This window comes from Odontesthes bonariensis, chromosome 17 (assembly GCF_027942865.1).
Source record: "Odontesthes bonariensis isolate fOdoBon6 chromosome 17, fOdoBon6.hap1, whole genome shotgun sequence".
Taxonomy (NCBI): domain Eukaryota; kingdom Metazoa; phylum Chordata; class Actinopteri; order Atheriniformes; family Atherinopsidae; genus Odontesthes; species Odontesthes bonariensis.
In genome coordinates, this window is record NC_134522.1 from 7,201,568 (window position 1) to 7,338,848 (window position 137,281).

A 137,281-nucleotide genomic window follows, 5' to 3' on the forward strand; every position below is an offset into this window, starting at 1 on the left:
TTTTTTAAGTGAAGATATTCCTTTCTGTAATATGTTCTGAGGTAAACATACATACATTATTTCATGAATTAGAGTTTGTCACAGAACAAGAGGTTCTGATTTAAAGGGATTCATGAGCGGGATGTGAAATGCTGCCATTTTGTTTAAACATCCTGGCATGAAATGAGTGCACATGTGTGCTTTGGTGTTATAAGTAATAGAAATGTGCCTCTGCTTAAGAGCAAGCAACAATATTCATAACGCACCTGGATACAGGAGTTTTAGATCACCTTTGGTACAGGTCCAATATCATTGATGGCAGCTTTGCACATAATCCAAAAAATCTCTGGATCCCATATACTCCCATTCAAAAGGCATCAGCTTCTCTCATTAACACTAAATTACCATGTTTTTCTCCCACAAGTCATTATGGTTTAATTTGCTACCTTGACTCTTTCTGATCAGTCATAATTTTGTAGATAGTTCTGCAATTAAGAAGACATACGCCTCAAAAACACTCGTTTTATCCCTTCAGGTTTCAGCCATTACTCTCCAGCTCCAACTTCTGGTTCAAATATCATCATTTAGTTGTTTACTTTTGACTTAATTTAGTGTTTGGTAAGGGTTATGTAATACAGTTTTCTTCGGTTAACTTTGATAGGTTCAGAAAAAGATTGTGTTTGACTCCATGACTAATATAATGCAGAAATACACCATTTCACTATTTTCACTGAACACTTTAAAAGCTAATGCGAAGGCAGGATTTACACCAACTTTATGCGTTAGCTCTTGGACGATGTAATTGTAGCAACAATCAGTCAGAATTCTGTACAAAAGAAAAAATTGTATTTGTTGGTGCCAGCACTGCAGCTAGAAAAGTTGATATTTTTTCTGCTTTTAAAGTCAAGAAACACTTGCAACGCAACACACATTGTCACCCCAGTGGGAAGCAAGACCAAAAAAAGCCTGAAATGCACGAGTGAATCCAGTCAAATGGATGTTCTCTGCTTGATTGGTGATAAATGGCAGTATATTACCGTCAGTGTGAGAACTTAAAATAGAGATTTCTCAGCAGAGGTACAAAAAGGTGCTAATTTGTGGCACCCTCAGGACGAAATATTTAGTTTATGCCCACAATATTTATAATATATGGCCAAAACTTTATGGGAAATTCTTTTGTTTTAATCGTCTCGCCATAAGCTAAAGTTAACAGATGCTTAGGTTGGGTCGGGATAAAGACTGGAGACCTGGCTAATTTAAGCTAGCAAAGCAAAAGCTAAGCTAACTTCTCGCTTAGCAGAAGCTAGACTAACAATTTACTGGTCTGAGTTGACTGGTATTCTCGGCTGATCTTACTTCTTTTGAACTATTCTGTTAAATTTACTCCAAAGGAAGCAAATGGTATTGCTTTTGGTGGAGTTTGCTCAACTATTTTATGTCTTTGCCACAAATTTAAACTAAGTCCCAACTATTTGAGCCCCCTCGACTTAACCTGAGGTCGTGATTTTGATGAGAACTTTTACTTTTGTCTCCTCCTTGACACCTTTACACAGACTAAAACCGTAACATGTCCAGTTGTGACTGTTTCGAACCTGCTCTGAGCTCCACTAGCGTGACAAGGAGCTTACTGTCCATGCCTGCAGTAGACACTGGACAGATGGGAGCCTAACTCTGACTTGGAAATCCTGGACTAATGAATCGGTCTCTATTATATCAACCAAACATGTGACAAATCTCCAGCATTCCTTTTTTTTTGATGATGGACTACAGGCCTGGTCAGCAGCCTGGATTATGCAAAGACAACTAACTCCAAACTGAATAGAAACAAGTGGTCCACAGACAGAATAAAACATGATACGACTACATGTTACTTTTCAAAAACAACAGAGAAAGTTGCCTTAACTCTTGCTTGTATAATCTCCACAGTTAAGACAATGATACACACTTGTAAAAACAACTGTCCTTTCTTTGTACAAAATTAAATATACCAGAAACAACAACTTTGTTATCTTGCTAGTGTGAATGTATAGATGATCAGCTTTTTCTGTAACTTGTATGGACCGTCACTTTTTTGCTAAGAGGATAACCCTTCTCCCAACTTCCGTCTCCCTAAACATCCGATCTGTTCAACGTTTTATCTCGTGGTGGACTGTCAATCTTTTTGTGTACATTTTATAGTATTATTTATTGTTGACAAGTTTTGCTTTTTGCAAATAATGAGAAAAGTGAAGGTGGTTTGACCTGAGCAATGTAAATGCCCGGTGAACGGCAGCATACTTTTTTAATTATTAAAATGGAGAAAACATTGACGTGAGGAAGACTTTTTATTATGACGTTGTAACATGTACATAACATGTGGCCAAAACTGCTTTGGAAAAAATAATCCGTTTTTGTGTTGTAACAGTATTTGTTTTATTTAGTGAATTGCCCATGAAGACAAATAAATAAGAGGCACACACAACTCTGTTTCAGATATTTCTGTCTACATGTACCAAGAATTGATGCACATGCAAGTCAGAAAACACAGTGTAAGTATTATAAGTGTTCTTTATAAGGAGCTTTTCAATAAATCTGTAAAGAAATATTGTAATTCAAACGAGGCAGGCCTCTACATCAGGATAATGGATTTAAATCTGCTATTTTTAACTTCAGACACAAAAAAAGTAAGCTTTTCACTTCATTCGGGAGTTCCTTAAACCAAAATCTATTGAGAGAATTGAAAAGATAAAAAAAAATTCCACCCAAACAAGGTTTACAATTTGTAAAATTTGCTTAACAAAGAGGATATCACTGAGAAATGATCATGGATGCGATCACTTCTTTTTGTTATTTATAAACTGTCAAAGATGGACGTCTCGCTTAAAGTGTTAAATAATTGTGATACCTTTAACTTTCAGGTAATCTTTTACCAAAAAGATTTCTGCTTTTATAAGTGCATTTATGCATAGCGATGTGTTTTAAGGTGCCAACAGGTTACATCATGAAGTATCAGATACAGCAAACAGGAGCTTTTAACGAGTTTAAATGCCCTGTGATGATTCTGATCACGCTGGAATGTTTTCCTGGCAGCAAATGCTTATCAGTTGACTTGATAATGTAATTCATGTAATAACCAAACAGTTTACCGTATCAATATAACAGTTCAAAGTACAGGCAGATGTTTCTCTGTAATGAAGCCCTTCAATGATGAGGAAAAGGGTGCAAATGTAGCAATAAAAACTAACAACTTTGAGCAAATTTCACACTAAACTCTGTACTTGTTCTTCTTTACTTTTTAAAAACTTGGAGGAGGTAAGATACGTGCATAAAATCAGTCTTTTAAACATTTGAGCTGTATTTTAGGCAGCATCTGATACCAATATGGGTTCTGCAGGATATTTTTAAGATAAGATGGAGAAAAAAAGCAGCTCCTAAAACACAGGACTGCCAGAGGACATACCAGTCAAATACAATCATGCTGACAGTCATGCTAAGTTGTTTTTAATAATTAATGCAAAGGCAGTAAAGTGTTTAAACACATTTTATAACGATGAATCATTCATAACTGGCCTGGCCTTGGTTATGCTGATTAAATATTCATGACCAAGATAGGGTCAGTAGGAAAAGAATATTCCAAGAATTCGAGGTTCCCCTTGTCTTTTAAGAACAAAGATTGTTTGTTATTTAGCCATCCAAATGGCCCCCAGTGCCCCTACTAAAGGACTGAATATCCACTACTCTGTGATCTCCAACAGAAAGTGTCCCCTTACTGCTGCAAAGTAGGTTAACTTAATAGTAATTACGAAGTAAATACATCAGTAATTCTATCAGTAACTGATTATTCCATCAATCAATTTGTTTATAAACTAATAAGAATGAACAAACTGTTATTTCTAGAGCTGTGGGTCATAACAACTCGACCAGTTTTCTTTTCAAACTAGTTTGTTTAATCTAAGGAATGTTGGCTGGTCACAGCTCTGCAGGTGTATTAAAGTGTAACATGTGGTCTCCAGCTCCATCTGTTGGTTTCTGGAAGGAACGGCTCACTCAGCAGCACACTCCTCTCATCGGGACATTTCACCATTTTTCTTTATCCGTATTATTCATATTTGATTAATTTCAACTTCACAATGTGCAATATTATTTATACTAGGTCACTTTACTTTTTGGTCACTTTACTTTTTAGTATTTGCTTTTTCTCTTTAATTTAAAAATTCTCTTTTTTTAATTTCTTGTTTCATGTCTGTTGTTGCTGCTGTGACAAGTGAATTTCCCCGTTGTGGGATAAATAAAGTACAATCTAATCTAATAAAGAAACCCAGTTCTTCAGAGAGCATCTCCCACCCCAGCACTGACCCTGTACTTCCCTCTATGCCTGCACTCTTTTTCTACCCCATCACCTCTATGTAGCTGATTGTTAGCTTTGACGTTAGCTGTAATGTTATATTTGTAAGTCGCTTTGCATAAAAGCATCTGCTTAATGCATAAGCATAAACATAAAAAAAGGCTCCTAACTCAAGGGATGAACCAGTTTTGTGTCGACACAGAACAGACAACTTAACAAAGAAGCCATTTTAAAATGGATCTTTAGGCACTTTGTTACCAGCAGCCTGTCACAATGACACATCATTTGTTCCCATTTCTTTAGATTAATCTGATAAAAACAGCAAAGATAACACAGTGTGACAGACAGAAAACAGGATTTCTGCAGCAACAAGGTGATTCCCAAAGAGCTGTTAGCTGAAAACTTGGCATATCTCAGCATGGTGTGCAGTGTGTCCTTAAAACATTTGAGGAAACTGAACAAGTGGAGGACAAAAGAAGAAGTGTCAGGCCTAAAGAACTATCTACAGCAGATGAACAGGAGGAAATCTGACCCAAAGTCACCAAATAAAACAGAAAAAACACAAAATAAAACAAAAAACACTAAATAAAACAAAAAAAACAAAATAAAACACAAAATAAAACAGAAAAACACAAAATAAAACAAACAAAAACAAAGAAACACTAAATAAAACAAAAAACACTAAATAAAACAAACAAATAAAAAACAAAACACAAAATAAAACATGTAACAAGGTGATTCCCAAAGAGCTGTTAGCTGAAAACTTGGCATATCTCAGCATGGTGTGCAGTGTGTCCTTAAAACATTTGAGGAAACTGGACAAGTGGAGGACAGAAGAAGAAGTGTCAGGCCTAAAGAACTATCTACAGCAGATGAACAGGATCTGAAAGTGATGTCCTTAAGAAAGAGGAAAACATCCAGCAAAGACCTGACACAGGAGCTGAGAGATGCATCTGGACCTTCAGCTGATCCATCTGCTGTTGGCCCAAGCCTCATCAGAAATGGGCTCCATGGAAGGGTGGCTGTCAAGAAGCCGTTCTTAAGGAAGGGAAACAGGGAGAAAAGGCTGAGCTGTGCCAAAGGACACAAGAAGTGGGCTGAAAATCAGTGGCAGCAGGTCTGATGGAGGGATGAATCCTCCCCAGAGCCCGGAGCTCAACATTACTGAAGCAGTGTGGGATCATGTTGGCAGAGAACGGAACAAAAGGCAGCCCACATCCAAAGAAGAGCTTTGGGATGTCCTTCAAGAAGCCTGGAGAACTATTCCTGAAGACTCCTTAAAGAAAGGACAGGAAGCTCGTCTGAGAGGGTTCAGGCTGTGCTGGAGGAGAAAGGAGCTCAGAGCAGATATTCACTTTAAAGTTTATCAGAACTGTAAAAACTCTTTCACTTGGAAAAACCCTGATGAAATCACTGATGGTAAGTGAATCATTGATACTTTAGTTTTTTACTTGGAACACTTAGTTTGCACAAGCAGGAGCAGCTATGTTAGCTGAACATATAAACACTGAAGCGGCACTTACAGAAACACAATTTTTCCAAGGAAAAAGCTCTCAGCAGGCGATGCGTTGTTGGCTCGACGGTTTACATTTTGTCCTGTTAATAAGCTACAGGGAAACAGTTCCTCTCACCAGTTTCACCTGCTTTTTTTTTACTGATGAATGAAGATATTAAACTTCAGTTGCAGAAAGATTTGTTTAGAACCAGGCGAAACATTCAATACATTGATGCCCCATTACCTCATTTTAATAAGTCAAAGTCTTAATAAATAAGCTTTTCAGTGAGTAAAACATGTGGTAAATGTGTGTATATAAGATGGTCAGCACTAGATAAATAAAGATGGAGAACAAATACGACAGACCAGTTGCCCTAACATCCCATATCATGAGTGTTATGCAGAGGCTGTTGTTGGCTCACCCAGATAATCAGGTGAACACCTTTCAGGACCCACTGCAGTTTGCTTATCGTCCTGGGGTTGGTGTTGAAGAGGCCATCATCATCCTGCCTCAGTGGGCTAAATCTCATCTGGACAAAGCAGGCAGCAAATTCGTCAAGCAAACACTTGATTCTATTAGACAAAAACACTAATAAGTGTCATAAATTTCCACGAAACAAGTAAAGCATTGAAAACAAACAATTTCCATTACTGTACAGCAGGTGAAGAGATTCAAATAAAGCAGAGTTAACCCTGTTACAGTTATACAGTCCAGTAATCTACAGAACATGGCTCAACCAATTTCTTTATATATATGGGCAGGAAATAGGTGCAGAAATTTATTGAAACGTGTGCAAGTGTAAATGTAAATACAGCAGAAAGAGTTTGTACAATTCTAACAATCTTGAAAGTGAATATCTGGTCTGAGCTCCTTTATTCTCCAACACAGCCTGAACCCGATCAGACGAGCTTTCCTGTTCATCTGCTGTAGATAGTTCTTTAGGCCTGACACTTCTTCTTTTGTCCTCCACTTGTCCAGTTTCCTCAAATGTTTTAAGAACACACTGCACACCATGCTGAGATATGCCAAGTTTCAGCTGACAGCTCTTTGGGAATCATTTTGTTGCTGCAGAAATCCTGTTTTCTGTCTGTCAAACTGTGTTAAATTTGCTGTTTTTCATAGATGCAACTGAAGAAGGGGACCAGATTATGTTTTTGCCACAAAAAGGAAGAATTTAAAATGGCTTCTTTGCTAAATTGTCTGTTTTCTGTAGACATAACTCCGGTTCATCCTTGAGTGAGGTGTCTTTTAAAACAGATTAATCTTAAAATGGTCAGGTACAAGGATTGGACTGGACTGAAAATGAGTGCAAAAGCAGCCAATGTCCAAAGAAAAACTTTGAAAGAAATATTGCTCATGACCACTTTAAAAGACTACAAAATAATCTGCCTGCTTGGAAGGAAAATATAAAGAAATGACGAGTGGATCAAGTACAATGGAATAGAGAAATGTCTGCTTGACTTACAGTGAATTCAGTGTCAAAAACGTTGTTGTTTTTCAAACATCTGAAATAAACAGAGAGGTAGAGGTGTTGGGCAGGACAGGTGGATTATGGGAAACTGAGTCCTCTGTGTTTTGATGTTAGGGGGAGGAGAGACTCCAGCCTCCGCGTATAGATGTGAGTGTACGGTGAAGAATTCAGCCGCTGGAGGACTTTTCTTTACGGATAAAACTCTTTATTTCTCCGTTTAAAAACCGGATCGTGGACGAGACAAGGAGGACAAATGCAAAAATGCGAGGAGAAGTACAAGAAGAGAGTGTTTGCTTATTAAAAATTCAGCGCGGGAGAACATTCATTATCGCCCTTTCGGGTGACTTGTGGCAGCACTGATGATAAAACTACAACTAACGGGCTTCAAATATCGTTGAATGGGGGTGAAACGAAGCGGAATTTTCTTGGGAAACTGCGAACCCAAAGCATTTCCAAGCGGTCAAAACCCACAGGGAAAGGGGAGGAGAGGGGCGCAAAGAAAACGCCCTGCTGCCTGTTGCTCCTATCTCCAAATTCAAACTTTATCGCCGAGTTGGGAAAAATATGCATCTTTCACTTAACGGGAGGTGAAATTTTAAAACTAACGTCGTCGTTTATTAGCTTAAAACCAAACCGTTAGTTTAGCGCGAGCGCGGCCGTTTGGCGAGTTTCTTTTCTTTTCTTTTTTTTTTTTTTTTTTTTTTTGCGAGTCTTCTTTCTTTTAACCGTTGGGAATATTTTCTCCTCATTGTGCTTCGGTATTCCCGTTGGAGGGTATTTGGGTGGGCTGAGAGCCCCAAGGCTGCTCCGCTAAAGGCCTACGGCCATTAGCCAGGAACAAAGAGGGCTCCCATGTAAACTCAAAACAGTTTGGAAAACCTCTCCACATTTTCCGAGGCAAACTTTGAAGCCACGGCGGCCGCAGTCATGTCGCTGGGCGCCGAGAGGAGGATGGAAACCCGGCTGAAGAAGCTGGAGGACATGATCAGAGACCCAAGATCTGCCATAAACCTAGAAAGTTTGCTGGTAAGTTAAGTGGGATACACCTCATGGATTATTAATGATGTTGTCTATTCGCTGAAACGCAATACACGTATACAGACAAGTTGGGTAACGTTATGCTACTAGCATCTAAACTATTTTCCATTCTTGTATATCCCAATAATATTAGCTTCTGCAAGATGTTAGCATTTGTTTCTCTGTTTTTCCTCTTCAGTCAGCTATTAAACTACTAAGTCCTGAAATCTGATACCTCACTGTGATATTCACTTTTAATAAAAAGCAGGCAGAATTAGATCAACATTGTGGATGTGCTTCAGACAGGCCTGATTAATAGTTAAGACGGAGTGCAGACAGTGCAGTTTGGGGCTCTTTGAAGCGTGTCTACAGATTAGGATTAACTAATGGAGAATGTCCTTCTTGGTATGCTCATGGAGACTAATATTTCCGGCCAAAACTCCCGCCCGGGTAACAGTTGGGCCAACCAGCCCACTTTTAGACCTGCACACATATCATGGAGTTACTTAACAGGTTGACATCCACCATCTTTGGGACATTTTTGTATTTTTAAATGCTTGTCAATGCCCCTTTTTGGGTCTTTTTATATCAGTTTATCCACTTGGAAACCTCTCCAAAGCAAAGAAATAAGAGCCCGAATCACTTTGGCACAATTAGCTCTTCAAAAATGCACATATTTACCTAAAACAAAGTCAGCCCATTGGTTTATATTGTCTTTAATCTGCTGCAAGAAAAGCCTACCTATTGAGCTTTCCTTGCCTAAATCCAAGGAAAGGAAGTAGTTGCATTTACTGCACTTTTTCCTCAGAGAGTTGAATGGTTGGAAATTGTGAAATTCTTTAGATTCAGATGAAAACTGTTGTTGTTCTTCAATATTTTGGCTGCAAACTTTCGATTTGCCATCAACATACATGTGAAGGTTTGTTAAAGAGAACGCCATGAAAGGAAAGGCAGTGCGCTCCGATTATGAGGATGGACGAACAGCTCTAAATGATGGCAGAATAGATTATCATTCAGTGAAATTTCCCTGACTGAAACAGTCGGATGCATTGATTTTTGTGTGAGACGCAGCCATGAAGGATCTTTGTCGTCTTTTTGCTAACCGCTGAATTGTTTGGGAGTGTAAAAAGTTACGCCGCCACTTGTTAAAAGATTGCTAATTCATGGCTGAGAAATGAATTTGTGTCTCATGGGTTGCGTAAGGCAGTGGAAAAATCCTTCCATTACACCAGTGCATATCATAACTTTGGGCTTAAATGGGAAAGAAGATCCCCAAAATCCCCAAATAGATTCTCGTGCCAGTTGGTTGTGGACATTTTTCCACAGGATTGAACAAATTTGGACTTGAGGAGAGCGGGAATCATCGTGTCTTGTGCTTGATGCGGTGTCTTACACGTCTTTGGATTTTTAAGATATCTTCTGACCCATCTGGTAAAATGGATGGAGTTTGAATTTCTGAGCCCCCTAACTGTTTGTGACGTCGGCCAACAGTCTGTCAGGTCTGTCTTAAAAAGCATCACCTCTCACCCCTGTTTATTGGCCCCATCTTGCTCAGGGCCCCCTTTCCCGTTCCCCTCTCCACACACCATGGGGCACTCCTCTTCCCTCGAAACGTTTACCGGGGGAACTTACTCGAACACCGGTGGTGTTTACTTCCCAGACGCAAGCAGAGAAGAGAGAGGTGTTGAGTGTTTAAAACAAAAGTTGAGTGGGAAGCATGCGTAGGAGCGAACAGGCTGCAGTTTTCCATTTTTAGCTGCTGTCACTGGGATCCACAAGTTTTACTGGTCAGGGTGGGATTTAGCTACTGAGGGCTCAGACATGTCCTTTTTTGCAGGTGGAATAAAACCAGGCATACTTGGAGTGCCTTGATAATTGCTCATCGCCTCTTATTCTGTAAATAATGAATCACAAATACCCCCCACTATTGTAGCTTAGCAACAGCTAAAAAAAGAACTCGTTGAAAGAAGCTGCATAGTTGACTTTTGTTCGGTCTTAGTCACTGTTTGGTTAGAGAAGTCAACATGAAGGTGGATGCATTTAGGTGGGAGTCCTCCAAGGACGTGGGTGAACTGATGGAGAGGAATCTGCGGCATCTGTCAGGAAGCTCAGTCGGCTTCTTTAAAAACATTCAAATTAGGAAACAGATGTTGTCATCCACCCATACTTCACGTAAATGGTGCTTCAACAGCCGCACGCTGTGGTTGTAATAACTTTAAATCACTACGTTGCCTCTGTTAGCGTTTCGTAAACCGTAAGCTGAAGTCTCAGCAGCCTTTTCCTCGTGCAAACTGCGGGGATCGTTATTTGGCAGCATGCACCCCGCTGCTGACTGCAGTGCTGGGCTTTCTGTGCAGCTCCGAGCACTGGGACTGATTGTGGGGGGAAAGTAATAGAAAGGGCATTTGCAAGATTTAAAAGAGAAGAAAAAAAGTGGACGCTTGATTACAAGTCACTTAAGTTGCTTTCCTGCTGTCCTAAAGGAAATGACCTCATTGAGTAAATAGTTGGCAGCTATATATGGGGCTCAAAGTCCCTCCGAATGACTGCACTTTTCCCCCCTTCGCTTTTGAGCCTTATCTCTTTTTCTCTGCAGCTCTCCCAGCCTGCTGCCGAGCTCGGCCCCTCCTCTCAGGCCTGTTAAACACACTGCAGGTATTTTTACTGTAGCTCCGGTCCAGTGTCTTTTTATTCTGCTGCAGACCTGGTGTGTGCAGATAAGTCGTGGGAGCGACATGAGTGGCTAAGAGCTGGTGTGACGTCAGATTGGTCCCTTTATTCTGCACTGAATAACAACGCTTTGGGTTTTGTAATTCTATCAGTTCACTCAACCGTCCTCTTGTCATCTTGCTCCCACTACTTCCCACTCAGCATCCCCCATCATGTCCACGTCTTATCCACCGACAGACTGCCCAGACCGTCAGATTTTGAGGTGGAGATAACCCCTGAGAGTCAACCTGAGACCTCTCTGCTCCTTCTCTAGAGAGCCGTGGAGCTGCTCTCGGGCAACAGCAGCAGTCCCAGCTTCAACGTGCACGCTGGATAGAAACGCTGCCTTATAAGGCACTGGGGGACGGTGGCCCCGGCCAAATCTTTTTTCTTTTTTTTTCTTCCTTCAAAACAAACCCGTTTCTCTGCTCCACACCTCCTTTTGGTGAGACACATCGGGCCTCTTCGTGGTCCTCCCAGACACCTGGGCAGTCTGAGAACGTCATCTTCTCCTCGGTTATGTCGCTCCTGATGGTGATTTATTTTTATTTTTATTTCTTTTTTAAGTGATCAGGGTTTTCAGCGTTTACTGCCAGTTTTTTTTCAGGACGCGTTAAAATTTATTGTCAAGATGTTCTGGGAAATGTTATTCTCTCTTTTGTAGCCAGTTGGATAAGAAGATTGATTTTGTTCTCTTGCCTCAAGCCAGCAGCTGGTTAACCTAACTCATGGCAAAGACTTAATGGGGGAAACATTTGGTCCGACTCTCTCTTTGGGCGATAAAATCTGTTGATCAACACCTAATACTGACTTACTATGTAGAAATAAAACCTGCCAACCCTTTTCACCCCCATTCCAATGTGTAAATACTGACATGTTGTGGTTTTATAGCAGTTACATGTGCCAGACTGAGCCTGAAATTTGTTTCTAAAATTTGGAATAATTCCTCTTTTACCTGCTTTAAACATCCAAGGCTTCGCTACCAGCACAGCTCACCTGCAGGTCTTTATGCTGAATGTTCTTAAATTAAATTGCTGAGGTTTCTCTGAGTTGTTGCTCACCCTCTCCTCTTTTAGCTGTAATCTCTTTAAGCCTCATCAGGGAGTTATTTTTTAGGGCCTCTGTTTTAGTGCAATTATTTTTGCACAATTATGAGGCAAGTTGTTGGATTTAAGCATATCAGGTGTTGTTATATGGGAGGGTGTAGCCCTAAGGAGATCAACACCCTGTACCAAGGTGTGCGTAATTATCAGGCAGCTTCTTTTCCTCAGACAAAATGAGCCAAAAAAGAGATGTAACTGACTCTCAATCGTTAAAAAGTCTTTCAGAGGGGTGCAGCACTCTTGAAATTGAGTGAGACGCAGGAGTCAAGGAGTCAGGACCAGATAGATGGAGCAGCCACAGAGCTCCACTTCGAATCAGACGCCAGCAAGGTGGAGGTGGGGCCCTGCTGTGGGCTGACGTTGTTAAAGTTGAGCTACTTGGGCCTTTTTCGGGTTGAAGATGGACTCAAAATCAACTCTCAAACCTACTCCAGGTTTGCTGGACACTTTCTTCGAGCAGTGGTGAAGGAAAAGGTCTCCATCTCTCAAGAAGACAAGAGTTTGACTTCCATAAACATTTAGAGAGACTACTGTGACTAGCTAAGATCCCTCTTCTCCATCCACCTGAACTGAAGGTGCTGCTACAGATGAGCTGTCTTCAGTCTCCTCTCAGCTCAGTTGGCACCTCGTTGCCTTCTTATCCAGGCTTCGGCCTCGGCTTCAGGTTGTGCTACAGAGAGATTTATACCTCCCTTTTTGGGTAATTTTTCCTCTGTGGCATCAAATGGAATCAGGTATCGAGTATTTTGGTACAACCTGTCCACACAGGTGCCGCTAAACCAAAGCAGAAGAAATGAGCCCAAGATTGCATCATCTTAAGCTCATCAGATGCTACCATAAGCACATTTCTGTAAAGATTATTCCAAATGATTGTGGCTAACAAGCCTAATCATGTTTTCATTTGGATGACACGGATGTATAATGTCATAAAGAATCTTTAATAAAGAAAATAATCTACATTATTGATCTTTAAGCAGCTGATACACCAGACAGCCGCTGACTGTTTACCTTTGGCTAACTATTGGCAGGTACGTTACTGTATTAAACAACACCCCTTTACTGAGCCTTGTTTGCTTTTAAACTGTAAAACCTTCATTTTAAACTGAGCAGAAATCAAAGTCCACACTCCCACTCGCTCGGATACACGCACAAATAAATACAACACATCTTTCAGCGCCTCGACTTCACACTGTTTGGGAAATACAGCGGTCAGAACCAGTCATGAGTCCATCTGACAGAGTGTCTTCTTCAGCCTTCTGTGCAGAATAAGTTATAGTGAGGTTTTTTGTAGTTTTAAGGAAGTTAGTTAATTCACATCACAGCACAGAAGCAGCTTTTTTTAACCGTTGATGCAGGGAACTCTGCTGTTTTAATGCTTTCTGACCAGATCAGCTGGTGCACTCGTATAAAATACAGCTTACCCTTCTAATTATATGATAAAATCCTAAATAAATGGCTTTAAAATGAATCGGTCGCTCTCTTAATATGATATTTTGATCGAAGCAAAGCTGAAACAGGATGTCACTCATGTCGATTAGTGTCGAAGTTCCTCTTGTCATAGGATTTAATTAGCTTTAGGATTGGCCTTTCGAAGAACCTTCAGTCATGCAAATATTCGCTGTGGTTAACCAAAGATAAATGCACAAATTAGTTGTGTTAAATCTTCACGCTGCGGTTTGAGTGTTAAAGAGTTTGATACCTGAGTCTTTGTGTATTTTTAGTAAGAAATGAGAGTTTGAGAACAGACGGCTCCCACGCATAACAACACCATCCATCCATCTGGCCTCCGCCTCATTCCATCACAACCTGACGGTGAAACACAGCCTCCTACACACTTTCACGCTCACACGCACGTATGCACGGGCACCCGTGGACATGCATCTGAACTCATTTTCACAAGCAAGCACATTATTCGGTTGATCTTAGCAACACACAAGCTGCATTGTGTGCAGCAACGACAGAACAATGCAACGCATTACCAAACAGCTCTGGATTGTCAGTGAGTTCATACAGCTTTCATTTCCTTTAACAAACCCAAACAAGAACATTTGTGCTCGGTCGAGCTCGAACCAGCAGTGTTTCAGGCTCCTTGAAGCTGGCAGCTATAACTCAAACAGTTTGTGCCAGTACAAACAATATTTATGAACAAATTTAGCCTTGTTAATGCCAAATGATTGCAAATGAAACCCACACCGGTTTCATCATTTCAAATTGAGTGGGGTCTTTATAGCAACTGGGCTGTTACAGATCTATTAAGTTGCAGGGAAACGGATAGAACCAAAGAACAAAAAGGTTGGAAAAAGTACCGTGATTTGTATTAAAGTCATTTTGGGTCCCTTCAGGAATCCACACCAGCACAAAATTCACTTACAGTAACGAATAGTTCCTGGGAAGTCCAATCGTTTTCCATCCTGACTGCATTACTGACTAAAACGAGACATTTAATTTCTCTTTTATTTTAAAACAACATGATTCAGATTGGCTCCACCAAAAGTTGAGCCGGAGCCCAACTTTCTCAGGTTCCTAGTTCTTTCTGTTTCGAGCACCAAAGCTCTTCTGCTAAACCAGCACCGACTCTGAGCTGAGCCACAGCAAAGAACTGCTGACGTCGGGGTGGGATTATGGAGACCAACGAGGCCTCGTTGTTTAAAAATCCAGAGCAAGTGCAGCATTTGCTCAGCTTAATTCAAGAGGGAGCAATAAACGAACTGAGCTCCAACATGAGCGCCGTGTTCCTCTCATTTTAGAGCCTTCCCATTTTTTTTATTGTTGTTCATTAGTACCAGTTAGCAGAGACGTTCACAAACACCGACTGTTGCTTAAACCGGCTTTTAGAAACTCAACTCCTGTCAAGACATCGACCTGTTGTCACCCGAGTATATTTTCAGGTGATTAAATTTGACCCATGAATGCTGTGAATGAAAGTTCTTCCTTTTAAACTGTGATAAAGTTGATTGTTGAGTTGATTCCTTTCCCTAAAAGTGATGTTGTTGGATGCGCTGTAGCGCCATCAGCTCGTCTGTCTACATAACTCTGGTGCACCTTGTCGTAAAATTCAGCCTGTTATTTCTTTGACATTTGTCTTGGCGGTTTTTCTGTCAACGTGTTGATGAATTAACAAGCAAACAGACAAACTGACGCAACAAAAAAGAAATTGTTGTCCATTTAATGCCTAAAATATCAAAAATCAAGAGCCTGCTCTGTTGTGTTTGGCTCGATTTTCGGGACAACCACCCGATTCATTGATTATTTACACACTCCGGTGAGGAATCAGCAGGATGTTCCAGGATGTTGGTCCACTTGTTGCCAGTATTTGTCCATCACTCCATCTTCGGCTCACAAATTACGTCGCACTTTGTCGTAATTCTGTCTTTTGTTTAGTTCAGGTGAAGCAGGGAAGCTTGGACAGCGTTGGGGGTATGTCGGCTTCAGTGTCGCTGAGCCTGTGTCTAAGTTGTGTTGGTCCAGCTTGGCTGTAGTTAGGATCCGATGTGCTTCAGCTGTACTTGTTTCGTTGGTGTTTACCTCATAGGAAGAAGTGTGGATGCATACATCACTTTTACTGCTAGATCTGAGCATTTACACCATATTCTACTGGACTTTTAACTGTAAGTATCAGTGTTATTGTCAGGCAATTAACCAGTTTATGGCACATTTTATTCCATCCAGGTCCACGTACCTGTGGAACCTTCCGTCAGGTTCAGATTCGTATCGGTTCATCTTTACACCCCTACACAGCACTGTAATTATTCCATTGATAATGAATCGGGCATTATTAATCAGCACAGATGGCCGAGCTTTCTGAATAATCAGCACCAGCCTTTGAAGAATCATCATTGGTTGACCACTGCATGAGATAATCTTCAGGAGAATTAAAATAAGTGTTCAAATTATGCGGGTGACTCAAACTTGCATGCCTCTCTTCCTCCAGACTGAATATATCTGCCACATTTTTGCTTGCATGATGTGATAATTGCACATAATGTGTCTATTTAGCACAGGTTAACGCGCGTCAGGAATTTATGTACATGCAGTACCATTCTCGCTATTTTTCCTGGCACCTTCCTCAGAAATGCTTTATAAAATACTGCGGGTGCCAAAAAATGTGAAGGGCACCGGAGCATGGGACAGAAATCTGTCAAAGGCATGAGTAAGACATACTCTCGTTATTCCCCACGGAAACATTATCCGTGCTATTTGCGAGCTCAGGATTCCTGCCGTTGTGTTTCTCTTGAGGAGTTTACGGGCCCTGCCTGGCACGGTCCCCCCCCCCCCCCGCTCTGCCCGGCCCACCGTTTATCCACACGACTATTTTTAAAACGGCTGGAATTTAATCAAAACATTAACTTTCTCCTCAATCCTTTTAAAGCCCAGAGCAGTGCCTCTTGTTTTCCGTTCCACATGCCTACCGATGATTTGGATTGGAGATATTTTTCTCTGCGAATGTGTGCGACTTTGAATAGTTTGGTTGTTTCTCTCTGGTGTTTTAGCTCCTTTCACTTAAACATCATTGCATTCCTGAGTGGCAGATGCACGTGGCTTTTACAGGGAGATAAAGAGTGGAAGCATGCAGGAGTTGGCGGGGGGGGGGGGGCTCTGAAATGTCAGCAGCAGGTTGGGTAAATAAAATAGAGAAGAATAGATTGTGCAGAGAATGAGGCTCTTATAAAACTCCTGCCTCTCTGTTGCTTCAACTGGTTTCAACTCTTTGTATTTTGCAGGAGTTGCTAGGCAACAAGCCATAACCCACTGGCTGGATTACAGTATAGCAAAGATAAAGAGCTAACTAATGGATACATAACCACTCTTTCTGATAACATCTATCAGCTCAGGGGGGGACATTACTGTAATATTAACCCACATTTTTAATATGAGTATTAAATATTTTTAAAATTTACTTTTTAAAGTAAATTTACCTTAAAGTAAAGTGTGTCAACACCTGTACGCCTCACATGTGTTCTGATCCCAACAGATGCCGTCATCCCGCTTATTTTTCCCGTCGCTCATTTAGTTATTTATGAGCTGCAAAGCATTTTATGGCCTGCTTGAATATGAGCTCTGAGGATTCATCATTGAGCCTGTGGGGTGTGATAGTGGTGATTTAGATATGTCTGTTATTACAAGTGCATGTGGTGAGTTGGCGATAGCTGTGGCCCTTTTTATGGCACCGGCGTGTGTGCCGTGCACACATTTCCACTTTGATTAAGATCTATGAAACAGTCCTCAAGTTATTCGACCGATATGATATGAAATCGAGCTTTTCAAAGCCAGACTAACGCACCACGATCATGCTTTTTTGTCAGAAGAATGAAGTGTAATTTGCATTAATCAGGCCGCATGTCAGTTTCACACGTTTCCAGATTGAAATCCTGATTTTTATCATCTGACAAAATAAACATTCAAGTAACTTAAAGGCAACATCTGTGCAGTGAATTCAGCGTCGAACAGGCTTCATGTATGCAGAAACAAGGATGGTGGTCCAGTTATACGGCGAGGTCGAACTCCAGTCGTAGCGTGACCCAAGGCGTTACGCACCATAAGTATCCCGGCTGCTTTTCACGATTCTTTGACTTGTACGGGGCATTTTTGATGTCAGCGTTTCCTCTTTACCTTGGACTTAAGAGTCTTAGGAAAGTCTGTGTTCAGTGCAAGATTCTCCTCCACTTTCACAGCAAATAATCTCCTTTCCCCCCCCCGATAATAAGCCTTAAATGTGGAGGCCTGGCAATAAAAACAAACCCAGCCTGATGGAGGTAAAGTCGTAATTACAGTGGATGGGGACGTGTGGATCTGTGGTTGTCTGGAACAAGTCCAAATGCAGTGTGTCGGTTTCATTAAAGCTTTAATTGTTGATCCGGCTCCACTCTTCCCCAGACACTTGTCAGTTATTTAATATTTCTAAACAGTCGTGTTGACACATTGTCAGGGCTGCACGGAGTCATCACACCACACTCAGCAGCTTGTTATGCTTCCCAGTGGTAAAATGTCTCCAACTGTAGTTAAGTAAAGAATATCTCTTGTTTTTCCTGCCTTTGACACATGCCGTTATCTCGGGGTAAAGGTTTTCGACGTCCTGCTCCCACCTCATGCCGTGTTTATGTGCTGAGCAGCTGTAAGCGTAGTTTAGCACGCAAACAAACAGCGAATTGTCCCTTTCTTACTGCAAAGACGTTGCCATCTCCAGGGCAACGCGTGTTTATGTGTTCATCCTTCCCCCGCACTCGATTCGTCTTGTTTAAAGAAATGTAGGAATGACAGATAAAGTAATAACAAGTCATTATTGTGTAGCTGGAGGGATGTTTGTTTTATGTCTTCACTTGGTTTATTTTGCGTTTATTGTGAGCAAACTGCTCTCAAACTGCCTTTGTGTATTATTTTAACACTGCTGCGCTGTTGCTGTTGAGACTTTTGGTTTTGATGCACGCGAGCCGACAGGCAGAAATAAGAGACGTTAAACCACCGAAAGCAGGTGGCCGCCCCTCTGAGCTCATTTCAAGAACCATCTTGTGGTTTGACTGCGTTCTTCTTGAAAATCAGTTCAGTCGTGCAGCGTATTCGAAATGACTAAATCCGATTTTTCTCAACTCAAAGGCTGCTTTAGTTTGGATTTTAACTTGATACACGACCGTGTTTTTAAACAGTTGCATGAATAAACCCTTCGCTTCTTCTGAAATCATAGAGGCACTTTAAAATAACTCGTTTTTAAACGTTATTGGAGACCGAAGGCGTGATTTTCACAGCGGTTTTTATGACAGTTTGTAAAAGTACCGTATGATGGAAGAGACCCTTATCGGGTGGAGTTAAGCATCCAAAGACGATGCAGCTGCTTTATTTATGTTGCAGCGTGACACAAACACTGAACGGCACAAATAGATGTTGGAAACTTAAGTCCTTAAAATGATTGTTTATTCAACCGCGGCCATGTTTGTTTTGCTACTTGGAAGCCAACTCGACGTGCACGCTGCCGCTGCCATCACTGGGTGAACTTTTTTTTTTTTTTTTCCGTCTGAGCTGCAGTCGGACGCTGAGCACAGTAGCAGCTTCAGAGGAAATGACTTGCACACAGAGATTGGCTTCATGACACAGTGAAATTATCTGCCGGCCCTGGGGTGGGGTGGATCATTTCCTGTATTGCTGTGCTGGCTGGGAGATCCTCGTGCACACACACACACCCCCTCCCCGGCGTGTGTATTTCTTTCCTTAAATAGTAGTTTTGTGTGAGGTCAGGCCTTTAATGGGGAAGTGGAGCTGAGACGCTGAAACGAACGCGCAGCTCGGACGTGGACCGACTTCAGGCGAGCGGAGAGCGGTGGACTGAGCAGGAAGAACAGCTGATCAGACGGAAAGAGAGCTGACGAGTACCGAGCTGCCTGACCGATAACGGCCCGCCGTCAGATCTGGGCTCCTGTGTTCTCAGTTGTGAATTTTAGCTGAAAAAGCTGAAAGACGTTGATATACGACTTCCTTCTTGTTACACGCTGTAACAATTAGAGTTTGGCATCAATCTACCTTGCTCTACTTTAATGGCTTCCCTGCATTTCTCTGAGTCAAACTGCTGCAAAGTGACACCAACTGTTTAGTAACTGTAAGTTCATAATAAAAATCTGACCGCTGGATCTCAGAAAGGCTGCTGCTCTTCTTGTGTTGCCCTTTATTAACAGTATTTGTCTCTCAGCCTGCAGCACAATGACACCTGTGATCACTGCAGAAGTGAATATCTCGGTGCACCTTACACTGTGGAGGGAAAAGCTGCTCTGTTGTGTGTGCGTATGTGAACCAAGGCGCTGCGATCAGGATTTTTAGGGTCGATCACAGATCTCTGAAAGCTGGAAGCAGGGTTGCCTGACCCCAGTGGTCACCAGGTCCATTTGAAAACTCCCTTTTCAACGGTTTTAACAACATTGTTGATAATTAAAGTGTTCTTGTGGTGTAATGAGTCCACAACACAGCAAGTCAACAGTACATCATATCGAGGCGATAAAAATGTTTAGTCTAATTTTGCCAGTTAAAACTTGCTATCAATAAGCGGTGCTTCTAGTACCCTCAGTCTCCATATTCAGGCTGATTGACATCTCTATTTCTTCACTGATTTTTATTTATTTATTTTTAGTTTCCGGTAACAAGTTTTCACACAGTACCCACAAACACACACACACTCTCTCTTTGAACACGATGCAACTGTTTAACCTTTTCTGAGTCGGTGATTGACATCTACACAGATTGAGTCCGGTTACAGTCACCAGCTGAGTAATCAATACATTTTGATCGGCATAAAACTGCTCAGGGGGACGCTCCTGAATGTAATCATTCATGTTGTGCACGGCCTTAATGATGGACCTAAAGGTGCTTTGGTACTGGAAGCATCTGCTTTTTTTTTGTCCGAGTAGTATCTACACTTTTTGTGGCGTGTTGACACAATTCAGTCTCAAAACCACCTGAACAGGAAGTAACTCCTCGTCTGTATTCAAGCAATGACTCGTTCACAGAAGAGTAAGTTTTCTGGATATCCATCATTAATCTGCAGGCGACACCAGAACAAACTGCCAATTTGTTTATGTGCAATTGGCTGTTTTTACCATGAGTCGGAGCCCTTCGATACAGGCTGACAAGCTGGGTTTGACGTTTAGATGTACGGTGAATTTATTGTCTTTAAAGCTGTGGGTATCTCAGATGTTCAGCTCTTTAAGCTTCACGTAAACCCAGAGGAATTTGAGCCAGGACACGATGTGTGGAGGGGACTTTTCACACTTAGATTCGCCTGTTTGTTACCAGATGAATATCAGACAGCGAGGGGAAGTAGGCCGATGGGGAAAAATGACTCATCACGCTTCTCTCAGCCTCCACTTAAGTGTTTGCTCTGTATTGTTTCGGTCAGTCGAGTTGATCGCTGCTGAAATAAATACTGAGAGAAAGCGGCTCGTTTTCATTCAGACTCGCAGTGATGTGGAAATGTTTTAGTTCTGTTCACTGGTGAGAAAGTGAAAAATAAACTCAGCAGAGGGATGACACATTTCCTCTGCAGCTTTAGCCAATCATCGGTGCATATTTTTCAACATTGGGCTCAAATCGACTCAAATCTCAACAAGAAAACAAGTTATAACTGCATTTTGAGTGAAGCTTGCGCGAGTTTGAACTGTCTCTAATTAACGAATGCTGTGGAAGAAGACGGCAGAATTGTTTGGTCACAATCAGCTGTTATCGACTGGCGTGTTGCAACTTTTCTTCTTATGCAACTGTTCAGCTGAGTCTGGAGAGGCCGGTGACTCAACAAGGCTTTTAAAAGTACAGAAGATGGAGAGAACATGCTGCTGCATCCTGGCTCCAGTCTTCAATGATAGATATTATCCACTCCAACCACTTCAAAACAATTGACTTCCTTTTCAGTGTTTATTTATATGCTTGTTTAAGTTATTACATTCAGTACAGCATGGTTTCATTACACCTTCCTTCAACACAGTCCCAGTTGATGGCAGCTTCTGTCCCAGTGCGGTGATCTGACTTTATTTGGCCTGTTGTCATAGATCTTGTTGTTTTTCCTCTTTCACATGTTTGCCGTTGGTCTGAAGGATCGCTCTCTGTCTTTTCGCAGGACTCCATAAACGCGCTGGTCTTGGACTTGGACTACCCGGCGCTGCGCAAGAACAAAAACATCGACACCTTCTTAAACCGATGTAAGTAGCTCTCACGTGCGCGTTGCGTAAACGCATGGCAGAATCTAATCGTGTAGTTTTTGCTTCAGATGAGAAGGTCGTGGGGCAGATTCGAGACCTCCAAATGAAGTCCGATGACTTCGACAAAGTGAAAATCATCGGCCGAGGAGCGTTCGGTGAAGTCCAGCTGGTGAGTTTTGGTTAGCTGAATTAGTTTGGTCTGCACTGCTCGTTTGTTTTCTTACTGCCATAGTAGCTCATTTTATTAAAGGCAAATCTTGTCTGATTGTGTAAAAACTAGCATGAAAGGTGATTTAAAAACAGACCTTTGTGAGGAACTACGTGATTTCTGTTGTAATCGTTTAATGTTTTTTAGTTTCTAATAGCAGTGTCGTACCTTTTTTACATGTAACTGAGCATCTGATGGCGGGTACCGGCCATTAAATACACCTCCATTGGTGGTTGTTGTGTGTTTTTACCCATCAGTGTGTTGGATTTGGAGAAAAATCTGATTTCTTGGTGCTTAATCTGGCTGTCACTGGTCAAATGAACTATCTTTATAATTTAAGATCAGGTGTTGTGGGGGGAAAAAAAGCTGTGTGGCACAAACACATGTTGTTTTTATTTAATTACACGATATATAATTCCTCTACTGAGGGTGATAAATTTACCTGCTGCTTCTCTGTGCACATGTAAGTGAAGCTGAATTCACTGCACAGACCTTGTTTTTAAGTTACCTGTATGTTGGTTTTAGGTAGCCTTTTAGGTTAGTTCGGGTTATAAAATCAGGATTTTATCAGAGCAGAGCGACAGTCTGGACCGCCGGATTTCGATGCATTCAGCTGTCTTGACATGCGAAAGAGAGAAATATGTGACTATGAGCAACTTTATTGGGAATTCGGCTGTATCGATTTACAGAAGATGCAAAACGATGAAACCTTTGAGCCTCACAGAGTGCGTAGGCCCAAACCTGGATGTGTTAGTCCGGCTTTGAGAAGCTTGATTTTTGTATGATTTTGGTAAAAGCTTCTATGTTGATGAGCCATTTTGTCACATGGTAATAACCTTAAATTGAATTCTGGAGTAATCAGTGACTCTGATACCAATCAGTCAATAAAGATTTCACTTTTACTGTTTTGAAATGATTAGTAAACCCCACAAGGTCCGGCCTCATCAGCATGCTTGTCTAAGAAAGACACCATCAGGTCGATGGCTGGTGTATTAGATCAGTTTGCCCCTGCTGTGCCTCAGAAGGGCAGCGGGTCCTTTCGAATTCTGCCATTGAAAATTATTACTGAAAGAAGTGGATGTCTGAATGGACTTAACCTCCAACAGAGTGAACTAATAAAAATACTGCATTCAGAAGCTTTGGAATAAACAAAAACTCTGCTTATCTGCCTTTTTTGCATGCTTTATGTGAATATTCTGCAAATCTTTTATGGTTCTTTAATCATTGCAGTGTGCTGTTTAGGCTCATCTACGTTTTCCACCCTGTAAAATGACCGTTTAACTCTGGAGAATCCTCATGTTGCTAATGCTTCTCTGGTTACCGCGATCATTCAGGTCAGACATAAAGCCTCACAAAAAGTCTACGCCTTGAAGCTGCTGAGCAAGTTTGAGATGATCAAGCGCTCAGATTCTGCATTCTTCTGGGAAGAAAGAGACATCATGGCTTTTGCCAACAGTCCCTGGGTCGTACAGGTACAACTTTTACCACATTTAGATCGGTTATTGTTAATTTATTCAAAATATAAGCAAAGTTTCGGGCCAGAATGCATTCCTTTAGCTGTGGTTATAATCTCCAGGTGTGTCATAAGCACCTTAAGCACCGGTTTCTAATAAAATCCTGGTTGTGTGCTCAGTTGTGCTGTGCCTTCCAAGATGACCACTACCTCTACATGGTGATGGAGTACATGCCAGGAGGTGATCTGGTCAACCTCACCAGCACCTACGACGTGCCAGAGAAATGGGCCAAGTTCTACACGGCCGAGGTGGTGATGGCTCTGGACGCCATTCACTCCATGGGCTTCATCCACCGTGACGTGAAGCCGGATAACATGCTGCTGGACGGACACGGACACCTGAAGCTGGCCGACTTCGGCACTTGCATGAAGATGGACTCAGTGAGTCAGTTGAGCTCTCGTTGCAGGGGAGCGTTTCTCTGCGCTGCCTCCAGGTTTTAATTACTTTAACTACACTCGGTGGGGTTACATGGCACTGAAGGGATCAGATAATTGGCTAAATTACAATAAGACAATACAATAAGAGTTATTAAATGCATGTAGACACCTTAATCTGACAAGAAATTGGATCGAATCAGATTACTCGCGATCGGATGCTGGATCGATGCTTTGTGCCTCTGATCCCATTCATTCACCGCCATATATCCAAGGATAATTACCCTTGCTCAACTCATTCTTGTTGTAATTTAGCCAATTATCTGATCCTTTCAGTGCCATGTAACCCCACTGACTGTCAAAGAAGTTTGGTTTGGTACTTAACCAGGTGACAAATGCAAATAAACCCAAAGAAAACATTATTTTAGCTAACTTTATGTGTGTTTTGATGCCAGTGGAGTAGAAACATGAACTGATTTCCACAAAACAGTAAAAAGATGAAGTGCTTTGACCCAACAATCAGCAGCCATGATGGAGCTCTCTGAAAATGAGAATAATCGATACCCAAATAAGCAGAAGAGGGCTCTAAGAAGACGAACAAGTGTTTTCAGGTTGTCATTTCTGCATTTCATAACAGTGGAGGTCAAGTTGAAATCTGAAAGGATTATTAGAGGAGCAAACCTGGTTTAACTGCAAATGTGACCTTTGTGAAAGCCTCAGTGGAGGAAATGTGAATTTACGCGTGAATTTCACAACAAGAAGCATCGCACAGTCGAATGAATGAACAAAGTATGTTTTGCATGATGAAAATCCAGCAGTAGAAGGAAAATAGAGTTCAATTAAATACCAGCAAGTACTGAGAATGCTAAAGAAGAGAAGAAGACTTCTACAGCCACAATTCCAGAAAAGGCCGAGGTGCAATGTAAATAAGAAAAGAATTCAGTCATTTTCAAGGCTGATTTTCATCCACAGCGTCCCAACTTTTTGGGAATTGTGTTGTGAAAATGGCTTTTAACAACTTTGAGGTAAACAAGCAGCTTTGTCTCATATTACCTGCAACAATCTGTGGATAGTCACCAGAATCACACAGAACTACAAGCCTTTATATTTCTGATACAATCTCCCTGAAGATAGAATATTAAAGCAATGTGTCGTCTTTATCTTTATGCCTTTTGGAAATCAGTTTATCTTTTAATCACTGCAACCAAAGCGTTGCTCAGAGGCACTGAGAAGGACTGTTGGGCTTGTGTTGCAGACCGGCATGGTGCACTGTGACACAGCGGTCGGCACTCCAGACTACATCTCTCCTGAGGTGCTGAAGTCTCAGGGAGGAGATGGTTATTACGGGAGGGAATGCGACTGGTGGTCCGTGGGCGTCTTCATTTTCGAAATGCTTGTGGGTCAGTGAAAGCTTCATTAAGTAATGTCTGATTTACAGAAAAAGGAGTGTAGCGTTGGCTCTTTGTGAACGTGTTTGTGAAACAGTGGTGTGCTTCCTTATCGCTCACTTCCAGGCGACACGCCGTTCTACGCCGACTCGCTGGTGGGAACCTACAGTAAGATCATGGACCACAAGAACTCCCTCAACTTCCCTGATGATGTGGAGATCTCTGAAAATGCCAAGAACATCATCTGTGCCTTCCTGACCGACAGGTAGGACGACTTCCAGGAAAGAGCTGTCGGTGATGGCGTCAGCGTAGTTCATGAAAAAGAAAGAACACCCTCCGTCGTTTCAAAAGGTTTTCATGCCTTAAAGTTACCTGGTCTTATCAGGGCTTATAATGTGGTAAATCCAACCTCAAAACAGCAACACATGACATATTACACTTCATATGTTATTATCGTTTTAAAGCCAAAATGTGTGTAGAAAAACTAAATGCACTCCGAATGCTTTAAAAGGGTAAAAAGCAGCCAGATGCTGCTGATCAATGCACTGATAATTGATCAGTAAGTGTGAGCATCTCCATAAAAGCAGAAGTTAAGTCAGTTTGCTGTTTGCATTCAGGTGTGTGTTAACACAACGCCAAGGAGGAAAGACATCAGCAATGATCTTAGAGAAGCAAGTGTTACTGCCCATCAATCTGTGAAGGGTTATAAAGCCATTTCCAAACTATTTGGAGTCCATCATTCTACAGAGAGAAAGATTATTCACAAGTGGAAAACATTCAGGACAGCTGTCAATCTTCCCAGGAGTGGACGTCCCAGCAAGGTCACCCCAAGGTCAGAAACCAAAGAGCTACATCTCAGACTCTGCAGGCCTCAGTTAGCATGTTAAAGGTTAAAGTTCATGACAGCACAGTTGGAGACAGACTGAACAGGTATGGCTTGTGTGGAAGGGCTGCAGGAGAAAGCCTCTTCTCTGTAAAAAGAACATGGCAGCACAGCTTAGGTTTGCAAAGCTGCGTCTGAACAAACCACAAGACTTCTGGAACAATGTCCTTTGGACAGACCAGACCAAAGTGGAGAGGTTTGCTCATAATGCACAGCAGCACGTTTGGAGGAAACCAAACACAGCACATCAGCACAAACACCTCACACCAGCTGTCAAGCACGGTGGTGGAGGGCTGATGATCTGGGCTGGTTCTGCAGCCACAGGATCTGGGCACCTTGCAGTCATTGAGTCCACCATATAACCATCTGACAGAGACTGATAACGTCCCACAGGAAACCATTACTCCAACTTCCTGCTGCTAAAGCTGCTTCTACAAGCTGCTGGATCAGGGGTTCACTTAGTTTTTCACACACTGCTTCTGCATTTTGACTTAAAAGTTAAAACGATGTAACATGGAATGTGCTGCTGCTCATCTTAAAACCTTAGAATTGAATGAAGGTGTACTTTCTTTTCCACACGTTTAAACCACCCATCACAGCTGTGGCGGGCAGGTTTTCACACTGATGGTCTCTTTGTTTTGAGGGAGGTGCGATTGGGCAGAAACGGCGTGGAGGAAATCAAACGACATCCTTTCTTCACCAACGACCAGTGGACCTTCGACACCATCCGAGACAGTCAGTATAACGGGCCTGGTGCTCACACGCTGGTTTTACTGGTAGCTCCAGCACTGAGCTACCAGACAACTCACAGAGAGTTGGCTGCTGGACCCGGGTGGGGGATTTACAGGGTGTGAAAACCTTTAACAGGAATTTCCTCAGGGCAGCAGCTTCATGAATCAACCCTCCAAAACTCTTTTATTGGGCTGAAATTTTGTTTACACAGAACTTCCCTTTTCCAGCACTTCATGTCGCCTTCCTCCTCGTGTTCTCTCTCTCATCAGCGGTCGCCCCCGTGGTCCCCGAGCTGAGCAGCGACATAGACACCAGCAACTTTGACGAGATAGAAGATGACAAAGGCGACGTGGAAACATTCCCCACACCTAAGGCCTTTGTCGGAAATCAGTTACCATTTGTTGGCTTCACCTACTTCAAAGAAAACCAGTAAATCCTCCATCTCTCCCAGTTTCTCTGATGGTTTTAGGAGCCTGTGTGCACTTATTTTCAAACCTTGTTTTTTCTTCTCTTCCTTTAGTTTACTCGCTGCTCCGAACAATTCCTCAGTGATCCATGAGAATTCAAAGGGACAGGTAAATGCTTCACACACAATAACCGCCAGGTGCGTGCAGTTCGGCCCGAGCTTCTCACGGGCTAAACGAGACGGGTGTCGGTTTACGTGACCACACAGAAACGGGGCTGTTGACGTTGCGATCAGTCCAGCTTCATGCCGTAAGACTTGGGATTATGATGGAAATGACTCAGAAGGGGATTTCTGTCCCTGATCCCATGATTTATTTGTACTTTGTTGGAGTTTCAGTGTTCTTAGCTGCGCAGAAAGACTTAAGCAGCTTTCAGCGTGAGTGGCTGAGCTGATTGCTAATCTGGGGCCTGTTATTGACTTTAGTCCTAAGAAACACGATCGGGGACCCATAGGAAGGGAAGTCTTATTTCCTGTTCGTACATTTAAACCTTTTGCTCGCCAAACTTGGACTTTTCTATGTTCCAAATGTGTTTGTAAATACTTTTATTTAATTACAAGAAGCATTTTGAGCTTCAGAAAGGAGCTTGTCTCTAATTTTTGGCATTTTAATTACACTCAGAATAAGAGGAGAAGTGGAGAATCTTACCATAATTCCTATAAATGGATATTTGTACATTTTATTTTGTGATGTCACCATCAGCACCAACAAATCTGGAGGTTTTAGTCTGGAAGAAATATTTTTTTAATACCATTTTACAACCTTTGGCTTCGGTTTGCCCTCACCGCTCTCAGCATTGATTCCAGCTGCAGCCATTTAACAGTTTTAAACCTGCCATAAGCCACCTGTCCAGCCTTAAACCGCAGACATGGAGTCAGCATCCGGCTGGGGTGTTCGATCACTGACTGAATGAGCCACGAACACTAAATCAGGCCTCAGCTAAACGCAGCGATCACTCAGGATTTATTTATTTACTTTAACCTTGTGATGGATCATCAGTGGAGGATTGAGTGGATGCTTTCAGGAGTAAAAACATGGTCGTATCAGCTTTATATGTATTTAATATCAGCTTTTAGGAGTCATGTAAAAGGCAAATTATCCACTTATTGGTCAACATTTGTTAAATGATTATTTTTAGTATCTTCTGATTTGATTTTAAGTCTTTATCCAGTCCTCATTTCTAACATTTTACATGCAAGCAGCTGGATTTTTGTATCTTTATTAGTGCTTTTTGAGCAATAGTTCTCCAGCCTGTCTGAAGATCTCTGACATCGGCTGCTTTTTCACTCATTTTCAGTCCAGTCCTTGTGTCTGATTACTGAATCATTCAAGAAAAAGGCTCCTAACTCAAGGGATGAACCAGCGTTGTGTCTACACAGAACAGACAACTTTGTTACGAGCAGCCTGTCACAGAGACACATCATTTGTTCCCATTTCTTTAGTTTCATCTCTGAAAAACAGCAAAGATAACACAGTGTGACAGACAGAAAACAGGATTTCTGCAGCAACAAGGTGATTCCCAAAGAGCTGTTAGCTGAAAACTTGGCATTTCTCAGCATGGTGTGCAGTGTGTCCTTAAAACATTTGAGGAAACTGGACCAGTGGAGGACAAAAGAAGAAGTGTCAGGCCTAAAGAACTATCTACAGCAGATGAACAGGATCTGAAAGTGATGTCCTTAAGAAAGAGGAAAACATCCAGCAAAGACCTGACACAGGAGCTGAGAGATGCATCTGGACCTTCAGCTGATCCATCTGCTGTTGGCCCAAGCCTCATCAGAAATGGGCTCCATGGAAGGGTGGCTGTCAAGAAGCCGTTCTTAAGGAAGGGAAACAGGGAGAAAAGGCTGAGCTGTGCCAAAGGACACAAGAAGTGGGCTGAAAATCAGTGGCAGCAGGTCTGATGGAGGGATGAATCCTCCCCAGAGCCCGGAGCTCAACATTACTGAAGCAGTGTGGGATCATGTTGGCAGAGAACGCAACAAAAGGCAGCCCACATCCAAAGAAGAGCTTTGGGATGTCCTTCAAGAAGCCTGGAGAACTATTCCTGAAGACTCCTTAAAGAAAGGACAGATAGCTCGTCTGAGAGGGTTCAGGCTGTGTTGGAGAATAAAGGAGCTCTTTTTTCAGTTATGTCTGCACGTTTGCTGCACATATTTTCTGTTTTCTTGGGAATATATAAAGAAATGAGGTCTGGCTCAAGATTTTAGCGCATTTTCTTTTTCAAAATGAACAGGTGTTGACTTAAGGAGTGACACGCTGAGATGTTATCTTGCTGCTGGGCTGACAGGGGGAACTGTGCACTCATTAAAGTTTGGACACAGTTCATCACTTTATCTGTACAAACTCCAGAGTGTACACAGCTGTTAACACCTGCAGACTGACACTTGTTCCAACCGATGAAACGACGTCCAAGTTCCTGACATGACTTTCCAGAACCACGTGTGATTGGTCGACGCTTTTCTCTGTTTTCAGTCGGCAGCTCTTCAGCAGAAAGTTCGCCACCTCGAGGTGCAGCTGAATAACGATAAGCAGGTCAAAGATGATCTGGAGCACAAACACAGGTACAAGATCGCCGAGCATGTTCCACCTTTCAGCGCTCAGTGGCTGCACTGGTCAGAGTTATTAATGCGTGTTCAAACTATGTCTCCATAGAGCCGCCACCAGCCGCTTGGAAAAAGTGGTTAAAGAGCTCGAGGAAGAGGTAGGCTGATGTGGATTTAATAAGCTTTCCTCCCAACTTTGAACTGTCCCTGAGTTAGAACATTAATCATGAGCTTCCACACTTCATGTTCCAGTTGAATCTGTCATATTCAGTGAAATGGCTGAAAAGATTGTTATAAATGTTGTGATTGTTGGGTGTAATCTCTCACAACTGATTTCAGGTGAACAGCAGGAAGAACCTGGAGGCGAGTGTGAGGCAGCTGGAGAGGGAAAAGGCCCTGCTGCAGCACAAGAGCCTGGAGGGCCACCGCAAGGCCGAGAGCGAGGCCGACAGGAAGCGCTGCCTGGAGAATGAAGGTAACAAACACTCATCAGCCGATCTAAAGTCATTTAATTAGCTTCTTTAACATCTGAATAATGTCTGGTTCCCACCTGATGACCCCAATGACATGTTGGTCAGCACTGCTCACTGATCTGTATAGGGAATTATTCACTGAGTCTGCTCCATTTTTTTTCTTTAGCACAAGTTTCTTGTGTTTACCTTGAAAACTAATGTGATGTTACTGATTAATTATCTTTATTTATCAAAGAAGACATTAGTTTTATGTTATGGGCCGCGTAGTTTTTGTTTGTTATGGAGGGCCGTCTAAGCTCACGATTTGTTTCACAAGAGAAACTTTTCTTATTCGTGTTTGATGTTTTGCTCATTTTGATGCAACAAAACTGCCTGAGATGATGTGGGTAACGCTGCCATCACCTGGCCAAAATACGGAACTGTGCAGGAGGAGAGCCGGACTTCTTTCTTCTTTCACTTCTCATCTGAAAGGCTTCTTCACTGCTGACCGACTGGTGTCGGCTCACAGGAGTCACTGACCCACTCGGCCGTCCTTTGAGTTGTTTACCTACCTGAGAGATGTAACGGGCTGGTTGAGTTCGACCAACTGTTTGGCTGATTTTGGCCCTTTCTTTTAATAATCTATAGAACATTATTAAAACGGTGTGAAACACCCGACCAGCTTTACAGACGGGTCTGTGTTCACGTTAACCTTTGTTTGTAGTTCATTAAACTATGAAGACACGTGTGTTTGACTGTCAGATAGTCTGGTTTGAGTGAACATTCAGACAGAAGAAATATTTAGTCACATTTACATCATTGCAGGTCGGCAGGAGCTGCTCAGAGAAGGACCGGAGCAGGTCGCTCTCACCACAAATTTAACTTTTAATTAAAGTTTCAAGTGCACTTAGTACCAAACAAAGTCATCGTTTTGATGGCCATAATAATGAGTTATTAAAGTAAACCAAGATTGTTACTTGTGAGCTTCACTGGCAAAAAGAAAAGATGAAGGAGAGCCACTTTAACCAAGAACAGGTGTACCATCCACTTTGTTTCTCTCCACCTGCTTTCTTAGCATCAGCCATGAAAAACCCATTTTCTGCTTTTCGGGCCTAAAAAAGACGCCATCTTTGTTTCTTTTTGGTGATCCACTCAGACCAAACAGAGACTGGAAGTTGTTGGTTTCAGTGGATCTGAAATCGGTCAGAAGTGGTGCGGGACTTGGGTTTGGAATTATAGTGACATTCATTCATGAGATTTGATTAGCTGGCACTGCCGCTTGAAATTAAACCAGTTCCAAAGAAAAACAGCGACTCGGAATTCAATTCAACATCTGAAGAAGTCGCCACTGACGTCTTGAGTCCACAGACCGTTTGAGCCCCGTTCGGCCGCCGCGTAAACCTCAACACCGCCATGCTGCCTCCGAGTGTGAGAGCAGAGCTTTAGATGGGTGTTAGCTAAGGTCATGTGACTTTATTTGTTCCTTTCTGAAATCCCCTTTCTGTCCAGAACGTGTACGCGATTGTCTTTGAAAGAGTCACTTCTGAGTCTTTACCTGAGGTGCTCGCCTGTGTTGTGCCGTGATTGTTAAATTCCTCCCGTGTAGAGGTCTGTGCTCTCCTCGCTGTACCGTCCACTAACCAGAAACAGAAGTCCTGTTGCCCTCTGTCCAGGCTTTTACCCGGATGTCTGAGGGTTGACCCCAACATGTCCAAAAAGGGCTGTTTCTGCTTCTCACTTTTAATGCATAAAACGTATTTTATCCTACTTTGTGTTAACATTCAGACTTTACTGGAGCAGACTGTATTAATCTGTCTTCCTGCTCTGTGCAGTCAACGGCCTGCGAGACCAGCTGGATGACATGAAGAGAAGAAACCAAAATTCACACATTTCCAATGAGAAGAACATTCACTTGCAGAAACAGGTCTGTTTACCAACGCGTTTCATTTATATATTTGTTTTGCTTACCCATGTTTTAAGAAGTTAAAGTCGTTACGTGTCCTGTTTTTTTATGGAAGCCACTTCCAGTTTAACCCTTGATAGTCCAACAAATTAAATACAACCAAAAGTCAGGTGGCTGTGGACGAGGTTTCAAAGAAAAAGCTCAAACCCATCAAATACATTGACACTTCGTGAAATTATCAACTTAAAAAAGCAATTTATATTGAATTTTGACTACATTTCGCCTATTTGAGGTCTTCTGTTTACGTTCCTTCTGCTAACTATTTCAAGTGGTTGTAGCAGAAATCCAAAAGTCCTTACTTCCTGTTTGTCTGCACGCCGGAGATGGACAACAATGGTCGCGCCTTCTGCGAATATAACTGAATGATAAACAAATTTGCAAGGATATCAGGGACGTTTGTGTTTTATTTAGTTCCAAATCAGAAGATTTACAAGCAGTTTACACGCACGGGGACATGCATAACAAGACGTGAAATAAAGATATAGATTTGTATTTCTTACAGGAAAGAAGTGTGACTGAGACACTGCGACTCTGCTGGATACTAAAAACACACGTTAGCTGCATTAGATGCAGTAATGAATCAAAAAGTTGGACCCGAGTTGTAGTTTGAGGATCCATGAGACTAAAAACAGCCTGAAAACATCCAGCTGGGATGAAGTTAAGTTAGTTTATCGCTCCCAGGAGTTTATCGGTTTTCTTTTTTACAAATTTCCAAAAATTAAAGAGAAGAGGGAGAAATGGGTTCAAACCAGGCCGAGATTTTAGGGTAATAAGCATTATTGTTCACTGTTCTGACAAGCCACAGATGAAATAAGCTATTTACAATCAATATAACTGCAATATTTTCTACTAGAAACCGATTAGATCAAAAGCCACGACAAAGAGTCACAGAGAATGGGTCTGTAAGATGAGTCCTAATAGAAGATATTACTTTATCATCAAGGTTTGTAATTTAAAAAAGAAAGAAAAAGGCACAAACATACTGCTTCAGACTGCTTATTCTCAGCCTCCTGTCTTTATATTTAGTCACACAAATCACAGTTAACATGACTGGATGAATATAATCGAGCTTTAAAAGTGTGGGACAGAATTATCTCCCAGTGTTTCCTTTCCTGAAGGAAACATTGAAGCGTTTCTTTAGTATTTAGAGAGCAGCCGTTACTGTGACTGCCACTAAAATACGAGCCGGTGTCCTAAATGTTTTAAAGTAACATTTATTTGCTCTCCCAACATTTGTGGGATATAACCACTGTCATAAAATAAATCTGTGAACCCTGCACATGCACAGCCATACACATGAATATTTGTCATGTTGAAGAGGCCACGAAGACGCCATCAAAAGCCCAAAAATGTGTCAAACGTAAAGCAAAATGCTGGAGGATAGTTTCAAATGTGCATAAGAAAGGTTTTTCACTTCAAAGCGAGTAGGAAGGACATAGTTTTAGGGTTTGCAAACTTCTCAAGTGTTGCTTTTGTGAGTTTTTCTGCCGTAGACACGAGGAATAAACTTAATATCTCACCGGATGGTAATACCTGCAGTCCAGTGATTCTTCTGCAGGTCACGGGGATCCTTAATAGTTTATTTCTACTTGTTATACTCCCAAACCCACAGTTAGCCATGTTCTATGCATGCAACACTCCCTAGGTTAGGTTTTTATGGTGGTTGCTGCTCTTTCAGCTGGAGGAAGCCAACATGTTGCTGCGGGCCGAGTCTGAAGCGGCGACCAGGCTTCGAAAAGCCCAGACGGAGAGCAGCAAGCAGCTGCAGCAGCTGGAGGCCAACGTGCGCGACCTGCAGGACAAGTGCTGCCTGCTGGAGCGCAGCAAGCTGAGTCTGGAGAAGGAATGCATCAGCCTGCAGGCCGGTCTGGAGGCGGAGAGGAGGGAGCACAGCCAGGGCTCGGAAACCATCAGCGACCTGATGGGTGGGTCTAACTCACGGAGAGCTTTCTACCCAAATCCAAACTTCAGACCACTTCCATAAATAGGAAATATTTATGGAATGAGGAGGAAATTCTTAATAATGCCTTTTAAATAAAAGTTCACTTGGAGCTCCTGCTTTTCAGCCTTTTTAACCCTCATACCTGATTTAAAACACAACTTAATTTCTGAAAAAGGACATTTTTGTCCCCTTTTAAAACGACCTAAAAACATCATATGTTAATATTTTTTTCCGCTTTTTTTTCCGTAGATCTTTTATTCCACTTCAGTTCTGATCATAACTACCAAGTTTTTAATTATTTTCAAAAATTTAACCCTTTAAATACTGGTTTATATGATGTAAATGCCAATATCTGTAAAAAAAAAAAAAACTCACAAAAACTGCTATATTTTCAATATATAGAATGCAAAGTGGAATTGTTGAGGGGGGATAATTATGGTCTGGGATAAGTCAATGATCAGCAACAACATTGATTTTTAGGGATTTAATTTTTTTTTGCTATGTCTGATTTAAAAAAACAAAACTCCTTAATTTCTGAAAAGGGACATTTTTGTCCCCTTTTAAAACGACCTAAAAACATCATGTTAATATTTTTTTCCACTTTTTTTTTTCATAAATCTTTTATTCCACTTCAGTTCTGATCATAACTATCAAGTTTTCAATTATTTTCAAAAAATTAACCCTTTAAATACTGGTTTATATGAGGTAAACACCAATTTCTGTTAAAAAACACACACAAAAACTGCTATATTTTCAATATATGCAATGCAAAGTGAAATATTCTATGGGGGATTATTAGATCTGGGATATGTCATTGATGAGCTACAACATCAGTTTTATCAGCTTTTTAGTTTTTCTGCAATGGCATATTACAGAAACGGCTCCATAGACATCCATTATAATGAATACAGCATTAGACTATGGCACATACGCACGCAGTTCAGGATTATTTGGGGTTTTCGGTGCTCATCCTCGCTGACCACTGGGTCCCTGTGCGCTGTGCTGAGGAGGAGAACATTTTCCCCCTCTTCGGCACATATGACACTGCAGATTACAGAAAGTGTGTGTTGCAGTGAAGGCAAATGTTGAGGAGCGCACAGGTCTGTGGCTCGCCTGCAGATGGACTGGGGGAAGCTCAGGCTAATTCCTTCTAATGGTCCCAACCATGGCGAGTTTTCATTTGAGCAGACCTTCATTCCAATACTTGAAGATAGCAATTTAGCTTATTATTTATATATTATTATTTAGCTTATTAGCCTATGTACGACTGAATTTCAATTGCAGCTAGAAACTGAAACATTCATATCTTAGATGTCTTTGGAAGGCTATGAGCTGCGCATCCAGTGCATCCCACAGACTGAGGGTGCTCTCACCTCGTGAGTGCAGGCAGGTATCGGAGGGTGTTGGTGTGGTTGTCAGACCAGGAGATCTTGCCATTTTTTGACACCCACAGAATATCCAGGCCAGCAGTCTCATCAGTTTCATCCTCCGTGCTGTTATAATCAGAGCTGCTGGAGTGAGGGTGAGTTCCCATTCTTCATCAGAGGAGGATGAATAGAGAGAGTCGCTGTCCCCTGGTCTGAGGACTTCCTCCACGGCTTGGGCAACGCTGAATTTTTGTGCCATGCCTTCCAACCTTCCTTCTTCGAGGTGAATCAGGAGAATGAGAAATGTGCACAGCTCTTTATGTATTCTCATGCTGGTGGAGCTGTTGTTGACAAACGAGGGTGCTTTCATCATGTTACCTCAAAGTAACCCAAACTATTTACATTATGATGTAAACGCCAATTTCTGTAAAAAAAACAAAAACTGCTATATTTTCATTATATAGAATGCAAAGAGGAATTGTTGAGCGGGGATAATTATGGTCTGGGATAGTCTAATGCTGTATTCATTATAATGGATGTCTATGGGAGCCGTTTCTGTAATCTGCCATTAAAGAAAAACTAAAAAGCTGATAAAACTGATGTTGTAGCTCATCAATGACATATCCCAGACCTAATAATCCCCCATAGAATATTTCACTTTGCATTGCATATATTGAAAATACAGCAGTTTTTGTGTGTGTTTTTTAACAGAAATTGGTGTTTACCTCATATACACTGGTATTTAAAGGGTTAATTTTTTGAAAATAATTGAAAACTTGGTGGTTATGATCAGAACTGAAGTGGAAGAAAAGATTTCTGGGGGAAAAAAGTGGAAAAAATATTAACATATGATATTTTGGGGATCATTTTAGAAGGGGACAAAAATGTCCCTTTTCAGAAATTAAGGAGTTTTTTTTTTTTTTTTTTAAATCAGGCATAACAAAAAAATGAAAAATCCCTAAAAATCAATGTTGTTGCTAATCATTGACATATCCCAGACCCTAATTATCCCTACTCAATAATTCCACTTTGCATTCCATATTTTGAAAATACTGGCACCTAAAGGCTTCAAATTTGGGCTAAAAAGTTCAAATTGGCATCTAAAGGGTTAATTTTTTGGAAAATAATTGAAAACTTGGTGGTTATGATCAGAACTGAAGTGAAAGAAAAGATTTCTGAAAAAAAAAAGTGGAAAAAAATATCAATATATGAGGTTTTTAGGTCGTTTTAAAAGGGGACAAAAATGTCCCTTTTCAGAAATTAAGGAGTTTTTTTTCTACACAATGAAAAATTGCATTGTATATGATGCGTGTTTGAAATATGATGAGTATCACTATCTACAGTGTGAAATTAGAGGAGAGATTACACCCCAAGTGGACAAAAATGTCCCCTATCAGGGATTAGGGTTAAGGACCGAACACTCTATGAAGAAGTTGATTTTAGTCAGAATCTCATCTGTAAACAGCTCGTTCACTCCCTGAGCAACACAGAACGCTCGCTTTAACTTATAAGACTCAATAAGAGAGATTCATCAGGAGGCAACTAAAGTTAATACTTCTGATGTTTCACAGACAGAAGGTTTAAACGCTCAGTTTGAACCATTTCACGAGTGTGTTATAATGCTAAAATGGTCATTTTATTGTAGTAATTGACTTTTTAAACTGCAGCTGCTGGTCTGCATCAACAAATCGAATCGCATGACACAGTGTAATTTAAACTGCAATAGGCCAACAAATCACATTCATTTGAGCAATTTTATGTGTAAATAGTGTCATCAGATGCTTATTTTAGGAACTGAGGTGCACAGAATGAACACATTTACGGCAGATGGTTAGTGGTCAGTAATCCGCTCAGTTTGCTGACCACAGATCAGTGTCTGCACGCAGGAAAGCTGAAACATCCTCCTGAACAGGCACAGATGTGGTTTGTTGTGGGGGAAATGTGGCTTTCTGAGGGCTCTGCTTTGTTTTCAGGACGCATTTCTGGGTTGGAGGACGAGGCGCGCCAGCAGAGACAGGCTCTGTCCAAAGCTGAGACTGAGAAGAGACAGCTTCAGGAGAAACTCACCGACCAGGAGAAGGTAAATCAGAAAGACCCAAACACTATTTTTTTTAAACTCGGGAGGCTTGAATGTTTAGATCTGAATGTCAGAATGAGTGTTGATGTGTAGCGTCTGTATCTGTGTGACTGCACTGTGGAAAAACAGCAGACGTGTGAATGTTTTATTAGATTCAACAGGGGCTGCAGAGCTTCGCGGTATTTTCACTCAAGCAGAATTGCAGGTGTAAGTACTGAATAATGTGCTCAAGTGAAAGTGGAAACATACAGGTTCTGAAACATCAAGTTTAAAAGTGAAAAACTTCCCCTTGATGACGCTTTTGAGGCAGTAAATTTGAGATTTCTGTTTTTTTTTTTTTCCCAACAAAACAGGCAGGTAGCTTACCTTCCTTCTTTGAATGATAAAACTAACAAACGAAGGACATGATCTCTCTATTTCAGACATTGTAAGCTGGTTATTAACATCAGATCACACAACACATTAGCAACAAATCGCTTTTTTTTACAGCCAAAAACCTCCAATAATTGACTTAAATTCAGCCACAGACGAGGAAAAACTCGCTCTGAATCCATCTGACCATCTCATTACTGCACATACCGTCCATAAATCACCACGACTCTACGGTCCTGAGCAGCCAACAATGCTGCAGAGCCTCAGATTTAGTTATTTTCATCTCTTTCTCAGGGTGATGCTATCGAATGTTTCAACTTTTTTTTTTAGGCTGCAAACTTGGTTCTGTCACAGCAAAATTGATGCATAACTGAGAAATTTCCACATTTATTTATATCTTTAGGAAAGATTTATAAATCCAGTTTTTCCTCCTCACACATGCAAACCATGTGGGCCATCGGTTCATGTAATTTATATAGACTCGGTGTGAGGTTTGAGCTGTCTGTGACGGTGGAAACATGATTATATTCAAGCTGGCGACTGTTTAACCCATCGTTTTATGCAATAAAAACGTCCTAAATATATAAGATGTCTTTCCCAAACAACTCAGTCAAAATATCTAAAACCGTCAATATAAATACAAACAAATATATATGAATGAATGATTTATGCTAAAATAATTGAATGATATGTGAAATAAATTCATGTTTCATTCATTTAAGTATTCGTCTCAGTTTTAGTTTTATTTCTTATTTTAATTGGAATTAATTCGATTTTAAATTCAAACTGCTTTTGTTATGAACGGTTTTTCCTCCTCGACAACATCGATAAGTGGAGGATTAGGCGATTGCGTGACGTCTTTTTTTGCTTTGTGTCTGTACAGGAGATGAGCAACAAGGAGATCGATTTGACCTTCAAGCTGAAGGTTCTGCAGCAGGAGCTGGAGCAGGAGGAGGCCTCTCACAAGGCCACCAGAGCTCTGCTGGCAGACAAGAGCAAGATCAAAGTGACCATCGAGGGCGCCAAGTCTGAGTCCATGAAGGGTAGGGCCGCCCCCTCACTGTCTGCTGAGAAGCAGTTCATTCAAGATTTGAACTAAATATTTGGAGGCTTGTATAACTCCGACTGCATCGGTGTGAGTCACACGGATTGTTTGGTTATCTTTGCTTGATTATGTGGAAAATATGTGGCTGTGATTGTATGACTCGCACGCAGAGATGGAGCAGAAACTGGCGGAGGAGCGATCAGCCAAACTGCGGCTGGAGAACAGAATACTGGAGCTGGAGAAACGCAGCAGCATGATGGACTGCGACTATAAACAGGCCTTACAGAAACTGGACGAGCTGCGCAGACACAAAGACCGCCTCACAGAGGAGGTGGGGCTTTATTTTCTGCACACAGCACCAGTTAAGAGGCATTAAATGCCACTTTCAGTAACAAATCCTTCAACTTTTGTACCCGAGATGGAAAGAAAAGTAAATTCAGCTTCAGAAATTATTGGTAAATTGTCCAGAAAAGCCTTATGTCGTGTTCTTCCTGCCTTCCTCCCTCTGCGCTGCCTCTCAGGTGAAGAACCTGACGCTGAAGATCGAGCAGGAGACCCAGAAGCGCAGCCTGACTCTGAACGACCTGAAGGCCCAGAACCAGCAGCTCAACGTCCTGAGAACCTCCGAGAAGCAGCTGAAGCAGGAAACCAATCACCTGCTGGACATCAAGCGCAGCCTGGAGAAGCAGAACCAGGAGCTGCGCAAGTCGGTCCACTTTTAATTCACTCGTAGCGTCTCACTGCTACAGATGAAGAACAGTTCAATGTTTTTAAACTTTCTTTTTATTTATTGCGTACAGAGAAAGGCAAGACACCGACGGACAAATGAAAGAACTGCAGGACCAGTTGGAGGCTGAGCAGTATTTCTCAGTGAGTAACGGATATAACAAACATACTTCTAGCTCGTTAGAAACTGTGCATCTTCTTCTGTATTTTAAGAAGCTCTGATTAACGAGGTGTAAAGAGGATAAAAGGTGTGAGCTGTATTTGACTGTCGCCTCTTCTCCAGACTCTCTACAAGACTCAGGTTCGAGAGCTTAAGGAGGAGTGTGAGGAGCGGAACAAACTCTACAAGGAGGTGCAGCAGTCGCTGCAGGAGCTGCAGGAGGAGAGGTGCTCCTCCGCTTTAAACCTCAGTTTCATGCTTTTGTGGCTGGTTCTGTCTGTAACGTAGCTTCTCTGGTCTTGATGACTAAACTGAACGCCTTGTGTTTGGGGACACTGTGACGGCTGGCTTTGGCACCTCGTCTTCAAAGCTTAGCTCAACCGTCAGAAATCTGGGAGTGACCTTTGACCTTTGATCTGAGGTCGGACAAACAGATTAACAATGTCTTCAGGACTAGTTTTTTCCAGCTGCGTCTGCTGGCCGAAGTTAAAATGTTTTTAAGTCGTCATGACCTTGTGAAAGCCATCCATGCCCTAATAAGTTCAAGGTCAGACTGTTGCGATGCGCTTTATGTCGGCGTCTCCCAGTCTTCTCAGTCGCCTTCAGCTGGTGCAGAACGCTGCTGCCCGTCTTTTAACCAACACCAACAGACGTGTGCACATCACTCCTGTTCTTAACTTCCTGTCCTTTATAGAACTGATTTTAAACTTTTAATGTTTGTTTTTAAAGCTCTTAACACATTGAATACCGGCTGTTTTTACAGAATTATGTCGTAGAATCCCAGCGTTCTAAACCATTTTTTGACGTTTTTTGTACAGTCACAGCATATTATGTGATAGGGCCACTAAAACATGTTATGGCTCGTTTGAAAGCTGAGACTTTAAACTCTTTGTGGGTCAAAACTGCGTGTCTCTAGGTGCCGCCATTAGCGAGCTATCCTTAGCCAAACCAAGGCGGGTATCCACCAAAATCAACAACAAACTGAGATATCGGGGCTTTTGTGAAACGTGCGCTCTTTCAGCCTGTCGCACTTTAGATACTTACATTTCCGGGTCAGAGGATTTGCGTCGTGTCGCATGTGGCAAAGCTAACCTGTTCATAAGACCGCCTCCTGACTTGTCGCGTGTCTTCTTCTCCTTCTTGTTGTTTGTTTATGTTACTTTACCGTCACCCTCTGGAAACCGACACGTGCGATTGGACAAAATGCGGAAATGCACAACAATCAATGCAGCGTTATCAAAATTGTTCTTGAGTTGACGCAAAGCCATTGGCGTAATGATCAAAATGTCCAGATGATGACACCAGTTTTTGACTGCCATCTATGTCAGTTCTGTTCATCACATAATTACAGAAATCACACAGAATGTGCATTAGAATGTATAGATTCAGAATCCATAAAAAAACCCGTAAAAACGTATTTTTACCACGTGGGAGCCAACGCATGGGCAGTAAAAACGTAGTTTTACGTGACTTGGGAGTCAATGCGTGAACGGCCTCGCCCCGTCGTATTTATCTGAGCTTTTAACAGTCCTGGTAGAGCTCTGAGGTCAACAGATCAGTTTCTGCTGGAAGTGCCCAGGTCAGAATACAAACCCTGGGGTGAGCGAGCCTTTTCCCAAAGCTGCCCCCAGGCTCTGGAATAAGCCCCCCGTCCAGCTGCGTCTTATTTCTGACCTGGGCCTCTTCAGATCTGGGCTAAAAACCTACTTATTTAGGATGGCTTTTAATACCCAGTAGTATGATGACACTTTTATCTTATTTGATTGCTTTCACTGTTCTTTTATTGTTTTTACTTATTCTTCTCTTTATTTATTACCTGCTGTAAAGCACTTTGGTACACCGTAAAGGATTGTCTGTAAAGGGCTGTATGAATAAAGTACATTTTGCATTTATTCAGGGACTCTTTGGCAGCCCAGCTGGAGATCACACTGACAAAGGCTGACTCAGAGCAGCTGGCTCGCTCCATTGCTGAGGAGCAGTACTCGGACCTGGAGAAGGAGAAGATAATGAAGGAGCTGGAGCTGAAGGAGATGATGGCTCGGCACCGGCAGGAGCTCGCCGAGAAGGACATCACCATCAGCTCGGTGAGTTGCAGAATGACATTTTACGCTAAATTACGCCACAACCAAAGTTTGGACCGAGGATACGAGCCGTTTTCCTGTTGCGTTGCAGCTCGAGGAGGCCAATAGGACCCTGACCAGTGACGTGGCCAACCTGGCCAATGAGAAGGAGGAGCTGAACAACAAACTGAAAGAAGCACTTGAAGGTATTCAGAATTTTTTATTTTTTTTTTCTACACGCAAAATATCGCTGTCATGCAAAATATTTAGCTTTGCCTGCTCTCTTTCTCTCAGATTCGGAGAAGTCGAAGGACTGGGAGCAGCAGATCAGCCAGATGAAGCAGACGTTCGAGAAGCAGCTGCAGTCGGAGAGGACGCTGAAAACTCAGGTCAGTTTCCCTTCTTTACGCCTTCCCTCAACTCTGAGAGGACCTGAACTCGTGTCCGTCCACAGGCCGTCAATAAGCTGGCGGAGATCATGAACAGGAAGGAGGTCCGTGGTGGAGGCAGTCGCCGCGGCAACGACACAGACATGCGGCGAAAGGAGAAGGAGAACAGGAAGCTGCAGCTGGAGCTGAGGTCGGAGAAGGAGAAGCTGAACAGCACCATGATCAAATACCAGAGGGAGATCAACGAAGTGCAGGCGGTAAGTGGACGAATTCTGGTTTCACCGTCTCGTCCCCGGAGCAGCGAGCCTCCTAATGTCCCGTTTCTTTTTAACGTGTAGCAACTGGCGGAGGAGAGCCAGATGCGCATCGAGCTGCAGATGGCGCTGGACAGTAAGGACAGCGACATCGAGCAGCTGAGGAACCTCCTGCAGTCGATGAGCGTTCAGTCCATGGATTCGGCCAGCGTCAGCAGCGGGCCCGACTTTGATGCTGACGATGCATACGCGGGTACGAACCCAACCTCAGTCACATTTACTTCATTAACCTCAAACGCCCGTGGATTCACTTTACATTTGGTGTTGAATAATTTAAATGAACCGGTAAATTTAAGGTGAATCCTCACCGCACAATAACGCCCTAAAAGTTGTAATTATAAGTTCACAAAGTTTTAAGTCTGAGTCTGACTCTCATTTTTTTGCCACTCAGAAATGAGGCTCGAGGGTTGGCTCTCTCTTCCAGTCAGAAACAACACCAAGAAGTTTGGATGGGAGAAAAAGGTTTGAATAAACCACAGAATGCTCCTTTTAAAGGGATAGTTCGCCTCTTTTGACATGAAGCTGTATGACATCCCATATTAGCAATATCATTTATGAACATTTTCTTACCCCCTGCTGCGTCCTGTGAGCCGAGTTCCAGCCTCGTTTTGGTGTTGATGAAGGTAGCCCGGCTAGTTGGCTGGGCTTAAAAAAATAAAACATCTTGCTTCTCAAAACAATATGCGTTCAAAAGAGTAATACATTTGCATCACAAAATCGTTCTCCAGGAAAAAGTCAGACCTCACAATCGCTTGGCCCTATTTTCTTTCCCTTCATATCAATGCGTTCAGCCACCTAGCGATAGCCGCACCAGTTACAGTGTTTCCTGCTCGGTCTGCACAGCAGGCAGTGATACGAAGGGAGAGAAAATAGCACCAAGCGATGTGAGGTCTGACTTTTCCTGGAGCCCCAACCAACTAGCCGGGCTACCTTCATCAACACCAAAACGAGGCTGGAACTCGGCTCACAGGACGCAGCAGGGGGTAAGAAAATGTTCATAAATGATGTTGCTGATATGGGATGTCATACAGCTTCATGTCAAAAGAGGCGGACTATCCCTTTAACCGTGCCACCTCCCTGATTGAATGCGTTTGCTTCCCTCATCTGTCCCGTTGCTTTCAGTACGTCGTTGTGAGCAGCAAGAAGATTCTCTTCTACAACAGCGAGCAGGACAGAGAGCAGTCCATTCCCTACATGGTGCTCGATATAGAGTGAGTACGGCCGTCCTCTCCTGAGACGACAGCTCCAGTTCGCTTTAGGTTATTTTCTAACATTTATTCCACTTTGCAGCAAACTGTTTCACGTGAGGCCTGTTACTCAAACTGATGTGTACCGTGCTGACGCCAAGGAGATTCCCAGGATATTCCAGGTCTGCCACGCCTCCTTTTGATGTTCCGTTACTGAACTCCTGGATCGTGTAAAAGCTGAAAATGAGAAACGAGTGTCCCCTGTTTTCTGCCCACCTTCTAGATTCTTTACGCCAACGAAGGCGAGAGCAAGAAGGAGCCCGAGTTTCCCGTGGACCCGCTGCCCATCGGAGAGAAGTCCAGCTACATCTGCCACAAAGGCCACGAGTTCATTCCCACGCTCTACCACTTCCCCACCAACTGCGAGGCGTGCACCAAGCCGCTGTGGAACATGTTCAAGCCGCCGCCCGCGCTGGAGTGCCGGCGCTGCCACATAAAGTGCCACAAGGACCACATGGACAAGAAAGAGGAGATCATCGCTCCCTGCAAAGGTCGGACGCTGTAAAACGTCTTTTTTTATCGATACGTGGAGTCGAATTCTTCCTAAGATTACTGAACGCTTACATTTCTCTCCCACCAGTCAACTACGACGTGTCCACAGCCAAGAACCTGCTGCTGCTGGCCGTCTCCCAGGAGGAGCAGCAGAAGTGGGTGAGCCGGCTGGTCAAAAAGATTCCCAAGAAGCCTCCGCCGCCAGAGCACTTTGCACGCTCCTCGCCGCGCGCCTCCATGAAGGTTCAGCCCAGTCAGTCCATGAGGAGGCCCAGCCGACAGCTCCCCACCAGCAAGAGCAGGTAGCACTCTGAGGTCCAGGAGCTTTCCTTTACATGAAGAACGCTCCGTTCGTTTAGGGACGGCGACCAGTGTCGCGCCCTTTTAGCGTGGACGGGGACGCCGGCTGATGGCCGTGTCTCTCAGTGACATCACAGTCTGTTTTCTTTTATATGCTGGCATCTTTTGGTTTGCTTCCTTTATATTTAAATCACATTTTTAGCCAAATGAATCCAAGACGGTTGCTGTAAAATGAGTTGAAAATACACGGTTAGTGTTGAAAGATGCCATCGTGTGGTCTCGGGTCGGATTGATTTCTGATTTCTGAGCTCACACCTGTTACCTTTTCAGGAGCTTTCATGATTATTCTGATCGTCTCATTGGACTCCAACATGGAAAATGGTGGTGACTGTAGATCCAAAGTCTTTTCAGAGTTATTTCAGAGAAATATCTGCTATTTGCCCTTCTTTATCTTGGATATTTACCCAGTTTAATCGGAGGAATGTTGATTTTCCCCGTGAAAGTGAACGATGTGGAAGCACAAACGCTGCTTTCGTGTTCCTGAATCCAAGGCAAGGCAAGTTTATTTGTACAGCACAATTCGACTACATGACGATTCAAAGTGCTTTACAGATACATTAAAACAGTAGAAATAAAAAGCATAATTTAAATTTGAAACAAAAAAGAAAGAAATAAGAAAAATAGATTAAAATCAGATAAAATCAGTAGTTAAAATCCAGTGAGAGATGTTTTAAAGCTGTGGGTTTTTTTGTGGGTGCGCCAGTTAGACGCCAGTTAGGCGCCAGTTAGGCGCCAGTTAGGCGCCAGTTAGACGCCAGTTAGGCGCCAGTTAGACGCCAGTTAGACACCAGTTGGCGTGTGTGCAGTAATTGTCTCCAGGCCATCAACGCTGATTTCCCCTTTCAGATTGGACGAGCTCAGTCTTCAGGACTGGCACTGGGCGTTGGATGATATCGATGATGATTGTTGCTCTATACATTTCTGATGACATCGTTATGGTAACACTGTGTGCTGTGCAGTGGCTGCCTTAAAACACTTTTCTTTACTTGGTGCTGATGACTGACGACGACAACAAACACATTTCAGATCATCAAAGCAGAAAACAGAACGTGTTTTGTTCTCTGAAATGTGGCCGTATTGTCTGATTTCTGTTGTGTTTTTGGTTTTCTTCCACCTCCTACCTCAGTAATATTCTTTAAATTTGATCTTCGACGCCTCCCTTTGTCGTTTCGTCCTGCTTACACCCTGCGTCATCTGACTCCAGCCCTCACAGGTCTTCAAAATGAGGCGAGAAGAATCCAGTGGCCTCTGGTACAAATGACGACTCCTCCTCCGGTCTTGTTCTTTTGCTCTGATGTTTCCCTGTAAACTACTTGATTTTTGAATGTGTGTATGTTTGTTTAACAACGTATTGTCACTCTGAGGTGGTGGTGAAAGACACTGAGCATGTGCCACCTTAAAGTCAGGACAATGCAATCACTGGGTGTCTAAAATGGCAGCAGATATGAGGATTGTGTTCTCATAGAGGCGGTTCAGTTCAAATCTTTCATGCCGTAGTGTGATGAGCGTCTGTTTTACAACTTAAAGGGATAGTTTGCCTCTTTTGACATGAAGCTGTATGACATCCCATATCAGCAACATCATTTATGAACATTTTCTTACCTCCTGCTGCGTCCTGTGAGCAGAGTTCCAGCCGAGTTTTGGCGTTGACAAAAGTAGTCCGGCTAGTTGGCTGGGGTTTAAAAAATAAAGCGTTTTGCTTCTCAAAACAATATGCGTTCAAAAGAGTAATACATTTGCATCACAAAATCGTTCATCCAGAAAAAGGTCAGACCTCACAATCGCTTGGCACTATTTTCTCTCCCTTAGTATCACAGTGTTTACTGCTCGGTCTGCACAGCAGGCAGGGATACGAAGGGACAGAAAATAGTGCCAAGCGATTGTGAGGTCTGACTTTTTCTGGATCAACGATTTTGTGATGCAAATGTATTACTCTTTTGATCGCATATTGTTTTGAGAAGCAAAACGCTTTATTTTTTAAACCCCAGCCAACTAGCCGGGCTACCTTCATCAACGCCAAAACGAGGCTGGAACTCGGCTCACAGGACGCAGCAGGGGGTAAGAAAATGTTCATAAATGATGTTGCTAGTATGGGATGTCATAGAGCTTCATGTCAAAAGAGGCGAACTATCCCTTTAAAGAACTCTGCCAGTCTTGAACTGCCCCTCATTTCTTTATTTACTGCCAGAAAAACAGAAAATCGGTGCTGACATTCATTGAAATATATAACAGACAAACAAAACCACATTCCTCTGAAAATGAGTGAAAAGGCAGAAAATGTCCAAAGAAAAACTTTGAAAGAGCTTCAGAAAGCCTGGAGAACTGTTGCTGAAAAGATCGAAGGAAAGTCTGGCAAAATGTAAAGAAATGAAGGGTTTCTGATCATTCCTTACTGTCCTAACATGTAGAAGCAGAATATTTCCCAGAAGAATTACTGAACACAACACTGTGACACTTTAGTTTGAAACTACCTGAACGATAACTTTCTTTCTTTTTCTCTCTCTTCCTCCAGTTAACTGCTTGGAAGTGTAAAGCATCTCCGAGGTGGTGTAGTTTATTTCCTCCAAAGCTCCGTCTGCAGACCAGCACACTGAACTCCACGTCACCGCTCCACCCCCCCCCACCCCACCCGCTCCTGCTTCAGCCTGAGGGAGCGTCGGCCCATTTTTCCCCCGTCGCTCAACTCGTTTCCAGCCACTTAAAGCCCATCAGGCTCACCGGGCGGCTCGGGTGAACACATTAAGCCAAAGCCTTCTCCTGGGTCCTTGGCCAGAGCAAATGTGGAGCCTCTGAGGCACCGGAGTAGCTCCGTCAGCTCCGTCAGCTCCCACAGAACAAGAGGAGAGCTCTTATGAGGCTGGCGAGCAGGAAATTCACTTACCTCAACAGTTCTCACCAGGACACGCTGTCTGATGGAAGCAGGAAAACGCCTCCACCTTTGGGGATTCTCGTGGCCAAAAATAAGACTCGTCTGTGTTTCATGATTTTTTTTTTTTTTAAAGGGGAACACTACGCTCAGAAGATTCTATATTTTTTTTTTGTTGAACTTGATCCCAGGTAGTGTTTGTACTTTAAAGCTATTTAACATGATTGTAGCGTCTTGCTTTCCGCAGCTCTGCTTTCCGGTGAGTCCTGAGTTGAGGTACTGAAGCACGGCGAAGAGTCGGATTCCTCTTGGATTTGAGCTTCTTCGAGTGCCTCTCATTCAGATTTTTTGTTTTGACGCTTAATCGCCCGTTTTTTTTGTCCACAGTTACGGTTACAAGTTGAGCAGGATGCTGCTCTCGAAGGCATTAGATGGAGGACCGGGCATGAAATCCCACAATCAGACACACCTGCACTGTCGTTTCTGAGGGTTTACTGTTTACTGAATTCAGGGGGTGCACCGTTAATGCTTTTCTGAACCGAGCTCAGCTCCTTTTTTGTAGTTTTTGAATGTACATCTGGGCTTTACCAGAGACGACACACAGGCATTGTATTACCAGACATACTTGACCGAAGCCCCCCCTCCCCATCAGCAACCGCTTCGAGGTTTGCATGCGTTTGCTTTTTCAGGCTCATCCCGAAGGCCTCCACTCACGAACTTCTTAGACGGTCAGAAGTGACACTGAAAATGAAGTTGACCCGTAAGAAGCAGAAACAATGAAGGTATGCAATCAAGTCCTGGTCCATTAAGACAAGAAACTGAGCAGCACTAGCCCGTTTAAAGTTTTCTATACGTGTTTGTCCTGATGTTTTTGTATTAAACGTAACCAGACTCGGAGTTTGGACACTTTGTCGTGTGTATGTGGCTTATACAAGCAGCTGGAGAGTAAACTATGTGAGTGTGTGTGTGTACCGAGTGCTCTCCTTTAACCAAGAAGCATGTTTTATACATATAAATATCCACAGTATATATTTTACATGCCTTACAGTGCACATTATATTATTTATACAGCCTTGTCCACTTTGTATTTAAGGGCTTTACATCCAGATTGCATGTTTGCTACCAAACAGCTCTATAATAATAATAATAATAATAATAATAACCACTTCAACAATAAAGAAATGGATGTGCTGTTTGGTTTGGATTATTTCTACCCGATAAACCTCCGGAGGGGTCGTGTTTCGTGTCTGAAATCACTGAAATCTTAGTGTAAGAAGGTAAAATGTTTGGTTTATTAGAACAGTTGGAAAAAGAGCTTCACATATACAGTATAAAACCACCGGAAACGCAGTATTTCTCAGTCCTGAGGTGGAAGGTCCTAAATTCTTTCACATATTGTAGGATAAAGCATCGGTTAGAATAACACATGCTGGCATGTTTTACTTAGAAATGTTTAAATCTAACAGTACAAGGTAAAAACTATATAAAATGTATCAATTTGTATGTCGTAACCGTTGTTGTCCGCCAGTTAAAGTGACCCAGTGACCCCGGGATCGGACTTTTTCCAAACTTAGTCGTCCTTCTTGGAGCTGCCGCTGCGTCTCTGGTAGTAGACGACGGTGAGCAGCACCCACAGGTTCAGCAGGGTCATGGCCACGAAGCGCACCAGAACTGCCACAGGGAGGGAGATCATTAGAACCGAGAGGACGGGAACACGCCGAAGGATCCGGAAGTTTAAAGGCGTCCCAGGTCCTTCTTGAGTCATTTTCAAGGTATTTTAAAGTTTAGTCTTTACTGGGAAACTCTTAAAAAGTCATTTAGTTTCAAAGTGTCATGTTCTTTTACAGATTCAGAACTTTGTTGGGTCTAGTAGACTTAAGGCTTATAGAACAAGGATGTATAGATATTTATGGGTTTATGCAACAACTTTGGCTTGGAAAGAAGTTCATGACTGGACTGAACAGGGTCAGAGCTGCTATTTAAAGCAAATATTTCAGATTTTTCATTATTTTCTGTGTTTGTTTCTTCATATTTCTGTTCCTTTTTTTCGCTTTTTCACTCTCCCTCTCTCTGTCCCCCGGTCCAGTTCAGTACTATCACATGTTAAGTATTGTAACAAAAATAAATAAATAAATAAGGAGTTGATGGGCATCGAGGGCAGCTTTACATTCATAAAGCTTCCCTTGGCATTGCAAATGTGTTTGGCATAAACAGTATTCAGATTACAATTCTGCTGCCATAATGCTGGGCAGGACAAGGGGTAAAAAAATAAATAAAGCAAATATTTCTCATTAAAACGTCCCAATATTCAGTTTAAAGCGTCCTAATCTGGGACGAATAATAAAAATGACAACCCAAAGATGCTGATTCCTTCATTCCAGAGGGTTTAGAGTCTGGGGCTCATTGGAAAAACGAGCATCCAGAATGGCTTTTGTGTTTTACTGAACATTCCTGTGTGGGATCGCAGAGTCATTAACCATTCAGACTTACCCTGCATGTCTCCAGTTGTCACCGTGGTGGTGTAAATCCGTGCTGAAACAAAGAGGAAGCGGTGTTAATTACACATTTATCAAACACGGCATCTGATATTTAATTAACCAAGTGTTGGAGAATGAACCCAGTAAACTGGATCATGCATATTCATGATCTGAGAGATCAGTGACTCAGGGAGGAGAGTCCCTGAGAACTGATGTCCTGTTAAAGCTGATTAATGTGCGCAGGCTGAGGCTTTATCATGCAGAAAAGAAGCCACAGCATCCAGAAACGTGGCGCTGAAAAGAAGGGCGGATGCTACACGGTGGTAAAAGTTTTTATTTGCATTTTCAGCTGTTTTAAACACTCGATGAGCCAGATCTCCTTAACCCTAATCCCTAATGGGGGACATTTTTGTCCACTTGGGGTGTACTTTCTCCTCTAATTTCACACTGGAAATAGTGATATTCATCATATTTGGTCCAGTTGTGCATTTTTGACTATTTTTTTTTTTTATTTCAAACGCATCATATACAATGCAATTTTTCATTGTGTAGAAAGAAAAACTCTTTAATTTCTGAAAAGGGACATTTTTGTCCCCTTTTAAAACGACCTAAAAACATCATATATTAATATTTTTTTTCTACTTTTTTTCCATAAATCTTTTCTATCACTTCAGTTCATAACTACCAACTTTTCAATTATTTTAAAAAAATTAACCCTTTAGATTAGCCTGGGAATTCCCATGCTGCTTTGCGCTCGATTTCATTCTCACTGCAAAGGCAGCCTGGAAACCACCGCCCTTATTTTTGCCTGAGTTAGGGAACCAATCACAGAACGGGGGGGGGGCAGCAAGACGATGACGACGTCTATGCGCGACACCGAAGCTTGTAGAGTGTTAATCCAACATGGCAGCGGACACAACGTTACCGTTCGATGCAGCCTTAGAAAGTGTTTTAAGTAGCTTAGAACGCAAGTTTACTTTTATTTTACTGTTTTTTTCTTCTTCTTCCTCGTCGAATTTCTGTCGTCATCTGGTATAAGTGATACAATTGGCTATGAATCGTGCGCAAAGCAGCATGGGAAGAACCAGACGCCATTTGATAGACATTCGTAGCGCCCAATAAACGGCTCTAGGCATTCGTAAACCACGCCTCAAATACGAGAAAATGCACACCTAGTTCCCAGACCACCATCTCATCGAGATGTGGACGCGTCAGCCAGGCTACCTTTAGATGCCAATTTGAACTTTTTAGCCCAAATTTGAAGTCTTTAGGTGCCAGTATTGTCAAAATATGGAATGCAAAGTGGAATTATTGAGTAGGGATTATTAGGGTCTGGGATATGTCAATGATTAGCAACAACATTAATTTTTAGGGATTTTAAAAAAAATTTGTCATGCCTGATTTAAAAATAATAATAATAATAAAAACTCCTTAAAGCTGCAGTCTGCAACTCTTTTTCAAGCATAATGCCTGGAACTGTCTGGGGATTCTGAAAGTAGTACATTAAATACCCCAATAGTTCTCTAGGTCCCCTATATGTCCCGCTAGGTCCCTCCAAAGCCAGCAGGTTTGTTTACAAAATTGCAGACCGGACCGGTAAAAGGTAACCAATCAGGTTACGAGCTGGGCTCTGCTGCCTGTCAATCACCGATTGTGCACGCGCGATACAAGGTAGGCTCGTCCCCACGCTTATTATTGAACTTCATTACGGGTTAGTCTACTTACTGTGTCTTCCATGATCGCAAATGACAGGTGAGTTGATGAATGAAGAGTCGTGTAGGCGCATCTGGTGTGCACGTAGACGTGCACGAGTTCTCATGTGTTTTGAAGGGGCGGGACAGGAAGTTGAATAACTTTTTATTTTTCGGTTAAAAAATAAGCATTTCTTGCATTTTGCGACTACGGAGGTCACCGTTTTCAACTTCAAGTGTTCTGATAGATCATGTAAACTCTTAAAATGCCAAAAATTAGGACTTTACGTATGACAACAACAAATCTTGCAGACTGTAGCTTTAATTTATGAAAAGGGCCATTTTTGTCCCCTTCTAAAATGATCCCCAAAATACCAAGTGTTAATATTTTTTTCCACTTTTTTTTCCATAAATCTTTTCTTCCACTTCAGTTCTGATCATAACCACCAAGTTTTCAATTATTTTCAAAAAATTAACCCTTTAAATACCAGTGTATATGAAGTAAACGCCAATTTCTGTTAAAACACACACAAAAACTGCTGTATTTTCAATATATGCAATGCAAAGTGAAATATTCTATGGGGGATTATTAGGTCTGGGATATGTCATTGATGAGCTACAACATCAGTTTTATCAGCTTTTTAGTTTTTCTGTAATGGCAGATTACAGAAACGGCTCCATAGACATCCATTATAATGAATACAGCATTAGACTATCCCAGACCATAATTATCCCCGCTCAACAATTCCTCTTTGCATTTTATATATTGAAAATATAGCAGTTTTTGTGTGTTTTTTTTTTTTACAGAAATTGGCGTTTACATCATATAAACCAGTATTTAAAGGGTTAAATTTTTTAAAATAAATGAAAACTTGGTAGTTATGATCAGAAGTGAAGTGGAATAAAAGATCTACGGAAAAAAAAGCGGAAAAAAAACATTAACATATGTTTTTAGGTCGTTTTAAAAGGGGACAAAAATGTCCCCTTTCAGAAATTAAGTTGTGTTTTAAATCGGGTATGAGGGTTAAATTGGCCAAAAAGAGCGAAACCTGAGCTAAAAGGAGTCTTTGAACAGTTGGTGGGGAGCTGTTAACTCAAAATATGCAAGTTTTGTCTCGTATCAGCTTGTTTTCACTGCCCCAAGTGATGAGGTTTAAACGATTTTCTTAAAAACTAACAGTATTCCCAGCCTACAGAAGTCTCCATAATAATAAGGGTTGAGAAAGGCCCCAAAGCCACCATTAAAAATGTAATTAAATGGCTTTGTTTGACACTCACCCATGCAGGTGTAGGTAGCCATGGCCCAGGAGAGGGCGCTAACCTGTCCAGCATCCTTAGACCTCCACAGGCATCGGAGCTGGGCAAACTTACTGGCAGCACTAATGAAAGTGCAAAGGCTCTGAGAAAGAAAGTGGAAGTCAGACTCAAAATGGCAATCTGAAAGCTGAAGTTAAAAGTTTCCCTGTGGCCTCCAACACCTTAAACTTTAGGAGGAAATCAGTTGCGGGTTCGCTGCTCTCGCCTATTTAAAAGCAGAAAGCCTGAAGACATCTCATTACCCAACCAGATTTGGATGTTATACACCAGCTGAAATGAGGTCTCCCTCGACTCTCCACCTCATTACTCCTGACTGATGACGTGCCAACTCTTTACTGAGACACATGCAGCGATTTGTGATTGATTTCAAAGTGATTTATTACCATGGCCAAATCTATGATCCACCGTTCCACCGTGAGGAGCCTCCAGCCTCCGACGAACCTGAACACGGCGCGTTAAGGCGGCGGCACGACGCACAGAAAGGCTCGCAGGTCATTGATTTTGGGGTTTCACATCCATTACTGTTAGAAAGTGAAAGGATACAGTACGGCGTAGATGAGGCTCTGCCGCAGGCTGCCGTTGTAGTGAAGTATCAGGAGCAGAAGAATGACATCTGAAGACACGGAGTGGGTTATAACATGCACCACTTCAGACTGGGTTTGAGTCATTTAAAGGGCCACTGATGTACAGCTGCTTCAGCAAGAACTCAGACTTCTACCTTTGCACATTTTTACTTTGTTTCTTTGTTGTGAGTGTGACCACTGATGTTTTTTTTTTTTTACGCTTTAACAGGTAAAAGATGAGGTGCTACGAGCTAAACTGCCCAACTGTGCACAGAAAAACTTCACAGGAAGTTGTCAAACATCTAAAAGTTGACTATAATCAAAGTTACAACATACTTAAAAATAATTAAAGTCAAATAATGTTGCTAAATGTAAGCATTAATTATAATCTAATTATCCTAAGAGCTTGAATAAGGGCAACTGGACTGGTTCTTAAAGATGTTTCACCTCTAAACTAGGAGTACGATACTCTCCCCACCAACTAGTTTAGAGGTAAAATGTCTTCAAGAACCAACAAAAATTCCAGTTAAATTACAGGATTTATCAATTTAATAAAAAAAATCTGTTAATCTGCATCACTTATTCCACTATTTACTTCTTTTTTTTTTTTTAAATCCCCATGAAATCGAATTATTGATATTAGTAAAGCTGACATGGAATGGTGGGCGGAGCCTGATCAGGCCAGTGGAGCCGACCAATCAGAGCAGACGGTACTTTTTTGGGGGCCGTGGTTTTTGTTTTTACTGGAAATCTGTAAAAATAAAAAAATGCAGCTACGAACGGCACTGAAAACGAACTAATTTAACACTTTCAATAGAGTGTGTTTAACTCAGGGTATTGATTGTATTCCTACTCAGTAACTCAGGACTACAAAGAGGAGCATGAGGTGTTTGACAGCCTGTTTGGATGATAAATCAATTAGAGGTTTAGATCCAAAAACTCCTGAAAAAACAACATTAGATGACTAACCTTGAGCAATAAGGATGGGATATTCCAGGTATGTCGGAGGTGGGTAGTCGTAGTACATCTGGTAAGTAACGAAAACAATGAACCTGTAAAGCACAAGGTGTCAGGTTACTGACAGCTGTGTATTTTAGAGAAATCTATTACGATACGCAACCAAGGCAACGGGAAAGTTGTTAACAAAGCCCAAAGTAATGCCTGGAGTAAGATCACAAATCAAGATGAGTTGAATAAGTCGAAGATGCAGAATGGGAACAAAACGGACCAGAAAGAAATGGAGGAGGAAGTTTAAACCATTTGTTCCCTTGATCATCATGGGAAATGTGAGACCACTGGCAGATAAAATGGCCGAACTTGGGCCTTTCTATTCAACCTTAAGACTATACGGGGAGACGGAGACTGCAGACAGAGGGTTAACAGTAAAGGAGGAGGATTAAAGAGCTGCTTAACGACAGTTTGTCTTTATCTATAACAATAGCATATATTTAATTATTTTAATAATTCCCTTAAGGGATTACTAAAGTATTATTCAATTGAATTTAACATCAATCAGAGCTTTAGAAAATATTGTGCATCTTGTAATGTTGTTATAAATATGAGTCACATCAACCAATCTTTCTTCAGAGCAACAGACTTTGACCCATTGGGTAGGTAGGCCTTTTAAAGTAGTATTGATCATTAAGTCATCCAAATGGGCCCAGCAGCACAGCCAGATAACCACAGCTCAAGATCCTGATAAAGTAGATGGGTTCAAAGTAGTTTTACTCACTTTCTCTTGCAAATGAAACTGAAATCGCAGATTAGAAAGGTTTTTATTTTATCTTTATTCAATCGGAGGCATTGATAAAATAAAATCTGGCTTCCAGCTGATATTAGATCTTTAGATTTAAACCCCTGATATTCACGGGCACATCAGTAACATTCGTGGTGAAGTCAAGACCTTTGGTTTTGTCCAAAGTTTCTCATTTGATCAGCCTGTCGGTGGCTTTGATGTTGAGGCTGATCCGGTGTAATTACAGCTGATAAACACAGTGTTTTAGAGGAGAGCAATCACTGCCAGGCACAGAGGACAGATGGGGCATTATTCAGCCTCACAGTTACCATATGAGTGTTTATAATCTGCACACAGATCCAGCCGAGGCCATTTTTTCTGTGCAATAATTAAAAGATGTTAATTTCTCTGCACAAAATTAGAATATAAGAACAGGAAGACATCACATCAACACTTCCCCTCCCCTCAGAAAGATACACAATGCACTCGAGCAGCATCAACAATCTACTGGAAAGAAAACCAAAGTTTCTCTGACTTCACCGACCCGATGAGCTCCAGGAGAAGACTGTTGAGGCTGACTCCGGTGGAGCACTTGGCTCGCATCAGTACAAAAATCTGCGGGAACTTTAGCACCATGCACATGAACAGCGTGCTAAAATTAGCGATGTGCAATAACATGTCCGACTGCATTTTCCAGAGATGTTGATTCAACAAAAGTCAACTTAAGATCGTCTGCTGCCTCCTGATTTTACTTTTAAATCACGTACTAGCTTCCAGATGCTGCTGTGCCGTCACTAGCGTAAAAACCGTTGTATTTTAAGGCCACTTCCGGTTTTAGATTTCAAAATAATGTCGAAGTGGCATTTTAAAGCACACTTAAATGTATATATTATATATTAAAACTTTAAACTAATAAGTTAAGATCTATTAAAGTATATTTAAAGCCGTAATGTAGAATAATTACTGCAAAAACTGTAAATAAACGCATGCGCGCTTTTACCCTGAAGGCGGATACGTTTGATTTCCGGTAATTCTCCGGTAGCTTAAAGGTTTCCTGTCAGCTGGCATCTTCTCATTTCCGCACACATCCACTGTGAGCTGATTGGCTCCGACACAGCCAGATTATTTCAAATCTTTATTCCTCCTCATCTTCTCTTTTTTTGTTGTTGTAAACTACCTTTATAGAATAGAAGAGAAGAATAGTTTCATGAACAGAGCGTGGAAACATCGTTTGGGAGAAAATAGAATAGAATAGGATAGAAGAATAGAAAAATACTTTATTCATCCCCCAATGGGGGAAATTCAAACATAGTTAAAAAATTATTTAAAATTATTTAAAATAATTAAAAAATAGTCAATAATTAAAGATTTATACAGAAAAAAGTGCCCCTTAAACAAAAAATATGGACATTATTTCAGTTTGAAACAACAAAGCAGTCATCAGTCGGTTAGATTAAAACCCTCAAATATTTCAAGAGATTTCACAGTTTTCTTTAGTTATTGGTGAACTTTATCATGTCAATATGTTGCTTCAGTTGTGATAAAAATATTTTGTAATGTTGTTTGGATTAAGACCATTTTGCTTTATGTAAATGCCACTAGCCAAGAGGCATAAATGACTATTTTAAATGCGACTGTGAACAAAAACCTGAAATAAGAAGAGAAAGTCTCCTTATCCAAGTTAGAAAAGGATTTATATTAATACCAAACCTTTCTGAAGCTTGTGTAACACTTTGAATTGTACCTGTTTCATTGATTTTTCTAACGATGTCCAGGCCTTTTCACAGGTTACATCACAGAATAATTTAAAGTGTTTCTAAACGGTTTGATATTCAAGCCAATAAGCCAAACATAGATTCTCAATAATCGAATAAAGTACCATCATTGTTTAGAAGTTGGCCAACCAATAGAATATTAACTAAACTGACAAAAGGAGCCATGATAACAGAGCCTGTCCACGGGGCATCTTTCCAACAGAAAAAGTGCATTTTAATAAGAAACTAAGACCTCCAACTGAATTATTAGAGCGTTGATGCGTATCTTTACAGACTGTGAGGCCTGATTTGTAATAGAAATTCCCTTAAATTCAGTTAAACTGCAGGATTTCAAAGGAAAAAGCCCAAATCTACAAAAATTAGTTTCACAGTTGTGATTTATACGAGACAAAACCTCTTTAATCAGATACTTATTTTTTTAGGAAAATGTTTGTGTCGCCCTTCTCTGCTACATTATCTCCACCAATCAATCACCAAAGTTTTTCTTGTTGTTATTGATTGATAAAACAATAAAAATGGATAAATCTGTCAGGAACGAGACAGTGAAAGATAAGAGTAAATCAGAAGGTTTGGAGGTAAAGAGAAATTAATAGGAGAAAAAGGACAAATCTGGAAATATTAAGATAAATTACAATAATTGTTAAGAATATTTTGATTGTTTTCTATGTTTTTTTGTTATTTTCTTGCATGTTGACTGAATTATTATAGAAAGCTTTAGTTTCATAGTGAAATCTTCTGCTTTCTCACATTAAAATGAGCTTTTAACTCACTTTTAATCCGTTAAATCTGACTTTTTCCTCCCTCATTTCTGTGAAACGTGCTCTCTGTGTGTTATACCTGCCATGCACACCTGGTTAGAACCCATCATTGCTCACCATGTGCACTCCCCTGTTTCTGTTCTCTTCCAGCCTCTTTTTTGTTCTTTTTTTTGCTTTTTACCTTAATAATTTTGTTATTGTCTGTATCTTAAACACTGGCTCAGTGGGCTGATGCTGCTTTTTGACCCTTTTCTTTTATTTGTTTCATGATTTCCGTCTTTATATTCTCACTCATTTTCTTATTGATTATAAATTACTTTAAAATGATTAAAACTTCAAATGTACACTTTGAAAGTAGATCAGATATATTCGATGTTCGACAAACACACTTTATTCTCATGAGACTTGTAAATATGTTGCAGGAACATTTCAATTAATCTTCTGCATTTACAAAGAAACACGAAAAACTAAAATATCTAAGGTGTTATATGAATATATAATCACTTGTAACAGTCATTTTTGGCTTAAAGGAGCAAAATATACAGCTAAATGGCTTCTGTGAGTTTGCTTTGCACTTTTCTGCTTTTTGTGACTTTTTTTTTTGAGAATTCAGACCTTCAACGAGAAGCAGAAGTAGCAATACGACCTTTCATTCACCCAAAATTAGATCAGGTGTCTCTTTCAATTGTCAAGTTTCTGACTAAACCCCCGACAGAGCTCAGATGACATGAATCTGATCTTAGCTTCTCACCTGTCTTCATGAATAAATTCTCGATGCTGCTTTGTTACTTTTTTCTTAAGGAAAAAGCAACTAACTGTGGGGGGAAACATATGGTCCAATGAACGGATAAGAAAACAAACATCTGGTTATTATTACTCCTGACTACTTTGATAACCCTGAACATTAAATGCACATTAATAACAGAGCTGTGCGATATACAGACGGGCCGACATCAGCAGCAGGGTAGCGTCTCTGGGTGTTGCATCAATGACTTCCAGGCAAGCAAAATAACCCAGAAAGCAAATAATCATCGGCCCAAACACAGCCTGCAGCTGGCCACATTTAGCCTTGAATGACAGTGTTGATTCAGGATAAGTGGACCAAATCTTAAAGGTTTATTGGTGTCAAACTGCAGTCAAACTCCATTTCCTTGAGCAGAAATATGCAACGACAATGAAGAATGTAATCTACTCTCTTTGGGCCCCTGGGCCACATCTGGCCCTCGCAACAGCTGCTGTAAGGAAAGACGCAGCAGCGGATTTTCAGCTCCACTGGTTCAGATCAGCTGATCGTGCGATTAAAAAGAAACAAAACTCCTTCCGTCTCTTCCCGAGCTCCCTCACTTGACCCCGAGAAGAGCTTCATGGAGTTCAGGAAAGGCGGTGGGAAAAGTTCTGCCACACTTAGGAGAAGAAAACCTGCAATTAATGTTCAACCACGCTTGATCTAAACTGTGATGTGTGTCTGCAGCACTGAAACTGCAGATGATCAATTAACATTCTACCAAAATCGCTTTAGATACTTCGATCCTGTCACACTGGAACATGAAGATAACACAGAATATTACTTTATCATCTAAGTCTGTCCCTGAAAAATGTAAAATAAAGTAAAATATAGTGTTGTCACAGGCTGCTTATACTCATCCTGGCTGCTCTGCAGATACTTCTGGGTTATTTTACTCCATTAGGAAGGTTGGTAAGTGAAATAGACTATTTGACTGATCTGGGTCTACATTTGTCGACAGCAACTTAAAGGTTATTCCTCTGCTTTTATTATCAGGTTTTCAAGCACGAACACAACACTTTTGAGTTAAAAATCCACCAGAATGTAGATCTTTACCTTTTTCTTTGTTTCACTCAACAAACTAATGTTACAAAAACTGTTTGTGTGCGGCTGATGATAGGCCGATCAGATCTTTTAAAAATAGGTGCATCTGCAGCTGTGACTGAGCCATAAATGCCAAAAAGTAGCGATTTTTAGGCCCAAATGTGTCTCCTGCTTGGAGAGTTGATAACATGGCATTACACTGTAGTTCAATGTGTTCACTGGTAGAGGTTTGAACAGTTTGTGTGACTGATTTAATGAGACATGAACTGACGGATGAGCTGTTAAACGGTTTACTGCTATCACCACTTTGTAAGCCCGCGGCAGCCATGTTGGGTTTTTAAGATTGTGGCTGGCACGGTTCCTCTGACTTTCCAGGTTGGGAATCTGACGTCAAAGTATCCTTCGTGTTGGAAAATCGTGAATTCCGACTTCCAATACTAAAGGGAATGCCCCACAGCAGCCTGTCCAATCTGACCAGCTCCTTCCCCTCGGGAGTGGACAGGCTGCTGCCCAACATCTGGCTGCTGGTGTTGGGATGGCGGTCAGAGAAGAGCGACACATAGCTGGGAAGAGGCTCCTCTGTCCTCTGCTGTCCCTGAAACACACAGACGTAGGCGCCATTCACGACTAAAATCAAGCAGGTTAGATTAAAATTAGAAAGGATTTTGCAGCAGGCAGAGAATACTATACACAAGATACGACATCCAGAGTTGGGAACAACAGATCATGGATTAAAGAACATTCAAGAACATTTAGAAAACTATTACAGAACCCTCTACTCTCAACCACAAATTGATAATACATTAGAAATGGACACCTTCCTCGCTTCATTGCATTTACCCTCAGTGTCAAAGAAGAAAATAAAACTTTAATATCAGAAATAACAATTGGGGTTTTAAGACTTTATGTTTCAGGATATTAACCAGATCATATCTAAACGTGTCATTATCGAGTTCAAACCAAGCCAAAACTCTGAAGCAGTGTTTAAAGGGGAACTCCGGGGCATTTGAAGCGTGTTTCCATTGCTAGAGGTTGTCAAATACTGATAGTAGGACACAGAGAGGTGCAAATCTGCGCTCCCTGTGTGGAGATAGCGCTGTTCGCTCAGCGTGTCATGCGAGGCTAATACGTGGTGGCTAAGGGGCAAGTGCTAACCCTTCCACGTAAAACAACAACTTGCACACAGCAGAAACGTCACACCACTTTATAACCCATCCGACAATAAAGTCACAAGCCTTACCATCAAAACCATATGCATGGTTCTCACATTACTGGCATGGGGACGTTACAAAACAACTTTATAAACAGCATGTCACTCACCGGCTGGTTGTAGGCTCGCGCATGTGAAAGCCCAAAAGAGTCGATGGAGAATAATCCCATATACAAAACAATTATATTCTCTAGAAAAACTGCGTTCAAGTATTTAAAACATTACAAGAATATTACTGGGCATGTATTGTTGTAATGTTTTAAATACTTGAACGCAGTTTTTCTAGAGAAGATAATAGAATATATACCTCTCTGTGTCCTACTATCAGTATTTGACAACCTCTAGCAATGGAAACACGCTTCAAATGCCCCGGAGTTCCCCTTTAAAAACCAGTCCGTTCTCACTGCTTCCATAGAAATGAAAAGAATAATTCAGCTACCGGTAATCAAACACACTTAATTAAATGATAATGTTTTTCTCCCCAAGGTCAGAGAAACTTTGAAAAACCCAAGAGCTACATCTCAGACTCTGCAGGCCTCAGTCAGCATGTTAAAGGTTAAAGTTCATGACAGCACAGTTAGAAACAGACTGAACAAGTATGGCTTGTTTGGAAGGGCTGCAGGAGAAAGCCTCTTCTCTCTAAAAACATGGCAGCACAGCTTAGGTTTGCAAAACTGCATCTGAACAAACCACCAGACTTCTGGAACAATGGGCCTCATGCAAGAACCGTTCGTACGCACAGATTTGTTCTTAAATCGTCCGTACGAGTGATTTAAGAGAATTTGCGCATTCACCAATTTTTTCGTATTTTACGTTTTCTTTCAGGTACGAACAGAATTTACGAGTGATCCAGACCTGTCGTAGGAGTTTCGTAAAATAGTCCGCTGTTATTCCAATCAAGTTTGCTTGACTAATGGATTGTATATTTAATTACTTTGAAGAAAACATAAATAAATATACATTATACCCCATAATGATGCTGACATTATTCTGTTTGACTTAAATTATGCACTAATTGAAGGTTCATTTGAATCTGTATATAACAAGGTCAATGGGAAGCGTAACCAGCGGCTGTCTTGCTACTTTTGGATGCCTTAGTGCGTCAGGCTCTTGGAAGAGACCGTGTGGAGACAGACGAATGGCTGACATCGCGATTAAGATTCCCAAGGACTGTGCTGCTACAAATATGCAGCTTGCTAGAGCCACAACTCCAGAGAAAAACATGCAGATCAAACCCAATTCCACCACACGTCCAGGTCCTCACCACCCTTGGATTTTTGGCTACTGGAACCTTTCAGAGAGAGATTGGAGACAGATCGGGTGTGTCCCAGTCCTCTGTGAGCCGTGCGCTCCCCTTGGTCATCAAAAGTCTCATCAGTTTATCACCCATGGTACATCAGATTCCCATACACCGCTGTCCAACAAGTACAAATTAAGAGGGACTTTCATCCCGTGGCTGGACTGCCAATCATAATTGGAGCACGAGACACATATACGCATCAAAGCACCCGTGCCGTCGTGGAGCGCACTGAGCTGAAGGCCAGGTGGGTGTGTCTCGATTCCTCGTTCATGGTGCAATATTGCCATGAACGAGGGTCTCCTAAAACCTGAATCAGCCCAGGCAGACCAGAAGCTGTGGTGCCAGAAGACCCCCCTCATGGACCCCCCTCATGGACCACCCCATCAGAGTGCCATCATGATGAGGCAACAACTGATTGCACGGCTTTAGTTGCAGTCATCGATCGCCTGCCCATGGCGAGACGTTTTTTTTTAAGCCATTTTCATATCAAACCATTTATGTTTTTATTTCGGTGACATGGTATTAACAGCACTCGTAATTGCTTCTCATTTCTTTGCTTTAGCAGGTCCCGTAATTCCACTGCTGACACTGCTAAAAATGACAGATTTTCCTTTTTGGACCTGAAAGCAGAACTTCAATCTCAGCGCCCGTTTTTGCGCCTTGATGCCGTTCTCATGACTCAACACTTCACAGGAGCGAGGAAGCACAGCCTTATATGGTATTATTTTGGGCGTGGAGTATGCAAATCTACTATCCTCGTGCACGTGAACTTAGATACGCACAGGTGTGATTCATCATTTACGCAGGTCGTTTACACGCTTTTTCCGAAGTTAAGAGCGCTTGTTGAATCTGACGTGGCGTGTTCGTACGAGACCTTCTTACGAAAAAAGTGAGAGAAATTTAGAATAAAAATACGAAAATGTTCTTGCATGAGGCCCAATGTCCTTTGGACAGAGCAGACCAAAGTGGAGATGTTTGCTCATGATGCACAGCAGCACGTTTGGAGGAAACCAAACACAGCACATCAGCACAAACACCTCACACCAGCTGTCAAGCACGGTGGTGGAGGGCTGATGATGTGGGCTGGTTCTGCAGCCACAGGACCTGGGCACCTGGCAGCCACTGAGTCCACCATGAACTCCTCTGGATACCAAAGTGTTGAAAAGTGGGCCAAGATTCCTCTATAACCATGAGAGAGACTGATAACGTCCCACAGGAAACCATTACTTCAACTTCCTGCTGCTGGATCAGGGGGTTCACTTAGTTTTTCACACTGCATTTAAAATAAATTAGAATAAATAATGATGTGTACTCGTGGTGTGCTTTCCTTTTTACACTCGTGACTGTAAATAAAATAGCTTTTTTTTTAATTTAAGGCCTTTTGTCTTTAGTTTTGGCTGTTGGTGAGAAATTAAAAGATATTAAAAAAGAAGAAGAAAAAGCATTTGAACAGAGTTCCTGATCAAACTTCAAATACAATCGACATTCATCCATCAACAGGCTATAATTTCCTTACCTTGAGGTCATAGTCCCTGAGAAAGTTCCAGTTCTTCTCCCTGCGGAGTTTGTTTAGATTAATCTGACGCCATGATTTTGAATCAACAGGACTTGACTTTTCTCGACTCACAGACTTTATTTACTCACCATTCCTGAGTTGCTTTCTTTTCTTTCCACACCAACACTTTCCACAGTTGGTCGCGTTTAACGGGATCGAGGTGGTCCGGATTTTGGCCCCCAGTGGCCCTCTCTCCTCTGTTGGCGGACGCCCGCATTGCGCCGTGTACGTCCGCTTCGGTTTGTGGGATTTGTGAAAGGCACAAGGCTGCTCAGCTTCTGTGGATGTGCGCTGAATCAACTGAAAGGCTCAGAAATCACGGCCCGTAGTTACGCCGTTTTGTTTACGCTACCATGGAAACCGCGTTCCAACAATGGCCTGTCCTCAGGAGCGGAGAACGCATAACAATTAGTCCCATTCAACTTTAAACAGACTGAAATTACCATGGGGTCGTGGTAGACTAAACGGAACAAACCTCAAGAAATGTCCTTCAAGTTAGAGACGCTCAGAGGTAGTTTGTATGTTTCCTGATCATAAATCATCATTGAAAACATAAAAAAACAACAACATCTCAATATTGCAACATTTAGGTGTTGCTAAATTACCAGCCTGCGTGCAGCTTCCATGCAGACTTTAGAAAAATCTGAATATTTACGTGTATATTTTGCTTAATGTGAATCAGTGGTGAACACAGAATTAAGTGCATCTCCCAAAGACTCAAAGGAGTCCTTTAACCCATCATGACCTGGACCGACATATAAGTCTTATTTCTGACCTGGGCCTCTTCAAATCTAGGCTAAAAACATACTTATTTAGGATGGCTTTTAATACCCAGCAGTATGACACTTTTATCTTATTTTATCTTAATCGATTTTGTTATATTTTATTGCTTTCGCTGTTCTTTTATTGTTTTTATTTGTTTTTACTTATTCTTCTCTTTATTTATTACCTGCTGTAAAGCACTTTGATACACTTTAAGGATTGTCTGTAAAGGGCTGTATAAATAAAGTACATTTACATTTATATACACACACATATATATATATATATATGTTTATCCGTTGAATTTGAAAACTTTAATCTTTATTTCTTTGGCACTCCTAAGCTTTTTTCTTTTAAAAACCTGTCTTCAATAATTTCAGGTATTTTACTTTTATTTTAAATACCGGAAGTCAACAATAACCGCTTTTACTTTGAAGGCTGCGTACCAAAACAGGAAGTGCTCCCGCTACGTAGCAAACCGCTGCGTTTTGACGAAAGTTAAATCCGCTACTGGCTGTGTAGACATTTTCCAAATGAAATTAAAACAAGCCGAAAGGTGCAGGTAACGTCCACACTTTTAAGATAACTTAACCATGTTAATATTATATCTATTTTTTATTAATATTCAGCACGTGCATGTTGAGGGATGCTTGGCCCTGTATTTTTTTTTTGCTAGGAAACATCAACTTAAGGAGCTAATGCCAGTGAGCAAAAGGCACTTTAGCAACTTTTTTTCCACTTTGTGCTTAAATTAAGTAAAAGCAGTGACCTCTAGCAGCTTATTTAGACCAGACACCAACAACAACATCAGTTATGTAACACGGTTTATCTGCCGTTTAGCTCAAAGCAGTAGCTTATGAACAAATGCTAGCTGGCTAACTGTTATTATTTCCATGTAGCCAGGTTAAATGACAGTTTTGTTCAAGTTACATTCGTGTTTAGCCCTTTGAGAAGACAGCACATGTAGATAAACGGGTGAGATAAAGGAGTGGTCACAGATGAGGAGGCTGACCTCTTCGGCTGTGAGGATTTTTATTAGCCAACAATTAAGTGGTTAAAGACAGAGCAACGCTTAAGTATCTCAAACTGTATTATTAACGGTCCAAGTTGAAGATAGCTACCCGACAGCCTACAGAAATGTTAGCTAACATCTGACTGCTACGACCTGAGCTAGTGTTTTGCCTGCATATTGATGGGGAGCCCACAGGTGTGTTTAATTCAAGTTTATGATCCCTCATAAAATGATAAGGGGTGTATTTACGTCAATGTCACGTGTCAGCACACCTTTTAAAGGTGTATTTAATGGGTGTCTTGCTTTAAGCAGCAGCGTCACATTAACCAGAAAGTGATTGCTGGTATTTTTTTTTATGTTTATCAGTGATTAATATTAAAAGAAAAACCTTGATTGCTTTAACAGATCTTGGCTCTTGTAAGGCCACATGTTCGCCAACATTTTTGCCTCAGTTTAAGAGATAACATCATGGCTGGCTGGTTGACATCACTTCTTATGTGTTGTCAATAGAAAAAAACAAATCAAAGCCACTGATACCTGCAGAAAAACACAAATTCACAGAGATTACGGAGGAGCTCGGTGCATCATAAGAGCTCCAGAGGCAGCTTCACTAAGAGGCTCTGCTGCCAATCATACAAGTAAAACCACAGTGATACAGTACTATGAACGCTTGGTCATAGAAGGCTTGATTTTAGATGATATTCTGGATTTTACAGGGAGTTGGTTTGGGATGCTGGTGATGCTGCTTGTGATGTTCAGCCTTCTGGAATCATAAAAACCTCCTGAAGTGACCAATTTGACCCCTAATACATGGTTTGTGTCATATTTGTAATGAATGAAAAGTTTTACTTGACTGTATAGTATTCCAACTAATGTTATGATTAAGTGATAGTAAACAGTTTCACCTCAGGATATCAGCTCGGAGGTGAGAAATGAGTCACTAGAACTTGATTTGATTATTTTATTCCAAATTCTGTGGATTTCAAGCAAGAGACGCATCTCTTTTTTTACTTGCAAATGTGTTTAAATAATAACACGTTTGTCAGATTGTTATAGCAGCATGCTTTCAGACAGAAAAGGCACAAACGGTTAATAAACGATAAAAATAAAAGCACACTGAATAAATTCTGGGCGTTTATATGCATGCTGACTCACTTGAGTTGAGTCATCATTGATATTGTGATGCATTATGCTCCTCTCTTCTTGTAGTATTGATCACAAAGCATGTGTCTTGCTGTTTGAAACTTGTTGTCATTATTTAGCCCCATTACTTTTGCAGCAAATGGACTAAAAGATAAAGTTTAGGGATCAGTCTCTTCCCTGTGGGCAGTTAAGTAGGATGAAGGATGGCTGCAAAGTGGGATTAGACGGGCCTGCATTATGAAGGACAGTCCTAATCACATGCACCGCTTTGCTGCCCCTTTGCACCCTGTTTATTTACGGTCACATTGTGGATCTTATGGCCGTCTGATCAGTTGAGTTGGCAGTTGGGTCAGCAGCAGCACACATGTCTGGAAAGTGAGAGTGAAACTCTAACTGGGGAGAGTCAGAGGTGAGAGTGCCATGGCTGTAAATAGCTTCTGGACCTGAGAGTTGGAAGATCAACAGGATGTGAGTTTAGAGAGTGGGTGTGTTTCTGGAGATTTAGCAGGGAGCAGTTGCTTTGCTTCCTTCTTTTTGGAAGGATTTTGGTTGGAGCAACTCTCATGGAGACCAACAACAAGAAGGAGGATGAAGGAGAAGATCGCTGTGAGTGTTGGCCGGTTTGGAAGATGTTTGGCTGCTTTGGTGGTGCTTTTCCCAGGTTTTCTGTAGGCCTGTGTGTGGTCGCTCCTGTTTTACAGCTCCCTACGTCTCATTTACAGCCTCTTTGTTTCATATTTAGGCCAACGGTTTGCACTATGTTCACAGCTCAGAAAACTGTACCAGCTGCTATTTTCTGGTTTGGTGCTCGGAGGCTTCGGCGCACTCGAGCTGCTTTTATTGAGAGATTAGACCTACTTGTGTTCTCAGAATAGACTTTCTAATATTGTTCCAGCCACAGGCCCTGAGGGGGAGATGACAAAGGAGGATGTTTCTGGGCCTGTTGAGGGGGACACCGTCCTGGGCTGCCACACCAGACTTTCTTCCCACCAGCGGCCGGTCATCCACCAGGTGGCCTCTGCACCCATGCCCAGCGACTGTGGTGAGGATCGACACTAACTAACACAATGCAGCTCAGTGACAGACTGATGATAGTTTAACCCGTGTGTTAGTAACACTTCTGCCGAGGAAGGACAAATCAAGGCAAATGGGAATCCATCGAGGGCTGTAAAGACGGCTTCATCAGCATGTTTGAATTGAATTGATTATTTTGGAAAAAGTGACTGTAAACATGTGGCCATCCCAATGTTGTCTTTATTTTCACAAATGCTGGTCAGCAGTTATTAAAGCAACACGAGAGAAGTTTTAACCCTTAAAACTTTGTGTTTCTGACTATGGATGCAAATTATCGATTAATTCATTAATCATTAGTTGATTGACCTTATCGATCGATGAACAATTAACTGATAAGCAGCTTTTTTCCTGAGAATGTAAATTTCTCACATTATCAATAGTGTCTTTAACAAAAAAAGCAAAATATTGCTTATTTACTGAATAAAAATGCTTTTTTATATTGCACAATTGATTTTTATTTTTTTATTTACCACGTTCAATTAGTCGACAATTAATTTAATTTAGTCAAGTAAATTCTTATCGCCAAATTAATCGATAGTCGATTAACCGTTTACATCCCTATTTCTGACTCATTCTGACGTACACCGGCCCTTTGTCAAGCTCATTCTCGGCTCTGAAACTTCCCTAAAAGGCCCGCCGGGGGCTGAAGATGGGAACTAAAGCTTCAACATTTAATCAGTTATTGATTCAGATTCAGATTCACTTTATTCATCACTTAGATGCACTGTGGGTACATACATGTGAAAAACTTTGCACTTGGAAGCTCCGATATACTAAAAACAAAATAAAACATGATAAAAACAACCTAAAACCTAAAACACTTAAAACAATAAATAAATAAACATAGGCAAGCATATCAGTTTTCACTGTTGTTTAAAAGTCTGACAGCCTGTGGGAAAAAACTGTTCCTCAGTCTGTTGGTACACGTTGGTAGGATCTTGCATCCCTTCACCCTTTTGGATTTTAGCGGGGAAAAAAGGTTTTTATGGGGGTGGGTGGGGTCTTTAATAACCCTCAGGGATTTGTTCAGGCAGCGCTAGGCGTAGAGGTCCTCCAGACTGGGCAGCTCATAACCGGTGATGTTCTTGGCAGTGCGAACAACCCTCCTCAACGCCTTGCGGTTTCTGTCCGTACAGCTGGCGTACCAGGATGTGAAGCTGCCTGTCAAGAGGCTCTCTACTGTTCCTCTGTAGAAGTCCCTGATGGTGTTGGGTCTAAGGCCGAATTGCTTCAGGCGCCTGAGTCCATACAGGCGCTGTTGGGCCTTTCTGACAACTGCGGTCACATGGCAGTCCCAAGTCAGGTCCTTCTCAATGTTTACACCAAGATATTTGAAGGTGTCCACCCTCTCCACCTCTGAGCCGTTGATGGTGACTGGTTGTAGCTCCTCCTTCTTTTTCCTGTAGTCCACCACGATCTCTTTGGTCTTGCTGACATTCAGAGAGAGGTGATTGGCCATACACCACTGCTCCAAGATTGCCACCTCCTCCCTGTAGGCCGACTCATCGCCGCCAGAAATCAGACCCACCACTGCCGCGTCGTCAGCGAACTTCACAACATGGTTCGATGTCTGTCGCTACGCAGTCGTAGGTGTACAGGGAGTACAGGAGAGGGCTGAGGACACAGCCCTGTGGTGCCCCAATGCTGAGACTCAGACTGGAGGAGGTCCGACCAGCCACTCTCACCGACTGGGGGCGGTCTGTCAGGAAGTCCAGGATCCAGTCGCACAGTGGTGTGTTCAGGCCCAGGTCCCGGAGCTTGCCATCTAGCCTGGAGGGAATTATGGTATTAAATGTGGAGCTGTAGTCCACAAACAACATCCTCACATAGGTGCCCCTGCCCTCTAGGTGGGAGAGGGCCGTGTGGAGGACGTGGGCGATGGCATCTTCTGTGCTCCTGTTGGCTCTGTAAGCGAACTGCAAGGGATCGAGGGTGGGGGGAAGCATGGGGCATATGAGTCCTTTGACCAGGCTCTCAAAGCACTTGCTGACAATGGGGGTGAGGGCTATGGGGCGCCAGTCATTTAGGCTGGTCACCCTCTGCTGCTTGGGGATGGGAATGATGGTGCTGGTTTTAAAGCAGGTGGGGACGGAGCTGAGGGAAAGAGAGAGGTTAAAAATGTCTGTAAATACCTCCGCTAACTGGTAAGCACAAGCCTTCAGGACACGTCCCGGGATGCCATCTGGTCCAGCCGCCTTCCGTGGGTTGATCCGCTTGAAAGAGCGGTAGACATCAGCCCTGCTGATGGAGAGCGGGCAGTCCTGGTCGGCCCCAGAGGTGGAGTGGGGGCGTGGGGATATTATTGAAGTCATCTGGAAAGGTGGGTGTTGTGTGTTGGGTTTGCTGTGTGCACCCCCTGTTGTCAGTTATGGCTTTAAGCCCCTGCCATAGGTGCCTCGGGTTGTTGGTGATGAGTTTTGACTCCATGCGTTGACTGTAGTCCTTCTTTGCCTGTTTGATGGCCTCTCTGAGTGCATAGCGTGAGTTCTTGTATTCCTCCACTGAGCCTGATTTATGGGCTACAGATCGTGTGTGGAGGGCTGCACATTGGTAAAGATGAGTAGGGAAAACGCTCTGCTACGACTACACGTGTGAACGACCATTGGGCAGAAAGTCCAGGCTCATTTCTCCTCACAGTCTCCAGCGTTTGTGAGTTTAAAAACGTGGTCACGTATTCCCAAACAAGAGACACAGCAATTTTCTAACTGAATGGAGTTACTGAGCGTGAACAACTAAGCAGAGTCCCAGTGCGTGGAATGAAAGCAGTAAAGCGAATGCAGCGGGCGGCTGGTGTTGTACAGTAGGTGTTTGTCTTGGTCCCCCACAGTGGATGCAATTTGTTTTCAGACTCAGTTAGGTCCTCCAATGCTTCATTTGGTCCACAGCATGCCACCCGCTGTCACATCTGGTTTCATTCACCTCTGCTGGATAGAAAGAGTGTTTCTTAAGATTACTGATCTTACTGAAGTCTCCTGTAGAAAGTTAACGTCTCCACTGCTGAGTTTCATACATCCTTCTTTTACTTTCCGAGCAGAGCGAATGATTACGGTTGAAACTTGTCCTTTTTCGTCCCTCTCGCCCCCTCCAGAGTTCTCCTTCTTTGACCCCAGCGAGCCGCAGTGTAAGGAGATCCTTCAGGATCCCAACACCACCGTTCCTGAGCTGTTTGCTGTCCTCAGGCAATGGGTGCCGCAGGTTCAGAAGAACATCGACCTCATCGGCACTGAGGTGACAATTCAGCATCTGACTCCCCCTGCTCTGTGATACTGTGCCGCTACTTCTGTCTCTACTTTAAAGGGATAGTTCGCCTCTTTTGACATGAAGCTGTATGACATCCCACATTAGCAATATTGTTTATGAACATTTTCTTACCCCCTGCTGCGTCCTGTGAGCCGAGTTCCAGCCTCGTTTTGGTGTTGACAAAGGTAGTTCAGCTAGTTGGCTGGGGCTTAAAAAATAAAGCGTCTTGTTTCTCATAACAACATGCGTTCAAAAGAGTAATACATTTGCATCACAAAATCGTTCATCCAGAAAAAAGTCAGACCTCACAATCACTTGGCCCTATTTTCTCTCCCTGCGTATCACTACCTGCTGTGTAGACCGTGCAGACCGTAACAGGTGCGACTGTCGGCAGGCGGCAGCACGCAGTGATACGCAGAGAGAGAAAATAGTGCCAAGCGATTGTGAGGTCTGACTTTTTCTGGATTAACGATTTTGTGATGCAAATGTATTACCCTTTTGAACGCATATTGTTTTGAGAAGCAAGACGCTTTATTTCTTAAGCCCCAGCCAACTAGCCGGACTACCTTCATCAACACCAAAACGAGGCTGCAACTCGGCTCACAGGAAGCAGCAGGGGGTAAGAAAATGTTCATAAATGATATTGCTAGTATGGGATGTCATACAGCTTCATGTCAAAAGAGGCGAACGATCCCTTTAACACTTACTTGTTCATTATAAACTCTGATGGGGTCTTAAACCCCTGCCAGTAAAACCTCAGATTTCTGCTGTTCCTCGCTGAGGAGTCGCTGCAATGCACTGAACTGTGCAGAGCAGAGCAGCTCTCATCTGAAGGGTTTAAGTCTGCGATTATTTGCTCTCACATACTTTCCTCTTATTACCCTTGAGAAACGAGTGCCTCGCTTTGAGTGGTTGTGAGAGGGCCCCAGCTTACTTGTCATCCATCAAATCAGTGTCCCCGAGTTTCACTTTAGAGCCTCTCATGCAGCGTTTCTGCACTGTGACACTGGGTCTTTGTGGTCTTTGCACAGATCCTAAAGAGAGGCTGTGGGGTGAACGACCGAGACGGTCTGACGGATATGAGCCTCCTGCACTACTGCTGCAAGGCCGGGGCCCCGGGTATCGGTTAGTATCGACCCTCACCTGTCTTTTCTCCGTGTTCTTTTGTATTCTGCGTGTGTCCCTCAGATTGCTGCTGTTCATCAGCCGATTACACCCAAGATGCCTTTATTGTGTTTCTCCTCAGGCGACGCAGAGACGGCAGCCGGCTTTGCCCGCCACCTCCTTGCTTTGGGTGCTGATCCCAACCTTCGCTCACGCTGGACTAACATGAGGGCCCTGCATTACGCTGCCTACTTCGACGTGCCGCAGCTAATCCGTGTGGTGCTGCAGGCCTCCCAGCCTGGAGGTGAGCAGAGCCAGAGGGAAGGTTGCACCAGCAGTCAGCACAGGGCAGACTTTTCTATTTTCAGGGATTTAAGACTCAGATATCTTTCTTTTCTTGTGTGGTAAACGATCAGAGCTGCCAGTTTATCATCAGATGCATTCAAATCCAGCAGCGTTTTTAATGCAGGGAGCAGTTGGTGGTGCTGTTGTATTATCTGGGAAGTTGTGTCCGTTCATTTCTTTTGTGGCTAAAGTCAGGCGTACACACTGGGAGCTAATTTTGCACTGACAACGATTCTGCGGTATAGATAGATTTGATTAATGACAGGAGGAATTTATTGATTAAGCGTCTTTGGAAGTATCACTCATTTCGCACAAGTATGGCGTACGGTTTGCAAAAATCACTACTCAGCAGCAGACGGATGATGGTGCAGCTCGAGGGGAAATGTGGGAAAATGCAGCCTGTCTTAAAGAGTACTTGATCAAAAGCACCCTTCAGCAGATAAATCTTGCACAGACAGGAGTTTGTGGTTGGTTATCTGTCATGACACAAGTGTTAACAGTTTAACTGCACAACTCTTAACTTTTCTACATCTAGTTTTGAAACCCACAAGGCTTTAGCTTTCATCAGATCAGTTTCCGCGCTATTTACAGGCATGAATAGTAAAAAAAACAAGACAGGAATATCTCATCCATGTACACAGATTGCGCACTGCGTGCATGAACTGTTAACCAAAGAGTATTTATGTACAGATGGAATCTTTCTTCTCCGCTGACCAGAGGTAAACTCTGTCGTGCACAGTTGTCACGATCACCCCCAAAAGACGCATCAGACCCACCTCTAACAAAACCCTGCCGCAAACTCACACAGGGAAGTCGCATCCAATATGCTGCAATGAGAAACAGCTGATCCCCTCTGCATTGAGAGAAAACTGTCTGAAGTGGAGAACAAAGCGGGGAAGAGTTGAGCCGTGCCTTGAATGAAAAAAGCCCCGTTAGACACAGACAGAAAAATGGAAGTCGAGCTCGCTACTGTTTTGGACTGTCTTTGGCCCCCGATCGAAGCTGCCAGATGATGCAGCAGTGGCTTAGCAGGGAAACTCATGTGGGTATCCTCCAGCTGTCTATAAATGATTTATTTTACATTTATTCATGTTTCAGCTTTGAGGGCTTGCTGGGTTAAATGCAGCAAATCTGATCTGATTCTTTTATATTATTCCACCTTTTTCGTGGTCACCTCAAGATGTCTGTTTTTAGTCCATTTACGCACTTTTTTGAGTAGTTTTGCTCTAAAAGAAAAAGCCTTAAGTCACCCAAACACCTAATTCAAGTGTTTTCATGGATGAATTCTGAATCGAGTTGGTCACATTGAGGCTTTCCTTGCTTAAACTGGCTTTGCAGAGGTTATGGACGTTCGGTATCTATACATTTTCTGCATCATCGGTTGAAATGTAGTGTTCCACATCAAGGTGATGCCTACAGTTTGTTCTAATGGAGCTCCGCAGCTAATCTGCAACACTGTTGTACAACTCTACTGGTTTGTAGATGGACAGACTTGAGTGTCGGACGCATGGAGAATATTTTGAGGAAATAAGGAAGAGGGTGGTGCTTTTTACGGCTAATTTAAATTAGCTGGAGCAGATGAGGTGTGCGTTAGCCGAGCGAAAAGAGCAACCATGTTGACATTGAGAAGTTGACAACAGTCCACGGCGCTAACCCATTTATCTTGCTTTCTGGGTGGCGCCCCTGTTGATGGAGCAATATAATCTTTGTTAGGTGAAAGTAGAGAGTGAAAAAAAGGTGGAAAAAGTTTCAATTAGTGCTCAAAAATCCCATATAAGCTCAATAAAACGGTGTATTACCCCTCTGTTTCATTTGTAGAGGTTGATGCCACCTGCAGTGACTTTGATTTTGGCACGGCCCTCCACATTGCCGCATCCAATCTGTGCACATCAGCTGTCAAATGCCTCTTGGAGCTCGGAGCCAATCCTGCTTTCAGAGTAAGTGTCATTTTTCTCCTCTGTGTGCTCACACACCAGCAGACTAACTAACTGCCTCTTTCTGGGTTTGCTCACCATCCCCAATATTCTTACATTTAATTGTAGCTGCGTATTCTTGCTCTTCTTCGGATTTAGTTTTTTTTTTCTTCTCAAGTAAGGCAGGTTTATCTGTAGAGCACAATTCAAAGTGCTTTACAGCTACATAGAATCACAATAAGGCAAATAAAAACATTCCATAAAACATGAAAATTAATCATGAATTAATTAATTTAAAAGTGAAGAGTGCAGACAAAACACTTTCAGGTGTCATATGCACAGCTGAACAGAACTGTTTTCAGCCTGGATTTAAACTTTGTCAGAGTTGAGGCCTGTCTCACATCTTCTGGAAGACTGTTCCAGATGTTAGGAGCATAAAACTGAAACGCAGCCTCACCTTGTTTAGTCCTGACTCTGGGCACCAGCAGGAGACCCCTCCCTGAGGTTCTCAGAGCCCGAGTTGGTTCATATGGCTCTAACATGTCAGAGATGTACTTTGGCGCTTGACCATGAAGAGACTTGTACACAAGCAGAGCTGTTTTAAAGTCTATTCTCTGAGCGACAGGAAGCCAGTGCAGAGACCTGAGCACTGGACTAATATGGTGGTATTTCCTGGTTCTGGTCAGGACTCGAGCAGCAGCGTTCTGGATGTACTGCAGCTGTCTTACAGCCCGTTTAGAGCCCAGTGAGCAGGCCGTTACAGCAGTCTAACCTGCTAGAGACGAACGCATGGATCAGTCAGCGGGGTCACATGGCACTGAAAGGATCGGATAATTGGCTAATTTACAATCAGCCTGAGTTATTAAGTGCATGTAGACACCTTAATCTGACAAGAAATTGGATCGGATTAAGACCCCGAGAGAACTCATTTGAAAGTAAAAATAAACCTGCTTGTAGACGCTGAAGCACGTGGTGAATTAGACTTTGCGTTCTGCGCATGCTTGAGATTTTTTCCCGTGGTCGGAAACCGTAAGTCGGAAGAGACGATATTCCTGTTGTTGTCGCCGTCAGAAAGAACCAGACATGGAGAATGCTCCGTTGTGCATCGCATTTGTGCAACAAGCAGCTCATCACAGACCAAATGTAGAGGGACGTAGCTTCATCTTGCTCTTCATTCGCCATTTTCTCGAATGCCTGAGTTTGTTTCAATTCATTCACCGCCATATATCCAAGGATAATTACCCTTGCTCAACTCATTCTTATTGTAATTTAGCCAATTATCCGATCCTTTCAGTGCCATGTGACCCCACTGAGTCTTTCTAAGTCTGGTTTAGACACCATTCCTGATTTAATGTGGCTGTTAAAGTTCAGGTCTGAGTCCAACATTACCCCGAGATTTCTAACCTGATTATTAGGTTTTAGAGAGAGAGTCTGAAGGTGACTGATAACACTTTCTCTTTGTTTCTGTGGGCCACAGACAATGATTTCAGTTTTGTCTGAGTTTAGCTGGAGAAAACAGTTTTGCATCCACACACTGATCTGTTCGATGCAGCGGCACAATGGATCTACAGGCCCGTGTTCTCCTGCCGTCAGTGACACGTAGAGCTGAGTGTCATCTGCATAGTTGTGGTAGGACACATTATAGCTGCGTATTAGCTGGCCTAGTGGAAGCATGTACAGAGTAAGTAAGAGTAAGGAACGTACCAGAATATGCACGAGAACTTGATAATTCAACAAGGTTTTAGTGCAAAAAGGCAACTTTCTTCTTTCAAAGGCAACACCGTTATGTATATTTTAGAGATCCACCCTGATTGTGAGACACTTTTTGTTCTGTTCCTTCCTCCCATATAAATGGGTCGGTGTGCTAAATGATTCGCACTGAAACTTTAAGGAATAATGGCACCCCACACAGCTTCACGTGCATCTACCGAGAACAGACTTCAGAAACCACTTTGCTTTGAAAAAGGTCCTTCGGTGAACAGACTCTGAGTTCTGCGTTGACCCGTCTGAGCTCAGGCTGCTCCGTCACACCAAGAGAAGCACAGGTTTATTTACGATAGGCTCTTCTTTTGTGCTTCTTACGGCTAACTGTAATGCGCAGTCATTGTTATTGATTCCATCCACTCCACTCTTCCTAATGAGACAACTAAAAGGGCCAATTAATCGTAACTCATGTGCAGCTGGCGTTTTGGGGGTGGAAGGTCAGACAAACTTAGCGTTCCACTCTCTGCCCTCCCGAAAGACTAATTTTTCATCTACTTCACCGACTCGGGAGCATCAGGAACACCGTGTTTTCATCCCGTTTCTCCATTTAGTTCTGACAAATTAAATCGAATTTGTAGATCACAAAATTGTTGAACAAAATCCAATTAGCATAATTGCTAATGCGAACGAGTGCAGTGCATTGATAAGTGTGCAATAAAGCAGAACGAGCCGGAAAGTCTCACAGATATTTCCACCATTTAGATGCAGGATCTGTTCAATTCAATTTCAATTCAATTCAGTTTTATTTATATAGAGCCAAATGCAACAAATCTCAAGGCACTTAAATAATAAAGTCCAATTTAAGCCAATTGGAATTCAATTCATTGTAATTATAATTATTCATAAAATAATCCAATTCATTCATATAGAGCCAATTCAGGTTCCAGGTTAGATTCCCAGCTGGGGCCTTTCTGTGCCGAGTTTGCATGTTCCAACAGATACCGGTTGTTTTACAGCTTTTGCATTGGATGTTATTAGATCGCTTGTGTTGATGTGGCAGGCTCTGCTGCCTGCATGTGCTGAGAAACACCATCATGTCTGAAATCCCCTCTGTTACGTGCACAGAACCTTCCTTATGTGCTGTTTTTGATCAATTTAAGGGAGAATTACAGCCATTTGACTATCCATGTTTGATAAGACGGACTAGCTTTATTTTCTGACCTGGCTGTCCAGTAACGGCTACAAAACAAGCTGTTTTGAATGTAGATTCAGACATTTAATACCACATTTAATCTTTATTTATAGACGAATTTATCTATAAAGCACATTTAAAACCACCGTTGTTGACTAAAGTGCTGTACGTTAAAAGGAAATGACAGTATAAGACGCACGTTTAATGACAGTTGGTGAATAAAACCAATAGATAACAACATGGACAGGCAGTGCTGGAGCCTGCCGAACATATTAGGACAATTGTTTTTATAATTTAGGGGCTCGATCTCTCTTATGCGGCAGCTTCGACCCGGAGACGTCTAAAAGATGAGTTAGACCTGAGTGGCCTCGGAGGCACTCATGCTTGTTAGAAGCTGGAAACATAGGAAGGAAAGAGCCCATTAGGTGCTTTATAAGCCAACAATGAAACCTTGAAATCAACCCTAAAATGTACGAGGAGCCAGTGAAGGGAGGCGAGTACCAGGGAGACGTGCTTTTTCTTCTTAAAAGACGAATTGCTGCATTTTGGACCGTCTGCAGCTGGGCTAACAGCAACACACGGGGCATTACGGTAATCCAGTTTGGACCTGTTCAAAGCAGGTATCACCCTCCCACAGCCATTAAATGAAACAAGGACTTGACTTTGTATAAAAAAATCTTCTGCTTAAGGAATCTTTATTTCAGCACTCAGGTAATCCAGGGGGAAAAATAAGCTTGTTTGAAGAGTTTATTGGAAAAACTCATTAAAACAGAGGAGTCCCTCTAAGATTTTAAGGTGGCATTAACGGTCACAGACATGCAATTTAACTCCAATTCTTATCCATAGTAGAACTTTCTAGCCTTTTTGTAATGACATCCAGTGCTCGTTCTTCTCATGCACTAATTTCCCACTGGAGGTCACCAAAGCACCATAATCCAGTCATTTTCTTGCTCTCAGATGAGTCCAGAGGCTCCTTATCTTCATATTTGGACCCTGTTTTGTAAGCTCCGCATTTAGAGGATTTACACAGTTAGGAACCCAGGTTTTCAAACAAAGTGAAAGCTGAAGGAGGATTTCAATGTCGCTTATAACATTTAAAACAGACAGTTTGGTTTAAGAGAGCAAAAAAACATGGCTGTTAGGTAAATTTGTGATGTGTGGACCCCGCCTGTCGCCCCATAACGGCTGGGATGGCCTCCAGCCTCCCCTGCCACCCTGAATTAGCTTACGTGGGTACAGAAAATGGCTGGATGGATATTTTTAAGCATATTTACTGCAGCTGGATCTGAATTTAAGACTTTAAAGTCACCTGACAAACTCTAATTTGCTCCAGAAAAAGCAGCTTATTGCGTTTTAAAGCCCTTTTATTGCACCAGGCACGTATCTCGCTGCTTTTCGAGCTGTTTGCACGTTCGCACTGTCGCTGTCGTGGTTTGTTTTTCCGATGCAGAGGCGGATCACTGAGGAAGAGAAAAACAGGAGCACGTTTAGTTGCTTCTAATTTTCCCTGGAAGTGATGGTTTTACATGTAAATGTAGGTGAAATCGCAGCAGTCTCTGAGTTCTGTTTGTTTTTTTTATTGCAACCTGTTTACCGACTTGTGACGCGCTCGAATGCACGACATGCATTTGAAAAGTACTGGTTTGGGCTGCGAGTTTCTAAGTCCTGACACCAGTTAGCTTTTGATGGTCATTCCTGAAAATGGTTAAATTGGATATTTAACTGCTCTGATCCATCAGAGATTCATCACAACAAACCTTGAATCGGAGCAGAAGAAAGTTTTACCTGAAGGATGGAAAAATAAACATGTTGATGGACTTTTAGGTTCTCTTTACGATGCATCTTACTTACACAAGGAGCTTCAGCAGTTGAGAATAACTAAAATGAATAACTAATGCCTTATATTAGGCACCTCCTGGTGTTGCTTTAAGCTCCCAGATTGATATCTTTTTAAACATAATCTTGTGGTCTCTGTATTTTGTTCATGTTCCTCGCTGTGACATCACTTTTAAGTCATTTTCACACAGACACTCGCAGCTGGAAACATCAGACTGTCCTTCAGGAGTCGTGGATAAGACTTCCTGATGTTTTTATATGTATTGGGATGTGAGTTGAAAGCACCGTGAATGTCAGCAGAAAGAGTTTAAAGTAGCAACTTCTGTCTGTTTGTTTGTTGCTGTATTTCTCACATGGATGCTCTCGCTAATCTTCCAGACTTCTTGCTAAGAAGCAGGCGAAATAATCTCTGCAAGAAGGCAGGAGTGAAATTTTGGGACATTTGCGCTGTGACATGCAGCGCCTCCAGGACATGGAGAAAATATCCGAGCTGCGGCGCACGTGTTAAAATGCTTTTAGATGATTCAGCGTCTTCAGACTGTTTTCAGACTGTTTCTTACTCCTTTACAACAGGAAATGTTTAAGATATTTTCAGATATTTCACACATAGGGATAAACTTGCAGTTAAACAGCCTGCAGCAACTCGTTGTAGGCTCTAATTTAGCTGTTATAGATGCGGTGGAGCTACTTTGTGGTTGGAAAAAGCCTCCTTTTTCATATGCTGACGATATATTTAGAAAATATGTAAATGTATTTTATTTATACAGCCCTTTACAAACAATCATTGCGATGTGCCAAAGTGCTTTACAGTAGGCCAGTGATACTCACTATTTTTTTCACCAGAGCCACATTGGCAGCAAAATCAAGGGAATTTTACCACAACATACTAAAGTCCCCTTTTGCAAATATGCATTTCTACATATAAAACATCCCACAAAAAAGAAACACAGCCAATACATTTTCAATTAAGACCACATTTACCTTAATACTGGGATGAGCTGAAGCTGGCGTGCATGTCCTCGACTTTCTTCATGTTGTATTTGTAGTTTGTTGTTGTGATCATAGTGAGACATTCAAGATGAGCATGGTTTTTGTGCTGGTTTTTGCCCTTTTTTTAATTCAAAACAATCCATTGTGCCTGCATCTCGCGCTGGCTAAAGGAGCTAGCGTGCTCTGCGATCAAGTGGGATGGTGGTTTAATTGGGCTGCGTTGCCAGGTTTAACAGTGTGCCCCCTTTAGGAAACACCATTAAGCCTTAATAATACTTAATAAACTTAACAAAAAATACTTAATACTGTGCAGTATTCGCTGTATGTTATTTGAAAAAAATGTATTGTTATTGTTACCATGTTGTTATAAGTTACTCTATGCAAGTGCGAGCCACCAATTAAAGCTTGAGGAGCCGTATGTGGCTCGCGAGCCGCGCAATGAGTATCTCTGCAGTAGGTAATAAATAAAGAGAAGAATAAGTAAAAACAACAAAAGAACAGTGAAAGCAATAAAATACAACAAAATCGAATAAGATAAAAGTGTCATCATACTACTGGGTATTAAAAGCAATCCTAAATAAGTAGGTTTTTAGCCTAGATTTGTAAGAGGCCCAGGTCAGAAATAAGACGGGGGGGCTTATTCCAGAGCCTGGGGGCAGCTTTGGGAAAAGGCTCGCTCACCCCAGGGTTTGTATTCTGACCTGGGCACTTCCAGCAAAAACTGATCTGTTGACCTCAGAGCTCTGAAAATACATTATTATCCATAAAGAAAATGATTGAACTTCCTATTGAGAGGAGCAGACATGAACTCATTACTGCTCCACCTCCACAGCAGTTTCCACTGAAACTGAGGCTCCCTGATTCAAAGCTCTCCCTGACTTTGGTGGCTTTGGCCTCTGGGGTCGTGCGTCCGCTGATCAGCTTCTTTGAAACGCACTGATGGGGATTTTTGTTCTGAGGAAGGCATCTTCTAACGGCAGCTCTACCAGACACTGAGCTCTGTGGAGAGCAGCTCTCCGACGCACTGTTTGGTGAAATCAGCAAGGCTGGTAATATACTAAACTGACAAGCCGTCTCACTCTTCCTGACTGGAGGTGATAGAAGGAGACCAGATAGAAGTGCAGCTCTCTTGAAATCTAACCACGTGTTTTATTTGGCAGCTCGTTCATGCTCGCACTATTTTCTTTGCGGTGGCGGAGTAATATCAACGAACATCCAGGACAAAACGTCAAAAAAAACACGACAGAAGCAACTTTTCGCCACGAAATTTGACATGGATTACCAGTGCACACCAGTAACCACTCCGGTGAGTTGATGATTTTGAAAACGGACGTTTATGGTGCTTTTACGGACCTTTTTGTACATGCACCATGCTTGCCATTCTGAAGCAGGTTGAGAAGAATCAAAATTAGGCAAATACCGGAGACAGCAGTAAACATCAAAAAAGCGGTGAGGGGGGTTCTAAAACATTGCAGACGACTCAGAAAAGAGGCTTAATGTTGAAAATACCGCAGTTATCCTTTAAGTTTTGAGACTCAAGCTTCAGATTTGGAGCTTTATTCAAACGCAGCTGAAAACAGGTGTGTCTTCAACCTGGACTTAAACACACTGAGTGTTTCAGCTGATCTGAGGCTTTCTGGGAGTTTGTTCCAGACATGTGGAGCATAGAAGCTGAATGCAGCTTCTCCATGTCTGGTTCTGACTGATAAAAACTGATAAAAGACCAGATCCAAGAGAAAGAAAAGCTGGGAAAAGTTGAGCTTTGTTCATCAGCAACAGCCCTGTGATTTCAAAGCATTTACTTTAAAGCCTTTCTGTAATATTTGGATTGTTGTCCAATATTCAACAAATCAAGCTTTAGCTCTACGTGACATCTGGCTGTAACAATCACCAGCTGTTATGATGTCTAATGAAGAATGTGTTAAAGTCAGTTTCCTACAGTGGAAGCACAGTTCTTTGTGTTCACGTTTCACAATCTGGGGACTTACCTGTTGCCGATTCATCTTGGCTCTTCAGGGCCGTTTGAAATGATTCTGATCTTTGCTGTGGTGGATTTTCTTTTGATTGCTTGTTCTGTTTTCAGATTTGAACTCAGCCTTCGGTGCAACTCTGATTGAGATGTTGTTTGGCGCGTCGCACACTCTGTGTGCTGCTAGCTTTTATTCCTCTGAATTAATTTAATGTTTGGATAGATGAAACGCTCTGTCAATCCAAAAGATGATTGAACCTGAACCGCGACTGTGAGAGGAATATGCAACACATCAGCAAAGCCTAACACCCCGAAACAATTCATACAACACCGAGGCAATATCTCAGAAAAATCAAAGCAGTGCATGAAAGAATACTTCTAAAAGCAACTAAATTAAAGACGGTTACATCACAGGAAACACAACGTTTCTGCAGGTTTTTACACAAAAACTGAAACAGAACAGAAAATACAACCTTTAAGGAGCTAAACAATGAAGTATTTTCTGTTCCTCACACCTCAGGGCCACCGCACAACAGCTCCCCTCATTACACAAATACATAGATTAATTTAGAAGGTTTCAGGGTTTTTATTCGCTCTGCATTCATATAAATGATGATAATGTCTGTGTGAGCTTTAGTTGCTGAGATATAAGATGTTAAAAGCTCCTTAAGTTAAAGTATCCACTGTAATCTTTGTTTGAATGAGATCCAGTTAAATTTAAAATTAGGGCTGGGCGAGTTGACTCGTTCCACCAAACATGGAGAAGGGTACGGAACTTTTACTCGGCCATTTTCATTTTAAAGTTCTTCCAGACGGCGGAGTCGACAAAACCAAAGTCATCTGTAAACACTGCCAAGTTGAATTGTCTTCTCAGCGTAGTAGTTCCAGTCTAAAATATCACTTAAAGGCAAAACACACAACTGATAGCAGCAAGTCATTCAAGGAAACAGACAGTGGAGCGAGGCTTCTACATAAAAACTACAGAAAGATGCTGATGTTAAAAGTGTGTTTGCACAACAAATGTTATGGCACTTTCATTCATATGGCAGCACATTTAAAATAAAACTAAATGCTAAAAGCTATACACTACTTTTGGATTCATTTTTGGATTTTGTGTACAAATGCGATTAATCGGGGAAATCATGCGATTAATTTGATTAAAAATTTCAATCGTTACCCAGCCCTACTTTAAATCAACACTCTTTCCCTGCAGAATGAAAGAGGCGAGTGTCCAGCAGACGTCGTCCCCGACCCCCTCGACATGCCTTTGGATATGGCCGATGCAGCCGCCGTGGCCAAAGAGCTCCGGACCTCACTGAGACAAGCGCTGCCCAGACCCAGCTCCCCTCTGCCCCTCACGCTGCAGGGCCGCTCCTTTCCTGCGCTCTCTGACAAAGCCAGGATACAGCTCGCCTCCATGGGAATCCGACTCGGGGATCGAGTGGTGATCGCTGGACAGAAGGTTTGTTGGGAGTTACTTTGATAAACACGTAGAACTCGAATTAAAGGTTAACGCCCTGAAATGAGCCTCCCAGTAGGAGTCAGTCTCTGATGCTTTAGTTACTATCACAGGTATTTATGGTGTAATACGGGGACGCTCGGCCAGCCCACATGAGTCAGGCGTCAGCGACACAACAAACCTTATATGGTGAAACACAAAGTCACTTGTGAGACACTTAGCTGATGAACCTGGAAGTGTATTTGATGCATCTCCACATAATTGTTGTAACTAGTTGCAACGATTTTAAAAGGCATATATTTAGAAATGCGTCCTGCTGTCTTTGTCCTCCATTATCACAGCAATAAGTTGATGTTTTATCACAATGAGAGAGTTTTATGTGAAAGACGAAGATAAATTTAGCTTATTTTTCTTTTTACTAAAGCTCTAATAAGTGCAAATATATTTCATTCATCAAAGAACCTGCTTTAAAATGATAAAATGTTGATATTCTGACCTTTAACAGTCTGATTGGTTGATCTACAGTTGATTAGCTGCCTTTCAGTACGTTGATCTTTAACCCATTTAGGCCTAAAACGCCTGGAAAAGAATGCCTGTAAAACCTACGGGCGATTTCAGAAAGACCCCCTAAAACCTGAAGTTTTTCTGGAAATTCAGCAATTGTGTCAACGCCTACTAAATGATTGATTTCTCAGCCTCTGTGGCAGATAGAAACAAAATTCAAAAAGCATTTGAGAGCTTACACTTGTGGCTTTCTTTGGAAATTGAGTTTATTTACATACACCTTAACGAAAATAGAAAATGTAAAAAGTAAAGTGCAGGAACAGCACTATTTTCAATTAGAAAACAGTAATAAAATTTAATTTTATAGTTAAATTATTTATTTATCTAATTATTTTATCGTCAGTAATCACTTCGTACTGGCAGCACAAGGAGTCCATACACATTCCAATAAACGTTTTCATCTCCGGCACAGTTACGTGTGACCACCTTGCCATCTTTGCTCGAGCTGGAGTCTGAAGTACCTGCTCACTGTATCTATTCGTCTCAGAAACGAGATGCGCCCAAAGCTCCTCAGTAAAAATATGATTAAATGCCTGCAACGGTGTGGCATCTGCAGGTAAATAGACTTTCACCCCTGGTGTGCGGTTGAAATCTCTCCGTCAATTACGGTGGTAATTGTCAATCTTCTACTCACATTCAAACCCTTCAAAATCATCCTCAAACATATGTTCCAGCCATAAATCTCCATCAATTGGGTCAGCACGTTCATCAGCATCATCAAAGCCAAGAAACTCCTCACAATCGCTCCGGTCTGAAATGTCTTCCCACTGAAAGTCCTCCATGCTGGTTCGATGTAACTTAACTTCAAAACAATGACACGAGGAACATGACGACACTCTCACGTGTCCATTATAATGCATTTAATTGGCGCAGAGGTCAATAATTGGTGCAAAACAACCTTATACATGAAAAAAGACGTGTACGCTTTCCCGGCCTTAAAGGTAGAAATGCAACAATGCTTTCCCGGCCTCAATGGGTTAAGAGTTTTATTGATAGTTCCCGTTAAATCAAATTAAATTAAATGTTTGCATATGATCCGTCTCTATGTCACCTGCGTTCTGGTTTATTTGTGAAATGTGTGAAACCTTCATGACTGTTTTTACAAAGCAGGAAAAAAGAGAGAGCAAAATGATAAACAAAGCGGGGGGGGGGGGGGGGGGAGGAGAGGAGAGAGGGAGTCTGTTAGAGCAGCTGTAGACAATATAATTATTTGTCCTTTAAGTCCGTAGAGAAAGCTTCGAGCAGAATGACACTTAGCTGGAAGCCTTTGCCTCCCTAACAGCAAATCTTTAAATATGCAGACTCAAGTAGCACCGAGCGGGGGAAGTACAGGAACATTTTTCCATTATGCTGACAGTGATGATGTACAGCACATTGTAAAGTGGTGCCACCTGTCGCCACCCCTCCCATAAAGCGTCAAGATCCTCATCTTCAATCACTGTACAGGAGCCACATAACTTTCTGTGAGTCGGTGCTGCTGTGACATTAACACAGTCTTTTATTGGCTCCCTGTCACACAAAAACAGTCACTTGTGTTACTGGAGCAGCCGGCCAAGACGGAAAGTAGCTGCACAAAGCACAGATGTGCAAACACTAAGCGCTTTATTAGGAACGTGTGTTTTCTCTCCAGAAAGTTTGGCCCCACTCTGTGTTAGTTTGGTGTTCCCAGGCACTTTTATTATTATTATTATTGTACCTGCTGACAGCCACACAGTTTAATTTGCCAGAAAAGTTTCTGTGCAAAATCATTTTTGTGGTTTGTTCAATTTGACCAAAGTCGGAGCGGATGAGGAGGAGATGACGGAACAAATGTTTACTTAGTTTAATTACATTTTGCATGATTTTATTGAGTTTATATTGTGTCAGCATTATAATTTTGCCCATATTGTGCTTCTGCTGCAGTTGCAGAGACAAAATTTCCACCCAATTGCTGCTAACTCTGCACCTTTGCCTTCCAGAAGCTGTAAAATAATATATTGCCACAAGAATTCACTCACCCATCCAAATAATTAAATTAAGGTGTTCCAATCGTTTCCATGGCCATGACAGGATGCCACCTGTGCAACAAGTCCAACAAACCTCCAAGCTTCATGTTAGTTTCAGATTAGCTCCAGAACAGCGCGTAGAGAGCTTCATGGAATGGGTTTCCATGGCAACTGCATCCAAGCCATACATCACCAAGTGCAATGCAAAGCGTCGGATGCAGCGGTGTAAAGCACGCCGCCGCTGGACTGTAGAGCAGTGGAGACGCGTTCTCTGGAGTGACGAATCACGCTTCTCCATCTGCCAATCTGATGGAGGAGTCTGGGTTTGGCGGTTGCCAGGGAAACGGTGTTTGTCTTGGTGCCTTGTGCCAAGTGTAAAATTTGGTGGAGGGGGGATCATGGTGTGGGGTTGCTCTTCAGGAGCTGGGCTTAGTCCCTTTGTTCCAGTGAAAGGAACTCTGAATGCTTCAGCATACCAAGAGATTTTGGACCATTTCATGCTCCCAACTTTGTGGAAACAGTTTGTGGAAACAGTTTGGGGAAACAGTTTGTGGAAACAGTTTGGGGACGGCCCCTTCCCGTTCCAACATGTCTGCGCACCAGAGCAAAAAGCAAGGTCCATAAAGACATGGATAGATTTTTATTTTCAAACATGTATAAAAAAAGAAAATGTATGTAACTATGTGTACATACAAAAGAAAGAAAAAGAGAAATTAAAAAAGTTTCCCACCCCTCTTTAACTACTCTTCAGTTTGTAAATATCCTAACTACAATACACCTATATAAATATATGCCATATATACACTTCCTAAATTTCTAAATAAATATATACTACACACATATCCTTGTAAATATAAATATATAAAACTATCCCCATAAATAAATATATACCATATACTAATTAAATTACAATGTAACAATTAAGGCTTTTCATATTTGTTCGGACCTTTGGTTTTTTTATATTTAGGTCTCCCCTTAGATTATAGCCAGTTTGGTGTGGAAGAACCTGACTGGCCTGCACAGAGTCCTGACCTCAACCAGGTAGAACACCTTTGGGATGAATTAGGGGGGAAACTGCGAGCCAGGCCTTCTGTTCAACATCAGTGTCTGACCTCACAGATGAGCTTCTGGAAGAACGGTCAAAAACTCCCATAAACACTCCTAAACCCTGTTACAGCTGCAAAGGGTGCCCGACGTCATATTAAAACCTCTGGATTAAGAATGGGATGTTACTTGTGTAAAGGCAGACAAGCGAATACTTTTGGCATTATAGTGAAGGGACTTGCAAGAATGAAATGAGACGCATATCCACTGAATGATGGAGGGATTCTGTTTAAAAACGGCTTAAAAAATCTGTAGGAAACGTAAGCAAAAGCTCTGCTGCTGACACCGACTCACCTTCTGCAATAAGGCAGCGACAGAGAGGAGGTGGCTGCTGCTTCAGCAGAGTTTGCAGAGTCAGAAGATGACACATAAGAAGAAAACAAAGTTAGAAGTTGTTTGGCACACACACCGGTTTAAGGTTTATCTTTGTTCATGAATATTTTTTGTTCCTTTAAGAGTGACACAGGAGAGCTGCGATGTGATAACTTCCATCAGCTGAGAAGAATTACAGCTTATGTTTTAAAAATATCCTTAATTATAAGCTTTTTACTGCCGGATAATCTAAATATTTCTTAAGTGCCTGATCAGAATTGTTGTTTCAGATGAATTTTTTCTATTTTTGAAACGACTTACAACCCTCTTAATTATGATTAGTCATGGCACTGGGGTGTAACACAAACAAAGTAAGTAATACCTCAGTCAGTTGATGCCCATTGTAAAAAAGTATGATTTATTTATAACTGTGAAAAGGTAACATAACAAAAAGATCATCCAAAACCACAGTGAAGCTTTTACTGTTCAGGGTCTCCGAGGCCAAAACAACAAACAAAACACCCCCTGTAATTATGCAAGGAAAATATCTCTGGCTAAGAGTAAACTTAAAATTACAAGGGCTAAACTCCCTGCCTGACCAAAAAACAGGAGAAAAGAGTGAGAACAAAAAAGGCAGAGAACCCCTACCAGCTTCCACTGTGAGAAAACAAAACACAAAATGACTCGTCAGTGACCTAAAGTAAATACCAAAACTGTACACCTTTTCAAAACACAGTACCCAAGCACGGTCACCAGATCAAGGCCCAGAGGAAAAAGGAAAAGGGCGGCTTGGCACATCTGAGTGAAGCTCTTTATGGAGCAGCTGACGAGCTGTAATACCGATCACCTGTGGCAGCAAGGTGGGCCTGAAACACAGGAAGGGGTAAGAAGGGTGTCTCATGAAGAGAGCTCCCCCCCTGGATGTCAGGGACCGTAACACGGCTACAGTCATTTTTTTAGTACATCGAACAGATGTTTACTTATTTGGTGTTTTATTTAGGTCAAGAAATGTATCCAGTTGTGTTGAATTTCTTTTCACAAGATGTTCTTCAGCACCGACGATCAGCAGTGAAGTCCTGCACAGTCCCCTGCTTTAAAGTGCTTTTTGTACTTTGAATGGGCCGACAGCCTTGTGCACAAAGAAGAAGAAGAAGGCGAAGGAAAGGTTAATAACAGCTCAGAGGTACCTCCTCTACCGGAGCAGGTGCAGAACTCTTCACAAAGCAAAGGCTTTTGAGACGCTGTGAAAAATAGAGATAAAGACAAAATGCAACGATTTGCAAATCCATTAAAACGTATCAAATGTCAAAAGTGAGACTTTTTATTTTCATAAACAAACACGAACTCGTCTTGAATCTGATGGCAGCGACACGTCTCGAAAAAGTTGCGACAGGTCCGTGTTTCCCACTGTGTAGAATCCCCTCTTCTTTTAACAACATCTGTAAACATCTGGGACCTGAGGAGACCAGCTGCTGGACCTTTGGGAGAGGAATGTTGTCCCACTCCTGTCTGATATCAGATTCCAGCTGCTCTGCGCTCCTGGGTTTTGAAATGTTTCCAGTTCACCCGGATTCTTCTCCTACGAAGCCATGCTGGTGGAATGGATGCAGTTAGTGGTTTAACTTTGTCAAAACCTTTCTGAATTGATGGAGCCTTTCCAGATGTGCAGGTTTCCAGTTCCATAGGCACTATGGCACTATGCCCCCCCTCCCTGACAGCCGATAACAAGCTGGATGGCCCCTCTCCTCTTTACTCTGGAGGACACAGCGTCCATGATTTCCATCTGACCACAGAACAGTTTCCCACCTCGCCTCAGGCTGCTTTAAAGCAGCTTTGCTCCACAGAAGGCTGAATAAATTGGTCTGTTTTGTGTCCCAGAACTCCCCATTTTCACACTACAGCAGTTACAGTTTCTGTGTTCCTCTGGTCTGAGTGAACATTATACCTCACTCAGTGAATCTGCTAATCGGGTTCTGCCTCCATCATAAACACCGACCTTCTCTATTCCCCTTCTAATATTTGGGTAATTCAGCCGTAAATGCTTGGAGCAGATCAGGGTTTTTAGGAAGAGGAATCTTATATTGTACAATGTTGAATACAAGTAGAAGTATCAGAAGGGTAATATATCTACTTTCTATGGCTTTCACCAATATTACAATTGTAACCATGATGGGTAATGTGAGCCTTTGGCTCAGCAGTGTTATCAGCTGGCATGAGCAGACAGCCGGTGTTCAGCCCTGTGTTTTTACAGTCCCGGTTCGACTGCAGGAAATGTAAACCAAAGTGGGACAGAGAGAAAACACGTTTAAAAGAATAAAGCTTCTGGCTGACAGAAGTTTAACATCTTAGTTTAACATGAAGGTTTACAGAATCTGATTCGATGCTACTAGTTATAAACACAACATGTTGGTGCTGCTGCCTTCACATTAAGAGCTTGAAGCTTCTCCTCGTAGCTTCTCTTTTCATCAGTTCCCCACAGCACATGCAGATTAGCCAGCAGGTAGTCGGGGTCGGTTCCTCCAGTCTTCTCCTGGATCACACGTGCCGTCTGATCTCGGTGCTTCTCGTGTCTCATTGTGATCAGATCACCCAGGATAGCAGGTGGAAACGGGTCCTATGAGCTCAGAATGAGTAATGCTTTGTAAAAAGAAAGATTTCTAATTTTCCAGATGCATATTTGTGGCAGTTTTTGCTCTGTCCTGCATGTCTGGTGCCATCCATGTGTCAATTCAATTCAATTCAATTCAATTCATTTTTATTTATATAGCGCCAAATACAACAAATGTCATCTCAAGGCACTTAGATAGTGTCACACGTCAGCATCTTTGCCTAAATTCATTGGTGACAATCAGAGTAATGAAAAACTGAGATGGATGTTGATCATAAAAGCCGAATCTAAATCTGAATGTTTCTTAAGTGCCTGATCAGAATTGTTGTTTCAGATGATTTTTTTTTCTATTTTTGAAACGCCTACAGTCATTTTTTAGTACATCGAACATATGTTTACTTATTTGGTGTTTATTTAACTGAAGAAATGTATTCAGTATCCACTTTAAAGTGCTTTTTGCACTTTGAATGGGCCGACAGCCTTGTGCACAAAGAAGAAGAAGAGGAATAACAAATACCACCAGGCTCTCATTTCCTGAAAATTGTGTTTTTATTTTATTCCCTCATATGTGGCCTAAAAAAAAGATTTGTAATCTTTATAAAATAATTCCACTTCCACTTGTCACAATTATTATGAGACGAGGGACTTCTTGTACTTCTCTCTGGGCTTGAGAGGTTATTAAATTTGAAGGGGGCCTTGAAAGTTTCAGCATTATTGGATCCAAGGCCGTAAGAGAGAGCATGGTGAATGGGTTGGTGTTAGTCAGATTTTCAGGAGAAATTACTTTAGTAATAACTTGCGAGCAACTATTTAAGCGAGTCTTTGGCTTCGCGGCTGTGTGTAAACAGAGTTTACTTGGACAGATTTCCCACCCAAGTGCTGTTTGAGGAGCTTGCAGACGAATCAGAGTCCCTCAGGCTGGGAAGATGGTGAACTTGATGTTGACAAATGATGCTTTTTGTTTATTGTCCAGTGGTGGAAGTGGCCTGTTGCTTTCCCCCAAACATCGGTCTTATTTATTTTGTGAAATGGACCAGAAGAAAGCCGCCAAGCGCCACCACGAGCCTCTCTTCTTTTCTTGGAGCCCTTAAAATCCTCATATGCTAGGGTAATTGTTATGATTTGTGACTGTAGTCTTTAGTGTGACAGCCAGGTGTAAAGAATGACACATTTTTGCCCGGCTAGATGTTTTCTCCGAAAGAAGTTTGTCATAGCTTTGTGCTTCGTCGCAGAGATCGATCGTCTTCCTCATCCTTTAACCTCCATTTTCTCCTTTTTTTTCTCTTTTGCTGCTTTATATAAAAAATGTTGGCATAGAGGTGAAGTTGCTGATCGCTGTTCTTTTGTTTGTGTTTGTCCCGACTTTCTGTGGTACCCACACGTCCGTATGCAGGTGGGAACCCTTCGTTTCTGCGGCAGCACCGAGTTCTCTGGAGGCCTCTGGGCCGGGGTGGAACTGGACAAACCAGAGGGGAAGAACGACGGCTCGGTCGCCGGGGTTCAGTATTTCACCTGCCGTGTCAAACATGGTAGGTGGTGTCAGGCCGCATCGCTTACAGATGCATCTTTGTCCCTAATCCTCTGACTTATGTGTTCTTTTTGTGTGTTTTTTTTTTTGATAGGAATCTTTGCCCCACTGTCGAAGATTAGCAAACCTTTGGAAAAACATAAAACCAGCACCACAAAGACATCGACACCCGTGCGCCCCCCTCGTCGTATCGATCTGTCCCGCATTACCTCCAAGATTAACACGGGTAACGACTTATAAACGTGTTTTTAATGTCTTTAATGTGTCTGTTACTCAGTCAAATTGTAAGAAGTCAACGTTTCTGAGAGGCTGAATCACTGTTTGTTGTGAAAGATCTGGTCGGCCGAACACTGGTCCTCTCCCTGGTTCTGCTCTTATGATTAAGCTGTGCTCAGGTCCTGTCTGGTTCACTAAACTCTGCAACAAGGTGAGGCACTCAAGCTTTTGGGAGAATAGTGTTTCCAGAGGAGCTCTGCCACTCTGTGCTGTAATAAAAATACATCGTGTCGTAACATAAACCACAAAGACGGCGAACCTGGAAACCCCGGAGCTCCTGAGGGAGGCGGATTGTTTGAGCGTAGGTTGAAAACTTTTCAAAAGGGTCAGGACTTTTCTTGTGTTACATGTTATGTCGTGTTCAATTCCCTGGAGAACGCCAGAGATACGATGTTAGAGACCACATCCAGAGAAGAAAAGCAACAGCAGAGACCAGCGGAACAGCAGCACGTCTATGAACGGCTTCCTAACGCTGTTGCACGGCGCTCACTCACTCACTCACGAAGCCTGTGAAGTCCATATGTTTGATTGTTTTTTTCACATAATGAATCATCTTATACACCAGGGGTCGGGAAAGCCACATATTTCAAAATAAATTGCCTCGTGAGCCATTGAATATTTTTTAACACTGAATACAACTAAATGCGTGTAAAATAAGCAGAGGTGGGTAGAGCAGCCAAAAATTGTACTAAAGTAAAAGTACTGTTACTTTAGAATAATATGACTCAAGTAAAAGTAAAAAGTATTCATCCAAATAATTACTTGAGTAAGAGTAAAAAAGTGCTCGGTGAAAAAACTACTCAAGTACTGAGTAACTGTTGAGTAACGTCTGATTTATTTGTTAACACAAGCATTCAATCAGACAGACAAAAATACTAAATAATCATCTTTAGGCAAATTAGAGTTCATCCAATTGATAAAATAAATTAAAATGAATTAATTAATTAATTACAAAATAGCTTAAATTAAAAATAATCCAGGTAAATTCAAGTACTTCAATAAAAAATAAGAGACTTAGGAAATGTTTAAAACATATGTAACCCATATGTAACCTAAAAAACAAACATTCACCTATCCATGGGGGAAAAAAAAACAATTTAGGAAACTTACTGCTACATGTTTTCTCAAGTTAGATGTTGAGTTTCTGCTGAAATGTGCGTTTGTTTTGGTTGACACAGAAGACACATAATGTAGCTGCTGTTTCGCACTCTTTGTAAGGTAAACATTCATCTGTTTCTTTCTTTGCTACGACTGTAAACTGTAAAGCTAACCCGTCCCGCTGCTGAGATTGAGTATGGTCACGTGACCAGAGCTACTATATATATACATATATATATATTCTTCTGCACAAATCTACTCAAGTAAAAGTAAAAAGTATAGTGATTTAAAACTACTCCTAGAAGTATAATTTTTTCAAAAACTTACTGAAGTAAATGTAACCTCTGATAATAAGTCTCTGAATTTATTCTTTTTAAGAACGTTGTTATACTGAAGTTAACCAATGATAGATAAGTGGTGAGATCAAGCTTCATGCAGGCGTTTTCAAATGCAAGCACTGCTCGTTGAAGGGATAAGACTGTATTTCCAATGCCTTGCATTTTCACTTTGAGCTGGTTCAGATTTTCAGTCATGTCCACGAGATGGAAAAACTTCAGGAGCCACTCAGTGTCAGCTCGCTCAGGATGCTCGATGTCTTTCATTTCAAGAAAAGTCCGGATTTGCTCAGGCAGGCCGAGCACCTTCCCTCTTGACAACGCACGCATTTTCACCCAGCAGTGTTTTAAACTGGCGATCATTCAAAGCTCGGGCAACAATAAAGGTGAGCAGCCGAATGTAAATGTATTTTATCGATACAGCCCTTTACAGACAATCGTTACGATGTACCAAAGTGCTTTACAGCAGGTAATAAATAAAGAGAAGAATAAGTAAAAACAAATAAAAACAATAAAAGAACAGTGAAAGCAATAAAATACAACAAAATCAAATAAGATAAAAGTGTCATCATACTACTGGGTATTAAAAGCAATCCTAAATAAGTAGGTTTTTAGCCTAGATTTGAAGAGGCCCAGGTCAGAAATAAGACTGAGTGATTAATACGAATGACTGCTGCTCGCCACACATCTGAGCACAAAGCGCCTCCTGATAGAATGCAATGAAGACTCAATGAGAATGTTTTATATTTTGAACGTTATTTTTAACACTGTGATTTCTGTCATGTTTTACTTTGATATGTAAGCGGAATTATCCTTTTCTTATCGTGTTAAGAAATGTCCGCCCTAGGTTGCTGACCCCTGATATACACTATAAAACTCTGCCTGGCCTAAAGAAAAGAAAAAGTCTCCTCCTTGATTTAACTTTGTAGATGATCTGCTGTTGCTTTTTGTGCCCAAAAAAAAAACAAGGTGGGTTGACAGCGTGAATTTAATGATTTCTATTCTTCCCCGATGGCATGAGCGTATTCCCAGATGGCAGTGCCAGGATTTATCAGGCTCAAATTGCGAAAAAGTGGTTCAGGGAGCGAGAGACATCCCTTTCACGGTTGATTGGTCACCACAGAGTGCACACCTTAACCCCCGATGAGATTCAGTGGGACGGGCTGCAGAAAACTCAGCTCAGAGGTCCAACTCCGTCCTCATCAGGACAAGATCTTAGAGAGGCTGATGGTGCAACTCTGACGTTGCTTATTGAAGAGAGATGGCAGTGAATGTGTAGCATGATTACAGCTAAAGGCGGTCTAATTAAATATGAGTGTGTGAGGGGGTTTTTATTGTTTATTTGGTTTATTTTGGCCAGCCCGAATCATAAATATGTACTTTTAAGTTCTTCTTCCAGGTCCCTCACCCCTCAAAATGTGCCAATAAATGCTCAAAACAGTTTCCGTTATGTCCTCTAAATGTCTCCTCATTTAACCTGTTTGTGATTAATCAAACAAATGATGAGTTCCTCTTAAAGTTAAAGAGTTCTTTAGGCCCCAAAGTTAGATTTCTGCCTGCCCTGCGTGCTGATAAAAGGTCATTACATCATCATTTTATCACACCTCTGTCAGTTTTAGTCTCCTTAAATCAGTATTTAATGCATTGTTATCATGACCAGTGAGGAAATCTTACTGGTTTTACACCTTAAAACTGTGATACGGTTAACTCAACATTACAACAACGTACAATAACCGATGAAGCTTCATTAATGGCAACAAAAATCGTAAATATAGATCCCAAAAGTTGTTTTCTTCATTACTTTTGATCCGGTAAATGAATAGAAGGTCGAACGCGAGCGGACTTTGTCTGTATTCGATCAAACGGCTCCGCTTGCCACGTGTTTGGATGCCTGTAGTGACAGTTTTCCCTCTGATTTTCACCTCCTGCAGAGAAACCACGGAGGAGGTCACAGTGAGGCAATCAGATGTGACTCAAGCCTCTATTTTGGTTTGAAAGGATCCCTTTTCATCTTTCCCACCGTGCGTGAGCCGTGTCACTGCATGGTGGGATTTATTGCTTCCTGGCTTTGAAATTAATCTGTCTTGAAAGTGGATTCTGAACTTCTGCCAAAGGACTACACATACATTAGACTGCTGACGTGCTCTCTCAGCCCTAGAATGCCCGTTTCCTCATGGTAGAAACCTGGTGTTGGTATGTTTTCTCTCGGGTTTACAGCTGTATTGTGTCGTAATTGTCCGGGTTTTGATGGCTGATTGATCTGCGTGTGACTTGAATAACGGATGTCGGAGAGGCCTGTGGAACTCGGTGATTGATAGTCCAATTAAGCAGGGTTTAATAACCAGGGCATAGACAGGCTGAGTGGCCTGGCAGCTATTAATCACGATGTGTGTGTGAGTGTTTTCGCGTAGCATCAATGCCTTCGAGAGCATGTGTGTGTGTGTCTGCACCTCCGTACAACTAGAGATAGACTTATTTACGACCACGCACTTTTCAGGGCTTTTGTCAGCCACGTAGAGCCCAAACTTGCAGAGCCACCTGTGTTTTACTGTCCCATCAGATCAGCAGTGCAGGCTGCTCGCTCATGTTTATCGATAGATTGGACGGGCCATTGTGGAACCGTCTCGCTAACCAGTAGAGACGGGCGCAGAAGAGTTCCAGGCTGGTCCTCATTAGCAGGTCGGGCTGTAGCTCACGCCTAAAAGGCAACGTCCCAAAGCACCACTCCTTGATTTGTAAAGGTTCGGTCTGTGGAACCGTCTGCCAGCTGAGGTGAACGTCAGCGTGTGGAGGGGATTGATGGAAGCAGGAGGTCCATGCAAGCTAAAGGTCAAGTGACAGGAAAGGTTTGCTATTCTTGGTGGGATTGTAGTCGAGTTCAGAGTAAGATGCAAGTGTTTCTCAGAGGGGAGCCGCTCCCAGCTGCCTCTGAAAGTGACCTGAAAGGAGCATGAACACCAGTCTCATGTCTCTGACGTAAAAGAGTAATGTCAGGTGTTTATGTCGGTTTAGTTGTAGATTTAATTTAATTCAAGTCAGCGAGCGATACAGACTTTTTGTTGTTGTTGCTATAATCTGGTTAAAGTGCGCAGTTTTATGTTTGTCTTAAAGGAATGTTATTTCCCACTGTTTGAGAGTCCTTTTGAAGTGCTTTTGTGTTCGCTGTCACTGAGGCTTTTGTGCTGGTATGAATGTGTGTTTCTCAGCATATTTAAGTGTTTGTATCGTCTGCTGGAATAAGAGTTTGGGTAATTCTTGTTTCACTGCTGTTTGGTCACATCTCTTCACTTCTCTCTTATGCTCGTGTGTCTTTGCCTCTTTGAAAGCGGTTCTTTGCATCTTCTCAGGTTCCTCCGGCGTAATTATCTTTGTCTCCCAACTTCATCGACGACATAAACAGTATTTCTGTTAGTGTGCTACTTTGCCCCCCCGACCACTTCCACTGCTGTCATTTCTTTATATTTTGCTTCCAAGCAGCCAGAGCTTCTTGTAATTGCTCTCGAGCAACAGTTGTCCAGGCTTTCTGAAGGTCTTTTCAAAGTTTTTCTTTGGACATTGGATGCTTTTTGATCATTTTCTGTCCAGTCCTTGTATCTTTATTTGTTTGTTAAGCCACTTAACTCTGACCTATTAATCATTCAAGCATAAAAAAAGGCTCCTAAGTCGAGGGAGGAACCAGTGCTGTGTCGACACATAACAGACAACTTAGCAAAGAAGCCATTTTAAATCGGATCTTCAGGCACTTTGTTACCAGCAGCCTGTAACAGAGACACATTTGTTCCCATTTCTATGAAAAACAGCAAAGATAACACAGTTTGACAGACAGAAAATAGGATTTCTGCAGCAACAAGGTGATTCCCAAAGAGCTGTTAGCTGAAAACTTGGCATATCTCAGCATGGTGTGCAGTGTGTCCTTAAAACATTTGAGGAAACTGGACAAGTGGAGGACAAAAGAAGAAGTGTCAGGCCTAAAGAACTATCTACAGCAGATGAACGGGATCTGAAAGTGATGCCTTCTTCTGTTTGCTGTAGCCTCACTACGAATAATCTCTACAGAAGGGCAGCTCAATAAAGGCTTAACTATTAAGCTCAGATATGGATGCTCAGAACTAGATGCTTTTGCTTAGTGTATGAAAAGGAAGTCACTGTGTTTTGTCTGTGTGTGTCCGTGTGGAAAGGTTTATCGCCCTCTGTTAAAGTAACATCTGATAAGTGAATGTGTAGCATGATTACAGCTAAAGGCGGTCTAATTAAATATGAGTGTGTGAGGGGGTTTATATTGTTTATTTGGTTTATTTTGGCCAGCCCGAATCATAAATATATACTTTTGACTTCTTCTTCCAGGTCCCTCACCCCTCAAAATGTGCCAATAAATGCTCAAAACAGTTTCTGTTATGTCCTCTAAATGTCTCCTCATTTAACCTGTTTGTGATTAATCAAACAAATGATGAGTTCCTCTTAAAGTTAAAGAGTTCTTAAAGAGTTTCCAGGAAGGAAAATGGACTCGAGGGCCCCAAAGTTAGATTTCTGCCTGCCCTGCGTGCTGATAAAAGGTCATTACATCATCATTTTATCACACCTCTGTCAGTTTTAGTCTCCTTAAATCAGTGTTTAATGCATTGTTATCATGACCAGTGAGGAAATCTTACTGGTTTTACACCTTAAAACTGTGATACGGTCAACTCAGCCGAACAAGAGTTGGGATCTTAATGAGCACAAGGGTCTGTGAAAGCTAAAAGCTTGTCAAGGTCCAAATAGCTTCTCTTATAGAGGGGATTAACACATGGGCCTGAAGTCGGATCTGAGGACATCACTTTATTTGATTTTAAAGTACAGCCTTGAAACGCTGTTGAAGTCGGGATGAGAAGCAAAATGAACAATAGACTGAGTGTTCTTATTCAAGAGGCGTACAGCTCCTGATTGTTGGCCTAAATGGGTGGATGATGGATTCATTATTAAGAGGAGAGGCTTATATTTGGTGCTGTGGGACTTTTCTGACTGATTTGTGGCTGATGGTGGAAATGAATTGAATCGGTTTAAACTCTTGACCATCTGCAGGTGTCCTTTCCCGCTCCCTCTCCTCCTCCTCGTCTTCGCTGGACTCCCGACACGGACCGGCCGCCCGACCTCGTCCTCTGCCGAGGCAACGCCTCCCCGCCCGGCAGCGCAGAAGCCCCCGGACGACACCCTCGCCCGCCCCCCGCACCACAGCTCCTCCACCCGCAGGTCTCGCCGCATGTTTTATTCTGAGTTTGGGATGTTCTTCATTATGCAGATACAACTTTATGAACCCGACAGAAGTTGAGAAACAGCGTTCCGTCGTCTGTCTTTCAGGATTCAGAAGTCGAACTCCCTCGGGCAGCAGCTCCGTGTGCGAGGGCTCCGAAGTGCGGCTGGGGGAGAGGGTGCTGGTGGTGGGCCAGAGAACCGGTGTCGTCCAGTTCTGTGGCAACACCGGCTTCGCTCCAGGTCAGTCCTTCAAATCTGCGGTCATCCTGTGAAGATTAAGTCAAAGATGTTGTTCATCTTTGGATTGTTTGCCGTGTCAGTGATGGATATACGCAGCAATATGCTCATTAAAGTCCGAGTTTCTAAAATATATCATAAAAGTTACTGTAAACCAAGTATTTTTAAATACTAAAATAGTCAATTTTATAGTATATAAATTAAATAGTAAATTTGAATTTTATTTTAATTTTCTTAATTGTATTTATTTAGTCATTTATTATTATTATTATTATTAGTTAGTAGTAGTTTTTTATTATAATTGGTATTATTATTATTGTTGTTAATATACAATCATTGTAAATATTAATAATTTTTTTGAGCAACTTGACTAATTTGAATTTTCCCCCATTGGGGGATGAATAAAGTATTTTTCTATTCTATTTCTATTCTAGTACTTTATGAATAATAACGACCCATTGGCTGTTCATTACAAGCTGATACCCAACAGGCAGATTTGTAGTTTGTGTCAGTGAACGCACCATTGGCTTAGTGACACAGCCACAGAAAACTTGCTGTCAAGCGTGTCTTCAGTCTTTAAGTTTTAAACTCAAAACGAGCAATTCGTTGCCCCTGAAAGGAGAAAATGGAGTGTTTAGCTTGGATGGATATGTAGTCAATAAAAAAAGAAACAGAACATTATCTTATATATCTAATATATCTTGAGACATTACCATTTTTAAGCTCGTACATCAGTTTTCCTTTCTAAAATTACAAACTCAGCATTTCTCTAATGCACTTTTATGTTTTAAAATGAATAATGAAGAGATTTAGGACCTATCATCAAAAGCTTAATGGGACATATGCTGTACAGTGACAGAGAAGGTCATTTAGCCTAAAATGTAAAAGTTAGAGTCAAAGTTTTATACGATCACAGTTCAGTGTTGATTTAAAACAAAAAATATAACATGGTAAGGGGAAATGTGATGAGTTTTTGTTTTAAAAAAGGGGTTGAAGGTGCCATGTTTCAGCTTTCCATCCAAACAATAACATGCATTTATTAGCTAAACACTAAAGGTGTAAGTAACAATAACTGTGGCAATAATAAGATTGATTACTGTCCAAGATTAAGAATCAGAATGTTCCTAAAGCTGTTCTTACCTGAGCAGTGAAGTGAGTTTAATGATGGTATGACAGCTAAGCTGCCCTCGTATTGATAAAACTTAAACCGAAGCAACTAAGGAGCACGTGTGTGTTTGTCAGCACGACTCCCTAAAATCAACATATATTGCTCGTATTTACAAGTTAGATTTTAGTTGTCACAGATGCAGATAAAGTAATAATAAGTCGGATTAAACAGGACCAGTTATTCTCTAAAATTAGAACATTTGCTCAGTTTTAAATTTTTAAAGTGAAATTTAAAAGCTCCCTGTTGGCTGAAATGAAAAATGAAGTTTTTATTGCTTTAAAATGAGCAATTTGCATCCAGATAATCCAAAATGCATCGTGACATCGATAAAGTACAATCGATGAATGTGAAAAGTCTTATCGTACAGCGAGTCACGTGACCCAGAGCTGAAGAGGAGGTCCGTGACGCGGCTCTCTGCCATCGCTCATGAACTCCGTGATGGAGCTTCAGCTGAGAAAAAGCCACTAAAACCCGAACAGAAAACGGCTTACGGGATTCATCAATGTTTAGGCAGCAGCTCCCTCCAGGCACCACTCACGTATAAATAAATACTAATGTATCTCACGCCACTTTGGATCAGGTTCAAGGGGATTCTCGTCTCAAGTTTTCTTTTGACTCTTTATCCGTCTATAACGTAATTTAAGACCCGGAAGGATTTGCTCTGAAATCTCTTTTCCGCCTCATGTTAAATGCAAGAGTTCCATTATATATTTTTAGTATTTCTGAACAGGTGTCCACGAGGGAGCCTGAGACGTTGGTTTTTACAGAACAGATGTAGTCGCAGAGCGTCTGTGTGACTGATGTGGTGTCATCGGTCCGTCTCTCTGCCTCTGCAGGGATCTGGTTGGGCGTCGAACTGGACAAGCCGAGCGGTAAAAATGACGGATCGGTGGGAGGAGTGAGGTACTTCAGCTGCCCTCCAAAGCATGGAGTCTTTGCGCCTCCGTCTCGTGTTCAAAGGTGAGTCTGCGCCAGGGCCGGCCCAAGCCTTTATGGGGCCTTAAGCAGAATTTAATTTGGGGCCCCCCCACCATCACCTCAGCTCCAGATGTCTCATTATTCCATAGGCTACACTGTTATGTGTGTAACGGACCCACAATCATTAGCATTATTTGTAATCATCTTACATTATACAGGTGTCATTCTTGTTTTTAACCTTAAAGGGATAGCAAACTCATAAATATGGTTTAATTAACTTCTACATAAAGAGTGATGTATAAGTATGGCTCATTAATTTAACTATTTGAAAGTAACATCAGCAGGCTGGAGACTGCATTTATAGTAAACACGTAAAATAGTTTAATTTCTTTCATTTAAAAATGTTTAAAATACAAAATAGAATCAAATGACATTCACATTATCTTACAGAAAAATAAAGTTGTAATCAAAATTAAATACTTAAATCATAAATACAACACTTAAATAATTTTGCCCAACGGTGGCAGCAGCCAACAGGAGGCATTAATACACCTAGTATTAGTATTTTGTCAAAATAATTATTTTTTTCTGGTGTAATACAATTTTGTTTAAATTATTCAATGTTATTTTAATTTCATGTATATATTTACTTTTTTATCACAACGTCTCGGTGCTCTCTGGGGCCCCCTGGTGGCGTGGGGGCCCTAAGCGACCGCGTAGTTGGCATATGCCTTGGGCCGGCTCTGGTCCGCGCTCATACCTTCCTCTGAGCAGCGGTGGGGCTTCAGAACATTTCATCACTGTGGCAGTCAGAGCTTTCTGGTCATAACTGTTCATTTCTGCCAGCGGTGTACTGTTTAATAATGTCTTTAAAAATCAGAGCAGATTTCACAAGCCTTAAAACCGATGTTGCATTTCATCGCTCTCATCAATACGTCTGATGTCACTAATGAGTTCCTTTGACGGTGTCATTTATGCGACTGCCGACATGTTTGACTTCTCCCTCTGTTGAGGTGTTTAGCTGGAGGCAGAGCTGTGAAACGGGAAGCCTGGGGGCCCCGCACTCAGCATGACTTCTCAATTTAATGTGACACTTCGTAATGAGCCAGATGCCATCATCCCTGCTTTTAAATATGGATTACGGATATGTGAGGGAGGGCGTATTTACACAGCAGAGTATAAAATGTGTCAGTAAGATGATATCATGAAATGTAGCTGGCCTTATAGATTTTTCTTAAATCAATAACTTCATATGGTTCCGTTGAGATTGTAAGTAGGACAGTAAATAGAACATAGATCATTAGATTAGTGCCTGCAGGAGCAATGAAAAGGCACACGGGCCTCCTCTGACGTCCATGAAGTCTTTACCTTTGAAGTCAGCTTTGTGTTTTAATGTGTTTAAAAATCAGTGGTGGAACAATTTAGCATTAGGACTGGGCGATGTGACCTCATTGATAAATCTTGAAGTTTTTGTGTGTGTGTAACGGCTTCCTCATTAGCTATATTCACATGTACCTGCAGGTATATTCATATTATATATGAGTCTGCAGTTAAGTCTGTTGTACTTGGAAAAATTGGCTTAAGAGGTCAACTCAGTCAATCTCCCTCACGTACGGTTAGTCCTCCTTCCCGCTCATAGCTCTAATGTTTTGTGCTGATAAATGGTTTTAAAATGATGGCCGGACACATTGGCTGTTTGTGCTGAGGTACAGGCTCATTTGCTCTATGGATCGACTGAAAAGCTCACATTAATTTGATTTAAATCCAACTTTTAGGGATGCATTCATGACGATATTGTGCGCTGCTCGTGCAGAACAACACAACTTTTATTTTATACAGATTAAAGCATCCACACCCACACTCAGTGGGGTCACATGGCACTGAAAGGATCAGATTATTGGCTAAATTACAAGAAGAATGAGTTGAGCAAGGGTAATTATCCTTGGATATATGGCGGTGAATGAATCGAATCAAACTCAGGCATTCGAGAAAATGGCGAATGAAGAGCAAGATGAGGCTACATCCCTCTACATGTGATGAGCTTGTTGCACAAACGCGATGCACAACGGAGCATTCTCCATATACCCTTCGGTCCTCAGGCCAGAACCTCCTCATGGTCCCAAGGACTTCCTTTAAAACCAGAGGAGACTTGTCTTTCCAGGCTTTTGCTCCTAAATTATGGAACAAGCTGCCTGTGTCCCTTCGTGAGGCGGAGTCTGTGGATTCTTTTAAGAAGCAGCTGAAGACATTCTTCTTTAGACAGGCTTTTAGTTGATTGGCCCGATGTCACTTTTTGTATCCATATATGAACTTGTTTTCTCTTTGTAATTTTGTTTTACTGTGTAAAGCACTTTGGGATTTTTATCTATGAAAGGTGCTATATAAATAAAAGTTCTTCTTCTTCATCTCCATCACGTTGTTTGTTTCTTTCTGACGGCGACAACAACAGGAATATCGTCTCCTTTGACTTCCGGGTCACGACCCCGGGAAAAAATCTGGAGCATGCGCAGAACGCAAAGTCGGATTCACCACAAGCTTCACCGTCTGCAAACACGTTTAATTTGACTTTCAACCGAGTTATCCCGGGGTCTTAATCCGATCCGATCCAATTTCTTGTCAGATTAAAGTGTCTACATGCACTTAATAACTCAATCTTATTGTAATTTAGCCAATTATCCGATCATTTCAGTGTCATGTGACCCCACAGAGTGAGACACGAGCATTCCAGCCATGACTCGAACCTCTCTGCACCATGTGCCATCTAGAGTTTTAATTCCAGTTTTTGAGCTGAAAATGAAGGGAGCATTTCTCTGTCCCCAGCTACAGTATTCTTTTTATTGTAGTTTCAATGTAAAGTCATATCAACCGTGGATTACACGAAGGTCTGTGTGTCTGTGGCCTTTACAGTAGACACCGCTGGAAGCTTGTGAAAGAAGGAAACTTCAAAAACAACCAGCAGCAGCAAAATGCTGTTAAAAAAAGAACCAAAGAACCAACTTTCCAGAAAGGGTCCTAAAGCGTCTGTGGGTCTGCTGGAGTATTGTTTCTGAGAAGCCATCTCATCTCCGTGGCTGATAAACCAGCTGCAGCTGCTTTCATATCACAGCACAAAGCACCCAAACACCAACATGACTCATGTGCATGTTCTATTCCGAGACTAATTATACCGCCGTTACAGGCAAAGTCATGTTTAAACCTCTCCCAGAGTCTGCGGCCTTCCGGCCTCCAGGTTCAGCATCGCTGCAGTTCGGCTGCTGTCAGCGTTTTGGATGAGAAAAATATTGTTCAAGTTATAAGTTTTCTCCTTGGAAGATGAACGGAACAGCTTCGGTACTCCGACGGTACTCCATTAATCACATTTGATCTTCAACAGCAGTTTTGGGGAAAGCTGATGTACAAAGACCCATCGTGCATCATTGTTTGTTGTGATAAATTCACGATGTTCCCAAAGTCGGCGAGTAATGTTTTTAAATGATAATCTTTATTATTTATATATATTTATTATTATACCAGATATATCCCAGTGTGCTCCTTAAAAGGTGAAGTTATGTTCAGGGAGGTGGAGGTCTGATGAGTGACAGGTGGTGAGGATCTTATAGTCTGATTTGAGTGTCTTTATTTATGGAGGAGTAAAAGTGCCAAAATTAAATCCATCCATTATCTATACCGCTGAATCCGTCGATCGGGTCACGGGCGGGCTGGAGCTTATCCCAGCAGTCAATGGGCGAGAGGCGGGGTACACCCTGGACAGGCCGCCAGTCCATTGCAGGGCCACATAGAGACAAACGAGACAAACAACCATACACGCTCCAAAATTAAATAAATAAATAAATCATTAAATAATTATTTAAATGTGTCATTAATTGAAATACCAATTAATTTTATGTAAAAAACACAATTATTTCACTATTTAATTAATTATTCTCGGTCCTTGTGTTGCAGTGCATCATTAATTTATTTTATCTGTCAACCTCGCCCATCAGAGTCAGTGGGCGGGGCTAACGCTAATCTAGTCTGATCCATTGCTTTGGTCTGGGTCTGAAGCAGCCTGCAGAGAGACGATGGAGGACCTCGATGAACTTTCTCGGGAGTTGGTGAGAGACATTTTCGAACTAGCAGAAGATGCAAATAAAGTTTTGTTTGATAGAGCATCTAAACCAACGTAGAGGTGAATAGCACCACGCAGTGTATAGGTATGTGTTCGCTAGCTCTGCATCAATCCATTTTCTGGTTCCCCTGCACATCAAGTCAAGCCAAATCGATTCCAATCAATGAAATAGTGAAATAATTATATATTTTTACATAAAATGAATTGTTATTTTAGTGAATTAATGACACATTAAAAAAATTATTTGATGATTTATGCATTTAATTCCAATTTGAATCACTTAATGACACATTTAAGTAATTATTTAATGATGTATTTATCTATTTAATTTTGGCACTTTTACTCCTCCATACTTTTTTAGGTCTTTAGGTTGGTTTCTTATATCTCTGCCCATCATGACTGCTTGAACCAGTCATTATTATTTCTTCACATGGACATAAAGTGCTGGCACATGAATGTTTCCGAACAGAACTGAATCCTGGGGACATGGAACCTGCTGCCTGACAGTGTTATACATCAGCCACTTAATTCTTCACTTCTACACATTGTTTCGACTTCATTTTTTTGTTTTTTTTTTGTTTTTAAATGGCTCTGAACGGCTGACCTTTTTTATTGGATGCCACATTAACAGGAAATTGCCTCGAGTGTGTAATGTGTCATAACTGAATAAAAAGCATTTTACAGTATTTGGCATCTGGGATAATGAATGTGCGTGTCAGAAGGTATGGACTGTGGCGGCTTTATTTATCCATATAATTGCTCTCATCCCTTTGCAGTTTAATGCACACCCACCTTTCTCCTTTGCTGGTTCCATATCATCTTAGCTGCGTGTTTTGTCTGCTGCTCCTTCGTCTTTTATTGTAATATATTTAGTTTCTTTGTGAGATAAAAGCGCCCCATTTGATCTTCAGATATGATGTTTATCCTTGTCTTCTTCCTTTCTCCTTCTTCTCTTAATTAACCTCGGGACACAGAGGGAGCTCTGATGTGCTCATGCTTTCCAGCTGTCTAATGAAGACTATCACACTCACCCAGTCCTTACTCTTCCTCCTCTTTTCTTCTTCTGTCAGCAGCTATCACAACCCATTAGGAAAACAAACACCCAGCCCTCCCACACACTCTGTGCTTCTCTACCCTTCTCTTCTCTTCGTATCTATTAGAGAACTTGGTCATTTTTTAATGTTAGCATTCTGCCTCTTAATGTTTTCCAGAGTTCTTCTGTTTTTTTAAGGCAAGGCAAGTTTATTTGTATAGCACAATTCAACTACAAGTCGATTCAAAGTGCTTTACAGATACATTAAAATAAAAAGCATGATTTAAATTTTAAACAAAATAGAAAGAAATAAGAACAATAGATATAATCAGATAAAATCAGTAGTTAAAATGTGATTTAAGTGTCATCAGATGCAGCAGTTCCTTTAAATTTAATATATATATTTTTTAAACTCTTTATTTATGGTACAAAACATTGAACAATTACACATTCAAGGTCCGGGGGTGGTCAGTATTTTCGAAAGACAGATTATCATACACAACACGTTAAAACAGTCTCACTCATTGGGCCATTTCTGCCATCGTTTTTCACCCAGATCTTTTTGGAGTCGGATTGAGTCGGTCATTTGCTCCAGGACATGCAGTTTGTTTTACAATATCAACAAAAGTATCTGTAGCGGGGGCATTTTTCTGGAGCCAACATTTTGTAATGGACTTTTTACTTGCTGCCAGCTTTACTCAATCCATCTGGAATATTTCCAAGAAGGAGAGTTAGGAATGATACATTGATATTGAAACGTAGAACCTTTGAAATGATATTTGCCACTTCACCTCCAGAAAATCTGAATGGGGGGGGGGCAAGACCAACAAACATGGGCCTGATCAGCAAAGACCTCTCCACATTCTCTCCAGCAGGCCGCAGCAGTTCCTTTAGTTTTGTAGAGAGGAGGCCACTAGAAGCAGCTACCGTAGTGATATTTAATGAATTCTAATGAATGGACAGTGTGATATTCAGTATCCTGGAAAACTCGTTTCTTACCATACTCCAGGTTTTTCATTGGCTGCTTTTTTTATGATCTTGTTGCAAAGTCACATACTTTTCCCATAACACAGTCTGAAAACTTGGCATATCTCAGCATGGTGTGCAGTGTGTCCTTAAAACATTTGAGGAAACTGGACAAGTGGAGGACAGAAGAAGAAGTGTCAGGCCTAAAGAACTATCTACAGCAGATGAACAGGATCTGAAAGTGATGTCCTTAAGAAAGAGGAAAACATCCAGCAAAGACCTGACACAGGAGCTGAGAGATGCATCTGGACCTTCAGCTGATCCATCTGCTGTTGGCCCAAGCCTCATCAGAAATGGGCTCCATGGAAGGGTGGCTGTCAGGAAGCCGTTCTTAAGGAAGGGAAACAGGGAGAAAAGGCTGAGCTGTGCCAAAGGACACAAGAAGTGGGCTGAAAATCAGTGGCAGCAGGTCTGATGGAGGGATGAATCCTCCCCAGAGCCCGGAGCTCAACATTACTGAAGCAGTGTGGGATCATGTTGGCAGAGAACGCAACAAAAGGCAGCCCACAGAGCAGATATTCACTTTAAAGTTTTCACCGGTTTCCTTTGTTCCTGGTAGATCTCTTAGAAAGATATTAATTGGTGGTTGAAGACCTCTGAACTCTGCTGTATATCACTGACCAGTTTCTTCCCAACTCACAGGATCCACGGATCAGTCGACTGCCTTTCTGAGCTCACCTCCTCACGCCTCAGTCACCCGCTCACCGGTGAGCCTTCTGCCCGCTTTCTTTGAAATGTGTTGTTTGCATTATTATTCTGAGAGTGTCTAAAGTCATCTGTTGTGATTGCTCTGCAGGGACGATCCGTCGCAGCTTCAGCACATCATCGGCCATCGCTCCTCCGAAGGAGACGAGCAGAAGAAGCCCGGTTATCAGGTGCGTCTCCTCACAGTTTTCCCTCCTCAAGCCTTTTTTTTCGTTGCATCCTAATCCCCTGCAGCTCTGACAGGAAGCAGCGGTATTAGTCAGCAAAAGTTTTCCTTTTTCAAAGGGCCACTGCATGATTGTGCTTATAATGAGGAGGAACAGCCAAGCTCCCGTTAATCTTCTGTCTTTTGATGTCGTACGTTTTCTCACAAGTGTTCTTTCTCTCAAAACAAACCAATCAGGAGTCGCTCCAACCCTCACCGCCGGCGCTGGAGCACCCTCAGTGGCGGCAGCGGTGCGATTCCCGGGAGCGCGGCGGGCTCCAGCCCCTCGCCCTCCTCTGACGGACAGGTGCGCCTCCACGTGGGCACGCAGGTCTTCCTGAGCAGCGCCAACGAGATGGCGTTCATCCGTTACCTGGGCTCGGCAGACTTTGCCCCGGGCCTGTGGTTGGGTCTGGAGCTGCGCAGCCCAAAAGGAAAGAACGACGGTTCTGTGGGCGGCAGGCGCTACTTCAGCTGCCGCCCTGGCTACGGCGTGCTGGTCCGCCCCAGCCGCGTCACCTACTGCGGCATCAGCGGCTCACGCCTGGTGGAGGAAAACAGCTGAAGCCCGCCGGAAAACTCTCCTCCCTGCTTTGATAAGTTTCTCATCCATAAACTTAGTCCTCTGAGCTGCTCAGAAGTGTGAGTTTCAAGAATAGCCGCTTATTAGTCCCTGGAAGAAACAGCAGATAAAAAAAAAAAAAAGCACTTTATAAAGTTAACTTTAAATTCCTTCTAGAATCTGTTTGGCAGGATCGGGGGGACTCTTAATAAGAGATAAGATCCTGCACTACTTTAAGTCTGATTGCACTGACAAACGTCAATATGATAGAATAAGATAAAATCAATTGTGTGAACGTGTTCGAAAACTATTTCTATACCCAGAGCTAATTTTGATCACATTAGGAGAGATTTTTATTGGAGAATTGTGACAGTTACGCCGTCTGCTGTCTAACAATGCGTGTGCATGTTTATCTGCGAGTGTGTGCGCATGCATGTTAATTATTCGCACTTTGAAACAAGAGATCTATTTTTTTCCAGCAGGGTCATCAAATGGCTTGCAGAATATCGACGGATATTGTGTCAAAAAGTGGATTTTCACTTTATGAATCGATGGGAATTAAAAACAATTAAATTGAGCTCAGATCTCCTTTCATCCAAAATGCATTAACAGAAGCTGTTTGTCACTGCGTGCACGAGTCTCTGCCGCAGACTAATAACTCCATGCAGGTAAATGATCATTATATCGTGCCGGCACAGCAAAAATACTACCCATCATGCATTTTTCTATGATTGTAGAGCTGAGGTTTAGGAGCAGCCTCGCATCAAATCAGATGGCGATGCTTCCTTTCATCAGTAATTTCAGCCAGGAACATGCTTGATGAGCGAAAGAATGATTTTCAACCTGATTCATCCAACATGAATGCTTTTCTTGGGATTGTAGAGGGTGGTTACAGCTTTACTGTGACTGAGTCAGGCCTTCATCTTTCATCACAGCCTGAAATTGGACAAATCTCATTATTATTATTATTATTGTTTGAAAAGCGCAGCTTTTAGGTTCACAAAGGGTAAGAACATGGACCGAAAACAGGGTTTTACACAGAAATCTGCCAATAAAACAACATTAAGAGCTGTTTTAGTAGTTTAGTACGGACACAAAACGGAAATATGAAAGCCTTATAAGTGTGGACCCGATAGGCATCAAAGAAAACCAGGAAAGGACAATGATGAGGAGAAATATTGCTCATTAGAGAGAAATGAGTTTTTGTTTTGAGGGGGAACCAGTGGAGATCTGAGCCGGGGTGCTGACTAGTCTGCAGTGACTGCTCTTCACCTGCACAAAGGGCTTCCAGGCAGCAAAAATAACTCTGAAGTTTCACTCCCCTCATGGACAAATTCATTCATGCTGATGAAAATGGCAAAAAGAACCTCCAACTGGACTGTTCCCAGCATCTCCAATGCAGCCTCGACTCTATTCCAACGGGGCTTTTCACAGGCAGGTAAACAACTCACAGAGAATGACTTAAATGACACTTAGTGACACAAATGTAAGCTTAATGAAAGCTAAAGCTCAATGAGTCTTACGTTCATAAAGAGTCCGCTGCTGCAAACTTTGGCTCCAAATGGCTCAAGAACAGCTTTAAACTTACTTTAAGCCCTTTTTTAAAGCATTTTTGGTGAAAATTGCAGGAATTCTAAGGGGTTAAATGGGGTAAACGGTGGAAAAAGTCTTTTAAAAATTGTGACTACTCTCATAGTAACACAGGCTGCTGTGATTTCATCCATATCAGTCGGGCAAAAATGTTTGTTTAATCTGTTCGTATAAAACTTCCTGCATAGAAACGAGGAGCATACAGTCGAAATATCACGGTTAATGTCTGTTGTTCACAGATTCTTCGGTATGTTGAAAGGATCCACTTAGATTTAGGATGACATTTGCTTAACTGTGGCAGCCATCTTGAATGTTTTGCCATTGGGAGGATGTGTGAATGCTTACTTTCTCTGCAGGGTGTCTGCTCTGTCTTGTAAAATACCTGAAGTTTTGTAAATGGGACAACCTAAAAGTTGCACTTTAAGCCATCTTGCATCTTCCCGGCTGTGGTGTTGGTTCTAACGGCTCTTGAGCAAAGCATACATTTGCTGTAGAGCATCCAATGCAAGCCTAATTACAGCTGCTCAACACAGGAAATATGCAATCATCCAGAGGTTTCGAGGAGAGACATCTGATTATAGCCGCCTGTGCGACCCGGCAGAGAACAAGCCATTGATTGTGCATGTGGAAAACAGTCCCACTGTTCAGTAAAACGCTCATGCACCATCCAATTAGGGTGTGCGGGCCCCCACGGTGGCTGCAGGATCTCCAGTGGCCTTCTCTCATTGATCTGTTTGGTCAGGCCCCCTGTGATTGAAAAGCAGAGGTGGTCTGAGCCCAAGGTTGCCTGAAATATCTGCCACAGATGATGTGGGTGGAAATAAAAAGCAGAAACCTTTCCACCTGCACCCTTTTCTTTTCTTTTCCTTTTGAAAATGGCTCGACCTTTACCTTAAAGCCATCTCTGTGATGTTTTTTGTTACAGTTGTCAGTTTAATCTATGTAACTATCTATAATTTGATGTATGTGCACTCTGAAACTGCAGCTTGGAGTATTTTAATTTTACAAATGGATTGTGTTTTCCGTGTTTTTCATGCCATTTCTGTTGTGTGTGAAGTGTGGCAGAAGGATTCATACTGATGCATTGACGTGTTATTAAAAAAAGCTTCTCGTTTCTGCTCAGAGTGTTTGTCGAGTGTACTTTTGATTGTTGTCAAAAGGAAGGACGACTTGTTTTAACCTGTTTCGGGAGTAAAATTACTCACTTATCGGCCTGGGCTCACAAATGCAGCGTAGGACGGGGGTGACGCACCATGTTACACCATAACTGAGGTATAAATAGATTTTTGATTGCTTGCCTTTAATTGTTTTCTATGCTTGTCGCCTGCGTTTATTGACCAAACGAGAGAGAAACCAGGGAAAGAGTCCAGTGAAGCTTTTTGTCTGTAAACCACCATCTGAGGGAAGGCTACAGGTAGGCAGGTACAGCAGATTGTTTGATTTGATCCCATTTAAAGCGCTCAAACTGTATTTTACAAAGTGCTAATAAGGTGGAATATGTAATATCTTTCACACAGTGCAAACTAGGGGTGTCACTTTACCCAAATACAAGTTTGAATAAATTTTAAATGAACGCGTAGTTCTTCGGTTGTCTTCAAATGTTGTGTTTATTTATGACATTTTTATGAGCCTGTGACAAAGGCCCTTCAGTAGCTGACTGTACTGAATAGCAGGCACTCAACACCCGACCTTGGCTCGTCTAGAAGAGGAACCCGCACTGCTTCACTTGTGTGGTAGGCTGGCAGGTGAGTCTGCAGATTTATTGTGGCTGTAGAGACAAACAGCCTCGTCTTTATCCCCAATGATTTCATTTAGCTGCGACTAATCTTTGAATTCAAACCGGAATCACAGCCGACATGTCAACACTGTCACATTCATGACTTTTCAGCGTTTCAGTCGTGTTTTAAGAGCGTCAGACTTGCCTTTCACATCGTTTTATCTTAACTCCAGTTATTTATTTATGTGGAAGCCTGTAAAGAAGAGGATGAAGCCAACACTCTGGTTTGTGAACTGCAGAATTGAAGCTTTGAGTTCAGCATTCTGCCGTCGACGTCTCGCTCTTTCCATATTTGGGCAAAGGGCAGGAACTGGAAAAGTGATTCACTGTATCCTAATTGGACAAAAAAAAACATGTTTCTTCTGTTTGATTCTGTAAAAACTTTCAGAACCACCACCAGCAAACGGATGAGATTTGATTGTTAGTTTCTATGAGTGTTTTCAGGATTTGAGTCCTCACCTGCTCAGAGCTGTGGTGAACCCCTGACACCAAACACACCTGCTGTGAGGGAAGCCGGAGATGGATGTGGTGATCCATGAGTGTTTCAGAGCTGCTTTATGTTGTTATTGTGAGCTGAATATTTTTCCACGCATAGACCTGAATGTGTAAGAAAAACCTTTGAACATAATTCTGCTCAGGGGAGCTCCAATAACCTTAAAATGGTATTTAAACACCATTAAATGCTTTCAGTGTTGAGCTAATTCTGCAGCTAACCAGCCTCTCTGTTTAAATACTCTTTACATTGTGAATCAGACTTTTCTGAGTGTGTTGTATTATTACTAAAAGCTCTTATGTAAGTGTTTTCTAAATGTACATGCAGGCAGCTTGCAGATAGCGAGAAAGATCCAGCTGAGAAATGCAACGATGACTCATCACCTAAACCCAGAAAGTCAGAGCTGGAGAAATGCTTTTTAACTTGAATATCGCTTCTTGTAATAACACATAGCTCTGCCTCTTTTTCTGTTTGACCCTGTGTAAAATATTAGTCTTTGTTGCAGCAGTTTCAACTCTGATTTAAACACATTGTAGCTGTTTTAAGGGTAATGATTAAACAATAAAACAGTTTATACAGCGTTCTGCAGAATGCATGCAGTTCAACTGTCTAAGTGACAGGAACCAACAAGCACAGTAAGTCTTCATTTCAACATGCTCTCCATATCTGAGACAAATATTTAAATATTTACTTGAACAAATGTCCTCAGGAAGAAGCCATGACAGTGTTCTGTAATAATACGAGCCAGAAATGATTCATACTGAAGCCAAAGGTTATGTAAAGTGAATTTTTATGTGACTAATAAGTTTCTTCTGGCTGGAAATGACATTTTTTGAAAAAAAGATGGTAGGAAGTTTTGTTAGGGAGTTCTAACCATTATATAACATAATCATTACATAACCTGCATTATAACGGTTTTATTCCCATCACTTGAACCTGAGCACACTGTTCTTTGAATACTTCTTGTTGTTTTCTCCAAATAAAAAGGGTTAGGGTGAGGCTCCAAGTGAGCTGAAGTGTGTTTGTCTTGTATACATTTAGACAGATACATGGATTTAGAAATACATAGATTGAAACATGCATACATTCTCATATACATGGATGCATTTGGACACACACATACATACGTACATTTATACACACATACATACATACACACATACATACATACACAAACATACACACACTCATACATTTAGACACACATATACACACATACACACATTTAGACACACATACATACATACACAAACATTCATACATTTAGACACATACATAAACACATACATACATTCATACATACATTCATACATTTAGACACACATACAAACATACATTTAGACAAACATACATACATTCATTCATACATTTACATACACGCATACATACATTTAGACACACATACATACATACATACATTCATACATTTACACACACATATACATACATACATACATTTAGACGCACATACATACATACATACATTCATACATACATACAATCATACATTTAGACACATACAAACATACATTTAGACACACATACAAACATACATTTAGACACACATACAAACATATTTTTAAACACACATACATACATTTAGACACATACAAACATACATTTAGACACACATACATAAATTTAGACACACATACAAACATACATTTAGACGCACATACATACAGTTAGACACATATACATACATTTAGACACACATACAAACACACATTTAGACACACATACAAACATACATTTAGACGCACATACATACATTTAGACACACATACATACATTTAGACACACATACAAACACACATTTAGACGCACATACATACATTTAGACACACATACAAACATACATTTAGACACACATATACATACATACATAAATTTAGACACACATACAAACATACATTTAGACGCACATACATACAGTTAGACACATATACATACATTTAGACACACATACAAACATACATTTAGACACACATACAAACATACATTTAGACGCACATACATACATTTAGACACACATACATACATTTAGACACACATACAAACACACATTTAGACGCACATACATACATTTAGACACACATACAAACATACATTTAGACACACATATACATACATACATACATTTAGACACACATACAAACATACATTTAGATGCACATACATACATTTAGACACATACATACATTTAGACACACATACATACATTTAGACACACATACAAACATACATTTAGATGCACATACATACATTTAGACACATACATACATTTAGACACACATACATACATTTAGACACACATACATACATTTAGACACACATACATATATACATTTAGACACACATACAAACATACATTTAGATGCACATACATACATTTAGACACACATACATACATACATTTAGATGCACATACATACATTTAGACACACATACATTCATACATTTAGACACACATACATACATACATTTAGACACACATACATACATACATTTAGACACACATATACATACATACATACATTTAGACACACATACATATATTTAGACACACATATACATACATTTAGATGCACATACATACATTTAGACACATACATACATTTAGACACACATACATACATTTAGACACACATACATACATTTAGACACACATACATATATACATTTAGACACACATACAAACATACATTTAGATGCACATACATACATTTAGACACACATACATTCATACATTTAGACACACATACATACATACATTTAGACACACATACATACATACATTTAGACACACATATACATACATACATACATTTAGACACACATACATACATTTAGACACACATACATACATACATTTAGACACACATACATACATACATTTAGACACACATATACATACATACATACATTTAGACACACATACATATATTTAGACACACATATACATACATACATACATTTAGACACACATACATACATTTAGACACACATACATACATACATTTAGACACACATACATACATACATTTAGACACACATACATACATTTAGACACACATACAAACATACATTTAGACACACATATACATACATACATACATTTAGACACACATACATACATACATACATACATTTAGACACACATACATACATACATTTAGACACATACATACATTTAGACACACATACAAACATATATTTAGACGCACATACATACATTTAGACACACATATACATACATACATACATTTAGACACACATACATACATACATTTAGACACACATACATACATACATTTAGACACACATACATACATACATACATACATACATACATTTAGACACACATACATACATACATTTAGACACACATACATACATACATTTAGACACACATACATACATACATACATACATACATACATTTAGACACACATACATACATACATTTAGACACACATACATACATTCATACATTTAGACACACATACAAACAAACATAAATACATACATTTAGACACACATACAAACATACATTTAGACACACATACAAACATATTTTTAAACACACATACATACATTTAGACACATACAAACATACATTTAGACACACATACAAACATACATTTAGACACACATACAAACATACATTTAGACGCACATACATACATTTAGACACACATACATACATTTAGACACACATACAAACATACATTTAGATGCACATACATACATTTAGACACACATACATACATTTAGACACATACATACATTTAGACACACATACATATATACATTTAGACACACATACATACATACATACATTTAGACACACATACAAACATATATTTAGACGCACATACATACATTTAGACACACATACAAACATACATTTAGACACACATATACATACATACATACATTTAGACACAAATACATACATTTAGACACACATACATACATTTAGACACACATACAAACATTTAGACACACATACATACATTTAGACACACATACATACATACATTTAGACACACATACATACATACATACATACATACATACATACATTTAGACACACATACATACATTTAGACACACATACATACATACATTTAGACACACATACATACATACATACATACATACATACATACATTTACACACATACATATATACATTTAGACACACATACATACATACATTTAGACACACATACATACATTCATACATTTAGACACACATACAAACACACATACATACATACATTTAGACACACATACATAAATTTAGACACACATACAAACATACATTTAGACGCACATACATACATATAGACACACATACAAACATACATTTAGACACACATACAAACATACATTTAGACGCACATACATACATTTAGATACACATACATACATTTAGACACACATACAAACATACATTTAGACGCACATACATACATTTAGACACACATACAAACATACATTTAGACACACATACAAACATACATTTAGACGCACATACATACATTTAGACACACATACAAACATACATTTAGACACACATATACATACATACATACATTTAGACACACATACATACATTTAGACACACATACATACATACATACATACATTTAGACACATACATACATTTAGACACACATACATATATACATTTAGACACACATACATACATACATTTAGACACACATACAAACATATATTTAGACGCACATACATACATTTAGACACACATATACATACATACATACATTTAGACACACATACATACATTTAGACACACATACATACATACATTTAGACACACATACATACATACATTTAGACACACATACATACATACATACATACATACATACATACATTTAGACACACATACATACATACATTTAGACACACATACATACATTCATACATTTAGACACACATACAAACAAACATAAATACATACATTTAGACACACATACAAACATACATTTAGACACACATACAAACATACATTTAGACGCACATACATACATTTAGACACACATACATACATTTAGACACACATACAAACATACATTTAGACGCACATACATACATTTAGACACACATACATACATTTAGACACACATACATACATACATTTAGACACACATACATACATTTAGACACATACATACATTTAGACACACATACATATATACATTTAGACACACATACATACATACATTTAGACACACATACAAACATATATTTAGACGCACATACATACATTTAGACACACATATACATACATACATACATTTAGACACACATACATACATTTAGACACACATACATACATACATTTAGACACACATACATACATACATTTAGACACACATACATACATACATACATACATACATACATTTAGACACACATACATACATACATTTAGACACACATACATACATTCATACATTTAGACACACATACAAACAAACATAAATACATACATTTAGACACACATACAAACATACATTTAGACACACATACAAACATTTAGACACACATACATACATTTAGACACACATACAAACATACATTTAGATGCACATATATACATTTAGACACACATACATACATTTAGACACACATACAAACATACATTTAGATGCACATATATACATTTAGACACACATACATACATACATACATTTAGACACACATACAAACATATATTTAGACGCACATACATACATTTAGACACACATACAAACATACATTTAGACACACATATACATACATACATACATTTAGACACACATACATACATTTAGACACACATACATACATTTAGACACACATACAAACATTTAGACACACATACATACATTTAGACACACATACATACATACATACATACATACATTTAGACACACATACATATATACATTTAGACACACATACATACATACATTTAGACACACATACATACATTCATACATTTAGACACACATACAAACACACATACATACATACATTTAGACACACATACATAAATTTAGACACACATACAAACATACATTTAGACGCACATACATACAGTTAGACACATATACATACATTTAGACACACATACAAACATACATTTAGACACACATACAAACATACATTTAGACGCACATACATACATTTAGACACACATACATACATTTAGACACACATACAAACATACATTTAGACGCACATACATACATTTAGACACACATACAAACATTTAGACACACATACAAACATACATTTAGATGCACATACATACATTTAGACACACATACAAACATACATTTAGATGCACATACATACATTTAGACACACATACAAACATACATTTAGACGCACATACATACATTTAGACACACATACAAACATACATTTAGACACACATATACATACATACATACATTTAGACACACATACATACATTTAGACACACATACAAACATACATTTAGATGCACATACATACATTTAGACACACATACATACATTTAGACACATACATACATTTAGACACACATACATATATACATTTAGACACACATACATATATACATTTAGACACACATACATACATACATTTAGACACACATACATACATTTAGACACACATATACATACAGACATACATTTAGACACACATACATACATTTAGACACACATATACATACATACATACATTTAGACACACATACAAACATACATTTAGATGCACATACATACATTTAGACACACATACATACATTTAGACACACATACAAACATACATTTAGATGCACATACATACATTTAGACACACATACATACATTTAGACACACATACATACATTTAGACACACATATACATACAGACATACATTTAGACACACATACATACATTTAGACACACATACAAACATACATTTAGATGCACATACATACATTTAGACACACATACATACATTTAGACACACATACATACATACATACATACATACATACATTTAGACACACATACATACATACATTTAGACACACATACAAACATACATTTAGACACACATACAAACATACATTTAGACACACATACAAACAAACATAAATACATACATTTAGACATACATACAAACATACATTTAGACACACATACAAACATACATTCAGACAAATACATACATTTAGACACACATACAAACATACATTTAGACAAATACATACATTTAGACACATATACAAACATATTTTTAAACACACATACATACATTTAGACACATACAAACATACATTTAGACACACATATACATACATACATACATTTAGATACACATACATACATTTAGACACACATACAAACATACATTTAGACACACATACATACATTTAGACACACATACAAACATACATTTAGACACACATATACATACATACATACATTTAGACGCACATACATACATTTAGACACACATACATACATTTAGACACACATACAAACATACATTTAGACGCACATACATACATTTAGACACACATACATACATTTAGACACACATACAAACATACATTTAGACGCACATACATACATTTAGACACACATACAAACATACATTTAGACACACATATACATACATACATACATTTAGACACACATACATACATTTAGACACACATACATACATTTAGACACACATACAAACATACATTTAGACGCACATACATACATTTAGACACACATACATACATTTAGACACACATACAAACATACATTTAGACGCACATACATACATTTAGACACACATACATACATTTAGACACACATACAAACATACATTTAGACGCACATACATACATTTAGACACACATATACATACATACATTTAGACACACATACATACATTTAGACACACATACATACATTTAGACACACATACAAACATACATTTAGACACACATACATACATTTAGACACACATACATACATTTAGACACACATACAAACATACATTTAGACGCACATACATACATTTAGACACACATACATACATTTAGACACACATACAAACATACATTTAGATGCACATACATACATTTAGACACACATACATACATTTAGACACATACATACATTTAGACACACATACATACATACATTTAGACACACATACAAACATATATTTAGACGCACATACATATATTTAGACACACATACAAACATACATTTAGACACACATATACATACATACATACATTTAGACACACATACATACATACATACATTTAGATGCACATACATACATTTAGACACACATACATACATTTAGACACATACATACATTTAGACACACATACATATATACATTTAGACACACATACATACATACATTTAGACACACATACAAACATATATTTAGACGCACATACATATATTTAGACGCACATACATACATTTAGACACACATATACATACATACATACATTTAGACACACATACATACATTTAGACACACATACATACATACATTTAGACACACATACATACATACATTTAGACACACATACATACATACATACATACATACATACATTTAGACACACATACATACATACATTTAGACACACATACATACATTCATACATTTAGACACACATACAAACAAACATAAATACATACATTTAGACACACATACAAACATACATTTAGACACACATACAAACATACATTTAGACGCACATACATACATTTAGACACACATACATACATTTAGACACACATACAAACATACATTTAGATGCACATACATACATTTAGACACACATACATACATTTAGACACATACATACATTTAGACACACATACATACATTTAGACACACATACATACATACATACATACATTTAGACACATACATATATACATTTAGACACACATACATACATACATTTAGACACACATACAAACATATATTTAGACGCACATACATACATTTAGACACACATATACATACATACATACATTTAGACACACATACATACATTTAGACACACATACATACATACATTTAGACACACATACATACATACATTTAGACACACATACATACATACATACATACATACATACATACATTTAGACACACATACATACATACATTTAGACACACATACATACATTCATACATTTAGACACACATACAAACAAACATAAATACATACATTTAGACACACATACAAACATACATTTAGACACACATACAAACATTTAGACACACATACATACATTTAGACACACATACAAACATACATTTAGATGCACATATATACATTTAGACACACATACATACATTTAGACACACATACAAACATACATTTAGATGCACATATATACATTTAGACACACATACATACATACATACATTTAGACACACATACAAACATATATTTAGACGCACATACATACATTTAGACACACATACAAACATACATTTAGACACACATATACATACATACATACATTTAGACACACATACATACATTTAGACACACATACATACATTTAGACACACATACAAACATTTAGACACACATACATACATTTAGACACACATACATACATACATACATACATACATTTAGACACACATACATATATACATTTAGACACACATACATACATACATTTAGACACACATACATACATTCATACATTTAGACACACATACAAACACACATACATACATACATTTAGACACACATACATAAATTTAGACACACATACAAACATACATTTAGACGCACATACATACAGTTAGACACATATACATACATTTAGACACACATACAAACATACATTTAGACACACATACAAACATACATTTAGACGCACATACATACATTTAGACACACATACATACATTTAGACACACATACAAACATACATTTAGACGCACATACATACATTTAGACACACATACAAACATACATTTAGACACACATACAAACATACATTTAGATGCACATACATACATTTAGACACACATACAAACATACATTTAGACGCACATACATACATTTAGACACACATACAAACATACATTTAGACACACATATACATACATACATACATTTAGACACACATACATACATTTAGACACACATACAAACATACATTTAGATGCACATACATACATTTAGACACACATACATACATTTAGACACATACATACATTTAGACACACATACATATATACATTTAGACACACATACATATATACATTTAGACACACATACATACATACATTTAGACACACATACATACATTTAGACACACATATACATACAGACATACATTTAGACACACATACATACATTTAGACACACATATACATACATACATACATTTAGACACACATACAAACATACATTTAGATGCACATACATACATTTAGACACACATACATACATTTAGACACACATACAAACATACATTTAGATGCACATACATACATTTAGACACACATACATACATTTAGACACACATACATACATTTAGACACACATATACATACAGACATACATTTAGACACACATACATACATTTAGACACACATACAAACATACATTTAGATGCACATACATACATTTAGACACACATACATACATTTAGACACACATACATACATACATACATACATACATACATACATTTAGACACACATACATACATACATTTAGACACACATACAAACATACATTTAGACACACATACAAACATACATTTAGACACACATACAAACATACATTCAGACAAATACATACATTTAGACACACATACAAACATACATTTAGACAAATACATACATTTAGACACATATACAAACATATTTTTAAACACACATACATACATTTAGACACATACAAACATACATTTAGACACACATACATACATTTAGACACACATACATACATTTAGACACACATACAAACATACATTTAGACACACATACATACATTTAGACACACATACAAACATACATTTAGACACACATATACATACATACATACATTTAGACGCACATACATACATTTAGACACACATACATACATTTAGACACACATACAAACATACATTTAGACGCACATACATACATTTAGACACACATACATACATTTAGACACACATACAAACATACATTTAGACGCACATACATACATTTAGACACACATACAAACATACATTTAGACACACATATACATACATACATACATTTAGACACACATACATACATTTAGACACACATACATACATTTAGACACACATACAAACATACATTTAGACGCACATACATACATTTAGACACACATACATACATTTAGACACACATACAAACATACATTTAGACGCACATACATACATTTAGACACACATACAAACATACATTTAGACACACATATACATACATACATACATTTAGATGCACATACATACATTTAGACACACATACATACATTTAGACACATACATACATTTAGACACACATACATACATACATTTAGACACACATACAAACATATATTTAGACGCACATACATATATTTAGACACACATACAAACATACATTTAGACACACATATACATACATACATACATTTAGACACACATACATACATACATACATTTAGATGCACATACATACATTTAGACACACATACATACATTTAGACACATACATACATTTAGACACACATACATATATACATTTAGACACACATACATACATACATTTAGACACACATACAAACATATATTTAGACGCACATACATATATTTAGACACACATACAAACATACATTTAGACACACATATACATACATACATACATTTAGACACACATACATACATTTAGACACACATACATACATTTAGACACACATACATACATACATTTAGACACACATACATACATACATACATACATACATACATACATACATTTAGACACACATACATACATACATTTAGACACACATACATACATTCATACATTTAGACACACATACAAACAAACATAAATACATACATTTAGACACACATACAAACATACATTTAGACACACATACAAACATATTTTTAAACACACATACATACATTTAGACACATACAAACATACATTTAGACACACATACATACATTTAGACACACATACAAACATACATTTAGACGCACATACATACAGTTAGACACATATACATACATTTAGACACACATACAAACATACATTTAGACACACATACAAACATACATTTAGACGCACATACACACATTTAGACACACATACAAACATACATTTAGACACACATACAAACATACATTTAGACGCACATACATACATTTAGACACACATATATACATTTAGACACACATACAAACATACATTTAGACGCACATACATACATTTAGACACACATACAAACATACATTTAGACACACATATACATACATACATACATTTAGACACACATACATACATTTAGACACACATACAAACATACATTTAGACACATACATACATTTAGACACACATACATATATACATTTAGACACACATACATACATACATTTAGACACACATACATATATACATTTAGACACACATACATATATACATTTAGACACACATACATACATACATTTAGACACACATATACATACATACATACATTTAGACACACATACATACATACATACATTTAGACACACATACATACATTTAGACACACATACAAACATACATTTAGATGCACATACATACATTTAGACACACATACATACATACATACATACATTTAGACACACATACATACATACATTTAGACACACATACATACATACATTTAGACACACATACATACATTTAGACACACATACAAACATACATTTAGATGCACATACATACATTTAGACACACATACATACATTTAGACACATACATACATTTAGACACACATACATATATACATTTAGACACACATACATATATACATTTAGACACACATATATACATACATTTAGACACACATACATTCATACATTTAGACACACATACATACATTTAGACACACATATACATACATACATACATTTAGACACACATACATACATTTAGACACACATACATACATACATACATACATTTAGACACACATACATACATACATTTAGACACACATACATACATAGATTTAGACACACATACATACATACATTTAGACACACATACATATATACATTTAGACACACATACAAACATACATTTAGACACACATACAAACAAACATAAATACATACATTTAGACATACATACAAACATACATTTAGACACACATACATACATATAGACACATACATACATACATTTAGACACACATACAAACATACATTTAGACACACATACAAACATACATTTAGACACATATACAAACATATTTTTAAACACACATACATACATTTAGACACATACAAACATACATTTAGACACACATATACATACATACATACATTTAGACACACAAACAAACATACATTTAGACACATATACAAACATATTTTTAAACACACATACATACATTTAGACACATACATACATACATTTAGACACACATACAAACATACATTTAGACACACATACATACATTTAGACACACATACAAACATACATTTAGACGCACATACATACATTTAGACACACATACATACATTTAGACACACATACAAACATACATTTAGACGCACATACATACATTTAGACACACATACATACATTTAGACACACATACATACATACATTTAGACACACATACATACATACATTTAGACACACATACATACATACATTTAGACACACATACATATATACATTTAGACACACATACATACATTTAGACACACATACAAACATACATTTAGACGCACATACATACATTTAGACACACATACATACATTTAGACACACATACAAACATACATTTAGACGCACATACATACATTTAGACACACATACAAACATACATTTAGACACACATATACATACATACATACATTTAGATGCACATACATACATTTAGACACACATACATACATTTAGACACATACATACATTTAGACACACATACATACATACATTTAGACACACATACAAACATATATTTAGACGCACATACATATATTTAGACACACATACAAACATACATTTAGACACACATATACATACATACATACATTTAGACACACATACATACATACATACATTTAGATGCACATACATACATTTAGACACACATACATACATTTAGACACATACATACATTTAGACACACATACATATATACATTTAGACACACATACATACATACATTTAGACACACATACAAACATATATTTAGACGCACATACATATATTTAGACACACATACAAACATACATTTAGACACACATATACATACATACATACATTTAGACACACATACATACATTTAGACACACATACATACATTTAGACACACATACATACATACATTTAGACACACATACATACATACATTTAGACACACATACATACATACATACATACATACATACATACATTTAGACACACATACATACATACATTTAGACACACATACATACATTCATACATTTAGACACACATACAAACAAACATAAATACATACATTTAGACACACATACAAACATACATTTAGACACACATACAAACATATTTTTAAACACACATACATACATTTAGACACATACAAACATACATTTAGACACACATACATACATTTAGACACACATACAAACATACATTTAGACGCACATACATACAGTTAGACACATATACATACATTTAGACACACATACAAACATACATTTAGACACACATACAAACATACATTTAGACGCACATACACACATTTAGACACACATACAAACATACATTTAGACACACATACAAACATACATTTAGACGCACATACATACATTTAGACACACATATATACATTTAGACACACATACAAACATACATTTAGACGCACATACATACATTTAGACACACATACAAACATACATTTAGACACACATATACATACATACATACATTTAGACACACATACATACATTTAGACACACATACAAACATACATTTAGACACATACATACATTTAGACACACATACATATATACATTTAGACACACATACATATATACATTTAGACACACATACATACATACATTTAGACACACATACATATATACATTTAGACACACATACATATATACATTTAGACACACATACATACATACATTTAGACACACATATACATACATACATACATTTAGACACACATACATACATACATACATTTAGACACACATACATACATTTAGACACACATACAAACATACATTTAGATGCACATACATACATTTAGACACACATACATACATACATACATACATTTAGACACACATACATACATACATTTAGACACACATACATACATACATTTAGACACACATACATACATTTAGACACACATACAAACATACATTTAGATGCACATACATACATTTAGACACACATACATACATTTAGACACATACATACATTTAGACACACATACATATATACATTTAGACACACATACATATATACATTTAGACACACATACATACATACATTTAGACACACATACATTCATACATTTAGACACACATACATACATTTAGACACACATATACATACATACATACATTTAGACACACATACATACATTTAGACACACATACATACATACATACATACATTTAGACACACATACATACATACATTTAGACACACATACATACATAGATTTAGACACACATACATACATACATTTAGACACACATACATATATACATTTAGACACACATACAAACATACATTTAGACACACATACATACATTTAGACACACATACAAACATACATTTAGACACACATACATACATATAGACACATACATACATACATTTAGACACACATACAAACATACATTTAGACACACATACAAACATACATTTAGACACATATACAAACATATTTTTAAACACACATACATACATTTAGACACATACAAACATACATTTAGACACACATATACATACATACATACATTTAGACACACAAACAAACATACATTTAGACACATATACAAACATATTTTTAAACACACATACATACATTTAGACACATACATACATACATTTAGACACACATACAAACATACATTTAGACGCACATACATACATTTAGACACACATACATACATTTAGACACACATACATACATACATTTAGACACACATACATACATACATTTAGACACACATACATACATACATTTAGACACACATACATATATACATTTAGACACACATACATATATACATTTAGACACACATACATACATACATTTAGACACACATACATACATTCATACATTTAGACATACATACATACATATAGACACATACATACATACATTTAGACACACATACAAACATACATTTAGACACACATACATACATACATTTAGACACACATACATACAAACATAAATACATACATTTAGACACACATACAAACATACATTTAGACACACACACATACATACATACATTTAGACACACATACATACATACATACATACATTTAGACACACATACATACATACATACATTTAGACACACATACATATATACATTTAGACACACATACATACATACATACATTTAGACACACATACATACATGTAGACACACATACATTGTAGTGATTAAAACAGGTTGAGTTTCCATATTTCCTTTGGTTCCATTATTCTTTAAACTTTTCCCATTTTGTTCACTTCCTTGACTGCAGAGAATGCAATGGACTTGACGCGTGAAAGGACAAGGATACAGTATTGTTTTTCCTTAATGATGAGTGGTTGGTTTAATAAAAAAAAAAGGGTAACATAAACTTGTAAATGTAACAAACAAAAAGCAGAGTTCAGTTCCATGCAATGGGGGTTGGCTTGGCTTGATGCAACCGGCCGCGTTCAGGCTGGCACAGTCGCGCGCACAGGCTCGTCCACGCTCAAGGTCAATGACTGTTTGGCCTTGCACCCCTGCAGCCCCTGGGCCGCGTCACCACACCATCTTAAGTAGCAGTCCAGCTGCCACCTACAGGGAATAATTATGACACCACACTAACAAGGTGCAATTAGTGTCCAGCTTGGAACACAAAATTTGGTCAAACTTAAAATATAAATCTTAATCTAAATCTTAACATAAACATTTTCAGGAGCTCTTATATGAAAACAATAAATCAAAAGAATGGCTCTTACATACATACATACATTTAGACACATATACATACATATATTTAGACACACATACATACATACATACATTTAGACACACATACATAGATACATTTAGACACACATACATACATACATACATACATACATACATACATACATTTAGACAGACACACATACATATATACATTTAGACACACATACATACATTTAGACACACATATACACACATACATACATTTAGACACATATACATACATATATTTAGACACACATACATACATACATACATTTAGACACACATACATAGATACATTTAGACACACATACATACATACATACATACATACATACATACATTTAGACAGACACACATACATACATTTAGACACACATACATACATTTAGACACACATATACACACATACATACATTTAGACACATACATACATACATTTAGACACACATACAAACATACATTTAGACACACATACATACATTTAGACACACATACATATGTACATTTAGACACACATACATACATACATTTAGACACACATACATACATACATACATACAAACATACATTTAGACACACATACATACATTTAGACACACATACATATATACATTTAGACACACATACATACATACATTTAGACACACATACATATATACATTTAGACACACATACATACATACATTTAGAAACACATACATACATTTAGACACACATACATACATTTAGACACACATACATACATTCATTAAGACACACATACAAACATATATTTAGACACACATACAAACATACATTTAGACAACCATACATACAAACATTTAGACATACATACATACATACATTCATACATTTAGACACACATATATACATACATACATACATACATACATACATACATACATACATACATACATACATACATACATACATGCATACATACATTTAGACACATACAAACATACATTTAGACAAACATATATACATACATTCATATATACATTTAGACACACATACATATATTCATACATACATTTAGACACATATACAAACATACATTTAGACACACATACATACATGCATACATACATTTAGACACACAAACATACATTCATTTAGACACACATACACACATACATTTAGACACACATCCATACATTCATACATTTAGACACACATACAAACATACATTTAGACAAACATACATACAAACATTTAGATATACATACATTTAGACACACATACATATATAAATTTAGACACACATACATACATACATTTAGACACACATACATACATACATTTAGACACACATACAAACATACATTTAGACACACATACATACATACATTTAGACACACATACATACATTCATTGATACATTTAGACACACATACATACATACATACATACATACATACATACATTTAGACACACATACATATATTCATTTAGACACACATACAAACATACATTTAGACACACATAAAACATACATTTAGACACACATACATACATTCATTTAGACACACATACAAACATACATTTAGACACACATAAAACATACATTTAGACACACATACATACATACATACATACATACATACATACATACATACATTTAGACACACATACAAACATACATACATACATACATACATTTAGACACACATACATACATTCATACATACATTTAGACACACATACAAACATACATTTAGACACACATACATACATACATTTAGACACACATACATACATTCATACATACATTTAGACACACATACAAACATACATTTAGACACACATACAAACATACATTTAGACACATACAAACATACATTTAGACAAACATACATACAAACATTTAGACATACATACATACATACATTCATACATTTAGACACACATACATACATTCAAACATACATTTAGACACACATACATACATTCATACATACATTTAGACACACATACAAACATACATTTAGACACACATACATACATACATACATACATTTAGACACACATACAAACATACATTTAGACACATACAAACATACATTTAGACACACATACATACATACATTTAGACACACATATATACATTCATACATACATTTAGACACATATACATACATTTAGACACACATACATACATACATACATACATTTAGACACACATACAAACATACATTTAGACATACATACATACATACATACATACATACATACATACATACATACATACATACATTTAGACACACATACAAATATACATTTAGACAAACATACATACATACATTCATACATACATTTAGACACACATACAAACATACATTTAGACACACATACATACATACATACATACATTTAGACACACATACAAACATACATTTAGACACATACAAACATACATTTAGACACACATACATACATACATTTAGACACACATACATACATTCATACATACATTTATACACATATACAAACATACATTTAGACACACATACAAACATACATTTAGACACACATACAAACATACATTTAGACACACATACATACATACAAACATTTAGACACACATACAAACATACATTTAAACACACATACATACATACATTCATACATTTTGACACACACACACACATTCATACATTTAGACACACATACATACATACATTTAGACACATACATACATTCATACAAACATTTAGACACACATACAAACATATATTTAGACACATACATACATTCATACATACATTTAGACACACATACAAACATACATTTAGACACACATACAAACATACATTTAGACACACATACAAACATACATTTAGACACACATATAAACATACATTTAAACACACATACATACATACATTCATACATTTAGACACACATACATATAAACATCCATTTAGAAACACACACACACATTCATACATTTAGACACACATACATACATACATACATACAAACATTTAGATACACATACAAACATACATTTAAACACACATACATACATACATTCATACATTTAGACACACATACATACATTCATACATTTAGACACACACACACATATATTCATACATACATTCAGACACACATACATACATACATTTAGACACACACACATACATACATACATTTAGACACATATACATACAAACATTTAGACAGAAACACACATACACACATTTAGACATACATATACACACATTCATACATTTAGACACACATATACACACACATACATACATTTAAACACAAACACACATACACACATTTAGACACACACATACATACATTTAGACATACATACATACATACATTTAGACACAAACACACATACACACATTTAAACACATACATACATTTATATGAGGTGCCACCAGGGACATAAATCAGAATTAACTTCCATATACACATCTGAAATTAAACTCTTCCACATACTACACTCAAAACCTTGAACAAACACTACTGAAAAGCTCTCACATAAAAAGGTGAAAACATTTACCTCTTATATAACCTACTCAAAAGTTCTCATACACACTACTGAAAAGCTTTCATATATACTAGTGAAAAGCTTTACCTTTCATATATACTAGTAAAAACCTCTCATACACATATGTCAAACCTCTCATACACATATGTCAAACCTCTCGTATACATATGTCAAACCTCTCATACACATATGTCAAACCTCTCGTACACATATGTCAAACCTCTCGTACACATATGTCAAACCTCTCATACACATATGTCAAACCTCTCATACACATATGTCAAACCTCTCGTATACATATGTCAAACCTCTCATACACATATGTCAAACCTCTCGTACACATATGTCAAACCTCTCATACACATATGTCAAACCTCTCATACACATATGTCAAACCTCTCGTATACATATGTCAAACCTCTCATACACATATGTCAAACCTCTCGTACACATATGTCAAACCTCTCGTACACATATGTCAAACCTCTCATACACACATGTCAAACCTCTCATATACACATGTCAAACCTCTCATACACACATGTCAAACCTCTCATACACACATGTCAAACCTCTCATACACACATGTGAAACCTCTCATAAACACATGTCAAACCTCTCATACACACATGTGAAACCTCTCGTACACATATGTCAAACCTCTCATACACACGTCAAACCTCTCGTACACATATGTCAAACCTCTCATACACACGTCAAACCTCTCATACACATATGTCAAACCTCTCATACACATATGTCAAACCTCTCGTACACATATGTCAAACCTCTCATAAACACATGTCAAACCTCTCATACACACATGTCAAACCTCTTATACACACGTCAAACCTCTCATACACATATGTCAAACCTCTCGTACACATATGTCAAACCTCTCGTACACATATGTCAAACCTCTCATAAACACATGTCAAACCTCTCATACACACATGTCAAACCTCTTATACACACGTCAAACCTCTCATACACATATGTCAAACCTCTCATACACACGTCAAACCTCTCATACACATATGTCAAACCTCTCATACACATATGTCAAACCTCTCGTACACATATGTCAAACCTCTCGTACACATATGTCAAACCTCTCGTACACATATGTCAAACCTCTCGTACACATATGTCAAACCTCTCATACACACATGTCAAACCTCTCGTACACATATGTCAAACCTCTCATACACATATGTCAAACCTCTCATACACACATGTCAAACCTCTCATACACACATGTCAAACCTCTCGTATACATATGTCAATCCTCTCATACACACATGTCAAACCTCTCATATACATATGTCAAACCTCTCATACAAACATGTCAAACCTCTCATACACACATGTCAAACCTCTCATATACATATGTCAAACCTCTCATACACACATGTCAAACCTCTCATACACACATGTCAAACCTCTCCTAAACACATGTCAAACCTCTCATACACACATGTCAAACCTCTCATACACACATATGTCAAATCTCTCATACACACATATCAAACCTCTCATATATATATGTCAAACCTCTCATACACATGTCAAACCTCTCATACACATATGTCAAACCTCTCTTACACATATGTCAAACCTCTCGTATACATATGTCAAACCTCTCATATACATATGTCAAACCTCTCATATACATATGTCAAACCTCTCATACACATATGTCAAACCTCTCATATACATATGTCAAACCTCTCATATACACATGTCAAACCTCTCGTACACATATGTCAAACCTCTCATACACATATGTCAAACCTCTCATATACATATGTCAAACCTCTCATATACATATGTCAAACCTCTCGTACACATATGTCAAACCTCTCATATACATATGTCAAACCTCTCATACACATATGTCAAACCTCTCATATACATATGTCAAACCTCTCATACACATATGTCAAACCTCTCATATACATATGTCAAACCTCTCGTACACATATGTCAAACCTCTCATACACATATGTCAAACCTCTCATATACATATGTCAAACCTCTCATATACATATGTCAAACCTCTCATATACATATGTCAAACCTCTCATACACATATGTCAAACCTCTCATATACATATGTCAAACCTCTCATATACATATGTCAAACCTCTCGTACACATATGTCAAACCTCTCATACACACATGTCAAACCTCTCATACACATATGTCAAACCTCTCATACATATATGTCAAACCTCTCATACACACATGTCAAACCTCTCATACACACATGTCAAACCTCTCATACACATATGTCAAACCTCTCATACACACGTCAAACCTCTCATACACACATCAAACCTCTCATACACATATGTCAAACCTCTCATACACACATGTCAAACCTCTCATATACATATGTCAAACCTCTCATATACATATGTCAAACCTCTCATACACACATGTCAAACCTCTCATACACACATGTCAAACCTCTCACACACATGTCAAACCTCTCTTACACATATGTCAAACCTCTCATACACATATGTCAAACCTCTCGTACACATATGTCAAACCTCTCATACACATATGTCAAACCTCTCATACACATATGTCAAACCTCTCATATACATATGTCAAACCTCTCGTACACATATGTCAAACCTCTCATATACATATGTCAAACCTCTCGTACACATATGTCAAACCTCTCATATACATATGTCAAACCTCTCGTACACATATGTCAAACCTCTCATATACATATGTTAAACCTCTCGTACACATATGTCAAACCTCTCATATACATATGTCAAACCTCTCGTACACATATGTCAAACCTCTCATATACATATGTCAAACCTCTCTTACACATATGTCAAACCTCTCATACACATATGTCAAACCTCTCATACACATATGTCAAACCTCTCTTACACATATGTCAAACCTCTCGTACACATATGTCAAACCTCTCGTACACATATGTAGGGCTGTCGCGATAACCGCAAAATGCAATCTCCGCGGTGCTGAGAGGACCTCCGCGGTGCGTGTCCAGGCCACCGCCACCACCGCCCACCGCACGCCCGCTTGCACGCACAGAACAACTCGAGAAACTAAAAGAGTTTTTAAGACTGCACAGTAGATACAAAGCGACTGACAGAACTGATACTTTTTTAAAAACAGCACAGTAATAATTACACATTGTATATTCCCCGCAAGGCAGGAAAAACACATTAACACAGCGAGGTGCCGCGTTTCTGTCGCCATCTTTGCATATAGGCACCGCACACGTATATACATATGTATTTATGTATGTAAGTATGTATTTATGTCTAAATGTATGTATGTATGTATATATGTATGTATTTATGTATGTATGTTTGAATGTATGTGTGTATGTATGTATGTAAGTATGTATTTATGTCTAAATGTATGTATGCATGTATGTATATATGTATGTATGTGTGTATGTGTGTCTAAATGTATGTATGTCTAAATGAATGTATGTATAAATGTTTGTATGTATGTCTCTAAATGTATATATGTATGTATGTATGTATGTATGTATGTGTGTATATATGTATGTATGTATGTATGTATGTCTAAATGTATGTATGTATGTATGTCTAAATGTATGTATGTATGTATGTATGTGTATATGTATGTCTAAATGTATGTATGTATGTATGTATGTATGTGTGTATATATGTTTGTATGTATGTATGTATGTCTGTAGGTATGTATGTGTGTCTAAATGTATGTATGCGTGTATGTCTAAATGTATGTATGTGTGTAT

General features: G+C 39.9%; 4 protein-coding genes across 7 annotated transcripts; 2 read left to right on the top strand and 2 right to left on the bottom strand.

The window, feature by feature from the left end:
* The first annotated feature begins 7,396 nt into the window (after positions 1-7,396).
* Positions 7,397-48,605, top strand: rock2a (rho-associated, coiled-coil containing protein kinase 2a). Of its 2 annotated transcripts, none has more exons than XM_075448788.1 (32): positions 7,397-8,296; positions 21,689-21,770; positions 21,839-21,939; positions 23,313-23,450; positions 23,612-23,872; positions 25,122-25,266; positions 25,381-25,519; positions 26,781-26,872; positions 27,139-27,298; positions 27,390-27,444; positions 29,806-29,894; positions 29,986-30,034; positions 30,216-30,351; positions 32,161-32,252; positions 33,970-34,216; positions 37,574-37,680; positions 38,933-39,092; positions 39,265-39,425; positions 39,616-39,800; positions 39,895-39,964; positions 40,104-40,207; positions 41,878-42,064; positions 42,153-42,246; positions 42,335-42,429; positions 42,495-42,686; positions 42,768-42,936; positions 43,135-43,205; positions 43,866-43,954; positions 44,034-44,112; positions 44,214-44,481; positions 44,571-44,784; positions 47,355-48,605. In XM_075448788.1, the coding sequence occupies exons 1-32, from the start codon at positions 8,198-8,200 to the stop codon at positions 47,356-47,358; spliced, it is 4,134 nt and encodes a 1,377-aa protein (XP_075304903.1). In that variant the 5' UTR covers positions 7,397-8,197; the 3' UTR covers positions 47,359-48,605. The 2 variants fall into 2 exon arrangements, with proteins under 2 accessions (XP_075304903.1, XP_075304904.1); XM_075448789.1 differs by lacking the exon at positions 47,355-48,605 and adding an exon at positions 45,689-46,295.
* Positions 48,606-48,978: 373 nt separating this feature from the next.
* On the bottom strand, positions 48,979-56,320 carry slc66a3 (solute carrier family 66 member 3). Its single transcript, XM_075448790.1, has 7 exons — positions 56,036-56,320; positions 54,726-54,808; positions 53,737-53,806; positions 53,577-53,634; positions 53,155-53,275; positions 50,199-50,240; positions 48,979-49,379 (listed from the first exon to the last, which is right to left on the bottom strand). The coding sequence occupies exons 1-7, from the start codon at positions 56,179-56,181 to the stop codon at positions 49,279-49,281; spliced, it is 621 nt and encodes a 206-aa protein (XP_075304905.1). The 5' UTR covers positions 56,182-56,320; the 3' UTR covers positions 48,979-49,278.
* Positions 56,321-59,926: 3,606 nt separating this feature from the next.
* cimip5 (ciliary microtubule inner protein 5) lies at positions 59,927-64,194 on the bottom strand. Its single transcript, XM_075448791.1, has 3 exons — positions 64,007-64,194; positions 63,879-63,918; positions 59,927-60,447 (listed from the first exon to the last, which is right to left on the bottom strand). The coding sequence occupies exons 1-3, from the start codon at positions 64,132-64,134 to the stop codon at positions 60,190-60,192; spliced, it is 426 nt and encodes a 141-aa protein (XP_075304906.1). The 5' UTR covers positions 64,135-64,194; the 3' UTR covers positions 59,927-60,189.
* Positions 64,195-65,150: 956 nt separating this feature from the next.
* Positions 65,151-111,375, top strand: LOC142365970 (CAP-Gly domain-containing linker protein 4). 3 transcript variants are annotated; one of them, XM_075447728.1, is made up of 15 exons: positions 65,151-65,241; positions 67,730-67,876; positions 70,997-71,136; positions 72,180-72,273; positions 72,395-72,556; positions 74,416-74,534; positions 83,415-83,663; positions 91,627-91,762; positions 91,856-91,987; positions 98,529-98,696; positions 98,805-98,939; positions 100,941-101,064; positions 107,832-107,896; positions 107,986-108,064; positions 108,298-111,375. In XM_075447728.1, the coding sequence occupies exons 2-15, from the start codon at positions 67,750-67,752 to the stop codon at positions 108,662-108,664; spliced, it is 2,097 nt and encodes a 698-aa protein (XP_075303843.1). In that variant the 5' UTR covers positions 65,151-65,241; positions 67,730-67,749; the 3' UTR covers positions 108,665-111,375. The 3 variants fall into 3 exon arrangements, with proteins under 3 accessions (XP_075303843.1, XP_075303842.1, XP_075303844.1); XM_075447727.1 differs by lacking the exon at positions 65,151-65,241 and adding an exon at positions 67,391-67,440; XM_075447729.1 differs by lacking the exons at positions 65,151-65,241; positions 98,529-98,696; positions 98,805-98,939; ... (2 more) ...; positions 107,986-108,064; positions 108,298-111,375 and adding exons at positions 67,391-67,440; positions 92,095-92,806.
* Positions 111,376-137,281: the final 25,906 nt, after the last annotated feature.

Coding starts and splice junctions, on each gene's coding strand:
- cimip5 (XM_075448791.1), bottom strand. CDS start 64,134: ATGCGGGCGTCCGCCAACAGAGGAGAGAGGGCCACTGGGGGCCAAAAT. Junction 63,919..64,006: donor AAGAAAGCAACTCAGGAATG/GTGAGTAAATAA, acceptor CAAACTCCGCAG/GGAGAAGAACTGGAACTTTC. Junction 60,448..63,878: donor TCAGGGACTATGACCTCAAG/GTAAGGAAATTA, acceptor TGTGTGTTTCAG/GGACAGCAGAGGACAGAGGA.
- rock2a (XM_075448789.1), top strand. CDS start 8,198: ATGTCGCTGGGCGCCGAGAGGAGGATGGAAACCCGGCTGAAGAAGCTG. Junction 39,093..39,264: donor CAAGTCTGAGTCCATGAAGG/GTAGGGCCGCCC, acceptor ACTCGCACGCAG/AGATGGAGCAGAAACTGGCG. Junction 39,801..39,894: donor CAGAACCAGGAGCTGCGCAA/GTCGGTCCACTT, acceptor TATTGCGTACAG/AGAAAGGCAAGACACCGACG.
- LOC142365970 (XM_075447727.1), top strand. CDS start 67,398: ATGGAGACCAACAACAAGAAGGAGGATGAAGGAGAAGATCGCT. Junction 72,274..72,394: donor GGCCGGGGCCCCGGGTATCG/GTTAGTATCGAC, acceptor GTTTCTCCTCAG/GCGACGCAGAGACGGCAGCC. Junction 83,664..91,626: donor TGGTGATCGCTGGACAGAAG/GTTTGTTGGGAG, acceptor GTCCGTATGCAG/GTGGGAACCCTTCGTTTCTG.
- slc66a3 (XM_075448790.1), bottom strand. CDS start 56,181: ATGCAGTCGGACATGTTATTGCACATCGCTAATTTTAGCACGCTGTTC. Junction 50,241..53,154: donor GGCTACCTACACCTGCATGG/GTGAGTGTCAAA, acceptor TCTTTGTTTCAG/CACGGATTTACACCACCACG. Junction 49,380..50,198: donor GACAACTGGAGACATGCAGG/GTAAGTCTGAAT, acceptor TCCCTGTGGCAG/TTCTGGTGCGCTTCGTGGCC.